Source organism: Stenella coeruleoalba, assembly GCF_951394435.1.
Source record: "Stenella coeruleoalba genome assembly, chromosome: 17".
In the NCBI taxonomy this organism is placed as follows: domain Eukaryota; kingdom Metazoa; phylum Chordata; class Mammalia; order Artiodactyla; family Delphinidae; genus Stenella; species Stenella coeruleoalba.
This window is the reverse complement of record NC_137163.1, coordinates 51,986,107-52,130,285: the sequence shown is the minus strand read 5'-3', so window position 1 is coordinate 52,130,285 and position 144,179 is coordinate 51,986,107. Positions and strand designations below refer to the sequence as shown.

The 144,179-nt window shown below is 39.7% G+C and overlaps 2 protein-coding genes and 1 pseudogene across 3 annotated transcripts; 1 reads left to right on the top strand and 2 right to left on the bottom strand.

Moving 5' to 3' along the window:
- Positions 1–45,756: 45,756 nt before the first annotated feature.
- PSKH2 (protein serine kinase H2) lies at positions 45,757–71,549 on the bottom strand (the record flags this gene model as incomplete). Its single annotated transcript, XM_079902242.1, is given in 9 exon segments — positions 45,757–46,004; positions 46,008–46,123; positions 46,126–46,144; positions 66,442–66,549; positions 66,552–66,611; positions 66,615–66,673; positions 66,676–66,772; positions 66,774–67,110; positions 71,500–71,549. Coding segments are annotated over 9 exon segments (924 nt in total). The 3' UTR covers positions 45,757–45,926.
- A 9,234-nt stretch (positions 71,550–80,783) lies between these two features.
- LOC307176379 (D-dopachrome decarboxylase-like) lies at positions 80,784–83,320 on the bottom strand (annotated as a pseudogene). The gene is made up of 4 exons: positions 83,281–83,320; positions 82,983–83,104; positions 82,482–82,631; positions 80,784–80,856 (listed from the first exon to the last, which is right to left on the bottom strand). The product of its transcript is annotated as a D-dopachrome decarboxylase-like (transcript).
- A 7,481-nt stretch (positions 83,321–90,801) lies between these two features.
- On the top strand, positions 90,802–138,656 carry ATP6V0D2 (ATPase H+ transporting V0 subunit d2). Its single transcript, XM_079901843.1, has 8 exons — positions 90,802–91,036; positions 103,241–103,412; positions 125,861–126,039; positions 127,243–127,322; positions 128,757–128,834; positions 135,112–135,285; positions 136,496–136,573; positions 138,197–138,656. Exons 1-8 carry the CDS (start codon positions 90,907–90,909, stop codon positions 138,356–138,358), a joined length of 1,053 nt encoding a protein of 350 aa, XP_079757969.1. The 5' UTR covers positions 90,802–90,906; the 3' UTR covers positions 138,359–138,656.
- Positions 138,657–144,179: the final 5,523 nt, after the last annotated feature.

Sequence of the window (144,179 nt, the reverse complement as noted above, 5' to 3'; positions counted from 1 at the left end):
GAGTCTGATTCCTCCAACTCTGTTTTTTTTCCCTCAAGACTGCTTCGGCTATTCGGGGTCTTTTGTGTCTCCATACAAATTTTAAGATGATTTGTTCTAGTTCCATAAAACATGACGTTGGTAATTTGATAGGGATTGCATTGAATCTGTAGATTGCTTTGGGTAGTATAGTCATTTTCACAATATTGATTCTTCCAATCAAAGAACGTGGTATATCTCTCCATCTGTTGCTATCATCTTTAATTTCCTTCATCAGTGTCTTATAGTTTTCTGCATACAGGTCTTTCGTCTCCCTATGTAAGTTTATTCCTAGCTATTTTATTCTTTTTGTTGCAATGGTAAATGGGAGTGTTTCCTTAATTTTGCTTGATTAATTAATTAATTTTGCTTGACTAATGATTTTTCATCATTAGTATATAGGAATGCAAGAGATTTCTGTGCATTAATTTTGTATCCTGCAACTTTACCAAATTCATTGATTAGCTCTAGTCGTTTTCTGGTGGCATTTTTAGGATTCTCTATGTATAGTATCATGTCATCTGCAAACAGTGACAGTTTTACTTCTTCTTTTCCAATTTGTATTCCTTTTATTTCTTTTTCTTCTCTGATTGCCGTGGCTAGGACTTCTAAAACTATGTTGAATAATAGTGGTGAGAGTGGACATCCTTGTCTCATTCCTGTTCTTACAGAAAATGTTTTCAGTTTTTCACCATTGAGAATGATGTTTGCTGTGGGTTTGATATATATTGCCTTTATTATGTTGAGGTGGGTTCCCTCTATGCCCACTTTCTGGAGAGTTTTTATCATAAATGGGTGTTGATTTTGTCAAAAACTTTTTCTGCATCTATTGAGATGATCATATGGTTTTTCTTCTTCAGTTTGTTAATATGGTGTATCACATTGATTGATTTGCATATATTGAAGAATCCTTGCATCCCTGGGGTAAATCCCACTTGATCATGGTGTATGATCCTTTTAATGTGTTGTTGGATTCTGTTTGCTACTATTTTGTTGAGGATTTTTGCATCTATATTCATCAGTGATATTAGTCGATAATTTTCTTTTTTTGTAGTATCTTTGTCTGGTTTTGGTATCAGGGTGATGGTGTCCTCAGAGGATGAGTTTGGGAGTGTTCCTTCTTCTGCAATTTTTTGGAAGAGTTTGAGAAGGATGGGTGTTAGCTCTTCTCTACATGTTTGATAGACTTCACCTGTGAAGCCATCTGGTCCAGCACTTTTGTTTGTTGGAAGATTTTTAGTCACAGTTTCAATTTCATTACTTGTGATTGGTCTGTTCATATTTTCTGTTTCTTCCTGGTTCAGTCTCAGAAGGTTATAGGTTTCTAAGAAGTGGTCCATTTTTTCCAGGTTGTCCATTTTATTGGCACAGAGTTTCTTGTAGTAGTCTCTTAGGATGCATTGTATTTCTGCAGTGTCTGTTGTAACTTCTCCTATTTCATTTCTAATTTTATTGACTTGCGTCCTCTCCCTCTTTTTCTTGATGATTCTGACTAATGGTTTATCAATTTTGTTTATCTTCTCAAAGAACCAGCTTTTAATTTTATTGATCTTTGTTATTGTTTCCTTCATTTCAGTAACATTGTTACTGTTTTCTTTGTTTCTATTTCATTTATTTCTGCTCTGATCTTTATGATTTCTTTCTTTCTGCTAACTTTGGGTTTTGTTTGTTCTTCTTTCTCTAGTTCCTTTAGGTGTATGGTTAGATTGTTTATTTACAATTTTTCTTGTTTCTTGAGGTAGGCTTATATAGCTATAAACTTCCCTCTTAGAACTGCTTTTTCTGCATCCCATAGGTTTTGGACTGTCGTGTTTTCATTGTCATTTGTCTCTAGGTATTTTTTGATTTCCTCTTTGATTTCTTCAGTGATCTCTTGGTTATTTAGTAACATATTGTTTAGCCACCATGTGTTTGAGTTTTTTACATTTTTTCCCTGGAATTCATTTCGAATCTCATAGCATTGTGGTCAGAAAAGATGCTTGATGTGACTTCAGTTTTCTTAAATTTACTGAGGCTTGATTTGTGACCCAAGATGTGATCTATCCCAGAGAATGTTCCATTTGCACTTGAGAAGTGTAACCTGCCGTTTTTGGTTGGAATGTCCTATAAATATCAATTAAATCTATGTGGTGTATTTCCTTTTTTTTTTTTTTTCCCGTACGCGGGCCCCTCACTGTTGTGGCCTCTCCCATTGTGGAGCACAGGTTCCGTATGTGCAGGCTCAGCAGCCATGGCTCACGGACCCAGCCACTCCGCGGCATGTGGGATCTTTCCGGACCGGAGCACGAACCCGTGTCCCCTGCATCGGCAGGAGGACTCTCAACCACTGCACCACCAGGGAAGCCCTATGTGGTGTATTGTGTCATTTAAAGCTTCTGTTTCCTTATTCATTTTCTGTTTGGATGATCTGTCCATTGGCGTAAGTGAGGTGTTAAAGTCCCCTACTATTATTGAGTTACTGTTAATTTCCTCTTTTATAGCTGTTAGCAGTTGCCTTGTGTATTGAGGTGCTCCTATGTTGGGTGCATATATATTTATAATTGTTATATCTTCTTCTTGGATTGATCCCTTGATCATTATGTAGTGTCCTTCCTTGTCTCTTGTAACGTTCTTTATTTTAAAGTCTATTTTACCTGATATGAGTATTGCTACTCCAGCTTTCTTTTGATTTCCATTTGCATGGAATATCTTTTCCCATCCCCTCACTTTCAGTCTGTATGTGTCCGTAGGTCTGAAGTGTGTCTCTTGTAGACAGCATATATATGGGTCTTGTTTTTGTATCCATTCAGCAAGCCTGTGTCTTTTGGTTGGAGCATTTAATCCATTCTCGTTTAAGGTAATTATTGATATGTATGCTCCTGTGACCATTTTCTTAATTGTTTTGGGTTTGTTTTTGTAGGCACTTTTCTTCTCTTGTGTTTCCCACTTAGAGAAGTTCCTTTAGCATTTGTTGTAGAGTTGGTTTGGTAGTGCTAAATTCTCTTAACTTTTGCTTTTCTGTAAAGCTTTTGATTTCTCCATCAAATCTGAATAAGATCCATGCCGGGTAGAGTCATCTTGGTTGTAGGTTCTTCCCTTTCATCACTTTAAGTATATCATGACACTCCCTTCTGGATCATAGAGTTTCTGCTGAGAAATCAGCTGTTAACCTTATAGGAGTTCCCTTGTATATTATTTTTCGTTTTTCCTTTGCTGCTTTCAATAATTTTTCTTTGTGTTTAATTTTTGCCAATTTGATTACTATGTGTGTCAGTGTGTTTCTCCTTGGGTTTATCCTGTATGGGACTCTCTGTGCTTCCTGGACTTGATTGACTATTTCCTTTCCCATGTTAGGGAAGTTTTCGACTATAATCTCTTCAAATATTTTCTCTGGTCCGTTCTCTCTCTCTTCTCCTTCTGGGACCCCTATAGTGTGAATGTTGTTGTGTTTAATGTTGTCCCAGAGGTCTCTTAGGCTGTCTTCATTTCTTTTCATTCTTTATTCTTTAGTCTGTTCCGTAGCAGTGAATTCCACTATTCTGTCTTCCAGGTCACTTATCCGTTCTTCTGACTCAGTTATTCTGCTATTGATTCCTTCTAGTGTAGTTTTCATTTTAGTTATTGTATTGTTCATCTCTGTTTGTTTGTTCTTTAATTTTTCTAGGTCTTTGCTAAACATTTCCTGCATCTTCTCGATCTTTGCCTCCATTTTTTTTCTGAGGTCCTGGATCATCTTCACTATCATTATTCTGAATTCTCTTTCAGGAATGTTGCCTATCTCCATTTCATTTAGTTGTTTTGGGGAGGTTTTATCTTGTTCCTTCATCTGGTATATAACCCTCTGCCTTTTCATCTTGTCTATCTTTCTGTGAATGTGTTTTTTGTTCCACACGCTGCAGTATTGTAGTTCTTCTTGCTTCTGCTGTCTGCCCTCTGGTGGATGAGGCTCTGTCCTAAACTCTTGATGTGTAAGTATTCACTTAATACTTACAACAACTAATGGAGTGGTAGTAATAATTCACATTTTACAGATGAATGTTAAACAGTTATTTAGTGGCCAAGCTGGGATTTGAACCCAAGCAGTCGGATCCCAAAGCCCATGAATCTGGGAAAAGAAGATCCAGTGAATCAGAAAAGTATTCTCTGCCCAGCACAAGAGAACTTGATTATGATAAGAATTAAGTCCCCCACTACCCATTCCTTCAGCATTGGGGGAAACTGGTGATATAGGCATATCTGGGGAGTTTCAGCAGAGAAAATAATAGTTCTGTTTCTTTTTCTCCTAGGAGACAGATATTGGCTTGGCAGGGCCAATAAAGAGGCACAAGAGTTTCCTGGGTATACAAAATTTAGTCTGAGTATATACAATTTTGTCTCAAGAAAGTTAGGAGGTTGAAGATGGGAGAAAAGACACCCCCAAGTTCTTGTGCCAGCTGGGAAATAATAACACTAAATGGTTTCCAGGAATAGGATTTGGAGAGGATAGTGTCTATTCAGAAGTACTGTGCCTATTTCTTGGCTCACCATGAGTGTTAAATGAGTTATTGTTTGTCAATTGTCAGAGCCTGGCACATAGTAATCTCAATATCAGTGTTTGTTCAGTAAAATAGATACCTATACTTAGTGGACAGGTTCAGTGTCTTAAACCCATCATGTTTCTCCTTCCTCACACTCACTGTTTTATCTAACTCTCATGATTTCCCACATGCATCACTGAAACTGATTCTTGTCTGGCTCCTGACTTCATGAGGGTGGGGGTGAGGCACCATAAATGAGGGGAGATTGGACAAGCACTTCTAAAACTAACAATGCAATGAAGCAAATCATAACCACTGAGTGGATGTTACGGTTAGTAAATGCTATGAGTTCAAAATCTCTGTGGGCAAAGTTGTGATGAATGTATAGAGGATGGAAGAAAGGATAGAATGAGACATGGAAAGGATGTGAAGGGGGCATTTCAGAAGACAGAAACAGTGTAGAGAAGATTCAGAAACTGGAAGCACATAGTTAGTCCAGAAACCATTATGTCCTTCAAGGTTTCTGCTTCATAAACCTGCTGCCTCTTACACTTTGAGTTCAGGTCAGAAAATGTGCACAAATGTGTCAATGAAATGAGAACACTGATTTCCTGAAAACTGTCATTTTTCCATGTCATTTTCCATTCTTAGCCTCTCCAGTCTCCCGTTAAAGTAATTTCTCTTTCATATCAAAAATAAAATCTCAATTCCTTGAGCCTTGAGTTTTTATTGTTTTTAAATATGCACTTTACTGATCCTTCTCGTCTCTTAGAATTTCTGTTCTATGTCTGAGGTCATTTTTAGGATGAGGAAATATTTATGATTTTAAAGTATTTTATTTGTTATGTAGTCTCTCTTTCAAGAGAGATAAAAATATTTTTTTATTCTGAAAATATGGCTGTTCTTCCAAATTCCATCTGTGGACACCTGTTCCTCACTTGGTTTCCTGCACACACAATAATAGAAGCTCGCTCTGTTCTCTGAACTGACACAATTTCAGGCAAAGATATTACAGATTTTATTATATTCTATAGAAATAAATAAAGCTCTTAATATTGTCTAGTATTGCTCCTGCAATTTATAAAAAGTTTATTAAATGGCGCCCTGCAAATGCTCTCACCTCCACCACAGGCCAGAAATGTCCACGGGAAACTGCTGTTGGCTCCATGGCACATCCTAACTCACACAGTGGAAGTGACACTTCCAATTGGGTTGTCACTGGTTACTTTCGATTCTCTAGCTCCTTCACAATGCTTAAAATTTTCCTTTATCTCTGTTATTGCAACGATCTGTGTAAGTCTTCAGCATGTTAACACTTTTAAATTTTTTATGGCTCCTCAGAAAAATATGAACAAGTCTTCTCAGCAGTTTTCATGGATTAGTGTTAGGCTTTGATCAATGAGGTTGGGAATACAATAAAGAGGGACTGAAATCAATCCTCTGCTTCCACCAAGTTGCTCCTCGTAGCACAGGGTGGGAGAAGAAATGCATTTGGTCCTCATTGCTCTTTCTCTTTCACTGCCTTTCTCCATTCTCACCCCCAAATGTGAAGAATGTCCCATTATGTTGTATAACTTTGTGTCATTACACATTTCTGATTTTTTGTTTGTTGTTTCAGTTTGGGGTTTTTATTGGCCACACCACGTGGCATGCAGGATCCTAGTTCCCTGACCAGTGATTGAACCTGCGCTCCCTGCAGTGGAAGCGGGGTCCCAACTGCAGCACCACCAGGGAAGTCCTTGATGTTATTTTTTTTAATGTTTGCTCCCTTCGAAGCTAAATGCAAACATTACATTTTGGCATTTTCTCTTTCCTCTCCAGGATTTCTGATTCACAGGGAGTCCAGGCCCTGAGAGAGCATGGACCTACATAAGTGCAATCAGATCCTCCCTGGGCTCGACACCTAGTTCCTGAAGGAAGTAGCCTCACAGTTACCCTCCTCACCAAATGCATCCTCCTCTTTTTCCTGGGCACAGTACAGAAACTAAAGGTTATAGCCACACACAGTTGCAGCTAAATGTGGCCATATGACTAAATTTCTCACCAGTGGAGTGCAAGCAGAAGTGATGTATGCAAACTCTGCTGCACTTCGTTAGTAGGAAGCTATTTTTACCTTGACTTGCTGTGTTACCCCTTTGTGCTAATTGAACACAGCGATGCCTGAGATGCAGCTTCAGCCTTCCAGATAAGCCAGTGCCCTGGGAAAGGGAGGAAAATGATGGAAGCAAACCATGTCCCTGAATGACTGTATAGAACAGAGCCACCCCACAGCCTCATTCAGGGAGACTGTTGTCAAGCTCTAGTCTGTTGCAAGCCACTGCATATTGTTTATTTGGGTCTTTTTCTTCAGCAGCTTAGCCTTAACCTTGACTGAGCCAAGACTGATTTATTCCTTCTCCTCCCACATTCTCCCACAAGAGATGCAAATACAACTCTGCTGGCCTCTTCTACAATCATTCCACGTACAACCCATTCAATCAGTGTTTAATGTGCTCGTACCTTGTACGGCACTCTGGGCTAGGCATGGTGCAAGATATGATACCAGCCTCACTTGCTTAGAAAAGAGGGGAAAACATGCCCAACAGGAGGGATCATGAGAGACCTCAAAAAAAGATGTAATGTTGGATGAGGGTGTCATGTATGCAAAGGATTTCACAGTTGGAGATGAAGGAATGGAACTTCTAAGCAAGAGAGAATATACTGGCAAAGAGATAGAGGAAGAAAATTCTCAGCTTGGCTAGAATATGATGGGCATGAAGAGAGGATGGAAGATAGAACCAAAAATATATAATTGGAGGTCATTTCTGAAGAAGTAGCAGGTCAAAAAGATAGGTCTGGAACAAAGCATGGAAAGCGGTGAATGACAGGCTTTATTGTTATACAATAAGAAGACACTGAAAACCTTAATTTTCAGGTCTCAGAATTCAACCAGGCCCAAGCAAATATTCTGTTCGTCTTTTGATTTGAAATGACTTTAGTTGCCGGTAGGTGACAAGTGAAAGCATTCATATGATGAATTATCTTAAAGATAGGAGGCACTTCATAAATACTGATAGTAAAACTTTAATATTATTTTCTAGTATAGTATAAGGCTAGTAGAGACCATGCCACTAAGTTACTTAGTATTCCTATGAGAGTTCCAACTATTTCCATATCTATTTCTCAGTCTGCTTAGTGAGTCGGAGGGGAAATGTTGAGCTGATTGAAATGTATTTAAAACCATATTAGTTCTAAATCTATACATTTAGTGTGTTTCTCCTCTGATCACACTGTCAAATCAAGATGCATACTTAGGTGCTTTTAATTAATATACTTGGTTTTTAAGACATTTTTTAAAAAGTGAGTAGGAGGAAAGTACATATTTCCTATTTGTTTGCGTTTGGATTACACCCTTCACAGTCATAGTTTCTTTTCTTCACTGCTTGCAAAACTAATTCATTATTATTTCCTTCTGAAAGGAATTCTGGTGGGTTAGCATTTACAAGCACATATAGCATAAGGTTCTTAGTAAAAACTCTTCTGGATGGGTTACTGCACACTGACTGGAAGAATTATAAATGCATCAGGTGAGCTTCAACTAAGGTGAGCTCCCAACCTGGATGGGATTATGGGGAAATGACGCTTCATGGAAAAATTTTATCCAAAGATTATTCTTAATTCTGAGAATGAAATTGTTTTCAAAATTCTTAATTTGTAACAATAAATTACCATTATTAAAAAGTGGAAATAAAATCTGTAGTTATTTTAGAAATAGATGCATACATACATATGTGCATACATACATAGATATTTTTTTCTGGATTATATATAGCTCAGTATGTCCAGAAACTTACTATCCTCCCCATGACCCCTGCCACACTCACCCTTAAGTATTGTGTATCCTCTCTATTAATCTGATAATATAGAATAAGGGAATACGAGGGAAATGTGATACTAGAAATCACTAATATCCTTCTCAGGAAAAGGCCAAAAACTACTTTAGACATTATTGTTATTGACTCACTTTATTTTCCAAAACTAATTCCCAATGACCCACCTATCCAGACAATATTAGTATTTCAACTGTTCTACTGCATATACTCATTCCATTGCCATTGGAAATATTTCAATTCCTCTTTTACTATAGAAAAAGAAAATCACTCTTACCTCATTGTGTTGAATTTTTATTCCCAGCCCCCCATTACTTACTTAGACTAGTCTACTATTCTACTTAAACTATTGGGTTAGGGATGCAGAGAACAGGTCATTATCCAAAGCACAAGTTGTGGTGTACAGAGAATTTGGAGACTCAAAATTTCCTCCTTGGTCACAACTCCAGCCTAACATACTGATCTTCTTAAAAGCCAAGTGAAGAGGATCTGATGAAGGAAAAAGTTAATAATGGGATTCATTTGCTCAGCACCAAACACCCAAGAGAAACTGAAGTGGCTTCACAAAGGACCATGTAAAACATGTGCACATCTCCAGAGCACATCTCCCTTGGCTCTGACCTACTCCAGATCTGAGAGCAGTCTGGTTCTTGCAGCTTCTCTCTATGACTCCTACCATCATATCCCACCCGAGTCTATATGCCAACCTTCTGTCACCCACTTTCTGGCCTGGGAGCATGGTCCATATTTAGTGCTCAATAAATGTTAGCTGCTGTGTCATTTCCATCACCACCACCACCATTATCATCATCATTAACATCTCCATCATCTGTAGGAGTCCTGATTCCTGGTCTGGATTTCTGACCCTTTATTCCCTAGTTAGTTAAGTTAGGTTAGCAATTTTGTCTAATTGGTGGTGTGTACTCTTAATTTTTCTCAGAAATACAGAACTTACCTGACCTCTTCCTATCTTAGCCAATTTCCCTGGCCTTCGCTGCATGTCTTCCTAAATCTTCATCATCTTTTTTTCTTCCTTCCATAGAATCTCATCTTGCTAAAGTTAGAAAGCATCTTAAAGATAATCTTGCCTAACCCCTACTTTTTAAAAGCGAGAAAAGCAAAATTTAGAATTAGTAGGTAGACTAGCCAGAAGTAGCCATCCTTCCCCTTCTGAGTCCAGGGCATCTTTTTCTATAGTTATGGTTCTCAGTCAAGGATGATTTTTAACCCCCAGCAACATCTGGGGACATTTTTGATTGTCATAATCAGGGAGGGGGGTATGCTACCGGCATCTAGTGATGTTTAGCAGCATCCTTGGTCTCTAACCACAATTAATCCTACAACTGTTAAAGGTGTTATTTCAAGTAGGAGGAAAATGAGGTTAAGAAATTAACCCAGGGCTTCCCTAGTGGCGCAGTGGTTAACAATTCCCCTGCCAATGCAGGAGACACGGGTTCAAGCCCTGGTCTGGGAAGATCCCACATGCCTCAGAGCAACTAAGCCCGTGTGCCACAACTACTGAGCCCACGTGCCACAACTACTGAAGCCCATGTGCCTAGAGTCCATGCTCCACAACAAGAGAAGCCACCGCAATGAGAAGCCTGTGCACCACAACGAAGAGTAGCCCCTCCTCGCTTCAACTACAGAAAGCCCGCATGCAGCAACAAAGACCCAATGCAGCCAAAACTAAATAATTAATTAATTAATTTTAAAAAGAAATTAATCCAAGTCCCTTGTCTAGTAAGTATAAGAGCTATAAGAACTTCCAGACACCATCGACATCCACTGTGGTGCCTTTCTGATAAGAAAAGTAAAGAATTAACTCACAGGGTTAGTGAGTTAATTACATAACTTTAGATAGGATACTATATTATCATTTTTTTTTCATTTTCCCCAAGTTGGATCATTTATAGTTTTGATGAACTTCACAAATATAAACTTATCTTCCCAGGGGAAGAAAACTACTACTGTCCTCACTTGGTGAGAAGAGAAAGAGGCTCCAATAAGTGGTGCTGGGACCTCACCAGAGTCCTGCAGAGATTCACTAGCTCAGCAAAAATATGGCCATCTTGCAAACAACACTGGCAGTTGGAATAAGTTACCATATTTTGTTCTCATCTGAATAAAAATTAGATGAGAAAAAAGACGTTTCCTGTACTTGCATGCACTTTTCTTTCACAAGCTATTTCCTTTGTAAGTCAATATGCCCCAGAAGCCTTCTACCAAAAAAGGGCAGCCTTTCTGTGGGCTCTTGGATATGAGGCAGGTGGCACCAGGTCACAGAGCCTTGTGTGGAGGCACAGGAAGAGAAAAACAAACAAACAAGAGAAACAAAAATTTCCTAAGAAAGCCTTTCAGAGTTACATCCTGTCAACCACCTGCAGTAGACAGGGAAGCAAAACAAAGACACCTGCAGTAGACAGGGAAGCAAAACAAATTTCTAGGTTAGTATTTTTATCAAGACTCTGTGGCTGACAATTTCATTGCTGATACTCTGACATTTACTATTTTTCAGACTCAGCAATCAGCACTCATGTTCTCTGTTCAACCCAGTGTCTCAAGTTTTATTAATGATTCAAAGTATACTCCTATAATTTTTTGCTGTATGTGCAATCTATACATGCAGACTTGTGGACAAAAAGTGTCGCCTGCCATTTCAGTAAACAAAGGATGTTGAGGTCATCAAGTATCAGCCATTGCAGTGGCCCCTGACAGTATATCCTGAGGGGAATTCAGGATGGAAAAAAACAGGATACTGACCCTAGATAGGTAAGGTGCATATCAAAGGATAATTTCAATAAGCCCAGACACTTGGATCTTCCCATAGAAAAGCGTTAAGTTCATTAATTTAACATGTCTGGTTCTTTTTAATTAGCAGCAATCTTCAGATGTTCTGAGTACCTAGTGGTTTGGGGGTGTTTTTTGCAAAACTCCTCTGTATCCTGGCTCCGCCCTTACCTCTTCAGAACAGTTCCTCAGAGCTATCTGAGAGGCTGTATCTTGGGCTTCAATACTCAGTAAATTTGCTGATTAAGACATAATCCTCAACTCTTAGGTTGTGCTTATTTTTCAGTTGACAGACTTAAACCTGCAAAATTATAAGAGTGTTTTGATTGAATTGCATTGCCTCTCGGTAGAATCTGATTAGTGATTTGGCTTCAAGCTTTATAATTACTGAGTGACATGAGACCTGGAATAGTCAGGGAGACGATAATTACCGTAAATAATGCTTTGAGGAATTACAGTCCATTTTTCCTTTCTTTTGCCCCAGCATTATTTCTAACTCAGCACTAATATCATTTTATTGCTTCCTTGTTTACCTGACTGATTCATCTAGAAGTTTATAAATTCCTTGAAAATAGGAATCGCGTCCTATTCTTCTCTTCATCCCCAGAGCCTCTGATAGTACCTGGCACAAATTAAGTGTTTAATAAATATTGGTTGAGGTACCAAATGAATGAGTCAATAATTAATTGCATGACTGGATAAATGAATGATTGCTGGATTTCTCAGTAGGCCTTTGCCATTCTTAAGGCCAAAGAGCCCTCCTTTTGCCACTATTAGAGGATCAAGAATGAGACAAGGGAGGAGCCTCTGAAGCACCAGGAAACTTTCTCTGGGAGTGAAAGCTAAGCATCTTCTTAACATATTACTCAGAATTCTGAATAAAAGTACCAGCTTTCTGGGGCCATGCTGACCGCACATACTAGTTAACTTGAGTGCTACACTACTGAAGATGATAAGCTCACTGTTGCAAAACCTCAACAGGATCTAGAAAAAACAATATTGTTCAAGCACAAAGAGCTGTGTCTTCTACCTCCCAAAGGTTAAATACCGGTACATTGGTGACAGTGACCTGGATGAACAACACAATCCCGCTGAGCTCAAACGTTCTGTCACTACCAGGCAAACTGTAAGAGAACTCTAGAGAGAGGATTCTAAAATAATCTTCATGTTGGCATATCCATTCTCTTCAATTCAAAGTCTCTGCATGATAGCTGGCAAGTTGCTTATCCTCCTAATCTCAGTATTCTTGTCTGAAAGACAAAGATTAACAAATAAGTGAGTTTATAGCACTGGGCAGAGAATCAGGCACACACTAAACAAATGTTCACTCATAAGGTTTATAATATAGTCCCTGACACTAAAGACACAAAACAATCATTACACCAAAAGCTGTAAGTTCAGAATGCTACAGGAACACCAAAAAGTACCCAAACCAGTGCAGGGCTGGGGGAGGTCTCCTGAAGATGTTGCCTCATCTGAGACTTTGAGGGTAATTAGGAGTTTAGGTGTCATCAAGTAAAGGGGGAGATGGCATTGCAGGCACAAAGGACAGTATGAACAAAGACACAGAGGTTGGAAGCCACGTGGTGTAGGCCTGAAACCATGAGCAGTTTGGTATTGCTGGAGCCGGAAACCAGAGATTCAGCAGGAGAGGTAAGCAAGGGCCATCTGATGAGAGCCACTGAGCTGTGCTACACAAAGGGCCACCTGATCACACGCATCATTCAGAGAAAAAGTTCTTGTAGCTGATAGAGGATGGTGACAATGCTGAACTTGACCCGAGCCCTGTGTTCCTGGAAAATGGGGAAGCTTTAGAAATTCCTTTGTGTTCTGGAAACATCTACTTACTGCAAAGAAGTCCCCATGTGACTTAGATAAGACTCGTTGACACCCTGCATTTACCTCTGGCAAGGCCAGACACAGACCCTCCAGATTCCCATTTTTGCCTCATAAATAATTAGCTGAACTGTTTTGTCCTCACTGCTCAATCAGAACACAGGGTTTGTTAATCAAATTTTGGATAAGGTGAGCTTTGGCCCCATCAGCCTGAGCCAGCAAGCAGCCCCTCCTTAAACCCCTCCTGAAAGCAGACTGAATCCTCAGAACATTCTCTGCCACACGGTCCAATAGGCCACAGATCTCACGGTCAGAGCATTCTCCCTATTGCTATAGTTCATTTCACACTCCTCGCTTAGTAATTATCATTTGGAACAAAGTCTCTCCTTACTAAGTCAGGACTTGTTTTTTATTTTTCAACAGATTGGGCACGAACAAGCTGGAGACCACATAAGGACCATTGCAATAGGCCAGGCCAGAGTTAATGGGCATTGGAACTGGGACACTGCAGTTGTACAGAGCGGCAAGAAACATGTAAAGGTTAACTGGGTAGGAGCTGATGATGCCCTGAACAAGGGGTAGAAGGAAGAGTCCGCATGCTGCCTGGGTGCCCTTACCCTGTGTGTTCTCTCCTTGGGGTCCACTCAGAGCTACCTGGTGCCACACCTATGCTCCTGCTGCAACTACTGCATCCCTCTGTCCCTGTGTCACTGTACATGCACTGTGTAATCAGGTGTTTCTATAACTGCCTCGCCTATGGGCTGTGAGCTTCCTGAAAACAGGGTTCATGATGAGTCAACCCATACTCTCAGCACCCAGCTGAGTGCCTGGTGTCCTAGGAATGGTCACCAAGTGTTCACTGAATTGAATTAGACATTAATTCATAAAACTGATTTAAGATTTCTCAAGACGTCTGTATGTATGTAAGTACTCTGGCTTCTGAATTGATAGGAACGACTGGGAAAATAATTTTAGCTAATATTTATTCTAGATTTACTATGTGCCAGGCATTGTGCTAAGCAATGTGAGTACATGATTGCCTTTAATCTCCACTAAAACCCTAAGAACTAGGTACAATTATTATGATCCTTATTTAACTGATAGGTACACTAAGACTAGAGAGATTGAGCTGTTTTCAATAAGAAGCAGAGATGGGATTCTGAGCTTCCATCTGGCCCCCCAGCTCACACATTTAATCCCTACACGATATCGTCTTCTTTCAATCTCAGAAATAGCTGTGACCAGCTCATCACAGGAGGGACTACTCATCTTTGCATATAAAGGAATATCTGAATGATAATATGTCAAAGAAACAGATGATTGACATTAGCAATGGAACTTAATCTTTCAGGAAAATGCCAGAAAGACAAAATTCGTTTGGGAATGTGCATGCAACATTTATAACTCAGTAGAAATGCTGACTGAGGGATTAACTGAGATTGTGAGACCTTTGATGTTCTGTGCTAACCATACTCAGTGTAAAAATTACCTTCCAAAGAAAGCAACCAGTCACACAGAAAAAACTGAAAAGCATCATTTTTGCACAAATGTTTGCTTTTCCAAAACACTCTGTGTACACTTTCTTGGCACATTTCTGTATGTAAGCAGCTCTAGAATGCAGAGATGTAGAAAAGCCAGCATGGTGCACAGTGGAGCTGATGTCTGCAGATGTGAGCTTCCTCGGGAAGAGTTTCCCAGCCCTATGAGATGTGACTCTGAGAGCCACCAGCACTTTCACTGCACCTGAGACATGTTTTAGATTATTTTAGCTAAGATGCATTGCAGAGTGATGGCCATGTGATAGGCTTCAACATACAAGAAGCATGATTAACATGAGCCTTAGGCCTAGCCAGCTTCCAGAAGGGAATACAGACATTTAAGAACCAAGATGATCCCTTGTACACCTGAAACTTACATAATATTGTAAATCAACTATACCTCCGTAAAAAAGAAAACAAGAACGAAGATGATCCTAAGATCACTTTAGACTGAACTGTTTCCTTCTGAGAGGCCGGGGACAAAGCACAAACCTCACTGTCTCTGTTTTCTAACCTCTGAACAGGGAGTAATAACACCTTTGTTTATGGGAGTTCTCAGGAACAGTGATGAGTGAGGTCAATGACTGGTATGTAAACGTTGCTCAATCGATGTTCCATAGTTTTTCTTGCTGTTATGCAGATTTTTGAACTGAATTTCAAATAATTGGGTTCATTCCTAGAAAATAGAGCCTATCAAAATTAGATACCCTTCAATAAAAACAATGAAAACATAAAACAAGGGTGAAGTGGTGAGAATAATTGTTGACCAATGACATTCTCCCTGAGGAGGTGGGATTAAAGAGGCCCTCATGTAGCCTTGGATCTGAGCCACTTCGTGAGGTTGGGAACAGAGGCAGGAGGCCCAGGCAGGAGACTGCTGCAGGGGTCGGAACTAGAAGCTTACCAGACAATGAATTGGGCAAGGGGTCTGGAGTCCAGCTTTCTAGCCGTGCCCCATCCAGTAACTACAGGAGAGTCAATTCCTGCACTTCTGTCTCCCTTATCCTTTTAGTCGTTGGTACTGCTCAGTCATTTGCCAGTCAAACGTTTATACTGCTCTTCTGAACATGTGCTCCTTCAAGTTTGGACAACATTACAACTTAGTTCTGACTTCATCAAGATCCCACAGAGTGAAAAACAGAGAGATTGACCTTGCTAATGTGGGTGGGCCTCATCCAATCAGCTGAAGGCTTTAGGGCAAAATCTGCAGTTTCTCAGAGAAGGAGTTCTGCCTCAAGACTGTAACAGAGGAATCCTTCCTGAATCTCCAGCCTATTGGCCAGCCCTACACACCCCACACTCAAGACTGCAAATCAGGACTTCCCTGGTGACACAGTGGTTAAGAATCCACCTGCCAATGCAGGGGCTATGGGTTCGAGCCCTGGTCTGGGAAGATCCCACATGCCGCGGAGCAACTAAGCCCGTGAGCCACAACTACTGAAGTCCGTGCACCTAGAGCCATGCTCCGCAGCAAGAGAAGCCACCGCAGTGAGAGCCCACACACTACAACAAAGAGTGGCCCCCGCTCGCCACAACTAGAGAAAGCCCACGTGCAGCCACAAAGACCCAACGTAACCAAAAATAAATAAAAATTTTAAAAATAAATAAATTTATTAAAAAAAAAAAAGAAAAGACTGCAAATCACCTCTCACCTATGGCTTGCCCTACAGATTTAGGACTTTCCAGCCCTCACAACTGCATGAGCCAGCTTCTTAAAATAAATCTATACCTGTATCCAAAAAAAATTCTCAAAAAGTTCTCTTCTTGTTGGATCTCCTCTGTAGTGTTTTTCTTGGAAAAATATCTTTCTTTTTTGATGGAACAAACAGACAAAAAAACACAAATGAAACAGCCAAGGCCTTCAACTTCATCTTTGTCCCCTCATCTGTAGCAGGATGTGTTCATACTACCATTTGTTCTGTTCCGAGATTGTTTGCTTTGTGATTGTATTCGGTAATGCTACAACAGAGCCTGGAATGAGAACACAATCATGGGAATTCCCTGACGGTCCAGTGGTTAGGACTCTGTGCTATCATTGCCAAGGGCCTGGGTTCAATCCCTGGTCGGAGAACTAAGATCCCATAAGCTACACATCATGGCCAAAAACAAACAAACAAACAAAAGAAAACACAATCATAACTGATTCAAGATTAAAATCAACATGATATGTGTAAATATGTATAAACCAAAATGCTGATATTCCATTTGCTATTAATTAATCTACAGTCATATAACTACAGGAAGGATTTTGTATTAGGGAAAGAGCTGTGAAGCAGAGAATTTGATTTCTAGTCCGCCATAATCCTGGGCAATTTAAACAATCTCCCTTTTCTCTGTTTATTTGATTGTGAACTACTGCTTGATGATCATATGTAGTCATAGTTTTAACGAACATAAAATGAAGTAATGTTATAGGTTGTGTCACCCAAAAGATATGTTGAAGTCCTAACTCCCAGTATCTCACAATGTGACCTTATAAATAGGATGTAATTAGCTGGAGGTGTAATTAGTTAGGTTGAGGTTATACTGGAATACAGTGGGCCCTTAGCCCACAATGACTGGTGTCCTTATAGAAAAAGGAGAGACAGACTCACAAGGAGAACAGCATGTGATGATAGAGGCAGAGACTGAAGGCTGTAGCTACAAGGCAAGGATTGATAAGAAACCACTGGAAGCCAGGGAGAGGTAAGGGAGGAGTCTCTACTACAGATTTCCAGGGGAGTGTGACCCTGCCAATATCTTGATCTTGGATTTTTAGCCTCTAGAACTGTGAGACGATCAATTTCTGTTTTAAGCCACCCAATTTGTCGTACTTAGAAATAAGATAAGGGACTTCCTTGGCGGTCCAGTGTTTAACACTCTGCGCTTCCACCGCAAGGGGCACGGGTTCGATCCCTGGTCAAGGAGCTAAGATCTCGCATGCTGCAGGCACAGGCAAAAAAAAAAAAAAAAAGAAGAAGAAGTAAGATGATAAAATTTTTGAAAGATACAACACCCTGAGTGAAAGGTGTCATGGTGCATTTACAAATATGGGGCACTATATTAGTAAACAAAGGACATGTGTCAGGCACCACAATACACGCTTCACTTGTGTTATTTCGCTATATTATCACAATAACCAAACGAGGTAGGAACTACTATTATTCATATTTTACAGCTAGTAAAAGCATGACACAGACAGCTTAGATGCTTACCCAAAGCCACATTACAAGTAGATATAGGCTGTTGTGGGAACACCATGACACTTCTTGCTCTTAAGGACTTTAAAATCTAGTAGATAAAAGTTAAAATATATGCATGTTAATTTAGCCATTCATTGGTTTTGTTTCTAATGTTTTCCACTTGAAATATTACTGAAGTGATTCAACAAGGGGATTGAAAGAGAGAGGGGGGCTGAAAAAGAGAGACAGTAAAAACATGTATTGGGATCCCAGAGTCATATCAACATGCTGGTTTGAGGTGATTTTCTAAGTTAACGTCATTTTTTTTCTTGGAATTTCTCAAGTCTTTGTGGATTCTGCACATAATTCTCCCTCCCATTTTCTGTGGTCACCCTGGTGGCGAGCAAATATGGGTTAAATGAAAAAGATCTTTCCCTTCATGATGAAATGTGAAGGAGAAAAAAATTACCAAAAGTTTTGTTACCGAAAATCTTTTCTGCATATTTTGTTGTGTTTTCTTTTTTAAACATTCACAATGTCTAGGACTGGACTTTGGAAGTTATCTTGGCTGTGCTAACCCAGCCTCTCAGCCAGTCCCTCCCCACTGCATCTCACCCTCCACTCCTGCCAAGAGGAGGAGAGACAGAGATTAATATCTGCTCCTACCAGCCATTTCTTTTAAAGCTCTTCTATTATGGCCTTTCTCATCCACGGCCTTCCACTTGCCTAACTACAACTTTCCTTTGAGTTTTCTAAGCCATGTTGTATAAGAATTTACACATAACTCTCCATTAACTTGCATGTTTTAGCCTATTTCATTCTTTCACTATGATGACAAGAGTAATGACTGCTCCAAAGTTACTCCAATCTTTCTGCCACCTATTAACCAAAAATGTGATTTGCAAAGCTCTTAATTGTCACAAAAATAATTAAGGCAAAACTACTTGTATTCAGATTACCAACTTAATGACTTCAAGGTCTCAGGGTAACAGATGTGCAGATAGCTATTGTTCATCAGTCACTGGGATTTCATCATACAGAGGCTGGGAAGGAATATTTAATAAGGTCCCAGAAAACAAGACTCATTTCTAACTTCAGTGAATTTCTAATGAGGCAGCTCTCGAGTTGAACAATGACTGATTCAGGCTCCATGGACAGGAGACAGGACTCTGATGTGCACTAAATACATCTCGGATAACAGTTGGACCTTTTGTCAGCTAATATTTATGCAGTGTTTCCCTGCGCCAGAGGTACTGAGCTAAATACTTTACAAGCATGATCTCCATCCTTATGCAGCCCCGTGAGGTGAGTAACATTATTTTCATATCGTTTCACAGCTGAGGAGACTGACGTTTTAAGGAGTTACTAGTTTACTCAAGGTAGAGCCAGGATTCAAACCCAGACAACCTGAAGCCAAACTTTTTGCTCTGAACCACTGTACTATACTGCTTTCTGTCTCCTTCTAGAAGAACTCCACTGAGGAGTGAGAAAATCTGCACTTGCATTTGAAACCCTCTTAATTGCCAAAGTAATAAAGGCAGTCGCGTTTATGCTGAAGAATCCTCTTACTGTATTTTCTAGTGTGAGAACCTCAGAAAGGAAGATTCCGCCAGAGATATGCCAGACAAAAAGTGTATCTCCCAGGAAGTTGTTCATCGCCATGCTATTTTTAAATGGACGAAGTAAACTGTTTTCCCATTGCCATCCCTGAAAGATAACTCACACATTTCTCAGTATGGTGTAGAGGGTTCCTCACAACCCAACCACAGCCTGGCCTCCTGGCTGAGGTCTCCTCACTACACACCACCTGTCTCCACCTCGTTTCCACTCAGTGTCACTCTGATCTTCAGATTAGCTGTGATCCCCTATACCTTTGTGCTGTTATGTGCACATTTCTTCTTCCTGGAATTCCCTTCCTTCTTTTTGCCAGGTTGCAAGCCTCTACTCATCTTTCAGGACCTCGTTTGTGGTCTCCTCCTCCATATAGGCTTCCTATAGATGCTCCAAAACAGAATTAATCACTCCTCTGTACTATCATGCATTTCTATTGATATCACAGGTATTGCTCTTATTTGTTCTCTTATAACTATCTATTCAGTTGCCTCTTGTCCCAAAAGCTTGTCAGTATTGACACTATTGTAAGTCCCGCAGCAGAGAACGGTGATCTCAGTTGCTATGCTCTGCGTGTTTCCCTCAGCCAGCATGTGTCTCTCTATTCTTTATACTCGAGAAACATGAAGTCTCATATCCACAAGATAACAGATGCCTTTTTTCCCTATCTTGGGTGCAACCAATCTATGACCTTTCAACTTCAAGTTCATTACCAATCTCCTATGTTTGAACAGTTCATCTATAACTTAATAATCAGAATGCAGAAAGCAAATATACAGCCAAGATGCCCAGTGTTTTAGAAGAGCAGCAATCAGAGTGGAAGGAAGGTTCATAAAGGATATTGGCTCCTTTTAGGCCTTTTAAAAACTCCCCACGCAAAATAAAAATAACCCTCCAGGCACACCTCTAGGAGATCTATCCAGCTCGCTTCCCAAAGACCTGTGAGGGGCTTATTCGTACTCCCTCCACCCAAGTTCTTTGCTTCTCACTTCCCATCAGTGTCCATTTCTTCTGGTCTACACCTTACCTGTTTCTTCTTGTCCCCCTGGACTGAGGACCCAACTTTAGTCTGTGGGTTCTGCCCTGGCACATCTTTGGATGCTGTTCCTAACAACTGCCCCTGGGCTCCACGCATTGCTGCTGAGTTGAAGTGAGAAAACCCACAAACCTGGGCACTGTCCACTCCCTGGAATAACATCCTGATAGGACCCACAGGACTTGCCAGTAGGGAAGTGCACAGACAGGCCCATTATATGACTGTGAAGGGCCTTATCACCTGTAAAGGAGTTGCCTTGAGCCTTTGGGTTTGGGGCCGCCATCACCACAGGGGAGGACTGGGGTCAGGTCTGTGGTTTTGTTTGTTTGTTTGTTTGTTTTTGTTTTGCGGTACGCGGGCCTCTCACAGCTGCGGCCTCTCCCGCTGCGGAGCACAGGCTCTGGACGCGCAGGCTCAGCAGCCATGGCTCACGGGCACAGCCGCTCCGTGGCACGTGGGATCCTCCTGGACCGGGGCACGAACCCACGTCCCCTGAACCGGCAGGCGGACTCTCAACCACTGTGCCACCAGGGAAGCCCAGGTCTGTGTTTTAGAAAGCTGCCTCGAATAGGTATGAAAATGGATTTGAGGGGTTCAAGCCTGAAGCCAAGGACACTAGTTAGAAGGTACTAAGCAATCCAGGTGAGACTGATAAAGCGTGACCCTAAATAAGGAAGAGCAAATACAACAGGGGGATACATCTGAGAGGCATTTTGGAGTTAGAGTTGACATGCTTCGGTGAATACTTAAACATAGGGGACAATGAAGAAAATATGCTGAGGATAGCTCTGAGGTTTCTAGCTTTAAAAACTGGGAGGACGGTGACGCCATTAAAAAAGCAGGAAGGGGCCTTCCCTGGTGGCGCAGTGGGAGTCCGCCTGCCGATGCAGGGGACACGGGTTCATGCCCCGGTCTGGGAAGATCCCACGTGCCGCGGAGCGGCTAGGCACGTGAACCGTGGCCGCTGAGCCTGCGCGTCCGGAGCCTGTGCTCCGCAATGGGGGAGGCCACAACAGTGAGAGGCCCACGTACCGAAAAAAATAAATAAATAAATACATAAATAAATAAATGTCCTTGGATGAAAGATATCTTCATTACAATGATTCCCTATTAGTAAATTCCCAAAGAATACAATTCTGTTTTTACTGAGGTATAATTAACATGCAAAAAAGCTGTCCATGTTTAATCTTGATGAGTTTGAAGATAATATACACCTGTGAAACCATCACCATTAAACAGTACCATAAAACATAACCATGACCTCTAAAAGTTTCCTCCCTCTCACTCACTTTTTTTTCCCCCCCAAAACAATTTCTGTCTTAGATTCATAACTTTTGGAGGTCAGGATGTGGGGAAGTGGGAAATGGGGACTGAGGCAGAGGAAAGGAGAGACTATTGAAAAGAGAGTGGGCGGCAGTAATGGAGAATGTGTTGGCACCATCTGGAGCACCTTCTGTATCAGCCTCTTACAAGCCTGGCAGCTGCAAGGGCCACATTCCAGGGCTCACAAAGTGGGTGTTGCCCAAACTGAGCAGTCATATCACCAGAGATGGGAGGCAGAATCATGGGAGGAGACTGCCTGAGAGAGGCACAAATCCTGCATTTTCTGCCAACATGAATCCACAGACAGGGTGAGAATTCCAGGGAGAGTTCCAGATTGCTTCACCTGGAAGAAAAGAAAAGAGCAAAGTAGCTGTCAGAGCCACCCCTCACAGCTGATAGCCTTCTGTTTGTGATGGGTCAGGCAGGGGAGGCCCTGGGAACCCAATTCACATCACCCGAGAACAACTATTACTTGCTTCCCCTCCTTCTAACTTATCTTTCTCAGGCAGCGTTCCTTTTCAAATGGTAAAAATGGACTTCCATTTCCTATGAGTAGGTATTACTATCATGCTTTATAAATGAGGAGACTGAGGTACAGAGAGGTTAAGTAACCTGCCTGAGATCACACAGCTTGGAACCAAAGATGTCAGAATGCAAACCAGGCAGTCTGACTCCGGAACCTCCATCTTTATTTAACCTCTGCACTAAATTTCTTCCCCAATAAGCTCTCTACAGCAAGAGGTAATGAAAAAGAGCAAACAAATTTTTTAAAATAAGAAATATAATTACTGGAACAAAAGATTAAAGAGTAGATTGGACAGAATTGAAAGAACTAGAATTGGAAGTTAAATTGGGGAAAATTACCCAGAATATGATATGGAGTGATAAAGAGAAAAAATAAAATATTTGGAAGATAAATGAAGGAGTTCCAACGTTTATTCACTAGAAGTAGCAGAAATGGTGAATCTAGATGGTCAGGGAGATCAAAAGAAGAATTTTTCAGAATTAAATATTAAAATTCACATCAAAGTACACTTGGTCTTTGACAATCGGACACTATTTTGGCATTTATTTGGAGAGAACGTCATTGCTACTACACTCCTGCTTTTGTGGAGAATTTTTTTCTGCCTCAGAAGAGTTAGCAGTTGAGTGTTTAGCTCCTGACCTACCTGTAACTTATAGGCAACATTACTGCTATTTAAGTGATTATTTGCCTAACAAAGGGTGTTTTGTTTTTTTCTTTTTGGTAGATTATACAGTGCACAACTTTAGTGGCTAGGTATGTGGATGATTTTGTGCAAGTGTACAAAACTTAGCGGAGTGGTATAGTATGTTTTATGGAAGAGAATTCATTGGAGGGAAAAGTAAAGTATATTGTGAAGTGGGATTTAAACAGCATGTACCCTCTGGTTTGCAATTTATATACGCTGTCTTACAAATTTTGTTCCTGTTACCTAAAAGAGAACTCCTAAATCTGTTAAGAAGGCCATGCCTGCCACAATGTTAAAACAGTGATTTTAACCCTGCCCCAAACCATCAGATTCCTCAGGATTTCAGAGAAGCTGCCTAATGGTTAGAATTAGAAGCTGTGGTAGAGATGATTTGGGTTATACTGAGTTCCATATACAAGTGGATGTGAAATCCTGATTAAAGCAAACCTACTACTTACCAGACAATAACCTCTAACCTCACCTCCAACCCCCAAGTATGTGGCCTTGCTGGGTCACATGGTGACTAACGTTTCCCAGATTTCCTCTAAATTCAAGGTAGTAGCCCAACTGAACTGGGGGAGGAGGGAGTCAAGGAGGAAAGGCTGTTGAAGATCTTTCTCCTACTCAAGAGAAATATATGCCCTAGAGCTGTGCCAGCACCCTTGATGTCTGATTTTTTTTAATTGAATATGGGTTAGAAGAATGAAATCAGATGACACTTGACTGCAAAAATGTTTATAAGCAAATAGCTTAGCCTTCTTACATTTTGGTATAAAGCTGAAAACTTCCTAACTTTGTAAAGCAAGATATAAAGCAAATATAAGGGGATAATAAAGTTCTTTCACTAAAAAAAAAAAAAAAAAATGGCATACTGGCATTTATTAACAACACTATCTATTACAAATTACTTAACATCTCTGAGACTTAGTTTTCCCTACCATAAAATGGAAGTCATGAAAACTATTTCAAAGTTTTTCTTTATTTATGTTTGGAAAACACTTAGCCCAGGTTCTAATACACAGGGGCACTCAATAATTATTTATTAAATCAAAATTTATTTAATCAAATATTTTTATACTGTAATTCTATTTTTCTGATCTATTTCCTTACCAGTGTTATCTCTTCTTTTGTCAAAGTTTTCTGAAAATGAAGAGATTCATGGAATGCATCTTCATTATTACAAGTACTATTAACTTGACTTTTATACTATCTTGATATAGAACACAGTGAGTGCTTTCAAAGACAAATACTGTATGAATTCACTCATGCGTGGAATCTAAAAAAACAAAACAAACAAAACAAAACAAAACGCATAGTACAGAGAACAGATTGGTGGTTTCCAGAGGAGAGGGGGGCAAAATGGGTGAAGAGGGTCAAGAGGTAAAAGGTTCCAGATAAATAAATAAGCCATGGGGATGTAACATACAGCGTAGTGACTATAGTCCATAATATTGTACTGAATATTTTAAAGTTGCTAAAAGAATAAATCTTAAAAGTTCTCAGCACAAGAAAAATGCTTAATAAGCATTCCTAATTTAGCCTTGAGGAGAAAGTTTTAAAAATAGTGACAGATAGTAACTAGACATTATGATGATCATTTTGCTGTGTTTGTGTCTAATCATTATGTTGTACACCTGAAACCAACATAATGTAGTATGTCAATTATACTTGAGACTAAAATAAAAGACAACAAGTGTTTAATAAAGGTTAGGACTGAAAATATGAAAAATGGAACATTTTGCCATTTGGTAATAATATCTACATATAATTTTTAAATGAAAAATCTATTTTGTAACCATATAAAATGTATGTCTATAATCCATTAGATTTTGAAGATTTTATAACGGTGAAAAAGTGTAGACTTTAGAAACTGTGCCTTTTCCTTAATAAATTTTTTCAACCTCAAACTTTAGTTTGAACTAGTCTCACTCCAGACCGCCAAAATACCAACACATGAATGCCTTATGGGCGCCATCTAGTGTCAAAGAGTTATTAATACAATCTGCTCTTCTAGAACTAAAGAATCCCTACTATACAGCGATTTCATGAACCATTATTTGGAAGGGACCAGTCCTTTGTCTCTGTTAGCATTATACTCTATACTTATTACCCGTTGAATCCATGTGTTTTTTGTGTTTTTTTTTTTTTTTTTCCCCACACATGACCTTTTCCCGTGTCCTGGACAAGTAGGAACCCAGTCTCATTCCTCTCTGTGGCTACCATGCTGTTCGCAGTACCTGGAACAATGGATGAGAATAGAAACATAAACAATGTGGTAGAATTACACTGTGTTTTAAAAGGAAAAAAATTATGGTCCAAATAATTTCCTTACAAGATAAAGGCGTATCTTTACAAAGAATAACAAAAATCTCTGGTGGTAAAATTATATACAATCATTTCTTCTGTAAGTGGCTTTTGTTGAGGCGTTTGGCATTTTGAGCTTTGATGGCCTGACTGTGTTGATAGCCCTACTCACAGAGCGCACCTCACATGTGTGTAGCAGTCTAGAGAGAGGCGCTGAGGCTAGGGGTTTGTGATGACAGCATCTGCCTGATCAGAAGCACAAGCAGCCTCAGCTCTCTTGATCTGTATCCTTGGGGATGGTACACAAAGTCTCAGTGAAGAATAGCCCATTCTGTTTGCTTGTGTTTTTGCTTGTGTGTTTTTCAAAAGTAGGAATTGGTTTCTTAATTGAATTGTCTCAGATATTTCAACAAAATAAAGTAAAAAATTGGTATTTTTATTGCTTGTGACAAGTTGTTAGCTATTGGTAAGAAGTGTTTCTACGTTTTGCCCTTATTGTATAAGGAAATACCTGTGCGACACGACTTCCCAAGTTTGAGCAAATCCACTTGACTGCAGCTTCCCTGAAAACATAGACAAATAGAGCCGCAGAATTCAGTGAGAGCAGGCACTTAAAGTAACAATAAGGTCGGTGTCCTTTCTTTTATCAGTATTTCAGCTCACAGAAATGCAGGCGCAAATGAAGTCTATCCCTGCTCCTGCCTCAAACTGAAGGTCATGATCACACTACGATCATTCAGGTCGGGTTGACACAGGTCTCAACCCTGACGGGGAAGTCAGGCAGCCCTTTCTAGGCTCTGATGTTGGCAGCAAAAGGCAGGGCAATATGGTTACCAAGAATAGCTCATTAAAATAAGCTACTTTGTATAATGTGTCAATAAATTATAGAATAAGATATTTCTGCTCTGGATTTTGTTTGTTTTATTCCTGATAGGTAAAACAAAGGAGGGAGGAGGTGTTTGAATGTTAAAAGCTTGCCAAAATGACATAACACACTATCCTTGCATACGTATGTTTAGTTCTGTTCTCTATCCTCTAATTCATCTTTGGAATCATTTACAACTGAAAGGTAAAAAATCCAAGTTAATCAAGATATCATTTTTTTACTTATTTGAGTAGGCCAGATTCTTTTTAAACTACCAGTACCCAGTATATTGGCAAGGATGTAGGAGGTATAAACTTATATAAACTTTCTAGAGAATAAAAAGTGCATGCCCTTTGACACATCAATTCCATTCTGAAGATTTATCCCAAGAACAAATGTGGAAAGAAGGATATTACATGGATTTTCATTATACCTTTTACTTATAATAACAAAGTTTTAGAAACAACCTAAACACTCAAAAATAGGATAAAGGCTAAATAAGTTATGATCTATCTACATGATGAAGCACCGTGTAATCATTTTTAAAAGTGTATGAAAGAATAAAGAGAAACTATTCACAGTATAAAAATAGAGAAAAAACATACTATGAAACAGTGTGTGCATATTTATAAAGTATGGCAATGTGAGCAGTAGCTATCTTTGGGTGTTGTTATGGGTAATTTGATTTTCTCTTTGCAGTTTATGGATTTGTACAATGAGCATGTATGCCCATTGTAATCTGAAAAATAAACAATAAAGGTTGTCTATAAAAAATTAAGAAGAAGCAGCATCATGTGTTGGATAGAGTCATGAGCCTGAATGAAGAAACAGAAACATCCCTTGTTCTTCCAAAATAATCATGACTCTGTAACTGCAACTCAGCAAATATAACAGGGGCCAGCCAAGTGTCACCTAGGTGATGGGATTACATGAAATTCCTCCAGCTTTTATTTTCATAATAACTTATCTTAATGTCCTGCAGCAGGACTAGGCTAGGCAATGTGCCTGTGTAAGGTTCATGCTGAGTCAGATGGTGAGAATGGGGCTCACACAGTGCGCCAAGACTACACAGTCGTGGTTGGGAGGAGCTGCAGTGTGCACGGTGTTTCGGTAACCGGGAGACTACAGCGTGACCACAGCTCATGGGGCAATTAGGGAACAGGGAGAAAACTGGAAAGATGACTTTAAATGCCTTGGAAAGATGGTGTGAAAGAATTCTACTTGGAGTTTGGACATATTCAGTAGGTCGCTGGCAGGACATTTTTTCAAGCATTTTCAGCACACTTATGCCACAATTAACATCTGTGTTTTAGAAACGTGTGTGTGTATGTGTGTGTCATGTGGAAGATGAATTGAGAGAAAAGAAACCAGAGGCAGATTTGCCAGTCAGGAAGCTACTGCAGTAGGGCAAATTTTAGGGCAAATAAATGGCCATTATCAAAAAGTCTACAAATGTTGGAGAGGGTATGGAGAAAAGGGAACCCTCCCACACTGCTGTAAATGTGATAATCCAAACTCGTAAATTGTAAATTGGTGCAGCCACTATGGAGAGCAGTATGGAGGGTCTCAAAAAATTAAAAATAGAGTTGCCAAGAGACTTCCCTGGTGGTGCAGTAGTTAAGAATCCGCCTGCCAATGCAGAGGATACGTGTTTGTTCCCTGGTCTGGGAAGATCCCACACGCCGCAGAGCAACTAACCCTGTGCACCACAACTACTGAAGCCCGCGTGCCTAGGGCCCATGCTCCGCAACAAGAGAAGCCACCATAATGAGAAGCCTGCACACCACAACGGAGAGTAGCCGCCGCTCGCGGCAACTAGAGAAAGCCTGCGTGCAGAAACGAAGACCCAACATAGCCAAAAAATTAATTAATTATTTTTTTTAAAAAAATAGAGTTGCCAAATGATCCAACAATCCCTCTTCTGGGCATATATCTGGAGAAAACTCTAATTTGAAAAGATATATACACTCCAATGTTCATAGCAGCACTATTTACAATAGCCAAGACATGGAAACAACTAAATGTCCATCAACAGATGAATGGATAAAGCAGATGTGGTGTATATATATAATGGAATATTACTCAGTCATATAAAAAGAATAAATACCATTTGCAGCAACATGGATGGACCTAGAGACTATCATACTAAGTAAGTTAGACAGAGAAAGACAAATATCATATGATATCACTTATATGTGGAATCTTAAGAACTTATTTACAAAACAGAAATAGACTCACAGACATAGAAAACAAACTTTATAGTTACCAAAGGGGAAAGGGGTGGGGAGGGATAAATTTGGAATTTGGTAGATACAGACTACAATATATAAAACAGATAAACAACAAGGACCTACTTATAGCACAGGGAACTATAAACAAAAATTAAAATAAGAGGCCTGAAATAGGACTAGAACAACAGAAATGGTGGTGAGAAGGAAACAGATTAAAGAGGCATCGTGGAGGTGAAGAGAACAGGGCGTGGTGATCCGGGGAATCAGAAAGTGACTGAGAAAACACTTAGGTGACTGACTGCTCAACCATGATGGTGGAACCAGCACACACTTTGGAAGTTTTGATTATCACAATTTATGTGAGTGGAAAACATCCTACAACTACAAATCTGGTCCCATTTAGCATGTGACAGTGTGCCACTCTACTCTTAGCTTCTTATAGCCACAAAGAACCCCTACGAACCTTGGAGCAATAAATGGAATTTATTACTATATGTCCAGCTACCTCTGCGTCAAGCACAAGGTCAGAAGAGCAATGATATGTATAACTTAAAACTGGATATTTTTTAAATATTAGTTTTAGAATATAGGTTTATTTTTTTTTAACTTTTAATTTTATTTTGGAGTATAGTTGATTAACAGTGTTGTGATAGTTTCAGATGTATGGCAAAGTGATTCAGTTATGCATATACATGTATCTATCCTTTTTCAAATTCTTTTCCCATTTAAGTTGTTACATAATATTGAGCAGAGTTCCCTGTACGTATATTTATTAAAGAAGCACATTTTGACCTAACCCTCCCACGGAAAAAAAAAAAATTCATTACAGGTATAGGGTTTTTTTTTTTATTGTTGCTCCTACTGCTATAATTTTACTATTAAGTGACGTGTGAAGCGACATCCTCAGCTTTTACCTGAGCCTCGTGTCACCTCTCAGGGTTGGGGCTCAAGTTGGGCCAGACAGAAGGGGGCTGGTGGGTGAGGGTGATGGTTTTCCTCATCCAGCAGGGAAGCCACATTTGAGTCATATGTCTGTCTCACTGGCTCCCTGTGGAAACTGCAACAAATCCTTCAGGCAAAGCTTATGTGTATTTTCTGGTCATTGACCCCTATAGGCTGCATCTCACTTATCATATTCCTCTCATCTACTTACATTGGTAATGTTCATTGGCTGAACAAATTTCAAAATCGGCATTATACTTTTGAAAGTATATTTACCATTAACTTGGAAAGGCTACTACAGTCCATTGAAGACTTAAAATAGAACCTGGTAAATATATGGTTATATTATTCTTTTTTGTTGTTGTTGTTGTTGTTGTTGTTGTTGTTGCGGTACGCAGGCCTCTCACTGTTGTGGCCTCTCCCGTTGCAGAGCACAGGCTCCGACGCGCAGGCTCTGCGGCCATGGCTCATGGGCCCAGCCGCTCCGCGGCATGTGGGATCCTCCCGGACCGGGGAACGAACCCGTGTCCCCTGCATCGGCAGGCGGACAGCCTGTGCTCTGCAACGGGAGAAGCCACAACAGTGAGAGGCCCACACACCGCAAAAAAAAAAAAAAAAAAAAGAAATTCTCTTTTGATAGCTTAGATAAATGATCCCCAAACTTATCTAGTTTTTATCAGTAAATGTATTTATATATTTATATTTAAAATTATTTGCAAATACTATTATATTAATAGAGACTTTAGGGAAAATACACAAACTAGTGATTTCAAAATGGCAAACTAAAGGTAAAATAATATTTTTTTAATTTAAATTTTATTTATTAATGATAAAATGTCATTTGTTAATAAAATATATTTCACTTTTATTAAAATATATATTTTATAAGATCATATAATTAATTATGCTTCATTATTGTTGGAAACCTTGTCTAAGCTTTGCAACATTGTAATTAGATGTTTGTTTCTAAATGAGATGTATTTCTCTGCTTGTTTTGAATGGCTGTCACAGTTGTGAAATGTCCTCACATAGATGTGTACATTCCAATGGAAGCAATGTATCAAAAGTTGCATTTTCTAAGTTACAACACATATTTCAACCTATCTACCAGTTATATACAGGCTTTTGATAAAGTTGTGTTCATAGGTTTCCTTCCTTCTTGAAGGCTTGAATGGGTAGGAATTTTGAGGACCCAATTCTGGACTGATTTTTCCCTCCTTTTTTTTTCTCTCTTTTTCCATCCAGCAGCTACAAGGGTTTTGTTTGTTTGTTTTGGTGTTTTTTCTTTCAAGACTTTAAAGAAAGCCCTATTTTCAGAAACACCCATATCTGAACATGGAAAACAGTTGCTTCTGTAATACTGGTCTTTCATGGAGAATAATTCCCACTGGGAGAAATGCACTGTCCACTAAGAAGGCTTTTGTTCACGGGGCATTTCACAGTGGCTTCTGTGTACAGTCACATTTCCAAAGTGCCACCTTCCTCCCTGGCTTTCCTTCCAGACAGCGGTGAGCATGACCCCCTCAGCTGTTGCTGTCTCCTGCTTTGTCAGGGATGCCAGTGGAGACCAGCCATCACTTGGAAAGTTGCCTGTCCAGGTCCTCTGTCTTGGCAGGAACCTGGATTAGTGAAAACCTCAACCCAAGCTGGGATTCACGACTCCTTCTGGGTCACCTTCTCCACTCCAGAGGGCAGCTTCGCTTCAGATTCGCTCTGGCTGGGGAAGAAGAGTCCCTTGGTTTCCTCAACAACATTGGAGTGTATGATAAGAAACAACCTTGTCCTCGACTCCCTTCCCTTTTGTTTTCTGTTTCTCTTTGAGCACAAATCTCTTCTAAAAGGCCGTGAAATGCTCTCTCCCACACCATCCACCCCCTTCTCACTATTCTGCTTGTCCCTAACCCACACTGAGTAGTTGGCAGTTATCGTGGCATAAATGTTCTTAGCACTGAAGTGCTGCTAATGCATGGCATCTAGCACTGGGCTGCACTAATCACTTTCAACCTGAAGCCAGCCCTGGCACAGAGTGAGCAGGGCTCTTCTGAAGTTGCTCTAAACTGTAGCCAGAGCCGCCGCATCAAGTTAGTACCAGAAGAACTGCCTGGGGCATGAATCTAACTTTAGATGGTTTGTAAGAACAAGCAGAACTCTGCCTCTGTATCCAGAAGAAAACTATCCAACTGCACCCCGCAAGTTAATCCCCTGGACAGCCCCACAGACACGCAGCAGCATCTGCGCCCTCCTACTCCAGGCTCTCTGCCCCATTTTTTGAATGCTGGAGGTACTGGTGTTTAAGGGGACAGGAGGTATGTGTGGTCAAGGACCCAGCCTAAAAGTGACAATCCTTTCAACCATCCCAAGCCTCTGCAGTGATGGCAAGCAAGTCAAATTGCCTTTTCTCCAGTCCTTGCCACTGAGAGATTATCTTCTATCCGTAGTTAGATCACCTATTTTATTAAGAGAATGTGTTAATTATTTGTAAGGAATCCTGTATAAAATAAATCATAGGCAGTCACTTTTTAAAATGCAGGATAAGAGGCTCTGTTGCCACGAACTAGGTATGCTTTCAGTAGATGAGTGAGCCTATCTGATATCTGTTGGAAAGAAGGGCTAGTGATCTTTTAGAATCAAAGCCATCATTTTTGTCAGATGATTCCCAACTTTTAACTAGCATAAAGCTATTAAGTCTACACAACATGTTAATTTACTGTTACCCTAGAAATCGTTTTTTATGCTAGTTTATTTCAGAAGTTACACCAAGAAAAAGCACTATTTAACAGTAAAGTTTCTGTGAAACTTTATTGAAATGTTTTTACATATGAAGAAAATATTTTGCCATAGACATCTAAAGATTTTTCAAATAAAAAACATCTACACCATTTGCTGTGAAGTTTTGGTGGCCCTGGTTGCCCTCCCCTCAGGGCACTGCAGCAGGCCCCAATTCCTGGAGAAAATCCTGGTGGCTCCCAAGGCTGTGCCCTCACCCTCCCTCCACGTGGGGAGGGTGGGCAGCTTCTCTTCAGCATGTGTGCAGCATAGGTTATCAGCCTACCCCTCTGGCTGCCAGATGGAGCACATGACAGCTGACATTGCAAGGAGCCACCCTCCAGGTTATTTTCACTAGAACAGCCTGATGTAACTGCTGTGCAATACAAGCCAAAATCGTATTGAGAAACAGTATATTTGGAATATCACTTGGAAGACATGTTAGCTATCCCTTCTTTTTGATTTTCTAAAAATTCCTCTCTCCAGCAATCCAGACAAACACTGAGCTCTGTACCTGGACCAAATGCTTTTGAGCTCCCTGTAACTATTTCACCAAATCACCCAGAAGTTTATATTGAGGGACACTACAAACAAGAAACCTGTTGAAACTTCTCACTGTGTTTAAAGATGCTGCTAATTGCATTGCACTTGCTAATTACATAACACATCCTCACCTGGAGATCCCACAAGAAATTTTCTAAGAGTCAGGAATGAATGTACTTCCTCCAAGCAACTAATTAAAATTAATTTGTTTTAATTTTATGGACACTTTGAAGCGCATACCTACTTTCTTCTTTGAATGGACTGCTAGAAAGCTGAGAGTCAAATTTGAAGTTTACCTTTAGCAAATCATCTTCTACCATTTATGGGTTTTAATATTTTTATTTATAAATTTTATGTAATAATTTTACCTTCTAGCTTCTTCTTATCCCTTCTACTCTCATTTTCATTTTTCCTGCTTTCCTCTTCTATTTAATTCAAATTGATTTTTACCTCATTTTTATCTATTTATGTAAGATACCTTAAAACCTTTGGAACAGGGAAATGAATAAATAAATAAAGACTGGAATATCTGGTACTTTAATTATTTATCAGAGGCAAATAAAAGTGTTCTCTTTTCCTGATATACTAGGAAATAGAATAGAATTATAGAATTGGAACAATTCTATGGAATATAGTTTTTAAAAAATCCACTAGTTAATACTCTGAGTACCATTTCATGAAAGATTGGAAGTGGAGCCCCAAGGCCAGGGCCACAGGCAACAGACAATGGTTTAGGAAGCCAGGTCTAAAGGAGGATGCCAAGTGTGGCCTCAGAGCTGCAAATATAGGTGATAATTCCCATCTGTAATGGGTTGAATGGTGACCCTAAAACACATGTCCAAGCAGAACCTCAGAATGCAATTTTATTTGGAGTAAGGGTCTTTTAAACTATAAGTAAGGTAAGGATCTAGAGATGAGATCATCCTGAATTAAGGTGGAAAATCCAATGACAAGTGTCCTTATAAGAATCAGAGAAGGAGACGCAGACACAAGGAGAAAAGCCATATGAAGACTGATGCAGATACTGGAGGGCAGCTGCAAGCCAAGGAGTGCCAAGCATTGTCAGCAACCACAGGAAGCCAGGAGAGAGGCATGGAGCAGATTCTCCCTCGGAGCCTCCACAAGGAATCAAACCCACAGGTACCTCGATTTCAGACTCTGGTCTCCAGAGCACATTTCTGTTGCTTTAAGCCACCCAGTTTGCGATCATTTGTTCCAGCAGCCCTGGGAAACTAATGCACCATCTTAGGTCTCCAGATTCAAATTCACACCAATCCATGTTTTAGGTTTCAGAACCTTTCTTTATGAATTTGACTCTTGATTAAAGTGACTTTTTGAAAGTGAAGCTTCTTCACTTTGAAAACATATTTCAAACACAAATCAGTAATTATTAAGATATATTAAGCTGAAGATGTTTATACTGTGGCCTAAATGTTTTGACTTTCCAGAAGTTTGTACACTTAAATACTATTCTCCATCACATTTTTATATTATGCATTTTAATAAACAATGGTATGATTTTCAATAGAATGAAAAACTACAGCTCTATGTGCATGATTTCTATTTCTTTTTTAATTTTAACCTTTTCTTTGAATTTTATTTTATTTACTTTTTTATACACGAGGTTCTTATTAGTTTTCCATTTTATACACATCAGTGTATACATGTCAATCCCAATTGCCCAATTCAGCACACCACCACCCCTCCCCCAATACCATTTCCCCCCTTGGTGTCCATACATTTGTTCTCTACATCTGTGTCTCAACTTCTGCCCTGCAAACCGGTTCCTCTGTACCATTTTTCTAGGTTCCACATATATGCGTTAATATATGATATTTGTTTCTCTCCTTCTGACTTACTTAATTCTGTATGACAGTCTCTAGATACATCCACGTCTCTACAAATGATCCAATTTCGTTCCTTTTTATGGCTGAGTAATATTCCATTGTATATATGTACCACATCTTCTTTATCCAGTCGTCAGTCAATGGACATTTAGGATGCTTCCATGACCTGTCTATTGTAAATAGTGCTGCAAGGAACATTGGGGTGTATGTGTCTTTTGGAATTATGGTTTTCTCTGGGTATCTTCCCAGTAGTGGGATTGCTGGGTTGTATGGTAGTTCTATTTCTAGTTATTTAAGGAACCTCCATACTGCTCTCCATAGTGGTTGTATCAATTTACATTCCCACCAACAGTGCAAGAGGGTTCCCTTTTTTAACCCTCTCCAGCATTTGTTGTTTGTAGATTTTCTGATGATGCCCATTCTAACTGAGGTGATACCTCATTGTAGTTTTGATTTGCATTTCTCTAATAATTAATGATGTTGAGCAGCTTTTCATGTGCTTCTGGGCCATCTATATGTCTTCTTCAGAGGAATGCCTATTTAGGTCTTCTGCCCATTTTTGGATTGGGTTGTTTGTTTTTTAATGTTGAGCTGCATGAGCTGTTTATATACTTTGGAGATTAATCCTTTGTCCATTGATTCGTCGGCAAATATTTTCTCTCATTCTGAAGGTTGTCTTTTCGTCTGGTTTATGGTTTCCTTTGCTGTGCAAAGGCTTTAAAGTTTCATTTGGTCCCATTTGTTTATTTTTGCTTTTATTTCCATTACTCTAGGAGGTAGATCAAAAAAGATCTTGCTGTGATTTATGTCAAAGAGTGTTCTTCCTATGTTTTCCTCTAAGAGTTTGATAGTGTCCAGTCTTACATTTAGGTCTCTAATCCATTTTCAGTTTATTTTTGTGTATGGTGTTAGGGAGTGTTCTAATTTCATTCCTTTACATGTAGCTGTCCAGTTTTCCCAGCACCACCTATTGAAGAGACTCTTTTTTCCATTGTATATCCTTGCCTCCTTTGTCATAGACTAGTTGACCATATGTGTGTGGGTTTATCTCTGGGCTTTCTATCTTGTTCCATTGATCTATATTTCTGTTTTTGTGCAAGTACCATACTGTCTTGATGACTGTAGCTTTGCAGTATAGCCTGATGTCAGGGAGTCTGATTCCTCCAGCTCCGCTTTTTTCCCCTCAAGACTGCTTTGGCTATTCGGGGACTTTTGTGTCTCCATACAACTTTTAAGATTTTTTGTTCTAGTTCTGTAAAAAACTGCCATTGGTAATTTGATAGGGATTGCATTGAATCTGTAGATTGCTTTGGGTAGTAGATTCATTTTCACAATATTGATTCTTCCAATCAAAGAACATGGTATATCTCTCCATCTGTTGCTATCATCTTTAATTTCTTTCATCAGTGTCTTATAGTTTTCTGCATACAGGTCTTTGTCTCCCTATGTAGGTTTATTCCTAGGTATTTTATTCTTTTTGTTGCAATGGTAAATGGGAGTGTTTCCTTAATTTTGCTTTCAGATTTTTCATCATTAGTATATAGGAATGCAAGAGATTTCTGTGCATTAATTTTGTATCCTGTAACTTTACCAAATCCATTGATTAGGTCTAGTAGATTTCTGGTGGCATCTTTAGGATTCTCTATGTATAGTATCATGTCATCTGCAAACAGTGACAGTTTTACTTCTTCTTTTCCAATTTGTATTCGTTTTCTTTCCTTTCCTTCTCTGACTGCCGTGGCTAGGACTTCCAAAACTATGTTGAATAATAGTGGTGAGAGTGGACATCCTTGTCTTGTTCCTGATCTTAGAGGAAATGCCTTCAGTTTTTTACCACTGAGAATGATGTTTGCTGTGGATTTGTCATATATGGCCTTTATTATGTTGAGGTAGTTCCCTCTATGCCCACTTTCTGGAGAGTTTTTATCATAAATGGGTGTTGAATTTTGTCAAAAGCTTTTTCTGCGTCAAGATGATCATATGGTTTTTCTTCTTCAGTTTGTTAATATGGTGTATCACATTGATTAATTTGCATATATTGAAGAATCCTTGCATCCCTGGGATCAATCCCACTTGATCAAGGTGTATGATCCTTTTAATATGTTGTTGGATTCTGTTTGCTAGTATTTTGTTGAGGAATTTTGCATCTATATTCTTCAGTGATATTGGTCTGTAATTTTCTTTTTTTGTAGTATCTTTGTCTGGTTTTGGTATCAGGGTGATGGTGTCCTCATAGGATGAGTTTGGGAGTGTTCCTTCCTCTGCAATTCTTTGGAGGAGCTTGAGAAGGATGGGTATTAGTTCTTCTCTAAATGTTTGATAGAATTCACCTGTGAAGCCATCTGGTCCAGCACTTTTGCTTGTTGGAAGATTTTTAATCACAGTTTCAATTTCATTACTTGTGATTGGTCTGTTCATATTTTCTATTTCTTCCTGGTTCAGTCTTGGAAGGTTATACCTTTCTAAGAATTTGTCCATTTCTTCCAGGTTGTCCATTTTATTGGCATAGAGTTGCTTGTAGTAGTCTCTTAGGTTGCTTTGTATTTCTGCAGTGTCTGTTGTAACTTCTCCTTTTTCATTTTTAATTTTATTGATTTGAGTCTTCTCCCTCTTTTTCTTGATGAGTATGGCTAATGGGTTATCAATTTTGTTTATCTTCTCAAAGAACCAGCTTTTAGTTTTACTGACCTTTGCTATTGTTTTATTCATTTCTATTTCATTTATTTCTGCTCTGATCTTTATGATTTCTTTCCTTCTGCTAACTGTGGGTTTTGTTTGTTCTTCTTTCTCTAGTTCCTTCAGGTGTAAGGTTAGATTGTTTATTTGAGATTTTTCATGTTTCTTGAGGTAGGCTTGTATAGCTGTAAACTTCCCTCTTAGAACTGCTTTTGCTGCGTCCCATAGGTTTTGGATGTTCGTGTTTTCATTGTCATTTGTCTCTAGGAATTTTTTGATTTCCTCTTTGATTTCTTCAGTGATCTCTTGGTTATTTAGTAACGTATTGTTTAGCCCCCATGTGTTTGTGTTTCTTACGTTTTTTTCCCTGTAATTCATTTCAAATCTCATAGCATTGTGGTCAGAAAAGATGCTAGATATGATTTCAGTTTTCTTAAATTTACTGAGGCTTGTTTTGTGACCTAAGATGTGATCTATCCTGGAGAATGTTCTGTGCGCACTTGAGAAGAAAGTGTGATCTGCTGTTTTTGGTTGGAATGTCCTATAAATATCAATTAAATCTATCTGATCTATTGTGTCATTTAAAGCTTGTGTTTCCTTATTAATTTTCTGTTTGGATGACCTGTCCATTGGTGTAAGTGAGGTGTTAAAGTCCCCCACTATTATTGTGTTACTTCAATTTCCTCTTTTATGGCTGTTAACAGTTGCCTTATGTATTGAGGTGCTCCTATGTTGGGTGCATATATATTTATATTTGTTATATCTTCTTCTTGGATTGATCCCTTAATCATTATGTAATGTCCTTCCTTGTCTCTTGTAACATTCTTTATTTTAAAGTCTATTTTACCTGATATAAGTATTGCTACTCCAGATTTCTTTTGATGTCCATTTGCATGGAATATCTTTTTCCATCCCCTCACTTTCAGTCTGTATGTGTCCCTAGGTCTGAAGTTGGTCTCTTATAGACAGCATATAGATGGGTCTTGTTTTTGTATCCATTCAGCAAGCCTGTGTCTTTTGGTTGGAGCATTTAATACATTCACATTTAAGGTAATTTTCAATATGTATGTTCCTATGACCATTTTCTTAATTGTCTTGGGTTTGTTTTTGTAGGTCCTTTTCTTCTCTTGTGTTTCCCACTTAAAGAAGTTCCTTTAGCATTTGCTATAGAGCTGGTTTGGTGGTGCTGAATTCTCTTAGCTTTTGTTTGTCCGTAATTTTTTTGATATCTCCATCTAATCTGAATGAGATCCTTGCTGAGTAGAGTAATCTTGGTTGTAGTTTCTTCTCTTTCATCACTTTAAGTATATTGTGCCACTCCCTTCTGGCTTGTAGAGCTTCTGCTGAGAAATCTGCTGTTAACCTTATGGGAGTTCGTTTGTATGTTGTTATTTTTCCCTTGTTGCTTTCAATAATTTTTCTTTGTGTTTAATTTTTGCCAATTTGATTACTATGTATCTCTGTGTGTTTCTCCTTGGGTTTATCCTGTATGGGACTCTCTGCACTTCCTGGACTTGAGTGGCTCTTTCCTTTCCCATGTTAGGGAAGTTTTCGACTATAATCTCTTCTACTTTCTCGTGTCCTTTCTCTCCCTCTTCTCCTTCTGGGGACCCTATAATGCGAATGTTTTTGTGTTTAATGTTGTCCCAGAGGTCTCTTAGGCTGTCTTCAATTCTTATCATTCTTTTTTCTTTATTCTGTTCTGCATCAGTGAATTCCACCATTCTGTCTTCCAGGTCACTTATCTGTTCTTCTGCCTCAGTTATTCTGCTATTGATTCCTTCTAGTGTAGTTTTCATTTCAGTTATTGTATTGTTCATCTCTGTTTGTTTGTTCTTTAATTCTTCCAGGTCTTTGTTAAACATTTCTTGCATCTTCTCGATCTTTGCCTCCATTCTTTTTCCGATGTCTTGGATCATCTTCACTATCATTATTCTGAATACTTTTTCTGGAAGGTTGCCTATCTCCACTTAATTTAGTTGTCTTTCTGGGATTTTATCTTGTTTCTTCATCTGGTATATAGCCCTCTGCCTCTTCATCTTGTCTTTCTGTGAATGTGGTTTTTGTTCCACAGGTTGCAGGATGGTAGTTCTTCTTGCTTCTGCTATCTGCCCTCTGGTGGATGAGGCTCTCTAAGAGGCTTGTGCAAGTTTCCTGATTGGAGGGACTGGTGGTGGGTAGAGCTGGGTGTTGCTCTGGTGGGCAGAGCTCAGTAAAACTTTAATCTACTTGACTGCTGATGGGTGGGGCTGGGTTCCCTCCCTGTTGTTTGTTTGCCCTGAGGAAACTCAACACTGGAGCCTACCTGGGCTCTTTGGTGGGGCTAATGGCAGACTCTGGGAGGGTCACCCTAAGGAGTACTTCCCAGAATTTCTGCTGCCAGTGTCCTTGTCCTCACGGTGAGACAGAGCCACCCCCTGCCTCTGCAGGAGACCCTCCAACACTAGCAGGTAGGTCTGGTTCAGTCTCCTATGGTGTCACTGCTCCTTCCCCTGGGTCCTGATGTGCACACTACTTTGTGTGTGCCCTCCAAGAGTGGAGTCTCTGTTTCCCCCAGTCCTGTTGAAGTCCTGCAATCAAATCCCGCTAGCCTTCAAAGTCTGATTCTCTAGGAATTCCAACTCCCGTTACCAGACCCCCAGGTTGGGAAGCCTGACATGGGGCTCAGAACCTTCACTCCAGTGGGTGGACTCCTGTGGTATATCTGTTCTCCAGTTTGTGAGTCCCCCACCCAGAAGTTATGGGATTTGATTTTATTGTGATTGCGTCCCTCCTACCATCTCATTGTGGCTTCTCCTTTGTCTTTGGATATGGGATATCTTTTTTGGTCAGTTCCAGCATCTTCCTGTCAATGTTTGTTCAGCATTTAATTGTGATTCCTGTGTTCTCACAGGAGGGAGTGAGAGCACGTCCTTCTACTCTGCCATCTTGAACCATAACCCGCATGATTTTTGTTATTCAGATTTTGTCAATCAAACATAGAACTCCTCAAAATATAGTTATCAACCTTATATCACAGAACGTAGATCTTTTTGAGAAACATTTTTAAAATATGCAAGCAAAGATAATAGTAAACAATTACATAACCACCAGGAGACAGGGAGAAAGGGTAAGACAGAATATACTAAGATAAGAAAATTCAGAACAAATAATAATGCAAGACAAAATCTAAATGGATATTAGACGGTGATGAAAGAGGAAGTTGGTATTATTATTCAGGATAAACCTGTTTTCTCTATTAGAGAAAGAGAGAAGTGATTTCATAAAAGTAAAAAAAAGGAAATGTAAAAGGAAATGTGAGATTTAATTATCTTTTATAAAATAATCTGTTTCTTTTCACTTAGTTCATATTAGCAATGTTCAAGTGAAGAATATCCAAATATTTTAAAATTGGTTTGCAATACCTAATTTCACCAGAGGATGGTAGAAGAGGGTCGACACATATGAAAAAAATTGCGAATTTATATTTTTCTCTCAGGAGTTGACTACAAAATTCTGTGATTTGTAAAACTGTCAAAATCATTTTATTCAAAAATAAAATTTCGGAAGATGATACAGCCAGGAATGTGGTTGATTTGCTCCTTAGACTGTTTCTTTGTGGTGGAGAGAAGAGGGTGGGACGAACTCCATCCTGGGGTGTTAAATATGACCTACAAGTTCCTTGTCACATCAAATCAACATAACAAGAAAGTGAGCCTGTGAAAGAACTATGAATTTTTCAGAGAGACAACTAAAAACAAAGTGAGTTGATTTGTAAGAACTTTACAAAAGTTGGAGCGAAGGGGACGTTACCTAACCCACAGCCCTCCATTCAAAATCCTTTAAAGGGTTCTGGACTGTTAGTGACGGTCCACAAATAGCTAGCAGGAAAAAGAAGGGTGTTTTTTCTGCTCATGAAAATTCATAGTGTACATCCCGCTAGACATCTTGAGCCTTTCCCATCTCATCCACCCAACTTCTACAAATGATTAAGAGATTTAGATCAATGGGAACTTTGGCTGCTAAGCAGGGAACCCTTGGGGCAAGAGCAGGGGAGAACTGTCCACATTTCAGTTTCAAACAGTGAGTACCTGCTAAGTGCACATTACCAGACTCTGGGGTTTCAAAAATAAATAAGGTCTGGTCCCTGCCCTTGAGAAGTTAAAAATGTAGGCGTCATGAGCAACTGTCTGCCTCTCGATCCTTCCCTCTCATAGGTTTTCTCACTAACGGTACCTAGTTGCCATGTAAACAAGTGCTCTGACCCTGAGGAACACTGGACTCAGTGTCAGGCTCCTCTCCTGGGGCACTGAGTTCTTATTGTCTCCCTCTGCCTGGGTTCCTGATGCTTCTTGTCTCGTCCCTGCTGCCCCAGACTGCCTCCCTGGATTCCAAGCTCCCTGCCGTTGTTCATCTCTGAGGCTCGACCCATCTTCCTAGCCAGCCCTACCTCTCCTAAACCTTTCTCCGTGCCCTGCATTCAACACCCTCTGTTGGCCCCACAATAACCCAGTGCTGACTCTGGACTAGAGCAGCGGTCCACAATCTTTTTGGCACCAGGGACCGGTTTCGTGGAAGACAATTTTTCCACAGACTTGGCAGGAGAGATGGTTCAGGCGGTAATGCGAGCGATGGGAAGCGGCAGGTGAAGCTTCGCTCACTAGCCCACCTCTCACCTCCTGCTGTGCGGCCCGGTTCATAACAGGTATCTGACCGGTACCGGTCCGCAGCCAGGGGTTGGGGACCCCTGGATTAGAGGATGCCTGCAGGTGGGCTCTTTAAATCTGGGTAACCTGCATAAGCAAAGGACATGAAAGTAAATTACCCATGGATATTACAAATATTTATGCCATAACTTCAGGTAATACTGTACTCCACTATTTCTTTGTGTCAATATGGACAAAATCTAAGACCTCAGAGCCTTCCTCTTGAATTCTAATCTCCTAGAAGTAATCCAACATAGAGATTGTGGGCGGAGTTCTGAGTTTCTAATTCCAGAGCTATTTACCTGCTGTGTGATCATGAATAAGTTACTGCATATCTCTGAGCTATGTGTAAAATCAAATTAGGAATAATACATGCATCGTAAATTTGTTGTGAAGAGTAAACAAGATAATATATATTAAAGGTGTTGGGCATAGTTATTAGCACAGAGTAATACTGTGTTCAATAAATGTTAGAATAACATGACTGAATGTTAAAGCTATTTCTAATCGTTTAAGAAGTCTGAAAGTATTAGCATTAGAATTTTGTATTGGAGTATAGCTGATTCACAAAGTTGTGTTAGTTTCAGGTATACAGCAAAGTGATTCAGATATATATATATATATATATATATATATATATATATATATATATATATATAATCTTTTTCAGATTCTTTTCCATCATAGGTTATTACAAGACATTGAATATAGTTCCCTGTGCTATATATGTATATGTGTGTGTGTGTGTGTGTGTGTATGTTAATCTCAAACTCTTAATTTTTCCCTCCCCCACTTTCCCCTTTGATAACCATAAGTTTGTTTTCTACATCTAGCATTAGAGTTTTTGTTGCTTGTACTTTTATTGCTTGTACTTTTTCAACTGAAAAATTTCAATTGGAAAAGATATAAAACTTCCAATTTTATAAAGAACTAGTTTGCACAGCTTAGTCAGTCAGTCCCCAATTTTTTTAGGACTGCTTATTCAAGCTTCTCTCTTTTTTCACTTCTGCCACTTGCATTTTCAACTGAATTTTCTTTCACTATAGACAAAGTAAATACATCAGTTTAAATTTAAGGTAGAAATAGGTATAAAATGAAAATAAACCTTTCCCTTCCACCCCAGACCTCCTACTTTTTCCCCCCAGATATAATCACTATCTTCATCAAATTCGTACAACTTTCAAGCTTCTAAATGTATTTTTCACACAAATGAGACCATACTGTAATAGTTGTCTGCACCTTGCCTTTTCATTTTACACAATAACATATCACATAACATAACATACAGATCTACCACGTCATTTTTAATGTGGGGTTGCCCTATGCTTAGATGTACCATGCTTTATTTAAAGAGTTCCTGTACTGATGGGCATTCTCTTGGGATTCTTGTTTATATAAATAACAGTGCTTTATACACTTTTGCACATATTATCTTTTCACACTTTGGCAAGAATATGGATAAGGCAAATTTCTAGAAATGCCACTATTATGTCATTGGGCCATTGCGTTTTTAATTTAAATAGATATTGCTGCCAAACTTGCCCCCAGTGAAGTGGAAAAAGCTTGCACTCCTCTGTCTCAAGGATGCATGACAACGTCTGCTTTCCTGCAACCTCCACTAGACATTTTATTCAAGTGTCAAACTGCATTCATCTGATAGGTGAAAAATTCCTATCTCTTTGTTGTTTTAATTTTCATTTTTAAATTATGAGTGGAATTGAGCATTTTCACATGCTTATTAGCCATTTGTATTTTTATGAACTACCTGTCAAGATATTTGCTCATTTTTTTCTATTTTTTAATGAATTTGTATTTTTTCTATAGTAAAGGAATTAACCACTGTTTTCCATATATGATACAGCATTACAATTTATACTGGAAATATTTCTGTCACTAATTAACATTCATATTTATATATCACATACAATTGTTCCATATATATAACCTAAAAGAGAAAAATAAAATAGAAAATTAAGACTGATTTTATGGTTATACTAAATGTCACTCTAGTATTTTATTATTGTACTTAACAAAATAAAGTGAGGTCAGCTGATGAATCACTATTTACTATATTTATCCATTCAAAGAGTGATATTAAGTGATATACTTAATAATATTTCAGTCTTTGTATCACTTTGCAAAAATTTACTGTACAAGGGATCAAACCATATGTGCCTTGCCTGGAGAACTGAGTTTTAGAGTTTACTTCTTTTAATACACTACTTAAAATTATTCCATGCTGGGTATTTAGAGCCGTCAAGGTATTTGATTAAATGATTCTGGAAGAAACCCGGGCTAACCAAAAAAGAGTTGACAGTAGAGGAGTGAAGCAAGATGATCACATACATATTCCTTTGTAAACTCTGGTGGGTGATGGATGCTAACAGTAGAAAAATATCACTATTGTCTGATTCTGTAAAATCCCATTTTCCAGTGAATAATGGTCCAATTAGATTGTAAGCTTCTGATGGATAGCTACAGAATCTTAAAATTCATTTTTGGTTTTTAATTTTATTGTGGTAAGATGAGATCTATCCTCTTAACAAATGTTAAGTGTACAGTATATTATGTATTGTTGACTATAGATAAAAGGTTGTAGAGCTGATCTCTAGAAACTTGCTTGACTAAAACTTTACACTGGTTAATTATTGACTCCCCATTTCCTCCTCCCCTCAGGCTCTGACAACTAACCATTCCACTCTTCGATTCTATGAATTAGAATATTTTAGATACCTCATATAAGTGGAATCATGCGGTATCTATTTTTCTGTGACAGGATTATTCAGTTAAGCATAATGCCCTCAAGGTTCATCCATGTTGTCACATACTGCAGAATTTCCTTCTTTTCTAAGGCTGAATAGTATTCCATTGTATGTATACACCACATTTTCTTATGCATTTATCTGCAGATGGGCATTTAGGTTGTTTCCACATCTTGGCTTTTGTAAACAATGCACAATGAACATAGGAGTGTTTATCTCTCTTTCAGATCCTGATTTCAGTTCTTTTGGATAAATACCCAGAAGTTAGATTGCTGGATCATACAGTAGTTCTATTTTTAATTTTTTGAGAAGCTGCCATACTGTTTTCCATAGTGGTTGTACCAATTTACATTCTCATCAACAGTGTACAAGGATTCCCTTTTCTCCACATCCTTGCCAACACTTGCTGTCTTTTGTTTTGTTAATGACAGGTGTGAAGTGATATCTCACTGTGGCTTTGATTTGCATTTCCCTGATGATGTACCTGATGGCTATCTATATGTCTTCTTCAGAGAAATGTCTATTCAAGCCCTTAGCCCATTTTAAAAATTGGGTTTATTAGTTTGTTTTTTTGTTTGTTTGTTTGTTTTTTACTATTGAGCTATACAAGTTCCTTATATATTGGAGATTAACCTCTTTTCAGATATATGGTTTGCAAATATTCTTTCCCATTCTGTAGGTTGCCTTTCGGTTTTGTTGTTTCCTTTGCTATACAGAAACTTTTTAGTTTGAGGTAGTCCCACTGGTTTATTTTTATCTTGTTACCTGCTAAGCTTTTTTATATGCCCCATAATTAACAATTTCTATGAATACTTGCAGACTAAATATGAAATTAACAGACACCTGTAACTATCCTGAGTGTTATCCAGTGGTTATTAACACCATATACTGGTCTTAACTGCAAATCAGTAATTTCAGGATAAGTACATTTATTCCCCATATCTAACAATGCCTGCTATGTCTCTGATTCATCATTCCCTCACATATTCATCCCTTATTCCTAGAATCTCATATTTTATTTAATCCATCAATTATTAAGAGATTTTCTTTATCTACTCTTTCCTATTACATAAATGCACTAAGTATTTACTATATTAGTCATCGTTTACAGCAGTAATTTTGGAGAATTTATTTCCTATATAAATATGGGACAAATTATAGACCAAAAAATGTTAAAAGTGAAAGTCACCATTATCCAACAATAACCACATACTCCCAGATCCCTGGAGCTTTAGGGTGCCTTAATCGTGATGAAATGGTCCCTACTGACGTAATGCTATTAGTGAAGTTAATGTATCTGGCTTGAAATTGGATAACGTGATTTTAAAGTTCATCTGCTCACTAAAGTGCAGATAGTGGTGATTCTTCTACCTTTAAGTTTCTCTTGCTCCACATAAGCCTTGATTTATGATAAGAACATCACTTAGAAGATTGTGCAGATCTGGGACTCTGTGGTTGGGGAGATGCCCTCCGCATGAAGTTTTGGGAAATGACCCTCTAAATATTCTTCATGGAAGATCCTGTAGTCATGAGGACCCAGGGATGGTCCAGGGCCTGCCCAGCTGACACTTGATGTTTAGCCTCCAAAATCAGTAGTCTGTTAAGTCCTTCCTTCAGTGGGAAATGGTTGGCCAAGGCTAAGAAGAAAAGTAAATAAATAAAATAGAATAAAATAAAAACACACACAAACACACATACAGAATCATGTTCTTAATTACAAAGGTCAATGCTTATTAAATCCAAATGACTTCTTCAAATAAGCCATTCGGAGATTATGTCATTAAACATGTAGTGAACCTAAAATTCCACTTTTGAAAAGACAAAAAAAAAAACCCTCTCTTTAGCAAAAGAAAAAAAACAATACAAAAATTCTCTTCCAAACTCTCTGTCCAGCGAATGAGAATTCTTTTCCAGAAATCTGTCCAGTGTGCTGCCAGCAGCGATGCAAGTTTCCACATCCTGTTCACGTAAGCAGGATAAGGCGAAGTAGCTCTTGTTGGTGAACTCCACCAGTATCAGGTGAGTATTTACCCCATTGTGGTCAAGTCAGAGAGCCCCTATGACTCCAGGAATGAGTTAGAATGGAAAATGGAATGGACTGGGAAATCATCAACTTTTCTCTCCCTTTGAAAACTTACTCTGGACTTACGATGCCTACCTCTCCACAGCCTGGAGAAAAAAGAGGACTTTGGGGAAGAATCCCTCACAGCGCCTTTCCTTTGAGCACACAGGGCGCTCATGACTCCCAGTCAGTTGCCTACAAGCGGGATTCAGCCCGTAGCAGAGATATGGCATGTTCAACCAGCTATTTGATGTTTCAAGGACGTGTTCTGGCAAAATCTACAGCTTTTGCACATAATTTAAGTACGATGACAGAAATTCATAGTGACTTTTGTGAGGATGGGGACAAGAGGGCTGTTGTTTTTCCTCAGACTTGTTTTCTGTGTTACCTATCAACATGTAGCACGTATCTGGAAAATGCTATGCTTTTGTATCCCTCCTTATTTAGAAAGGAGAGAGATTGAGAAAACTGACCATATGTTTGCTATATTGCAAACAGCAATTTCTGGTTGATATGTGTATCTCAAGAAAAATAAGGGAATCCTTACAAGCTATTGCTTTGTCCTTGTGGAAGGAAAAATCAAACTCCATACATAAACATCACAGCCTCCAATCTCTTAGCACTCTGAGAATCTGGATCAAAGAAATCAGTAAAGGAATTACTCTTCTTTTTTTCCTTCAGTTTATTTAGATAAATGAGATACGAGAAATGTTTATCCCAAAAATAAAATTCCTGAAATAAATGAACACACTTGCCAAACACAGGGAAAATAAAACATAAACCTTGCAAGTCTAGACAAAACATGTCAGTAGCTGAAACTCGTGATGGCATGTCCTCTGATTCTGGCTAGACATTTATTTGGCCCTGGATCCAGACATATTTATCTGGGCTCATGTCTAGTTAAATGAAGGTTAAATTAGATGTCTTCAGTGGAGCATTATAAGACAAGCAACTGAATCTTTCTGGAAAGAATATAAAATATGTCCAATGAGATTTATGGAGAGCTCATTAAGATGACCAAATGAATATACATTGAAAATGCAGTTGCAGAAAATAAGGTAACTAGTGTCCTGGAAAAGAACTCTTCAGGCAAAGCTCATTATTCAAACACAGGTTATAAATGACAGAATCCCTGAGCCACAAAGAACAACTAGAGAGTATGTAGAAGACAGTTTCATGTTACATATTAGAAGACAACAGGTACAAGGAAGAAAATGTTAAGACTTCTACTGTATTTTTATCTTCTTAATCCAAACTTTATTTTTGTCTATGTTTTACAAAGTATAAAACAGATTAATATGCATACATGTACATATTCTAGAAATGCATAAAAATTGAGTGTGCATGCTCAAAATTTTTGAGCTAATAGTGTTATATGACACAAAACAATCAGGTTGTGGCACCACAGGTTGAATCAAATCCCTACTCTGGACCAACCGTCACCTGATGACATCATTAAGTTCTGTCAGCAGCTTTCACATCCACGTTATGTCCAATGAGGCTTTCCTCACCATTTCTCTTCTTAGACATGGCCACTCCCACTCTTTGACTTTAAAATTCCCATTTGGCTTTTCTCCACAGTCTCAGGGAGACACTGCTGTCAGCCAGCCAGTTAACCCGTCTTAATGTGGAAAGAGCTGCAGATTGAGGTAAGGGGATCTGGACCAGATAGGTTGACTGGCCACACTCAGCTCAAGATCTTGGTTTCCTCATCAGAAAAATGGGGATCATCATATCTCCTATTAGGAACAAATTAATAAAGTATGTGAAAAATGGTTTTCAAAGTATAAAATATTAGGAAGATTGTTGTTGCTTTTGCCGTGGTTACTATTAAATCACAATGTAACTTCCTCCTCAGTACTTCTATAGACACCTCACTAACAATATTTAGAGGACAAGAAGATGCAAATTATCCAAAACTTCTCAGACTAATTCCACTTATTATTACCATGATAAATGTAGGTCCTTAAAAAAAATTATTCTGTGTGAAGTGGTAATGAACCATGTAAAAAGAAAGACAGCACTTTCTTTTATCCCAAGCTCATCCAATTAGTTACAAGTACATTGTAATATTTTTGGACAATATGGGGCTTTCTCCACTTTCTTCTCTCTTCCTTTGTTCATTTCTTCCTATTTCTCTGTCCTCTCTAACAGAAACTAGCTAAACTGTACAAAACAACAACAAAAAAGGGTATAAAAGTAAAATTCAATACTAGCAATTGCACTATTAGCTTTGGAGGAATTAAAAAATTTTAGAAGGATGGTATCATGTTCTATTGATGTCTTGACTACTTTGCCTCTAAACAGAGAAGTAGGGGATGATAGTAGTTTATTGCTTTCCAATTTGTTGATGAATACTTTTCTCTTAATGTGACCCAAGTGCAGGGCCTTTGAAAGAGTCTGGCTCTCTGGATCCTGTCCCAGTGAGGCTCTTGCTGGCTTATTGTTCAGCATAGTCTTCCAGCTTCCCCTTCACCTGGTGCTCCCTGGACTTCTCTGCAGTATTCCATTCACTGGCTCTGTCCTCCACCCCATCCTTTCCTGCCCTTCTTCCTCATTCTGACAACCAGGCCTTACTTTCACCTCTAATTTTATGCATCATCTCCCAAATTAAATTATTTGTCCAGGATTCTCTTACCTATGGGTTGCCCACAACTTAGTCTCCTTCACTTTCCTCCCCAGGAGCCCCAGGAGTCCCCATAGAGATTCCCAGCTCCCCCTGCAAGAGACTACAGAGTCCTACATTCCAGATTCCCATGTTAATTCTTTCCTTTTAATGAACACTAATTAATAAAGGTAATGTAATAGCTTGTCAGAAGGTTACCAAATATACAAAAACTGACTATGTAACTAGTTTAAAAATGAATAATATTCATATGACTAGTCAAAGCTTTCATATTTCTTGGTTCCTTTGAGGCATTCCCACAGAGAATCATTATTAAAAATCATTATTAAAAGCTAGACACCACAAGCACAAGCACATGCAATATAGATGTAGTCCCTAAAATTTTGGATGCAATGTCTTAAATTTTAAACATTGTAATGGTGATCATTTTTTAATGTACAGAAATATTGGATCACTATGTTGTGCACTAGGAATTAACACAGTGCTGTAGGACAATTGTACTTCAAAAACAAATAAACCTCATAGAAAAAGAGATCAGATTTTTTGGCTACCAGAGGCAGGTGGGAAGGGGGAAGAGGAATTGAATGAAGGTGGTTAAAAGGTAGAAACTTCCAGTTACAAGACAAATAAGTATTGGGGTTGCAATATACAAGATTTAATAATTAGCACTGCTGTATGTTATACATGAAAGTTGTTAAGAGAGTAAATACTAAGAGTTCTCATCACAAGGAAAAATATTTTTTCTTTTTCTTTTATTTTGTATCTCTATTAGATGATGGATGTTCACTAAATTTATTGTGAAAATCATTTCATGATATATATAAGTCAAATCATCATGTTGTATACCTTAAACTTATACAGTGTGGTATGTCAATGATACCTCAATAAAACTGGAAGAAAAAAATTTAAGGATTATAATTAATGTTGAAACTTGATAAATATAGAGCTTATAGAAGTAAAGTGCAATTACTGGTGGATTTAATCATAAGTTTTCATAAAACTACAAACATCTATTTTTCTCAAGGTAATATTAATCCCCTCAAAAATTGTAGTTTTTATTAAAATTTCTCCTGGTGATAAACCTCCGACAAGCATTTCCCTTCCTTCTTTGAACTTTAGCCTTATGGCCTTGGTAGGATTTCACTTAAGCTTTACAATTAAATTTTATGTAAATGTGTCCCAAAGTACTGACAACTCTCCATAACTTTGTTAACAGTAGACTGGGCAAAATCATTATTCCTCATTTCAAAAAGTAAGAGATTCTGTACATCATCTTTATGTCATAGATATTTAAGGTTTTTTTTTTCTTCCCAATATTCAGACTCCCTAGACTTCAAATTAGGTCTTATATTTGCCAAAGCTGAAACTGCTCAAAGTCAAGATTTGACTAATTATGTCACAATGCTCTATCTGATTTGACTAATTATGTCACAATGCTCTATCTGTTGGGACATTTGTAAACCCTGGAAAAAGTGAATAGACATTCACAAGTTATTATAGGTGACATCTAATAAAAAATGGAGAAAGAGCCAATTAATCCTACATGAGGCTCATAAAGAAGATATTTTTGTAAGTTAAGAGGATAATTTTGAGGCTCTTAACATGGGGGGAGGGATGGTTTAAGTTCTTCACTGATAAAGAAACTGCTGAAGCTTTAAAAGGATTCGGCAGAGATTATCCTCAAAGAAAGATGATAAGAAAAATAACAAAAAATTGAATTGGCCTTTGAATGCTAAATCATCGGCTGCCCCATTCTTCCATACATAAAATACATTTAGAACTAGTTCCTATATTATAAGCCTCATAAACCATAATATAAATAATATAAATATAATATTAAATCCAGATATTCCTAAGTTTATGAAAACTTTATGCAAATAATTCTTTTCCCCTCAACTCCGTGAATTCCATTGATAAGATCAACGTCAAGAAGTGCAACATAATCAAGGAAGCCAATAGCTATTTTCCACTCTAATCACTATCCCTTATGCCAAGGCTAACATCCACACAGTCAAAGTGAGATGAACCACTGTTCCAATTCTTTTTTTTTTAACATATTTATTGGAGTATAATTGCTTTACAATGGTATGTTAGTTTCTGCTTTATAACAAAGTGAATCAGTTATACATATACATATGTCCCCATGTCTCTTCCCTCTTGCATCTCCCTCCCACCCTCCCTATCCCACCCCTCAAGGTGGTCACAAAGCACCGAGCTGATCTCCCTGTGCTATGCGGCTGCTTCCCACTAGCTATCTATTTTATGTTTGGCAGTGTATATATGCCCATGTCACTCTCTAACTTTGGCCCAGCATACCTTTCCCCCTCCCCATATCCTCAAGTCCATTCTCTAGTAGGTCTGAATCTTTATTCCCGTCTTTCCCCTATGTTCTTCTGACCATTTTCCTTTCTTTCTTTCTTTTTTAATATTCCATATATACGTGTTAGCATACAGTGTTTGCTTTTCTCTTTCTGACTTACTGCACTCTGTATGAAAGTCTCTAGGTCCATCCACTTCACTACAAATAACTCAGTTTCGTTACTTTTTATGGCTGAGTAATATTCCATTGTATGTATGTGCCACATCTTCTTCATCCATTCATCTGTTGATGGACACTTCGGTTGCTTCCATGTCCTGGCTATTGTAAATAGAGCTGCAGTGAACATTGTGGTACATGACTCTTTTTGAATTATGGTTTTCTCAGGGTATATGCCCAGTAGTGGGATTGCTGGGTCGTATGGTAGCTCTACTTTTAGTTCTTTAAGTAACCTCCATACAGTTCTCCATAGTGGCTGTATCAATTTACATTCCCACTAACAGTGCAAGAGGGTGCCGTTTTCTCCACACCCTCTTCAGCATTTATTGTTTGTACATTTTTTTATGATGGCCATTCTGACTGGTGTGAAATGATATCTCATTGTAGTTTTGAGTTGCATTTTCTAATGATTAATGATGTTGAGCATTCTTTCATGTGTTTGTTGGCAGTCTGTATATCTTCTTTGGAGAAATGTCTATTTAGGTCTTAACCCAATCCATTATTGGATTAGGTTGTTTGGTTTTTTGTTATTGAACTGCTTGTAAATTTTGGAGACTAATCCTTTGTCAGTTGCTTCATTTGCAAATATTTTCTCCCATTCTGAGGGTTGTCTTTTCGTCTTGTTTATGGTTTCCTTTGCTGTGCAAAAGCTTTGAAGTTTCATTAAGTCCCATTTGTTTATTTTTCTTTTTATTTCCATTTCTCTAAGAAGTGGGTCAAAAAGGATATTGCTGTGATTTATGTCATAGAGTGTTCTGCCTATGTTTCCCTCTAAGAGTTTGATGGTGTCTGGCTTTACATTTAGGTCTTTAATCCATTTTGAGTTTATTTTTGTGTATGGTGTTAGGGAGGGTTCTAATTTCATTCTTCTACATGTGGCTGTCCAGTTTTCCCAGCACCACTTCTTGAAGTGGCTGTCATTTCTCCACTGTGTATTCTTGCTTCCTTTATCAAAGATAAGGTGACCATATGTGTGTGAGTTTATCTCTGGGCTTTCTATCCTGTTCCATTGATCTATATTTCTGTTATTGTGCCAGTACTATACTGTCTTGATTACTGTAGTTGTAGTATAATCTGAAGTCAAGGAGCCTGATTCCTCCAATTCCGCTTTTATTTCTCAAGAATGCTTTGGTTATTTAGGGTCTTTTGTGTTTCCATACAGATTGTGAAATATTTTGTTCTAGTTGTGTGAAAAATGCCAGTGGTAGTTTGATAGGGATTCACTGAATCTGTAGGTTGTTTTGGGTAGTAGAGTCATTTTCACAATGTTGATTCTTCTAATCCAAGAATATGGTATGTCTCTCCATCTATTTGTATCATTTTTAATTTATTTCATTAGTGTCATAATTTTCTGCATACAGGTCTTTTGTCTCCTTAGGTAGGTTTATTCCTAGATATTTTATTCTTTTTGTTGCAATGGTAAATGGGAGTGTTTTCTTAATTTCACTTTCAGATATTTCATCATTACTGTATAGGAATGTAAGAGATTTCTGTGCATTAATTTTGTATCCTGCTACTTTACCAAATTCATTGATTAGCTCTAGTAGCTTTCTGGTAGCATCTTTAGGATTCTCTATGTATATTATCATGTCATCTGCAAGTAGTGACAGCTTTACTTCTTCTTTTCCGATTTGAATTCCTTTTCTTTCTTTTTCTTCTCTGATTGCTGTAGCTAAAACTTCCAAAACTATGTTGAACAATAGTGGTGAGAGTGGGCAAACATGTCTTGTTCCTGATCCTAGTGGAAATGCTTTCAGTTTTTCACCATTGAGGACGTGTTGCTGTGGGTTTGTCGTGTATGGCCTTTATTATGTTGAGGAAAGTTCCCTCTATGCCTACTTTCTGGAGGGTTTTTATCAAATGGCTGTTGAATTTTGTCAAAAGCTTTCTCTGCATCTACTGAGATGATCATATGTTTTTTCTCCTTCAATTGGTTAATATGGTGTATTACATTGATTGATTTGTGTATATTAAAGAATCCTTGCATTCCTGTAATAAACCCCACTTGATCATGGTGTATGATGCTTTTAATGTGCTATTGCATTCTGTTTGCTAGTATTTTGTTGAGGATTTTTGCATCTATGTTCATCAGTGATGTTGGCCTGTAGTTTTCTTTCTTTGTGACATCTTTGTCTGGTTTTGGTTTCAGGGTGATGGTGGCCTCATAGAATGAGTTTAGGAATGTTCCTCCCTCTGCTATATTTTGGAAGAGTTTGAGAAGGATAGGTGTTAGCTCTTCTCTAAATGTTTGATGGAATTCGCCTGTGAAGCCATCTGGTCCTGGGCTTTTGTTTGTTGGTAGATTTTTAATCACAGTTTCAATTTCAGTGCTTGTGATTGGTCTGTTCATATTTTCTATTTCTTCCTGGTTCAGGTCTCAGAAGGTTGTGCATTTCTAAGAATTTGTCCATTTCTTCCATTTTATTGGCATACAATTGCTTGTAGTAATCTCTCATGATCCTTTGTACTTCTGCAGTGTCAGATGTTACTTCTCCTTTTTCATTTCTAATTCTCTTGATTTGAGTCTTTTCCCTTTTTTTTTCTTGGTAAGTCTGTCTAATGGTTTATCAATTTTATTTATCTTCTCAAAGAACCAGCTTTTAGTTTTATTGATCTTTGCTATCATTTCCTTCATTTCTTTTTCATTTACTTCTGATATGATCTTTATGATTTCCTTCCTTCTGCTAACTTTGGTATTTCTGTTCTTCTTTCTCTAATTGATTTAGTGTAAGGTTAGGTTGTTTATTTGAGATGTTTCTTGTTTCTTAAGGTAGGCTGTATAGCTATAAACTTCCCTCTTAGTACTGCTTTTGCTGCATCCCATAGGTTTTGGGTCATCGTGTTTTCATTGTCATTTGTTTCTAGGTATTTTTTGATTTCCTCTTTGATTTCATCAGTGATCTCTTGGGTATTAAATAGTGTGCTGTTTAACCTCCATATGTTTGTATTTCTTACGGATTTTTTCCTGTAATTCATACCTAATCTCATAGTGTTGTGGTCGGAAAAGATAGTTGATACAATTTCAATTTTCTTAAATTTACCAAGGCTTGATTTGTGACCCAAGATATGATCTATCCTGGAGAATGTTCCATGAGCACTTGAGAAGAATGTGTATTCTGGTTTTTTTGGATGAAATGTCCTATAAATATCAATTAAGTCCATCTTGTTTAATGTATCATTTAAAGCTTGTGTTTCCCAAAATTGAGCTATTTGTAATGAAGTGGATATACCTAGAGTCTGTCATACAGAGTGAAGTAAGTCTGAAAGAGAAAGACAAGTACCATATGCTGACACATATATATGGAATTTAAGGGGAAAAAAATGTCATGAAGAACCTAGGGGTAAGACAAGAATAAAGACACAGACCTACTAGAGAATGGACTTGAGGATATGGGGAGGGGGAAGGGTAAGTTGTGACAAAGCGAGAGAGAGGCATGGACATATATACACTTCCAAACTTAAGGTAGATAGCTAGTGGGAAGCAGCCGCATAGCACAGGGAGATCAGCTCAGTGCTTTGTGACCGCCTGGAGGGGTGGGATAGGGAGGATGGGAGGGAGGGAGACGCAAGAGGGAAGAGATATGGCAACATATGTATAACTGATTCACTTTGTTATAAAGCAGAAACTAACATACCATTTTAAAGCAATTATACTCCAATAAAGATGTAAAAAAAAAAATGCTTGTGTTTCCTTATTTCCATTTTGGATGATCTGTCCATTGGTGAAAGTGGGGTGTTAAAGTCTCCTACTATGATTGTGTTACTGTTGATTTCCCCTTTTATGGCTGTTAGTATTTGCCTTATGTATTGAGGTACTCCTATGTTGCATGCATAAATATTTACAATTGTTATATCTTCTTCTTGGATTGATCCCTTGATCATTATGTAGTGTCCTTCTTTGTCTCTTGTATTAGTCTTTGTTTTAAAGTCTATTTTGTCTGATATGAGAATTGCTACTCCAGCTTTCTTTGGGTTTCCATTTACATGGAATATCTTTTTCCATCCCCTCACTTTCAGTCTGTATGTGTCTCTAGGTCTGAAGTGGGTCTCTTGTAGACAGCATATACACGGGTTGTTTTTGTATCCATTCAGCCAGTCTATGTCTTTTGGTTGGAGCATTTAATCCATTTACTTTTAAGGTAATTATCAGTATGTATGTTCCTATTGCCATTTTCTTAGTTGTTTTGGGTTTATTATTGTAGGTCTTTTCCTTCTCTTGTGTTTCCTGCCTAGAGAAGTTTGTTTAGCATTTGTTGTAAAGCTGGTTTGGTGGTGCTGAATTCTCTTAGCTTTTGCTTGTTTGTAAATCTTCTAATTTCTCCATCAAATGTGAATGAGATCCTTGCTGGGTAGAGTAATTTTGGTTGTAGGTTTTTCTCTTTCATCACTTTAAATATATCCTGCCATGCCCTTCTGGCTTGCAGAGTTTCTGCTGAAAGATCAGCTGTTAACCTTATGGGGATTCTCTTGTGTGTTATTTGTTGTTTTTCCCTTGCTGCTTTTAATATGTTTTCTTTGTATTTAATTTTTGATAGTTTGATTATTATGTGTCTTGGTATGTTTCTCCCTGGATTTATTCTGTATGGGACTCTCTGTGCTTCCTGTACTTGATTAACTATTTCCTTTCCTATATTAGGGAGGTTTTCAACTATAATCTCTTCAAATATTTTCTCAGTCCCTTTCTTTTTCTCTTATTCTTCTGGGACCCTTATAATTTGAATGTTGGCACATTTAATGTGGTCCCAGAACTCTCTGACACTGTACTCAATTCTTTTCATTCTTTTTGCTTTATTCTGCTCTACAGTAGTTATTTCCACTTTTTTATCTTCCATGTCACTTATCTATTCTTCTGCCTCAGTCATTCTGCTATTGTTCCCTTGTAGAGAATTTTTAATTTCATTTATTGTGTTGTTCATCATTGTTTGTTTGCTCTTTAGTTCTTCTAGGTCCTTGTTAAACATTTCTTATATTATCTCCATTCTATTTCCAAGATTTTAGATCATCTTTACTATCATTATTCTGAATTCTTTATCAGGTAGACTGCCTATTTCCTCTTCATTTGTTAGGTCTGTTGGGTCTTTGCCTTGCTCCTTCATCTGCTGTGTGTTTCTCTGTCTTCTCATTTTTCTTAACTTACTGTGTTTGGCATCTCCATTTCACAGGCTGCAGGTTTGTAGTTTCCGTTATTTTTGGTGTCTGTCCCCAGTGGCTAAGTTTGGGTCAGTGGGTTGTGCAGGCTTCCTGGTGGAGGGGACTAGTGCCTGTGTTCTGGTGGATGAAGCTCGATATTGTCTTTCTGATAGGCTGGTCTACGTCTGGTGGTGTGTTTTGGGTTGTCTGGGGCTTATTATGATTTTAGGCAACCTCTGTGCTAATGGATGGGGTTGTGTTCCTGTCTTGCTAGTTGTTTGGCATAGGGTGTCCTGCACTGTAGCTTGGTGGTCTTTGAGTGGACCTTGGTCTTGGTATTGAGATAGAGAACTCTGCAAGATTTTCACCGTTTGATATTACATGGAACTGGGAGGTCTCTTGTGGACCAGTGTCCTGAACTTGCCTCTCCCACCTCAGTGGCACAGCCCTGATGCCTGGGTGGAGCACCAAGAGCCTGTCCTCCACATGGCTCAGAATAAAAGTGAGAAAAAAGAGAAAGAAAGAAAGAAGGTAAAATAAATTAAAATAAAGTAAAATAAAGTTATTAAAATAAAAAATAATTATTAAGGAAAAAAAGATTTTTTTAAAGAATTAAAAAAAATGGACAGATAGAACCCTAGGACAAATGGTAAAAGCAAAGCTATTATGACAAAATCACACAAGAAGCATACGAATACACACTCACAAAAAGAGAAAAAGGGAAAAAAAATATATATATATCGTTGCTCCCAAAGTCCACCTCCTAAATTTGGGATGATTCGTTGTCTATTCAGGTGTTCCACAGATGCAGGGTACAAGTTGATTGTGGAGATTTCATCCGCTGCTCCTGAGGCTGCTGGGAGAAATTTCCCTTTCTCCTGTTTGTTCACAGAGCTCCCGGGTTTCAGCTTTGGATTTAGCCCCGCCTCTGCGTGTAGGTCGCCTGAGGGTGTCTGTTCTTCTCTTAGACAGGACGGGGTTAAAGGAGCAGCTTATTTGGGGGCTCTGGATCACTCAGGCCGGGGGAGGGAGGGGTACGGATGCAGGGCGAGCCTGTGGCAGCAGAGGCCGGCGTGACGTTGCACCAGCCTGAGGCGCGCCGTGTGTTCTCCCGGGGAAGTTGTCCCTGGATCCTGGGACCCTGGCAGTGGCAGGCTGCACAGGCTCCCAGGAGTGGTGGTGTGGATAGTGACCTGTGCTCGCACACAGGCTTCTTGGTGGCGGCAGCAGCAGCCTTAGCGTTCTATGCCCGTCTCTGGGGTTCGCGCTGGTAGCCGCGGCTCGCGCCCGTCGCTGGAGCTCCTTTAAGCGGTGCTCTTAATCCCCTCTCCTCGCGCACCCAGAAACAAAAGAGGGAAGAAAAAGTCTCTTGCCTCTTCGACTGGTCCAGACTTTTCCCCGAACTCCCTCCGGGCTAGCTGTGGCTTACTAGCCCCCTCAGGCTCTGTTCATGCCGCCAACCCCAGTCCTCTGCCTGGGATCTGACCGAAGCCAGAGCCTCAGCTCGCAGTCCCGCCTGCCCCGGTGGGTGAGCAGACAAGCCTCTCGGGCTGGTGAGTGCTGGTTGGCACAGCTCCTCTGTGTGGGAATCTCTCTGCTTTGCCCTCCGCACCCCTGTTGCTGCACTTTCCTCCATGGCTCTGGAGCTTCCCCCCTCCGCCACCAGCAGTCTCCGCCCGTGAAGGGGCTTCCTAGTGTGTGGAAACCTTTCCTCCTTCACGGCTCCCTCCCACTGGTGCAGGTCCTGTCCCTGTTCTTTTGTCTCTGTTTTTTCTTTTTTACTTTTGCCCTACCCAGGTACGTGGGGAGCTTCTTGCCTTTTGGGAGGTCTAAGTCTTCTGCCAGCGTTCAGTAGGTGTTCTGTAGGAGTTGTTCCACATGTAGATGTATTTCTGATATATTTGTGGGGAGGAAGGTGATCTCCGCGTCTTACTCTTCCGCCATCTTGAAGCTTCTCTATGTTTTAATTCTTACAAACACTCACTATTGGTGATTGAGTTTAAAAGAAGATATACATACATTCAATTTAAGGTGAGTCAAAGAAGAGATGAAGAAAGTGACAAGCAGAAAATGAAATCCAATTTGAAAGATTTATAATCTTTAAATTATTTTCTATAAAATAACTTTTAAAGTAAAAATATCATTAAAGAAATATTAAGCACCACTTTTTTGTGAGCAGAAGTACTTAGGAACTAAAACACAGGAATAGGAACCAAATTACAAGAATTGTGGCCTGAGATACAGTGTAATGTTCATTATTGGCATTCTAGTCAGGATGGAAAGAGAATGAATCGGAGTTAAAGGACCAAATCTTCTGCTCTCCTCTCCTTTTTTTCCTACTTAATAACCTGAGTAGAGGAGAAATATAGTAAAGAAAAAAATGTGAGAAACTAGTGGAGATAAGGAAATAAAAAGAAACTGGGGTCATGGCTGGTGAGCATAATCCATCAGATCTTTTCCTTCCAAGGGAACATATCATAAATTTCTTCCTAACAGTACATCAATCATAGGTGAATCTAAGCAGATGGGCACCACTTTCTATTAATGTCCATGTGGGTTATTTTTAAAATATCTTTTTAGGGCTTCCCTGGTGGTGCAGTGGTTAAGAATCCGCCTGCCAATTCACAGAACACAGCTTCGAGCCCTGGTCCGGGAAGATCCCACATGCCGCGGAGTAGCTAAGCCCATGCACCACAACTACTGAGCCTGTGCTCTAGAGCCTGCGAGCCACAACTACTGAAGCCCATGTGCCTGGAGCCCGTACTCCGCAACAAGAGAAGCCACGGCAATGAGAAACCCACACACCACAATGAAGAGTAGCCCCCACTCGCCACAACTAGAGAAAGCCCGCGCACAGCAACGAAGATCCAACGCAGCCAAAAACAAATAAATAAATAAAATAATTTTATTAAAAATATATATATTTTTTTAATACCAGTGTTTATCCTTGTCAACTAGCTAATGTGGTTATGACTCACTTTATTATCAATTTACTTCACACCAAAAAAAGATTACTGCGATATAGTGGAGATAATTAGGCAAAATATGTGTTTCTCAACTAATTGGCAAGAATGTGTAATTGATTTATCATTAATATTAAAAATCTAACACCACACGTTTCTCACTATTCCATTTAAAAAGTAAGACAGGTACACTTGATAACTATATATTCTCTCTCTCTCTCTCTCTCTCTCTCTCTCTCTCTCTCTATATATATATATATATATTTATATATATAGTTAAGCAAAATTCAAACTTTCATTCCCAATATTTCCCTTATTAATAGTAATAATAACAGAAACAGCCAATACATATATAGCACTGACTACATATGTACTAACATATAAATCTATTCTAAGCACTTTACATCTATTAGCTCATTTGATCTTCACAACAACCCTGTTAGGCAGATACTGTCATTATTTCTGTTTTACAAATGAAGAAACTGAGATACAGAGAAATTAAGAAGCAAGCCCAGAGTTACACAGTTAGTAAATGGCACAGCTGGGAGTGAAGGGCAGCCAGTATCGCTCCAGACTGTGCTCTTAACATTTACACTACACTACTTTACAAAATACTCATATAAATATGCATTCACATGCACACAAATGCTCTAAAAGTCTTAATTTTTACTAGTCAACTTATTCTGTTTCCTGTTCTTTTGCATATGTTGTTCTGTCTACTTAGAATGTGCTCATCTCCCTTTCAGAAACTCCTACTCTTCCACCAAGTCACAGCACAAATGTCCCCTTCTCCAGGAAATCTGACCCAGCTTTCCTACACAGTGAGAGGCTCTCTTCCCTTGCTCCCTGGACTTTGAGCCATTTTTCCTATGTGTATCACAGCCTTCATATTTGAAGAGATACATAGTAATACGTGGACTGTCAGACAAGAGCACTAGATCCCTAAGAGCAGGGACACCGAGCATTTTTCATGTGGGTATTCCCCAAGCTGAGCTTGATTCCTGACATGAAGAAAGCCTAACCAGGAAGAGGGAAGGGGTGGAGACACACAAGCATGTGTCAAATGGTCTCCAGGAGAATTATGGATGAGACTCCAGCACGAGCCCTGCCACCATGCTGAAAGCCATTGTGATGGCATTGGTGACTAAGTAGATAAGCAAAGGTCTCCCTCACACAGTGGGGAGGAACTCCGTGCTCTCTTCCACCTCTTTTCCACCATGTGCTGTGTCTTGTTACCCTGGTTGCTCCTCAGGCATTGCCGGGAGCACTTGGAATGGGGAACTGCCACCTCTATCTTGCAAAACCCAGTAAAATAAATGCAGCCTTTAAACCACCCGAATATTCCAGAATGTACCTAATCAATTCAGCAACTAAAAATATGAGTTATCTAATAGTCTACCATACCATAAATTAAAATTTGTATTCTATGCTCAATGCAGTGATGGTTGAGATCCATTTACTCGTGTAGGTATAAATCAGAATCCCAATTTTTATAAGCAATTCAGTTTTAAGAAATGCGATGTCTATGCTTACCTCTTTGTGATATCATATTGGAGATGGGTAGAAAAATATGACAGAATCCCAGCCTTCAAGGAGCCTACAATATCTTAGAAAGATGACACATAGATTAAGTGCCAAAACAAAAGAAATTTATGGTAATCCTAAACAGTATTCAGAAAAGGAAAGAACAACAGTGGAATGGTCATAAAAGTTTCATGAAAAGGAATGTACTTCACACCAAAATCAAGAAAAATTAAACATTAACATTATAGCTAATTTTTTGCCTAGACATGGGTGAGACTAGAGTACAGATCTGCCAGGTGTCTAGTAAAGTATCAGCTATTTATATTAAACATGTCTCTCTTCTTCACCATAAGAGATCTCTGGATGTTCTGATGCTATTTATTTCACTCTTCCATCTGACTTCCAGAGAAAAGAAGTGATTCACACAATGTGTCACACCTGGAATTTCAGTTATAGACAACAGGACTTTTTAAAAAGACAGTGCAAATCTATCATCTTACAGTTTTGCAGGTCAAAATTCTGAAATGGATCTTAGGGACTAAAATCAAGGTGTCAGCAGAGCCGTGTTCCTCTTAGAGATGGACTAAAAGCAAGGTGTTAGCAAAGCTGTGTTCCTTTCAGAGGTTCTAGGGGAGAATCTGTTCCCTGCCTTTTCCTGCTTCTAGAAACCACCCACATTTCTTGGCTCATTGTGACCCCTTCCTCCATCCTCAAAACACATTAATCCAACCTATCTTTCTGTCTTCACATGTCCTCTAACTTTGACCCTTCTTCCTCCGTTACATATAAAGACACTTGTGATCACATTGGGCCCATCCAGATAATCCAAGATAATCTCCTCATCTCAAAACCCTTAATTTAATCATGTCTGCAAATTTCCTTTTGTAAACTAGTATAAAGACCTGTAAACTAATATAGCCACAGATTCTGAGTATTAAGATGTGGACATCTTTGCCGGGTGTGTGGGAGGGGGGTGGCGGCATTATTCTGTCTATCACACCTATGCTTCCAGACTTGATGGTCACCCTGCTTTTTAAATAAAATTGGTGCATTTAGAAATGACTAGACTTCTTGATAGGTATAGACAACAATATTATGACAGAGAAAACATGATGATACCCTTATCTGAGTCTATCGACATATGTTTCCTTGGTGTCATGGAATGAATGTTTGTGTCCCTCCAAAATTCATATATAGAAGCCCTAACCCCTTGTGTGGCTGTATTTGGAGATGAAATTTCTAAGGAAGTAATTATGGTTAAATGAGGTCATTATGGTGGGGCCCTGATCTGATAGGATTAGTGTCCTCATAAGAAAAAAACACCAGAGAGTTCATTCTCTCTTTCTCTGTATGCACACAAAGAAGAGGTCAAATGAGCACACAGTGAGATGGCAGCTGTCTGTGAGCCAAGAGAAGAGGCCTCAGAATGAAACCTACCTTGCTGGCATCTTGATCTTGGACTTCCTAGACTCTAGACCTGTGAGAAACAAATTTCTGTTGTTTAAGCCACCCAGTCTGTAGCAATTTTGTTATGGCAGCTCAAGATGACTAAGACACTTGGTAATATTAAAAGAAAATGTTAATATGTAGACATATGTGGCTGACAAGCATGGGGAAGAAGGCCAAGGGAATATAAATCCAATAAGTTATTAAAAGCAGTTGCACTTCTGCTCTGTGGTATGTGCTTTCAGTACTCTGGGGCTACAGACAGGCATTTCCTCAAGAGACAGAGCATGACATCATGGAGATATCAGTGCTCCATCCTGCCGCTGAGCCCCTCTTTTCAGTATGTGCGTATACTCTTCTCTTTTGGAGTGTTTTGCTTCTGAAACGCAGCACCTTGATCTTTTTCATCATCACCCTTGGGCTTCAGGGGTCATTCTGTCTTGATCCCAGAGAGCAGTGAGTATTTGCCACAGCATTCTTATCACCACCACCCCACGGGTCAGCAGAGAGGGGTGGGAGTGAAGACCCAGCTCACCTGTCTCAGGCTGGAACAACGCTGTGGGATGGGGCTCACCTCCATGGCCTTGGCCTCCTCCCCTATCCATCCTGGTTCCCTCACTCCCTTACCTGTGTCCATGGGAGTCTATCCTTAATAAATTACTTGTACATGAGCCCTCTTCTCAGGGCTGCCTTCTGAGGAACCTGATGTTAGAAACCCTCTGAATTAAACCTGACAAAAGGACCTCTTAATAGAATAATTGTTTATTATTTTTGCACATTAAAAAAGGCATTGTGATATCTAGTCCAAATGTGGCCCCAATGGACCAGGCCTCCTGGAGCCACACTTTATGTGGTCTCCTTGCACGTGGAATCTGGGTTGATCTAGCACTCACAGTAGCCAATAGAATGAGGCAAAAGTGATGTTGTGCCATTTCCAAGCCCAGCCTCGAAGAGGACTGGCGACTTCTTGTCTCCCTCTTGGAATACTGCCTTTAGGAAAGCTTAAACCGCCATGTAAAACATCTGACTGCCCTGCTGAAGAGACCACGTGGAGAAACCCCATGAAGAGAAAAGGGCCCTGAGATGTACAGAGAGAGGAGAGAGAAAAAGGCGGAGTGGTCCCAGTGATCTAGTTAATCCAGCTTTCCCACCAAGAGGTCAGCCATTTGAGGGGTCATCATGGCTATTCCATCCCAGGCAAGAACCAGATGACTGCAACATCATGTGAAGCAGAAGTGTCACCAAGCTGAGCCCTGTCAACCCACAGAATCATGAGTCATGATAAAATGGTTGTTATTTTAAGGCGTTAGGTTCAGGGAAGGTTTGTTATTCAGCAATAGATAACCAAAACAGAAATATATGTTCTTTGTAAACAAAACCAAAACAGAAATACAGATATACTCAAACTATAAAGAGGAAAACCAAAATGGTACATAATCCGTAAACCGGAAGATAAGCTCTGTTAACATTATACTGCATTGCACTGTATTTCCTCAAAGACTATTTCCTATGCATACATTTTCCCACATGATTTGTGTTAATACCGTATACACAATTTGTATTCTGTTTTTTTTGTTTAACTTGGCAGTATATCGGAAATATTTTCCAATACCCTTATAATGTTTAAGCATGAATAATTTAGGGACTACCGTATGAATGTTCAATAATTTATTCAAACATTCTCTTAGCGTTCTTTTCAATTGTCCACTTTTGTAGTATAGCCCAGATGAGCCTCTTGACACTGAAATCTTTGCTGCATCTGAGATTATTTCCTTAGATTCTTAAAAGTGGAATTAGTAGATCAAAATACATAAATTTTTAAAAGTTCTAGATGTATCTTTTCAAACTACTTTCCAAGAAATCTACAACAATTCATCCTCTACCAGTAGTGAATAACAGGGCTAATCTCTTAGTACTATTAGCAGCAATGAGTAGAATTAAGTTGAGTGTTGTTGTTTTTTTTTTTTTATCTTTATCAGTTTGAAAGACAAAGAAAAGATATTGTTGTCTTCATTTGCATTTCTTTGGTCATTAGTGAAGCTGGACATTTTTTTCAAGCTTTTAATAATCAGTGGTTTACATTGTTTGTGAATTCTTCCCATCCTTTCCTATCTCCCTATGTAAGTCTCAGTTCTCAATTGTCAATTTGTATCAGTTTTTTAAAAAAACATATACATATACTATAAGATATTAAATCTTGGGGCTTCCCTGGTGGCGCAGTGGTTGAGTCCGCCTGCCAATGTGGGGGACGTGGGTTCCTGCCCCAGTCCGGGAGGATCCCATATGCCGCGGAGCGGCTGGGTCCGTGAGCCATGGCCGCTGAGACTGCGCGTCCGGAGCCTGTGCTCTGCAACGGGAGAGGCCACAGCAATGAGAGGCCCGCGTACCGAAAACAAAAGAAAAAGATATTAAATCTGTCAGAGTATAGACAATATTATTTTTCAATTTGTTATTTAGCTTTCAATTTTGCTTAAGATGTTATACATATAGATGTTACACTTTAAGTAGGTAAAATCAAACTATCCATACTTTTCTTTATGCGGGAAAAATAAAGCCCTTTTATAGTTAAACATAAAATAAATTTGCTCAACAGGAAGTGAATTTCCTATTTTGTCCGGCTTCCCACAGAGAAGTATTGGTAACTTTCCTTCCTTAAACAAAACAAAAAAGTTAACACTTCCGTAAACACTGGGAGTTCCAAGTTTAAACAATGGATAAATATTTTACACAAACTGTGAAGTTAAACATTTCACTGAGGAAACACTACATCTCAAAAAGGGTGTGGATCATCTAGAATCAAGGCAAAAAATCTCTCATCAAACACCCAAGCAGCATGCTGAGCCTCTGAGTACACATTAATCTACTCAGCTGGCTCAGGCTCTGCATGATGATTGGAGAAACAACAGCAAACTCACTCATCTACTTGATGGTCAATGTCATTTGCTAACCACAGACAACTCAGTAATCGAGGCTCTTGCTACCTTGAGACCAGGGGCTCTCAGCCAGGGGTGATTTTGCCCCCTTGGGGACATTTAACAATGTCTGGAGACGGGGCTTCCCTGGTGGCACAGTGGTGAAGAATCCGCCTGTCAACGCAGTTCGAGCCCTGGTCCAGGATGATCCCAGCAAATAAGCCTGTGCGCCACAACTACTGACCCTGCGCTCTAGAGCCCACAACTACTGAAGCCCGCGTGCCTAGAGCCCATGCTCGGCAACAAGAGAAGCCACTGCAATGAGAAACCCATGCACCACAACGAAGAGTAGCCACCGCTCGCTGCAACCAGAGAAAAGTCCACGCTCAGCAACAAACACCCAACGCAGACAAAAAAATAAAATTAAAATAAAAATAGTTAAAAAAACAGTGTCTGGAGACAATTTTGATTGTCACAGCTGGGGGAAGGTGTGTATCTAGTGTAGCTACTAGAAATCAGTTTCTACCAGTATCTGCTAGTAGTGTACCTACTGGTACCTAGCTGGTAGAGGCCAGGGATGCTGCTAAACATCCTACAATGCACAGGACAGTCCCACCCCATCACCTTTTCCCACCCCACACCCAATAAAGAATCATCTCGCCCTAAACAGCAATAGCGCTAAGGTTGAGAAACTCTATTCCAGACCAAGTCAATAGAAAGAAAGTGAGCGCTTACATCTCCTCTGTAATTATATTTGCCTTTCAGAATCGTCCTGTAAATTCTCATATGGCTTTCACCATCAAAAGGCAGGAATCTACAAAGTAAAACATAAGTGATTAGGCCTTAAAAGCCCACATGTCAACTGCACTGGTGTAAGGTTTCCTTAGCAGAATCTCAGAGGCTATTTACTCTGGGGTCCCACAGAGCATCCTCACTGTACAGTCACCACTTTTGTTCCCAGAGTTGCCAACCCAAAATCTGTGATAAAAAATTTTGACTCTGCACCTGGGTGATAACATAAGAGATTTTCGGGCTTTAGGTCCCTGTGAGTTATTTTCAATGCGTTGCAAATACCTCATGCCATCACCAACCATGTGGAGGATTCTGACAGCATCCTGCTCTGTAAAGTATCCCTGAGAGATGAGTCCATCAAAGAATTCCCCTCCTGTAGCCAACTCCATCACCATGTAAACTTGATCTTGGGTCTCAAAGATCTCCAGGAGCTGGACGATGTAATGATAGCTAACCCACCACAGGATAGAGAACTCAGATTCACACGCCTCTCTGCCTTCTCTCATTCTGGTTTCCATCACTTTTATTGCAAAAGGTTTCTTGGTGGTCTTCTGCTCCATTCTGACAAACTTGCTGAAACTGCCTGTCCTGATAAGAGCCTTGATATCATATCTGTTGGAAGAAAAACCAAATAAATCTGTTACCCTCTGAAGTGATTTTCAAAATTATTTAATTAGATGCTTTATATCATCCTTTCGAGCTTTATATTCCCCCCATCCAATTTCCTTGCATAACTGTGTTCATTATTTTTGAAAGTTACCCCAAATCCTCTTTTGAAATGGAGGCAAGTGATATAAAAGTAATTAGTTGGTAGAAAGACAAATAATCTTAATAACAATAGCTACCATTTATTACACATTTATTATGTGCCAGGAATTTTATTTTTTTAAAATCCTACCCTATAAAATTCCTGCTGGGTGATATTAAAAAGTTAAGTGATTTCCCAAGGCCACACAGATTGTATTGATAGTTGGAATAGATGGGATTTAAATCCAATTCCTTCAAATGCATTTCTCCAAAATTTTCTTGAAGAATTTTGGGACCTCCATCTACCATTTTCTTTCCTCCCTCCAACTCTTGTTTTTATCATTCTGCAACAGCAACCACCAAACCAGGTGAAGAGAAAAAAAAGAAGCTTAGTCCTATTTATAACTTCTCCAAAGATGGAGGAAACCATATCAGGAGACAGGGTACAAAGAGTAGGCTTCCTCATGTTGCTAGACTGTGAGCTCTCAGTCCCAGGCATAACTCATATCTCACCCAAGGTATCGCCCCAAATCGCTCCTCAGTAGATGTACCATTGCGAAAGTCAGCATGGTTGCGCTATTATAAGTGCAGCTTTCAGAAGACGGGTAGCGGTGGTGTCAGGACCCCCTTGCAGCCAGCAGCTCTCATAGTTCCCCCTACCTGACGCCACTGCACTTGCAATTTTACACAGCCAACAAAATTTTAACCTGGGATGTATGTCAGTAATGTGTAAAGTAATCATCTCTCAGAAACGCCAGGAAGTCAGCTAGGATTTCAAAGGCTAGGGATCTTAAACTTTAGTTACCTGTGTTAATGTCTATGTAAATTTAAGAATCCTATCAAAATTTAACTTTCTATCTTTATTTAAGAAATGTTGAGAAAGTGCTTGACTTAGAATCACGATTTTAAGCTGGAAAGAATATTAGAGAATGATTTAATCCGACCCCTCATTTTACAAATGAAGACATTTGAAGATCAGGTTAGCTGATTGGTTGTTTAATTTGTGGAGTGAGGATTAGAACCCAGGTCTCCTTACTTGCATCATAATTTGGTGCTTTTCCCACTTTACTAAAACTTCTCCCAGGTAAGAATGCCAACGAATGGCATGCAGTCAAGGAGGACACAGGGAGAAGGTAATTCTTTAAGTCACATACTGAATACCAAAGATTCAAATGCAAATATCAATCTGTACTTTAAACAGCCTTACTTCTTTTTGCTGAGTTTATTCTTCCTGTAGTTTTTTTCATTTGTCTACTTACTTATTCCTTATATTCCTGTGTTTACTGAATAAAAATGGCATTTGGCTGTACCAGCTTACAGAAAATAGCTTTGTTCTATACGGTGCATTTAATTTTCTGGCCAATTACCTTATCAAAACAGATAACAATTTAGTAATCTTAAATGGATTCTGTCCCCTCTTCTCTTTCCAACTCTGCTTTTTTTATTCACATGCACTCCCAGTGTGATTTTGAAGATAATCACAGGCATTTCAAATTCTGTTGCTTTGCAGACCAACACATTACCTCTAATGTGGATGAGAGCACTTTGCAAATATTAATTTATGACTATGCCCTCAAAGCTGCAGGAAAATTCATTTGCTCATGGGATTAATCATCAGCTATCAGACGAATTACCATTTCTGAGGAACTACACTCTCACTCAAATAAAAGGAGTGTTATTCAACACTGTTACAAGCCTTCATAAACCAAATGTTTAAAAAAATGTCAGTAATTTGGTATTGGAAGAAACAGTAAGCTTTAAGCCAAAATTTATAGTGCAAATAAATGCTTTCAGACAACAAACGTCCCACAACAAAAGCCTGAAGCTGTGGCCTGGCTTGTGAACCCTTGATGGCCATGGATGGTGACTATTTTTATGAGCACGGTGACAATTTTTATGACAATGGTGACTATTTTTATGACTTGGGTGACTATATCTTGTGTAGCGCCTGGCACAGAGGGGACAGCAATAAATGTTGAATGAGAGAATCATTCACTGAATGAATATCATTTCCAAATTATCGCCTTATTTTGAAAACATTAAGAATGGAATCAGGCATGGGAGGATGCATCTACAAGGCCAACCCACCTCCTCCATTTCCACCCTCCACTCCCACCCTCTCACAAAGCAGTCTCAAAGTCAGGTTTGTAGGTCATGCAATTTTACAACATCCCAGAGATTATAAGAAACAAAATTATTACTTTGACCTCAGCTGCCACAAACTGAACATGACAAAAATAAAATGAAACATGGAAACAATAATAATATTGCAACCGGTTTGACAGAAGCAATTGTAATGAACTCCCAAGAAGAAAGTGAATATAGTCAGACTTAAATTCTATCATCTATCATTTGGGCTCACAATGGAGAGGAAAGACAACTGTGTTCTAGACCCATTTCTGTCACCAACTTGGATAAGTCACTTAATCTTTTGGGGCTCAATTCCTCATTGGTTAAGGAAGAGCCTTTAGTTAGTCTCTAAAGCTTTCCAATATTGAGATCCTCTACTTCTATGACTTTGTCATAATCTAAGGGCCTGGGACTAACCCGGAGGTTGAAGTTATGAGGGTGGATAAAGACTAGACCAGACTCCCTGGCCACAGATGACCAGAGATGCCACCCAATCAGTTCAGTCTTGACAAGACCCCATATCCCCTCTGATTCAAGTTCAGTTGCATCAGCCAACTTTGTTCTTCTCTAAGCTTAGCAGATACTAGACTAATCCTCGAGTCATCCTTGTACCAGAATTTCCCAAGGATGCCAGGAAATGGCTCTGCATAGACTCTGGTCAGAACACGGTGATGAGGTGAGCGTATAATCCTAGGACTAGAAGTGTCCCTGAGAATCCAGTCAAGCCACGCACCACTGTGTCCAACCAAACGCTGCAGAGTGGAGGGGATTCCATTGTGTCCTTCCTCCACCTGGCCAACGTGGGGCACCCTGAGGAAATTCTTTCTCAGGCCAACAAACCGGCCAGACTTTCTTGTTCATTTCCTACATGGTCATCTTATGAAGACAATAACAGTATCTACATGAGGACCTGCACCATGCAGCATCATTTACATATATTACTTAATCATCCTCACAGCATTCTTACGAGGCAGCTATTATTATTATTCCCATTTTACAGAGGTGGAAATTAAGGAAGGAAAAAGGCTAAGGAACATTCCCAATGACACACAATAGAAAAGACAGGAGTGGATCTCAAGTCTGGTTGATTCAAAGCCCTGTTTCTATTCCACTAATTATGATCTCCTTTTCTAGAACGTAACAGAAGATCCTTCACACACCCCAGCTCCAGTGTATGTATTGCAAGTCCCCCCAGGGCTCTGAGGTCAGGGATTCTCTCCCTCTCCTCTCTGCGGCTCCTTCTACTTCTTCAGTCTTTATTTATTTATTTATTTATTTTGGCTGCATTTTTATCTTTGGCTGCATTGGGTCTTCATTGCTGTGTGCGGGCTTTCTCTAGTTTCAGCAAGTGGGGGCTACTCTTTGTTGTGGTGCGCGGGCTTCTCATTGCGGTGGCTTCTCTTGTTGCAGAGCATGGGCTCTGGGTGCGCGGGCTTCAGTAGCTGTGGCTCGCGAGCTCTAGAACGCAGGCTCAGTAGTTGTGGTGAACGGGCTTAGTTGCTCCGTGGCATGTGGGATCTTCCCGGACGAGGGCTCGAACCGGTGTCCCCTGCATTGGCAGGCGGATTCTTAACCACTGCGTCACCAGGGAAGTCCCTACTTCTTCAGTCTTGAACTTTCCCTATCTTCTGCCCTTCCCCCCTCTTTCAAAGAGAAATTGCACTGGACACTTGCTAAAAACATCAAGGAAGACTTTATTCCAGACTATTGCAAGAGAGGTCAAAATTACTGTGATGGGAGAGACTGAACTCAACTGTTGAAACACAAGGCAAGAGAGTTGTAAGGCTGGAATGAGCTTGTAGGAAATTACTCAAGGGCATTAGGGGAGGAAGGGGTGTCATGGAAGTGAGATTCCTACCCTCCCACAGACACTGGTAGATACAGCCTCGATCTTTCTTTGATTACATTTCAAAAGGTTGGCGCCCAGGTCCTTGAGAAAGACATTCCTGGGTTGTAAAAGATTTACATCTCAAAGGGCAGAGACGATTTAGGGAGGTCTGAGGCCTTTGATCAGAAAGAAGCGTTAAGGTCGGGTCAAGTCGAGGGGAACTCTAAGGGCGCCTCGGTCAGCGGTTCACCTTGCTCAGCCCAGCCCCTCCGCCTGCGGTTCACGTCCCGCTTTACCTGGAGAGGACTCGGGGGTCGAACTTGGCGCGGAGGCGGGCCACCTGCATCCTTTGAGACTCCGGGAAGGCCTTGGCCTTGACTCTCCCGCTCGACCCGGGCCGGCGCGGGCGGCTGGCGCCACAACCCATGGCCACGGCGGGGAGCGGGGCCCGAGGCTCCCGGTGCGCGCGCCCATTTATCCCCGGCTAGCAGAGCGGGCAGAACTGAGCCCCCCGCCCAAGGGCCCTTGTTAGGAAGAAGGCCCGGCCTACAGTCCGGCCGCCTTGATCCGCACTGACCACTGATCCATAGTAGAGCTTGACGTGGTAAAAACAAAGTGGGCGAGAAGTCAGGAGCCTGGGCTTAATTCTCAAGGGCTCAGTTTTCTCATCTGTGAAATGAGGACGTGAACATATAAAGTTAAATAGTTTATAAAGGAGATCTTCCTTCTAAAGGACTTTTATGTCTCCAAGGCAGAGCACACTCATATCCAGATGATATGAACATTAAATATAATATTTTTAAGCTCTAAGAGCTTATAATATTTAAAGTATAAAATATCACTGTCCTCTACCGCATTAATTGAGCACACTAGTCTGTGTCTGGCACTCCGCTAACTCCTACATCTGTAAGAAACATGAGCCTCACCCTCTGAGTGATGCATCTGAGACAGAAAAACTCTGTCTAGAACCCATCCCAATACACTTTGCAAATACAAGGGTAAAATCTGTGGGGGGGGGAAATAGTATTAATTATGTATAATATTAATTATTAATTGAAATTATTATATGATATATCATCTATTTTATCTACTTCATCCTTGTGTTCATAATTATTTATACATGAGTATATGTTATATATATCGTTTTAGTAAATGATATTTTATGTATTGGTCAGATATCAATATATTGATTATGTATAATTTACATTGATAAATTTTATATAATTGATGTGTGGGGAGTGAAATTCAGTCAAAACCAGCCAGGCATGCCAAGATCAGGTACCCCTCAGAGGTTGAGGAGCCAGAAGTGAGGGCCAAGTCTCCCAGTCTAGTGCTCTTTCAATGGTCGTATCCTTTCTAATTTTGTTTAATGTTTAGTTTGGCTTAACAGAGACCATCTGTGGTGAGTCAATTAGTCATGGATTTGCCCAGAAGAAGTGTATTTTGAAGGAAAATGTAAAACACGACTTGGATTTAGCTTAGAGAAAATGAGCCCATCCTGCAAAGGGAGCTTAAGTGCCAAATAGTAGACTTTTCATGAAAAAGAACCCTCAAGATTCGCCAGGTACTGGGAAACAAAGAGAGAAAGTTGGTTGTAAGCAGGTGAAGAATTCATGCTTTTGTGTCGCAAGTTTTTAACTAATTTTCAGAATAGGCAAAATAAGCAGAATGGAAAAGAGAAGAAAAGGGAGGAGATGGAGAGAAGTAAAACGTTCAGGTGCTGCTGAAAGAGCAAGCTCTCCTGTTCAGGGAGCACAGGGCTGTGAGGATGCATGCGGCCCAGCAGATAGGAAGCGTCTACCGTGAATCCTGGCCCTGGGCAGCGGTGACGGCCTGCCTCAGTCCCGCAAGGCAGTCCCTCTAGGCAGCTGGCCACCCAGCAGGGAGAGCTTTGTCAAGAGCCTCCTGCTAAGCCTGAATTTTCCTTGAAAATTGTCTAAAACAAACACTGGTTTTTAAGCTCTTTAGAAATGAAAACAGTAAATAGAAACCACTGATTAGTTCTCTTTTGGAAAGCACCAACAATTAAATGGAAGTGTTGTTGACAATATAAATTCCGTTCCAGGAGACAAAAGTTACTTACGCATTCGAAACTTTTAAGGGTTTTCACCAAGCTTTAAAATGTTAAAATGTTAACCACGCATCTTCAGTGTGTTCTTTTAGCCCAACAAACCCCTCCAAAAGGATCAGTAACGTGTAGAATAGCATCCTACTGCAGGGTCTCCTGTGTGTATTTCTCTTTATTGTGCGTAATTGCCTCATTGTTTTGGAGACCACGCAAACACTGTTTGGGACCACATGCTATTTACATATTAATTATTTATAGTTATTTAAATTATATATTTTATCCTAATTGAAGTAATAAATTTGTTCAAGTAAGTTTTAGACTTAAGGCCCATTTTAAATGAACTTTTATTTTTATGTCCTTGTGTTTAGTGCCTATAAATGGCTTCCTGTAACACTCACACCAGTTGAAGAAATGAAAATGGTGTTAAACATCTGATTCTGCGCTAAACTTTACTCTAGTGGTGTTTTCTGAAGAGTATTAAATAAATTGAACCTCCAGTTTCTAAAGAAAAAAAACTTACCTCAGCTCCCACTTATTACCCCAAAGTCATAAATTCTCATTAGTCAGCCATAATGTTCAAAACAATACGTAACGCATAGCTCCAATCACTCAGTGCTGGGTTCCCTCCTATACCCAGTTTTTAAATAACAGAGTTAGAAGGGCACATTGAGTCCTAGGCAATAGAGATTCTGAACCCATAGGAACTTCCTAGAATAACACTCTGGCTTATATGTCATAAATTGAGTCAACTAAGTAACTTGGTGTGTGAAAGATATACTCAACAAATTATAATCCAGTCCCTAAAGAATATTGCACTGAAAGGATTTACAGAATTATGCCAAATCTAAAACTCATTAAAGACTTAGACTATCATTTAGGGAAAACTCATTTCTCTTGTACATGAATAATATTGGTGGAAAATAGAAAAATATTATGAATTTTTGTATTCTATTCTATTGTAAGTAGTTAGTACATTTCAGTGAAAGAAAGAGCAACGCAAGAAATTAGGGAGGTCTCAAGGAGTGATACACTGGGAAGCCCTACAATTCTATACTCTCTTCTTTAGATTAAGAAGAAAAAAATATAACCAAATGGCATATTTAACAGATAAAAATGAAGAATTTGCTTCATTTGGAATGAGTTTTTCTTGGAATAGCTGCAATTTTGTTGTTGTTTTTCAAGTTTTCCTTTTCTTTAGATTCCACCTACTGGGATTAATTTTCTCTAGAGTGATCTCATGCCTGAAACATCAGTTTGAAGGTGTAGGTGTTCATCTTATTGACTTCCTTTTCCCCAAGGTGTAGGGTTTGTGTTTGTAAAGACAATTAGTATGGGGCTCTTTTAAGCCAATTTCACATACAAAGTGAAATGTGGAACCAACAGTGCAAAGCTCCTCTCTGAGCTTTCTTCTCATAAACCAATAATAAAGAACCTCTAAGTAGGATGCCTTCGTGTGAAACTCAGAGATGAGAGAAATGTTCCTGCTACCCTTGGCAGACTATTTTTCATTATCATAACACCAAAAAAACATAATAATTCAGACAAGTCAGTAAGAAATTTTCAATTACTGAAAATACTTTGTCTCCACTATAGTAGTGAATCACTCCTGTTAATTTGCATAGCTCTACATTTAGCACTGAAAAATAGAATATTTAGCTCTTGTAGAATTTCAAATTTTATAAGTTATCTTATAATTGCAAAAAAAGAAGATAAATGTTAGTATATAATAATAAATTGCAGGTAAGATCTCTGCTGTCAAGTAAAAAACACAAATTTTGCTTTTTTTAATAGTAATGACTCAAAGAAGTCGACAGCCAACTGATGAGTGAAGTTTCCCTGATATTGTGCATAAATCAAAGAAGATAAAGTGAGAGTATTTCCATGATATTTTAGCTGATTTGCCTAAAAGCATCTGCCTTTTCAAGTTGACAATTTGCATCCAAACCTTAAAAAAAAATGATGATTAGAAATAGATTTAGTTACATGGAAAAATATTTACAATATATTTCGGGGTGGGGTAAAAAAACCAAACTCTATATAGTATGATCTCATTTGTAATCTCACTAATGAGATAAGTTCCCATGGTGCGGAAGGAAGCCTCCTGCCAAAAATCAAACAGCAAGAACAGAGACTTGCTGACAACTATGTGACTGAACTTGGGAACAGATTCTCCACCACTAGCTGAGCCTCGAGATGACTACAGCCCCAGGTGACAGCTTGACTGTCACCTCAGGAGAGCTTGGCTCTGAAAGTAGACTTCCAAGTTCAAGTCCCGTTAACACCACTTACCAGTGCTGTGACCTTAGGAAAGTTACCTAGCCTCTCCATCACTCCAGCTTTCTTATCTATGAATTTGAAATAATAATAACACAAATGTCATAGGGTTGCTGTGAATAACTCCATTCATGTAAAGCAATTAGAACAGTACTTGGAACATTATAAATGCCCAATAAATATCATTATTGTAATATATTATATATAATAACTACATAGTACACTAAAAACTAACTAAAGTAAATGGCTTTAAGGGGTTGTATTAGTTATCTCTTGTTTTATAACAAATCTCCCCTGAATTTAATAGCTTTCAAACTTTAACAAAGTGAGCTGAGAAGCATCCCCTGTCTCTCAATAATAGGTCTGAGTATGCCCACCACACTTGGGCATCAGAGAGGTTACCTCTGCGAAAATGCACAGTTGGCTGTCCCTCAGTAAGTCAGCTTCCTCTAGTAGGAGGTTCTCAAGGTGCAATTCTCATGACTGCCACAGATAACCAAGTATCAAGACAATTGTTATGAAAAGAAAACCATAGTTGAATACTTAGATGAACTCTTTTTAAATGAGCATTTTAACAAACAAAAATCAAAACTTTTATTCCCAAAATATTTGCACAGTTTTCATAAACATTTCAAAAACCAGTTGCTTAGAGACTGATTTCTAACCTAAATAAATCAACATTTTTTACAATTTACTGAAACATGCCCTGGATTTCCATGCTGCCATGTTTAATTCAAGCAAGACTCTATAAAAAAAAGTTAACAGAGAAAAGAACCTTGGTTTTTGATTGACTTGTGGTTTCGGGGCATTTCCACAACCTGATACTTCTCTTATATCTGTTGTTCCCATACAAGCCTTTCTCTCCAGGGAAATAGCTTTCTCTTCCTAGGACACCATCAACTGCATCCTTGCAATGCTTTTCTCTCTGACTGTTAGTCTGTGACCAATTTTCTCTCTCCAACATTTTGGAGAAACCTGCTATGGATTGAAATTGGAGGTCACAGTTTCCTTCCACATGTTAGTCTCAGAATGTGGGACACAGCCCTGTGCCCAAGAGGAGCCCATGGTCAAGCTGAAAAGCCAGCTGTGAAAGCTTTCAAGACTTAATCTCTTCACCCTGTCATCAACTCCTCTGGTGTCCAAATTTGTCAGGTGCCATTTGGCGTCAGGAATAGCAGAGAATGTTTAAATCCAGATTTATTCCTCCATTATGTGAAGCTTTATTTCTGAAATGCTGTTTTGTTTCATTTTATTTTTTAAGACATTGCTTCTTGGTTTATTCACTTCAATTGCCACATACATACTGGGTGCTTTCATGAAGTAGTAAATTTTTGGTGGGTGGTGGGGGAGTGCTTAGATTATTAAAATTATTGTTATTAGTTTGTCCCTATATGTTTGTGCCTTTAAAAATATTGAATATATAAGCATCTGCTGGAAAAATAGCTCAGATGTGGAGTTTGATAAATATTCAGACTTTATTTTTTTTTTTATATTCAGACTTTAAGTGCGTTCACTAGTTTGATATTTTTATCTCATTTTTCTCATGCTTGATCTCAGCCATTACCAAAGGTTCTCAAACTATAATGTGCATAAAAATAACTCACGGGACTTCCCTGGTGGTGCAGTGGTTAAGAACCCGCCTGCCAATGCAGGGGACACGGGTTCGAGCCCTAGTCCGGGAAGATCCCGCATGCCATGCCGCGGAGCAACTGGGCCCGCGTGCCATAACTACTGAGCCTGAGCTCTAGAGCCCGCGAGCCACAACTACTGAAGCCCGTGTGCCTAGAGCCCATGCTCCGCAGTTAAAGAAGCCACCGCAATGAGAAGCCCGCGCACCGCAATGAGGGGTAGACGCTGCTCGCCGCAACTAGAGAAAGCCCGCGCGCAGCAACAAAGACCCAACTCAGCCAAAATTAAATAAATAAATAAACGTTAATTAAAAACACAAAAAGGCAAACTCAGGGAGCTAGTTAAAAATGTAAATTCCAGAACAGTATTCCCAAAATTTTAGATTCATTGAGCCTGGGAAAAAGACCAAGAAGTGCATTTTTAACAAACCAGTGTAAAGTGGTCTGTAAACCACAATTTGAAAATATTGTTTTAGACATTCAAATGTAAAAGTCATTAAAATTTAAATCAAAGAATCATAACCATATTCAGTGCTATTGCTCATAAATGGCAAAACTGGGCACCTAAACAGTAAATTCATAGACCCACCCAAGTGTCATCATCTCCAGGGAAAACAGATATGAGGTAGCCAGCACCAGGAGAAGGGGAGAGAGAGAGAGAGAGAGGGAGCGAGAGCGCTGGGCAAGCTCTGAATGGCTTGGACAGTGGACAGCAGGGGAGCATCAGGTACTGATTATGGCAAAGGAGGTGTTTTACCAACCCTTCTGTTAATGTTTAGTTTTGTTGTTTTCCAATTTCAGAGGTAATACGTGATTAGCACAACCTTTTTGAAAACACAAAAAGAAAGTTGACTGTTAATAATAACTTTAATTTATGGACGTATATAAAATACCTTTATTTTCATATTTGTATATTGTTATTTCCTAAAAATATCATGGTATATATAATTCAATGTAATTTTTTTCCACCGATCAGTATCCTTATTTCCCGTGTCAAAAAAAAATATCTAAAAGATGATTTTAAGTGGCTAACCAGCATTCCATCGTGTAGATATTCCACAATTTAATTAAATATTCTTTTGTTATTGAATATTCAGTCCCACTGTGTGGTGGACATGGGATGAGCCACCACCATCCCCTTCAACACAGATATTTTAAATATTTGAGAGAAGTCTTTTAATTTTTTCCTTTATTGTTTCTGCCTTTTGCATCGAACTCACACAGGACTCCTACTTTGGATACACTGTGATGTTGAAATGCACTGTGTAATCAGCCTCTGTTTTTTTTTTTTTTTGCAGTACGCAGGCCTCTCACTGTTGTGGCCTCTCCCCGTTGCGGAGCACAGGCTCCGGATGCTCAGGCTCAGCGGCCATGGCTCACAGGCCTAGCCGCTCCACGGCATGTGGGATCTTCCCGGAAGGGGGCACGAACCCTATACCCTGCATCGGCAGGCGGACTCTCAACCACTGCACCACCAGGGAAGCCCAGCCTTTGTACTTTTGATTGAACAGTTTCTCATTTTCTACCCATTTGAGATCATCAAAGCAAATTATATCTCAGGGTTCAAGAGTCATTAGACCTGGCTCTCACTGTGTTAGAAGTAGGGGAAAGTTTCGGCCTCATTCTCCTCAAGTAAATACCAACTCATCCAAATCTTTATAACTTCCTGTCTTTTGTGACTTTGCAATTTCCCATTCTTCTCATTGACCCTATTTACCACTCTAGACCTATGAAATCCCATATTGTGTTTTATTCAGTAGCCTGCTATCTAGTGGTTGAAATGGAGAAGTACAGGTATTTCCCTCCTAAAGAATAATCCCATTTCAGAATACAGCTCTAAGGTCACTCCAGTAATAACCTCATATTTGTATAAAACTATGAATAGTTTATAAATCACTTTTTAAATAGTAGAATTAATCATAAACCTAGAGTCAGAATATCTTTGTTTTATCTCCAGATCTGCAATTACTGATTTGTAACTTCTGTTTTTAAAAAAAATTACTTAACTTTTTGAAGTTGGGTCTCCCTTTCTTTGAGGTAAGAAGGCTGTTTTTGATGTTCCTAAGTTCTTTATAATTTTCAATATGTTTTACAATTCTATTATATGTAGCATTTGGAGAACTCTTAAATCAAGAAATTTCTTTTTCAGATTCTTTAATGATTAGACACAAAAAGCCACGAATTCCTCCTTATTTCTTCAGTTGGTATGACATTCTATCAAATTATCTCTGATAATATCCCTTCCTATTCTAAGACTATAAGGTTTGTTTGTATAAAACTCTCTCTGATTACAAATCTTTCTTCTGTGACATCTTTAATAATGTAAATATAATGTATAATAATGACCTCTATAATAATGTAAAATCACCTTTCTACCTAACAATTCATTTTTCTTAGTTCATATTTTCTAATAGAAACAGTATTCTCAGCATAACAATGCCATTTATTATTCCCACTGGTGAATTTTCCATCATTAGTTCATGTAATTACCACACAAGCTTACTGCTGTAGCAAGACAGGTCCTGGGATCTCTGCCATCAAGATAGAAAAAAATAGGGCTTCCCTGGTGGTGCAGTGGTTAAGAATCGCCTGCCAATGTAGGGGACACGGGTTCGAGCCCAGGTCCGGGAAGACCCCACATGCCGCCAAGGAACTAAGCCCGTGCACTACAACTCCTGAGCCTGTTCTCTAGAGCCCATGAGCCACAACTACTGAGCCCGGTGCCACAGCTACTGAAGCCTGCACGCTTAAAGCCCGTGCTCCAAGAGAAACCACCGCAGTGAGAAGCCCGCGCACTGCAATGAAGAGTAGAGAAAGCCACAACTAGAGAAAGCCTGGTGAAGCAACGAAGACCTAATGCAGCCGAAAATGAATAAATAAATAGACAGAAAAAAATAAAAATGAGAAACATTTGGAGGGCAGAAGAAAACATTGTAAGGTTATTACATTATAAAATACATGTGAATTCAAAAATATATAATTTCTTCAAGTGAAACGTGAATATTTATACAATAGTATGATATACGAGTTTTATAGCTTTTTAAAATTAATGTTATAAATCAGAATTTCTCAAATACTATTCCAAAGAATACTACTTCTTCAGGTTGTTAAAGACATTAATTGCCCAAACGAAGGGAGTCTTTGTCCAATCAATTGTTTGGAAAATGCTGTTTTAAAGTTAAGTGGCTCTGATCACCAAAGGACCGCCCAGCGACTTCAGTATGTTAACATGCACTTTGTCCAGGGTGGGATGTACTATCTAACCTGTTTTTTCACAGAGCTTTTCTTTACCCCCACAGAACATCTCTTATGAAACTGTCGACTGAAAAGGAAACACACACACACACACACACACACACACACACACACACACAGCTTAAGAGCACTAAGTTTCAGGTTTATTTTATTTTATTTTTTAGTTTTTCATGTTTGAGAGACAAAGCTCTCTTCGTTTATTTGCCATGAGGATGGGGAAGAGAACTGACAGGTCACAGGCATGTCTGCACATGGGGGTGCCAGAAGCTGGTATCCACCAGGCCCTCACTCTGCCAGGAGACCTCTCTGGAAGGGGCTGCCAGCTCACAGATGCCTTGGACACCCTCCATGCCAATCACAAAAAAGTCACAACTGTCCCATTCTTGCCAATCTGCCTGGGATCCAGGGGAAGAAAGCAGATAATGATCCTTCAGGGGACAGAGAAAAAGATGTCATCAGCTCCTGGGTTAATGCCTCACATTCCAAGACCCGGAGACATGCACACCCACCATGGGCTCCCAGGCCAGCCTGCCTTAGCCCCCAGGCATTTTGCAAGCCTGCCTCACCCCATTAATGCTCTCCCAACAACCCCCAACAGGGCAGTGGGCATGTCAGGGATGGGATGGTGACTGCACATCATCATCACCCTCCCAGGACAGACTCTCAACACGGCAGCCTCCATGGTCACTGTATGCCGTCTGTGGGCTCACAGGGGAACCCTCTCTCTTCCAAACCGCAGGCCCCCTGGGGACATGTGCAGTGCTCCAGCCACCTGTTTTCGCAAAGCCTGGCTTAAGAAGGCCAAGCACAGGGTGACTCCCACCCCCACCCCCACCCCCATAATATCTGTGGAGTGAGTGTGCCTCTCTCACAGAAGTGACAGGAAGTTATTTGTGAAGAAACAGGATACTTGGGATAACCTGGGGCCAAGGAGGTATATGTGACAACCTCAGTTTTCCCATCTGTAAATAGGCATAATGGAGGTATCTACCTCATGGGGATGGCATGTCCGCATGAGGGGTGTGGACACGGGGACAAAACTTCTAAGGATCAAATGGAATCATGCATGTGAGTTACCTATCGAGTATCTGGCATGTGGTAAATTACGCATTACTTATCATTGTTAGAATTATTATCGCTCCCCAGCTTGAGGACCAGGTCTGAGCCCTCTCCCGCCCCGGAAGTGACCATTCTTCACCAGCCTTTCTGGGCCAATGAAGGCTCCATTCTGGAAGGTTCTTTCAAGCTTCTCATGCACTTAGTACTTCGTAGGCATGGACTTGGCTCAGGAATATTTTTCACCCGGGAAGAAATGTTAACCTTGCCACAGAATCCTAGGTTTGGGAGCCGTAGGGGCTTCTTGGGAATCATTTAATCCATGCCTCTCTATTCACAGAAGAGAAGGGTACAAACCAGAGATGGTTCATTTCCGGGTTTGTCTGGATCCCCCAGCTGCTCGGGACCCAGAACCCAGGTCTCCAGACATTCAGTCCAATGCTCTTTCCACTACTCCGTGGCCCTCCTGGGAACCTTACATGGGACCCAAAAGTCCCAGCCTCAGAACATACCCAAAATTCCTCCTGACCTGCTTGGAGAAGTTCTAGAAAATTACTCCTGTTTTCCTAAGATGTGGAGAAGTCTGAAGGCAGATGATAACTGGCTTTGGTTTTGTCAGGGTAACAACATCCCACCCTGCCAGGTGCCAGGGCAAGTACGGTATAGTGCCATCCCATGCAGTGCCCCCAGGGAGTGGTTAAAGACAGCCTTCCCACTTCACAGATGGAAACACTGAGGTCCAAGAGGCCACACCTTACCCAGGTGTCACAGGAACCACTGCAGAGCCAGGAATTCATTCAATTCCACCACCACTCTGAAAGTGGCTGCACCACGGAGGGTGGGGGGGCAAGGGGTCAATGGGCCCTGGGGCACCAGATCCTTCTTGCACAGGGTGAGAAATTTATTTTTTCCCCAAACTTAGGAGGGGCCTGAGGTGGGATCCCTGCTCCCGGCCGCGCAGCAGTCCCAAGAGGGTCCTCTCCCTGCCCCTAAGCACCAGTCCTGGGCCAGCTCCAGCTCCTTGGTAAGGAACTCGAAGAGGCGGTGTGCCCATCACACCGATGGAGGAGACCAGCAGCTGCGCGCCGGGATCCGCCAAGTCGTTCACCGCTGTGGCCAGGCCAGACCGCACCGTCAAGTTCACGCGCTGCAGGGACACGAAAGCTTAACCTGAAGCCGGCGTAGGCCGGGATCGAGCTGAGGACCGGGGCGCGTGGAGTGCGGGAGCGCGGGGTGGAGATGCGCGGGCCCCAAGGGATTAAAGCTGGGGGCACCGGCCGGGGTTACTGGAGGTCACGTCGGGGTCCTGACTGGGCAAGGCGACACGGAACGGATGTGGGGCCGCGGGGTCACAGAGAGCTGGAGGTCAGACTCGGCGGGCGGCGGGGCGGGCGGGCGCGGAAGGGTTGGGCTCACGGTTGGGAAGCCGGGGCGGGGACAGATTCCGACCCAGGTCAGTCAACCTCCTCCCACCCCGTGCTCCCCGGCCCATGCTCACGTCCTCAGGCTTGCCCAGGGTGGCAGCAGTGGCCGCGCACAGCCGCTTCTCCGGGCCCGCGGGCACGCGGCCGGCGGGCAAGTTCGTGTGCAGTTCAACGAACTGCCGAGTCCAGCGGGAAGCTGTGCGAAGGGCAGCAGCGGAGAAAGCTCAATTTTATTTTATTTGGGAACCTTATTGAGGACTATAGCCTGGAGACAGCCTCTCAGATAGCTCTGAGGTACTGCTCTGAAGAGGTAGGGGAAGAGCCAGTATAAATATGAATTTGGGGCTGGGGAATACATGTAGTCATGCTTACATGTTGGTAAGAAATTATTGCTAATCACAGAAGCAGACATCTCACGTCAATGAGTTTAGCGCTTTTCTATGTATGGGAAGGTGCAAGAATCTGGAGTCACTGAAATTCTTCCTTAGATATGCATCTTAACCATCTAGGGACGGTAATCCTAAACACAGAATGCTTCATCCTGTTTTTGCCATCCTGAATTCCCTGAATTCAGGGCGTACAGTCAGTGGGTGACTGCAAATTCAGGGCATAGAGTCGGTGGGTAACTGCAGTGCAACCTATCCCTTTGTGTAACTGGATGATAAACAACAGACACTCTGTTCTTTTTGTTTACAGGCCCTTAAAACAAGAAAAGTTGCAGTGAACATGTAGGGTAAATGGAACCAGACTGTGAAATAACAGATGAAAACATTTTTAAAAAATTGCTATTTAGGAGGAAGAAAAGAAGGGCTTGCATTATGGTGAAGACCAGTGATGGTTTGGTGAGCCTTCAAGAGAGAGGAAGTAGGAGAATACCTTGGCACTTAATGAGATGTCCAAAAACATCTAACATATACAACAGGAAGTCACTTGTGGAAGCTGCAGTGCGAGTTTTTTAAATGAAAAGTTTATAGGTAATGTATGTTAAAGAGAAAAACCACAGGCCCCAAACAGCACCACTTTTGCTAAAGCCCATGATACCACCTAGATTTCATAGCTAACCTAACTGCAGTTTCAACCTGCCTCAGAAATGTAATCTTAATCACGCAGTTGGAATTTTCTAGTCAGCATGTTGGCCTTCTCCCCACCCCACCCCCACCCCCCATCCCAAAGGAAGAAGACGCATGCTGCATGATAAAACCCTCTGGGTCTCTTCCCTCCAAAAATAAGTTGTCCTGGCCCAAAATAATCCTTTCTTTTCTTTTACTAATGACTTCCTCTCCCCACCCTTCTTTCTATAAAAACCTTCTGCCTGTACCACTCCTGGGAGTGCTCTTGTAGTTACCAGATGGGATGCTTCCTTGTTCATGAATTGTTGAATAAAGCCTTCAGATTTACTCTGTTGAATTGTTCTTTGCCGGGTAAATTAAGTGAAAAGGTGCTTGCTGTAATGTTATGATGACCCCTTGTGGTTCAAAACCAAAATGACCCTTTGAAAAATTAATCCTGGCACCATGAGCAGCAAATATCTTGGAGTTTAAATAACATTCTTTCAATGTTCCCCAAACTATTGTTAGTGGTTATCTCTTCAGAGTGGTTTTAGAGGGACTTTCATATCATGCATTGCTGTAATAGTTAACATTTTTGCAAAAAGTATGCATTGCCCTGGTAAGCAGAGCAGAAAACGATAAAGACTAAACAAAATATGAGGGAAAATAATCATCTTTCTCAGGTAGATATTCGTTTCTCTGCAAGCCAGAATATAGAATTTGGATTAAAGTAAATTACTGCCCCTAATCTTTTTAAATAAACAGGATTTTGACCTTTTTTTTTTTTTTTTTTGATGTTGTGGGTAGAAGGGGTTTTTTGGTCTTTTTTTAATTGCGGCACGCGGGCCTCTCACTGTTGTGGCCTCTCCCGTTGCGGAGCACAGGCTCTGGACGCGCAGGCTCAGCGGCCATGGCTCACGGGCCCAGCCGCTCCGCGGCATGTGGGATCTTCCCGGACCGGGGCACGAACCCGTGTCCCCTGCATTGGCAGGCAGACTCTCAACCACTGCACCACCAGGGAAGCCCCAGGAGTTTATTAATTAATTTATTTTTTTGCTGTGTTGTGTCTTCGTTTCTGTGTGAGGACTTTCTCTAGTTGTGGCAAGCAGGGGCCACTCTTCATCGCGGTGCGCGGGCCTCTCACTATCGCGGCCTCTCTTGTTGCAGAGCACAGGCTCCAGATCCGTAGGCTCAGTAGTTGTGGCTCACGGGCCTAGTTGCTCGGCGGCCTGTGGGATCCTCCCAGACCAGGGCTCGAACCCGTGTCCCCTGCATTAGCAGGCAGATTCTCAACCACTGCACCACCAGGGAAGCCCAGGGTTTTGAACTTTTTACCTTTGCTTTAGAGTTATACTTACATAAATATTTTATCTAAGTATTATGAGTGATGATTGTTTTTTGTACTTTTCTAATCAGATTAAATTTTTTGCCCTAGAACAGATTTTGTGGTAAGAAATTAAATAGGGTCACTGAAGAACAATAAGCTATTATGAAGGAAGACACATACTGTATCAGGTCCAGCCTTAATTAACATATAAAAGCAAAAATATAATTTTGATAAAGTATAAAAACTGAATCATTAAGGCAAACAGCACATTACAAATCCCTGACAAAACAGATTTCATCACCAGCCAACATGTGAAGTACTTTTAGTATTCTCTTTAGCAAGAAGAAAATATTAAAACACCCTTAAAACTTTAAATTATCCAAAACCAACAAAGCATAAATGGTCCCACTTTTAACCTCAGACGAGAGATCCTTCATGCTGAAGTGGCCCAGAAAGTCAGTGATGCTGATGACAGTTGGCAAACACTCTGGCTTATAAGAAAGGAGTTAACCGGGAGTACACACACTCTGGCTGAGCAATGTGATAGCTGTTTCGAATCAATGTCAAGGGAGCAGTCTTGCTTTGCCTGCAGTGTTCTTGTCCTGAATTCAGTCACATGCTTTCTGGGTTTTCTCACTGTAGCCCACTTTAATCACTTGAAGAACGTACACGGAATTTAAGTTCATGTGGCTTTAAAACTCAATTTTTCAGCATGATGTGTTTTTTTGGACTGATATGGGAGGTTTGTTCTGTTTTGATATGTTCTAACCAGAAAACTTAAGTACTGGAGAAAACAGTTAAGGAGAGGTAACCACAAACCCATCTACAAAGGCACTGTTTCTACTGGGCACATGTGCTCTTAGAAATCAGCCACCTTCATGTACTGACCTTAGCTTCCAGTGAGCAGCGCGGGGCTATCAGACCACTAATTGAACTGCCCACTCCAGTGCGGAGACTTTGCCTTTCTGCGAAATCTCATTAAGAACTACAATGTTAAACCAGAGCTCCTTGGAGAAATAGCCAATTCCAGGTCAGGGTAAAAATTGAACAAAATGAGTAGGGAACAGCCTGTCTACAGAAAGCAAGGAATTTGTCAGACTACTGGGGTTATATCAGAAAACAGGATGACTATGCTTAAATCCATATGTTAATAATAATATTTTTTATTTTGAAAAACAACCCTTATTGGTCACTTTTGGAGGATGCTAAGAGCCAACTTGTCATTTGGAAAACTAGTAAGTAAATGGAACGAGTTGAGCCTTTATCCTGCTTTCTTATATGAAATGTAAACTAGGGTAACCAACAGTTGTTGAAAAGTCTCTTTTTATATAGTTCTCCAGCTAATAAATGAAGAAGGAATGATAAACTAAAATATAATCATTTTGTGACTGAATGAAACAGTGGACCTAAGTGGTAATCATAAATGGCATCTGACATAAAAAAAAAAAAGAGATACGTTACATGCATCCTGATGGAAGCATTCAAGACTGCTGTTAAGTGTTCTTGCAAAAAAATCTAACATGAAAGGGATCTAGTGGCCAGATTTAACTACCAACTTATAGGAATAACAGGAGATAGACCAACAAGTTCAGTGACACCTCAGAATGTAATCAGCAAATTCCAAACTGTGAAAAACTCTCCAGAACCTGAGACCAAGTGTCTTAAACAAAAAGCAGGGCTAGAGGGAGGGAAGGCGTACCTAAAAGAAAGTTAAGAGGCATGTAACCCAATTATAATGTCTCCTCATTCCAACAAGCCAAGTGTAAAAAAAATTATGCTGAGAAAATTTGAACATTAACTGGATATTTAATATTAAGGAATAGGGCTTCCCTGGTGGTGCAGTGATTGAGAGTCAGCCTGCTGATGCAGGGGACACGGGTTTGTGCCCTGGTCTGGGAAGATCCCACATGCCGTGGAGCGGCTGGGCCCGTGAGCCATGGCCGCTGAGCCTGCGCCTCCAGAGCCTGTGCTCCGCAACGGGAGAGGCCACAACAGTGAGAGGCCCACGTACCGCAAAAAAAAAATAATAATAAATAAAAATAAAAAAATAATATTAAGGAATAACTTCAAGTACAATGGAGTCATGATTATATTATAATATATAATACAGTATATGTAACAATATTATATTATTGTTAAAGGATTTTTATCTTTTAGAGATAACTGAAATATTTATAGATAAAAAATGATATCTTGGATTTACTTGTAAATAATTAAGGATAGGGAGGAAGTAGGCAATGTTATAGAGCAGGGCCAAAAACGATGGCCCAGACCAAATCTGGCCCACCACCTGTTTTGTTTGTTTGTTTAAATATTTATTTATTTATTTGGCTGATCGGGTCTTAGTTGCGGCACGTGGGCTTCTCTCTAGTTTTGGCGGGAGGGCTCCAGAGTGCGTGGTCTTAGTTGCCCCACAGCATGTGGGACCTTAGTTTCCCAACCAGGGATCGAACCCATGTCCCCTACATTGGAAGGCGGATTCTTAACCACTGGACTACCAGGGAAATCCAATGTTTTTGGTAAATAAAATTTTATTGGAATACAGTCAGGCTCATTTGTTTATGTGATCTATGACTGCTTTCTTGCTACAAAGGCAGAGTTGAGTAGTCGCAACAGAGACTGTATGGTCCACAAAGGCTAAAATATTTACTATTTGGCCCTATGGGGAAAAACCTTCGTGATCCCTGGTAAAGCTGAACTAAGACTGGCCGTGAGTGAATAATTATTGAAGCAGGGTGATGGATACATGGGGGTTAATTATAAAGTATTGTTTCCATTTATATATGCTTGAAATGTCCCATAATAAAAGGGTTTAAAGTTTATTTGTTTGAAGTGCTGATAGCTTTAGAAAAGGACTTTGACTTGGCCTTTGACTTTGTCACTGAGTATGGCATCCTGGGCCCACTCCAGGGGGCCTACACAACACTGTGTAGAGGGCCTACACAGCACTGTATCCTACACAACACTGCCTCTAAAGACACTCCGAGGGACTGTTTGGCTGGGAATGGCTACGAAGCTAATGACTCTTGGGAGCTCTTAAAATTGACAGAAATTTGTAATAAGTCCTAAATATTCTACATAGATAAGCATACATACACATATACATATATTTGTATAGCATGCTACAAAACCACAATACCTTCATTCTTTGGATACAATTACCAAATATAGTGTTTCCTAGAGAAACGTGGAACTAAAGACTCTGTAAGAGCAATTTTATCCAGCAAACAGCTATTTGAGTCTCTGCCCGCCCTCAAGGCATGCTACTAGGCACTTGAGAGACAGAAAGATGATAAGATACTCTTCCTGGCTTTCAGGAACTCCGTGTAGTTAAAGAATTAGGATTACAGTTTGTAGTAACAGGAGGAAGAAGGGAAGCCATTGCAGTAGCTTCTTAGCACACAAGCCCACACCTGCTAAGCATATTAAGGATTGTATCTCATTTAATATTTACAACAAACTGAGGTGAGTGTTATTATCTTCATTTTACACATGAAAACACTGGCACTCAGAGAGAGGAAGTCATTTAAACTCATACTCTGTCGCACTCCAAAGCCCACTCTCCTAAACATCATTGGTAGTTTAAACACTGAAATGAACATTTTTATTACATTTTCACAAGAAGGACTCATTTACAAAGAAGCTCCAGATTATTGTCACTGTGCTGCGTTTCTTCTCATATCCCATGAGTTTGATCTCATTTTTGATAGGTACCTGCAGCAGGAATGAGACATTTTTGCTTTTGCTAGGTTAGAAGAGTAATGTGAAGAAAAGGAAATACTTTGCCTGCTTCATCCACTAATTTCATAATAGTGGAGAAAGTAGATGTCTATCATTTTAAAGAAACATTGGAACTTGTCTGCTTATAAATATAAAACATGGCAAACTGAAGTTTTTCGCACACACTCACACAAAATCCATTCTTTTTTGAGCATGTGGACATTCAGGGCTAGTTCTCAGCAAAACTATGAAGACTGTGTTGTGCTCTAAATATTTAACAACTGGCTCTCTCCCCAAAATATGTATATATGTTTATCATAAATTTTATGATATAAAGGATGCATATTACCCAATTTACAAATAACAATAAAATAATACTCTTTCTTACAAATCCCATATATTTCATTGATTTTCACAGTATGCTTTCATTTATCTTTGTTCAACTCTAGAATCTGTAGCCAACCTATGGTTGCAATTGACAAACAAGTATAGTTCCAGTGACTGTTGGTTGATATTTTTATTTACATTAATGAGTAGGACAAAAATGAAACAATGAAGTCATATGTAATGTGTGTGGCTTCTTTGCTGAATAAAACAGTTTTTTGAATACTGAAAGACTATTTCTTCAAATTTTTTGCAATTCACAATGTAACTGTAACAGGAAGGGGGACGGGCCCCTTCCAGGGCCAGAAAGTGAGCTCTTGTCTAATACTCGGAAATGGATTGTCCGAGGAGACACACGTACTGACAAAGCAAAAGATTTTATTGGGAAGAGGCACCTGGGCGGAGAGTAGCAGGGTAAGGGAACCCGGGAGAAGTGCTCTGCCACATGGCTCACAGTCTTGGAAATACTGAGAAGAGACTGGAGAATTTCTGGCACCTTAACTTCAATTAAGAATTTGACACAATATGTATGAAAGTGAAATACTACATATGTAAAATAGTGTTCAGGATATTTGATACAATTTTAGAGCTAAGTGTAAGGGAGAACAAGCATTCCTTTTGGGAGCATGAAACCACAATTACGTCCTGGCTTAATTAAGCTGTGCATTTTGAGCTGCCTCCCGACTTCTGAGAGCTGGTTCCTTATTTGTGATTTGAGTAATAATACTATCAGTCCAGATACTCGTCTGAGTATCCTGAGATCCAAATGGGAAAAAGAAAATGACGAGCGCCTTGTAAAGGGTCAGATTTTGCAAAGGTAGTGGCTTATTATTAAGAATCACAACACTGTGTATCAGCTCCCAGGATTGTTTTCTGGTCTCTGCCTCTAACGACTGGGGGGCAGGGAGGGAAGCAGCTACGAACCTTTGACCAGGTTAAGGCATTACTAGTCACTGGTTTTACAAACACGGTGCTGATGAATTAGCTTCTCAGGGTTCTCCAAACTGCCTGCTCACGTTTGCTCTATTTACATATAAGTTAATTAAAAAAAAAGAAGTCCTCTCTTTCTTCTTATTGATAGTCCTCAGGACACTTAGGACAAATGTAATTTACAATTGAAAGCTCAGAAGCTCAGATGGGGAAGGAATGTTTACACAACATTCTGCTGTAGCAAGGGTTCCAATAGCAAAGCGGGGAAGGGGCCATTTGCTCTCGCAGGGAAAGAGCCCTGCCCCCCGCCTTCTCACGACCCTCCTCTCCCAGCAAGGGTTTGCTCCCGGGTGCACTCGGGTTATCTAGCTGATTCACTGTTGATGTAAAAACAGGGCTGGGCAGGCGATGTTGAAAGCCACTGAAAGCGGAGGAAACTAGTCACGAAACCCCGACTATCAGCTGAGAGATCGCTTCCCGGTAACTCCGGAGAACTGCTAGCACTCTTTCCAGACTGGTGCACGTCCTCGGGGTCTGCCAGGGACGCAGAGCTGTTTTCAGCCTCTCCCGGCCGCGACCGCTTCCCCCATGCTTGAGGGCGCCGAGCTGTACTTCAACGCGGACCATGGCTACCTGGAGGGCCTGGTCCGAGGATGCAAAGCCGGCCTCCTGACCCAGCGGGACTACATCAACCTGGTCCAGTGTGAGACCCTGGAAGGTAAGCGCCGCTCTTCTCGCCGTTTAAAAAGGAAAAAAGGGATTGATGCTGCCCACTGGAAGCATGGACCAGGGGCCTGGGAGTCCAGGGCGGGTTCTTAGGCCCAGGGTCCAGACTTCAGGGGTCAATGAACTTGGACGAGGAAAAAATATTACACCTCTATTTTCAGTATTCTCTAAGTAAAATGTAGCATTTCCTTTCATTATGAATGTAGGCAACAAATCACGGCGGTTAGTACTTTGTCACAAACAGAAATTCAGTGTTTTCATATCCTCATACAGTTCTTACAGATACATTGAGATATCATTTATGTTTTCACTATTTCAAAATTATACTAGATATTGCACTCATCCTTGATATTTAATATCTTAATAAAGAATCATGTTATTGCACATTTTAAAATATCTTAATAGCTATATTTTAAAATATTTGGTTTCCTTTGTAATACTATGTATTTTCGTTCTACATATTTATTTATTTATTTATTTTTGGCTGCCTTGGGTCTTCGTTGCTGCATGTAGGCTTTCTCTAGCTGCAGCGAGCGGGGGTTACTCTTCGTTGCTGTGAGTGGGCTTTTTATTGCGGTGGCTTCTCTTGTTGCGGAGCCCTGGCTCTAGGCACGTGGGCTTCAGTAGTTGTGGCATGTGGGCTCAGTAGTTGTGGCTCACGGGCTTAGTTGCTCCACGGCATGTGGGATCTTCCCGGACCAGGGCTCAAACCCGTGTCACCTACATTGGCAGGCAGATTCCCAGCCACTGCGTCACCAGGGAAGTCCCTCGTTCTACATATTTATAAATATTATCTGGAGAAGGATATCACCAAACTGTCCAGGGATCCATGGCCAAAAAAAATAATAATAATACCCTAAACCTTGGTCTAGAGAATTTTATTCTATTCTACTTACCAGTATCTATTAACACGAGAGTATGCATATTTGAGGTTTGTCTTTAATGGAGCTTAAGAAAAAAATCAAGAGGCATGGTATGTGGTGAGGCCATCCTAGATTCAAAAGTCCTGACTTCGACCTCTGCCAAGAATAGGTAGGTGACTTGGGGCTGAAAGCCTCTGAGCCTGATTCCTTATTTGTAAAACTTGTTGGTAACGCCTGCTTTGCTGAGTTGTTTGGAGAAATAAATAAGGCAGGACATGAGAGAATGTGTTAAGAACTGTGAAGCACTCTACAAATGGAAATGATCTCTTTCTTTTAACCACTTTATGAGGTATGATTGACATGCAAAAAGCTGTATATATTTAACGTATACAACCTGATGAGTTTAGAGATAGGAATACACCTGGGAAATCACCACAATCTATGCCATAAACCCATCCATCACCTCCAGAGGTTTCCTCCTGCCCTCTGTTATTACTGTGTGTGTGTGTGTGTGTATGTGTGTGTGTGTGTGTGTGTGTGTGTGTGTGTGTGTGTATGTAAACTACAGGCTCTATGCTGTACAGTAGAGCGCTACAGTAGATTTCTAGGACTTATTCATCTTGTATAATCAACACTTCGTATCCGTCTCCTCATTCCCCCCCCCCCCAATTCTGGAAATTATCTTTTTCTTAAAAAAAATTATTTATTTTAAATATTTATTTATTTATTATTTTTTTGGCTGCGTGGGGTCTTAGTTGTGGTATGTGTGCTTCTCTCTAGTTGTGGCACACAGACTGCAGAGCACATGGGCTCAGTAGTTGCGGCACAAAGGCTTAGTTGCCCTGCTGCGTGTGGGACCTTAGTTCCCCAACCAGGGATTGAACAAGCATCCCCTGCATTGCAAGATGGATTCTCAACCACTGGAATACCAGGGAAGTCCCTGGAAATTATCTTTAAGCTACAGTATTTTCAAAGGCTTACCAAAGATTTCACATTTAAATATATAGTATTTTTATTATTAAAAACACTACATTTGTTTACTTTGAAACATGCTTATAAAATTAATATAATAATGTCAATAATAGGGTGCTTTAAAACTTCTAGATTATTCTAGAAAAAACAAGAAAGCACTAAGGATCAAGACTGCCAGGAAGAGTATTAGAAGGCAAAATAAAACAAAAACTCAGAGGTGACTTTGCAAGCTTCTCAAGTAGGGCCGATGTTCCTGAGGTCACCTTATGGTTCTGACCAGTTAGAGCCAGAGTTAAGGCAGAACTGCCCAAGTTGAGGGAGACCCTCTCCTTTCATTAGCAATGGAAACAGCTAGACAAATCTTGTAGATGATAACTAATTCTGTTGGCTACAAATAATTGCAATATAATCTCAAATCCTAAATCACTTCAGCATATTTAATTAGGAGTTTGGTGTCCGGAGAATGTTAATCATATATATAAAATCAGCATAAATTAAGGTAGAAAAAATTAGTGAACACAGAGCATAATGAATGCTTCTGAGAGAAGCCATTTGAATGAATTCTCAATAGTTTTCAGTCTAGCTTTTAAATGGGCTGAGGAATGCAAATTTAAACATAAACAATACGTGAAATGTCTTCATGATACAAAGCAAGGTTTAGCCAGCTCACTAAAGAATTCAGAGAAAAACCACCCTCAGCTTCAGTTTGGGGGAGAAGGAAAGGTTTCAGACCCTTTTGAAGACCCGAAGAATGAACTTCTTAGAAAAATACACACAGGTGCATACATTTAGAATTTTCCATATAACATCAGGCGGTCATGGACCACCTGAAGTCATCCTGCACCCCGAGTAAGAAACTCTCTTATATACACCATTGCTTTATTGTCATTGTATCTCATGGTTTCTACCTTTCTTTCCTCCCATTAATATATATATTTTTTTCAACCATTCGTTTTACAACTGTGTTTGAATCTGTTGCCAATCTGTTCGGAGACTCTTAGGAATATTGAATATGAGCCATCAAACTATAGGTTATAATGATGCATGAGAAAATCAATCTAAATAAAGTAAGGGTTTCATCTCCTCAGTTAACTGTTGAGGACTCTGAGGCTTAGAGTGGCTGTGACTAATCTAACCACCTTGTCAGGGGAGGGGTATGCAGACATCTGCATCTGCTTTTCCATTAAAATGTCTGCCTCCTGAGCATGAATGGAAGATACATGAATAGGTCCATGTTGCTCTCAGCTCCATTTTTTTTTTTTTTTTTGTGGTACGCGGACCTCTCACTGTTGTGGCCTCTCCCATTGCAGACCACAGGCTCTGGACACACAGGCTCAGTGGCCATGGCTCACGGGCCCAGCCGCTCCACGGCATGTGGGATCTTCCCAGACCAGGGCACGAACCCGTGTCCCCTGCATCGGCAGGCGAACTCTCAACCACTGCGCCACCAGGGAAGCCCTCAGCTCCATTTTGATATAGAAAATAATGTCTGTCCTGCCTGTTTATTTTATAAGATGTTGCGAAATAAATCACTTGTGAAAAGCAGTGCAACTGTTGCATGTGTGAATGTACGGAGAGAAACCCAGCCACCTTCCGAGCTGGCTTAAGACATGAAGAGAAGAACTCAACGACACTCATTGAGACAGAAGTTAAGGATTTTAGGATTTGTTTACTTTCTTACATAATATGCACCATACAAATTATGGGTAAAGAAGAGTAGGTAAAACAGTGTCAGGATAGTATTATGTGTTGAAGCATTTTCTGTAAAGGAAAGCTAACTTGGCAAAGCTTATATTTGCCTTTAGTCTTTTGAAGTCCTCTAGTCTTTAAAAGAAAAGTGTCCTGATACCAACAAGTTGTTTTAGAACCACTTACCAGGAACATATAAGGTTTCAGGTAAATTTGGAAGAGAGAAACATGAAAATTGTCCAGAAAAGCTTTGAAAAATCCTAGTATTTATGATTGTATGGGTGTGGTCAGAAATACTCATCCACTCCAAGGCCTGACCCTGACTAACAGTGACCTGAACGAGTCACTAGGACCCTCTGTGACTCAGTCCTTCCAGGGGACAGGAGAGGAAGCCAGTTCACATGGCCTGTGTCGATGGTACTGCTTGGAGGCTATATTCACATAGAAAATTCTTAAAAGTAACTTTTAAAGCAAGTTCTTTAAAATTAATTTGAACCAAAATAATAATGTTAAAGGGACATGAAATAGTCTTTAGAAGAATTAACACTGCTAATTTTTTTAATTAAAACTTTTTTTAGAGCTGTTGTAGGTTCACAACAAAATTAAGGAGGAAAGACAGAGATTTCCTATATAACCCCTACTCCCACACATGCATAGCCTTCCCCTTAACAACATCCCGTACCAGAGTGGTGCATTTGTTATAATCAGTGAACCTACACTGATACATGGTAATCACCCAGAGTCCAGAGTTGACAATTCAGTCACTCTTGGTGTTGTACATTCTATGGGTTTGGACAAATGGATAACGTGTATCCACCACTATTGTATTATACATAGTATTTTCACTGCCCTAAAATTCCTCTATACTCTGACTATTCTCCCTCTCCCTGACCCCCAGCCCAGCAACCACTGACCACTTTACTGCTTCCTTAGTTTGGCCTTTTCCAGAATGTCACATAATTGGAATCATACAGTATGTATGTAGCCTTTGTATGTAGAGTATACATGCCAGTATGTAGACTGGCTTCTTTCACTTAGTGACATACCTTTGAAGACCCTCCATGTCTTTTCATGGCAACATTGCTACTTTCATCAGATTTTTTTTTAATTACAAACAAGACTTTTTAAGTATTCTTTCTTCTTCAGAAAAAGGACAAAGTAGTAAAATGAATACTTCAGAGCTTTAGAATTTAGTAAGAAATAGCCTTTTCTAAAATTTATGGTGAAAGTGATCTCTGGCTCTCAGGGTGTGGTAAGAGCGCTCTGGACCCAGCATTTACCTCGTCCTCTTTGCCATCATTTTTGGGAAGGGGATGAGAGGAGGTGATTATAGCTCACGAACAATTATTTCCTTTTCAAGGGACATGACCTTCATTACTTTCCAACTGTGTCTTCATATGGGAATTAATTCATATATTAAGCACTTTCCCTTTAGAGCCGAGGAAGTAAAGATGGAAAAGAAATAGTCCCTGCCCTAAAAGGGCTCCAACTCTAGAGAATAAAAATATTGAAAAAATAAGAATCCCTTAATGATAGCAGTTGGGCCTCAAAATTCCAAATGCATGTACATTTGACCTGGTACTTCATGTAGCATTGTTGGGAATAGCAGAAAATGAAAAACAAAGTGTCCATTGGCAGGGAACTGGTTAGATAAATTATGGAACAGTCACGTAATGGGCTATTCTGCAGCTACAAAAAGAAAGAAAGAAAAGAAAAAAAGAAAGAAAGAAAAGAAAAAGCATGAGGACACACACACACTCTAAGAGGACTGATATGGAAAGATAGGTGAGACGTATTAAGTGAGGAAAGCAAGGGGAAGAACTGTGTAGCATACGGATACTCTTTACTGAAAAAGGCAGATACATTTAAAACATATTTTCTATATGATTTTCTTGATACAAAGAAACTGTGAAAGGATTCAAATGAAACTAAAACTAGTAATTTACTGGGGCTAGTAATGAGTGGTGGGGGTGGTGGATAGGTAGGTGACAAGTAGGAGACCTTTCATTGTTTACCTGTATTTATACCTGCTACCTATTTTTTTTAAAATTTTATTTATTTATGGCTGCGTTGGGTCTTCATTGCTGCGCGCAGGCTTTCTCTAGTTGTGGCGAGCAGGGGCTACTCTTCGTTGCGGTGTGCAGGCTTCTCATTGCGGTGGCTTCTCCTGTTGCGGAGCACGGGCTCTAGGCACACAGGCTTCAGTAGTTGTGGCATGCAGGCTCAGTAGCTGTGGCGCACGGGCTTAGTTGCTCTGTGGCATGTGAGATCTTCCCCGACCAGGGCTCGGACCCGTGTCCCCTGCATGGCAGGCGGATTCTTAACCACTGTGCCACCAGGGAAGTCCCCTTACTACCTATTTTTAAATTAAAAAATTCATATAGAAGGAAGACTCTTATTTCAAAGGACTATCACCAAGCTCCTTTAGACATTATTTGTACCTCTAATTATAGTACTTATTTTCTCTGCCTTGTATTAAAAATGCATATACAATACCATCACTTTTCTGTTCAAAAATACTTTCGTCAGGCAGAATAAACTTCACTCAGTTTAAAGGCTGGAGCACTCTGTCCTATCTCTACCTGGTAAGCATTTCCTCAGAACCCTTCTGTCCTTCTACAGTTATTCCTTCAGCCACAAATTCCATTCATCCTGCTTTCCTGGAGAACACCCATTCCTCTTTAAAGTCTCCACTTCCGAGTCAATTTCTCTATAAACCCTTTTCTACTGTATCCCTATTGGGACAGAATTGATTACTCTCAATTTTGTGCTCTATTGTGCCTTGTAATGGACCTAATTCTGTGTAGCATCTGTGATATTTGCGTAAGTATGTCACCCTGGGGCAGGACATTTGTCTCGTTTATCTATCTAGTCCCCTGAATTATCAGTTAAGGGCTTACCTCCTGAATGAATAAATGAATCTATCCCCTCCTAAATTTAAGCCTTCAGGGCAGAAACTATAAATATGTCTGGTGACAGAGATGTTAATTAACTAGGTGGGAGAATCCTTTCACAATGTAAATGTATATCAGATCACCACAATGTACACTTTAAATGTCTTACCATTTTATTTGTTGGTTATACTTCAATAAAACTGAATTTTTTTTAAAAAAAGACTTTTTTTTAAGGGTTGAAACCACACCGTATACTTTTTTGTCTCCTAGCTTCTCTAGCCCAAGGCTATGTTTTGCACATAGTAAGAATCTGAAAATACACATTAGAAATGTCTGCACGTTTGAGTTTAAGTCCTGGCTCTTCTACTTTCTGGCTCTGGGGTGTTAAGCCAGCTGCCTAACTTTTAGTCATGGTGCTTTCTTATCTGATGCTTAGATGGTATCTCCCTGGCCTAACTCCCAGTTACCAGGGGAGTTAGAAATTTCTGAAGATGTTTTGTAAACTGTAAACCATAAGAATTCCTAGGAAGTCATAAGAACACCCCCTGAACCGCAGTGTATATACAACAAGAATTAATTTACCCTCTTCTGCTGGACTTTGGAATTCCTAAAATAATCCTTCCATTTCTTGGTTATGGTTAATGGTGTTTGGTATATGATTCTAAGTAGCTGATTCTATTTGCCTTCAAAAGCACTGGTTTGTTTTGGAAATATTCATTCTATAAATAAAACAATTAAAAATATAAGAAGAGTTTAAACCTATAGATAGAAAATATATTTGAAAGTGAACCAAATCTTGAAAGACAGTAGGTTGGGAAAATGCCAGTGAGATAAGGCATAGGAGGTGGGTGGAGGGGAGTTGATATGGCCAGACATTCTAGGTTCTTGGGAAGAATTAATGAACTATAGATAGAAAACAATAAAAGCAAATGGGTGAGGAGTAAAGCAGTTTGGCTGCAATACTAGCATACTTGGAGAATAAGGCAAGAATTTAGGTTGGGAAATTTTTTGAAGGCCCTTGAAAGTCTAATTATGGAGCTTCAAAATATCGGATGAGGAGGTACGTTTGAATCTTCAGTCAAATACTTGTAAGCATAGAAAACATGAACAAGTTATTTCTCTGAGCATCGGTTTCTTCATCCATGTTTTTGTTTTGTTTTGTTTTGTTTTTTTCGCGGTACGCGGGCCTCTCACTGTTGTGGCCTCTCCCGTTGCGGAGCACAGGCTCTGGACGCGCAGGCTCAGCGGCCATAGCTCACGAGCCCAGCCACTTCGCGGCATGTGGGATCCTCCCGGCCCGGGGCACGAACCCGTGTCCCTTGTATCGGCAGGCAGACTCTCAACCACTGCGCCGTCAGGGAAGCCCAGTTTCTTCATCTATGAGATGGGGATTATTGTTAAGATTGAGAGATAATGTATATTAAAATCATTGTCAGTGGTAAAATACTCTGCAAATATTATGCAAGTTGCTTTTAATCTGCCTAAAACTCAGTAGTTCCAAGCTACTTATAGGATCATTATAAGATCAAAATATTTCTTAGGAAATATTCTTTGAGGCATGGAATACATGGAGAGAAACAAGTCTGGGAGAATCTATTAAGAGATTGCCATGGTGAGCTAGGTTTATGATATGGTCATTCTAAATGGGGGATATAAGGAGAGGAAATCCAGGAAGATATTAAGGAACAATGCAGGGGATTTGGAGTTAATAAAGCATCAAAGAGGACTTGAAGTTTTATCACCATGAGAATGGCAGTACATTAGCAAAAATTGAGGAAGAAGCGGCTGGTTTTATAGATCCTGATATATTTATTAAAATCTGAGTAATTATATGATGGTAGATTCCAATATATTATTTAAGAAAATTCTGGTTTAGAGAATAAAAATCAAAGTCTTAGCCAACTGAATCGAATTACTTTGGAAGTAGATGGGTACAAGTGAGGAAAAAAAAGGCTCTTCACCTACATCATCTTTTAAAATCCCCACAACCCAAAAGCATAGTTTCTATACCTATTTTGTAGATGAGGAAACTGAGTTCAGAAAGGTCAAATAACTTTCATAAGTTCAGTGCCAGCAGAGTGTGGTGAAGAGGCAGGGGGCTGCTCAAAGATAGCACCCTTCACAGGTACCTCTGAAGGTGCTTCCTTGGCATAACCTACCTGGAGTGTGAAAGATCTGGACATTCATTTTTATAGAGTATCAACAGGAAGCTGCACAGAAAAAAAAAAAAAAAAAAAGACCTATCCAACAAATTAATAAAGAAGAGGTAACAACCAGATTGTTGTCCTGCCTCACTGGCCAAGAGATCTCAGATAATTCCCTGAACCCAGTGGACTGCAACCCACAGAAGATGCATTTTTACTTTATGACCCTGTGTACACACATGCGGGCACATTTCATATACACTACTTTGGATGATATACTCAGATATTTGTTATAATAGCTCAATCTGTTCTCTTTATGTTATTACATCTGGGACCTATAAAACTGATTTAGTTGGTAGGGATCTCACAGTTCTTCATTTGAATAAAAAAAGCCACTTGACACACTACTCTGGATAAGAAAAGGGTGTAATTTTCCAAAGTGTGCTCTGTGGGTGTCTCCGTTGATTTCTGGTGGCTTGGGAGGTTCTGTACCATACTCTTTCCAAAGAAATCATTCAAATTAATGTATTAAAGGCTTTCAGTTCCTGCAGTTAAGAAGCCTTTTTATTCCAAATGTATTTGACCACAAAGCTCTATTCATCACATACCTATTTAGATAAGCATTTAGGGAAATGTGAGGAAAAATATGTGATCCTATTTTTAAAACTATAAGCATTATTGTCATTACTGACAGATAATGATATTGTCTGAGCAAATATTTCAGGTCGTAAGCTTTTCTTAGGATCTGATTGCAAGTGTCCCTTGGATCATCTTGGGGCTGGTGAGACAGGGCTCCTTCTATCTCAACTGTCTTTCCACCAAGCACAGTATTACAAGATTACTTACAGGGTCTGAAACACTTGAGACATTTTTTTAATATAAATTTATTTATTTTTTGTATTTATTTTTGGCTGCATTGGGTCTTCATTGCTGCACTCGGGCTTTCTCTAGTTGCTGGGAGTGGGGGCTACTCTGTTGTGGAACACGGGCTCTAGGCACGCGGGCTTCAGTAGTTGTGGCACGCGGGCTTAGTAGTTGTGGCTCTTGGGCTCTAGAGCGCAGGCTCAGTAGTTGTGGCACACGGGCTTAGTTGCTCCACCTCATGTGGGATCTTCCTGGACAAGGGATTGAACCTGTGTCCCCTGCATTGGCAGACAGATTCTTAACCACTGCACCACCAGAGAATCCCTGAAACACTTGAGGCATTTAATTTCAGAATCTTACTGGCAGCTGAAAGGTTTGGAAGTTATTTTGCTTAAAAGAACCATATGTCACATGAGCAATATACCATGGTTTTGGAAGAAATACCATTTGTGTCACTTCTGTTGGCAAATATTCCTCAGTGCTGAGAAGGCAAACTGTCAAACTGTATAAAAGTCTGACTGTCAAAATAAAAGCCAAAGAAGACATAGCAAAAGAGTATGATTTTTTTAAATTAACTTAATTAAATAGGTAATTGAGCAATTAAATTCTGCAGTCAATCAGATGAAGAGCATTTCTGTTGCATGACCTACTCCAGACACTGAGGAAGAATGCCTGTCTGCTGAATCTCAGAGACTCAAGAACCACTTGAGTGCCTAACTGCAAATCCACCCTCCCATCAACTTACAGAGCAATTAGTTCATAGCCCACAGGGGCTCCCTGTTATCCTCAGGATCAAGGAAGTCACATCAAGCCTTCCTGGGAACAGCCCCTGCTTATTTCTCTGTCTTCACTTCTTACCCCTCCTTCTCTCCTACTAAGTGCTTCAAACCACCAAACTGTTTTGAGTTTCTTGCACCCACCATACCCATACTAATTCATGGAATGCCTTCCTTGCGCTCTTACATAGCACCTTAAGGCTCACCTCTGGCTTAACCTTCTTCTGGAAACTCTCCTAGGTTTTTTTGCTCTCATCCCTATGCATCTTGCTCTTATTTTCTATGTTCCCATATATCAAGGTTCTTATCTTTATCACTGAATTTAGTTGTTTGCATCATCTGTTTGTCATGCCTCTACCTTCACCAGATTGTGAGTTTCCTTGAAGATGAGGAATATGTCTTGTCCATTTTGGGTCTCCTGTGGTAACAGCACATAACAGATGCTTAATAAATGTTTGAATGAAAAATACAGTAAGATCCAGGATGCTATATTGTCTCCAGTTGTGTGCTAGATGGTGCCAAAGACTTTTTTTTTTTTTTTTTTTTTTTTTTTTTTTTTGCGATACACAGGCCTCTCACTGTTAAGGCCTCTCCCGTTGCAGAGCGCAGGCTCAGTGGCCACGGCTCACAGGCCCAGCCGCTCCGCAGCATGTGGGATCTTCCCAGACCGGGGCACGAACCTGTGTCCCCTGCATCGGCAGGCGGACTCTCAACCACTGCGTCACCAGGGAAGCCCCCAAAGACATTTTTGATATTCAGATATTTAAGAACACTTATACGTTGGGTACTGCACAAGGAACCAAAAGATAAAAGATATAACTAAAAGATATAACGAAGAAAGCAGAACTGCATTTTTGGAGTTAACATATTAAGACTTTATAATATTCTGGGACAGGAGCTGTGCTAGAAATATTATCCAAGTACTTTGAAATTCAGCGTGAGATTGAATAATTCTGCCAGACAGAATTAAGGCTTTACAGAACAACTGATAATCTGATTTAACTGATTGGCAATAAATTACAGACTTTTAAGATATGAGGCTGGCTTTGAGTCCATTTATCAACGTGATTTTGAGCAAGCTATTAAGCTCTCTGAGCTTCAGGGTCCTTATCTGTAAAAGGGGCTAAAAATCATTCCTAACTCATAGGGTTGCCATGAATAGTAAATGAGATAATACACACTTGATACAATGCCTGATATGCAATAAGCGCTCAATCACTGGTAACTATTATTTTAATGCTGAAGGATACATTATAATGAGCAATCTGAAAAGGGGAGGGGGCCAACTCTATAGAGTTAGATGGGATCAGTATTAACAGAAGTGTAGGACTGGAAAACAAATGGTTTGTTAAGGATGAAGTGACAATAAATGAAATCAATTAAATTATCTGGCAACCAAAAACATTGCCATTTAAAGGACATCTAACATGGTCCCATGGAAATGATGTTGGAATTCAAGAGTAAGGAGACCCATCTCCTAGTTTAAGCTCCACTACTATATAACTCCCATTTAGACCTGCTGAAACTCAACTTCTTCATCTGTAGTCAAAGGATATTGGTGGCTGCCCTCCCATACCCATGGTAAATATTAGTAATAAACTTTTCTTTTCCATCAAGCTGAGATGGAGGCTTAGTATCCTCAAACAGTTTTCCTAGCACTATTTTCAAATGACTAAGTTGGCTCAGGCAAAACCAATTTGCAATCTCTGGACTAGGTGGTCTTTTATGTTCTTTTGAGCTGTGCTAAATAATTCTAGAATTTTTCAGGTAATTAAAAATTGTTATATCGTACTAGACTGTGTTAACATGAATTTTTTATTGCTTTAGAGATTGATGCTCAAATCTAAATCACATGTAGACCTTATGTTAAGGTCTAATAAGATAATAATTAAATATGCATTTGTCATAAAGTTACCGTACTTTCAATTAATGTTGTAAAGGTTATTCATGCATGTTCAAAATTTAACCTGATTTGGGGTTTCATTTAATTTCAGATCTGAAAATTCATCTCCAGACCACTGATTATGGCAACTTCTTGGCTAACCAAACAAATCCTCTTACTGTTTCCATTATTGACACAGAGATGAGAAAAAAGCTATGCAGAGAATTTGAGTATTTCCGGAATCATTCCCTGGAGCCCCTGAGCACCTTTTTCACATACATGACGTAAGTGATAGCAGGAGGCCCTACTCCTCCCCAGTGTGATTGTGCAAAGAACCCCGAACAGTTAACAGGTGGGGTGTTAGGCTGACATGAGGCTTAAGACCTCTTCTACTGTTTGAAAGTTTGAATACATTCAAATTTGAGCAACTGATAAGTTCACAGAGCTGCATTTTCACTGTTAGAATATAGATTTCATTTATTTATAAACATGATTAGATAGGTGGCAATGGCCTCCGTGTAAAGCAGTGTTTTCAGTTTTCATTCTAAAAAATAAGTACTGCTGTTGCGTGAAGGTAGATATGCGACATTTTCAGATCACTTGTCAGGGTGGGGTTGAAATATCACAAATCGTTCTTAAAGCCACACCTACCCTTTCCTGATTCCTCTTCAACGACATAAGGAGTTCCCATCACAGTTATATGTGTTTTATTTTTAATCCCTCTCCATCACCAGTGGTTCCAATCTTTCAGGGTGAAAACCCTTCTTTTTAAAAAATGTTTGAACTTCTACACAATAGCAAATTGTATTTCTTAATCCAGTTAATAGATTATATCCAGCGCTCAAAACTTTGGGCCTCTCTGGTTGTCTTAGCTGACAAACTGGGAACAAACGCCCGCAATGGATGAGCTGTTTATCATGTATATACAATTTAGATGTAATATACAAAGTTATGATTACCAGATCCAGGGCCTCGACTGGTTGAGAAAGGCATAAAATAAAAATATCCCTTTATTCCACATGTCCCCTCCTTCCCCACTCAGTTCCATTTCCTAAATGTAGGTACTTCTCAGTTTCTTATTATTTTTCTAAAAAAAAATGTACATTGTGTATGTATATTGATGCACACTCAACCCACCCTACCCCCACATTTTCAATTTATACAAACAGAATCAGTTTTTTCCCACTTAATATTTGTTAGAAATATCCTCATCAATTTCATACTTTATTAAATAACTGCGTAGAAGTCCGTGTTTGGTACATATCATGACTCCATTTATCAGGCATTTATTAACAACTAACTAACTTTTTTTTAATTACAAAATGTTTTGCAGCTAGCTTATTACTGTGTAGGTCTTGAATTTATTTCTAAGCTAAATTTCTAGCAGTGTGAGTAATGAATCAAACGAATGCCCCGTTCTTTTTTGTTTTGTTTTGTTTTTTTGTTTTTTTAACAGGAATGCCCCGTTTTTATCTTAACAAAATTTGCTAAGTTGAACCATCCCAACAGCACATGAGAAGGCCTGCAGCCCTAACCATTACCAACATCACATACTACCTTCTTAAGTTTTGCCCTTCCAATAGGTTAAAAACTGTATCTCTGCTTTAATTTATATATTTTTATTAGCAAAAGGGAACATCTTTTCACACTTAACTAGTCATGTGTATTTGCTACCTGATCAAATACTTTTATTTGCTACGTGACCAAATACTTTGTCTATTTTTTTTTCATTGAGGTATTCAGCATTTTTTGTTTATATATAAAAGCTCTTTTTAAATTAAGAAAGTTAACCTTTCTGAGAAAATTTATTTTCTCAGTTTGATATAATTTATTTTTATATTGTTTGTTTGCTGTAGGAACATTGAAAAATTTTAATTAGCTATTCGGCAGTCTTTTCATTGTACAATCTTTTGATTATTGTGTCCTGCTTAGAAAGGCCTTCTCCACTCCAACTCATCAATAAACTCACCTGTCTTTTCTTCCATTTTTTTGCTGTTGTTGTTGATGTTTCATTTTTTACATTTAAAACTTTGATTCATCTAAAATTTATTTTGGTGTAAGGAATGAGACTAGAGATCCAGCTCAAACTGTTCTTCACACATAGTGATCCAGTTGTTCTGTACCATTTCCATAAATAAGCAAGTAGAAGAAATGATCATAATTCCAGGCAGGAAGTAACCACTGATGTCCCTGAGACATGTTGTTAGTGCCTGTGTTCCTTGTTTGTGCAGTCAATCCTCCTATCACTAAATAGTATAGAATTTTATTTATAGGCAAGACACAAATGCTGACATTTTTAAAGACTCCAACAGTATACAACTAGTCAGGGATGAAGATTAGATATGAACTTGGGTCTGACTCAGTCTAAAGCCCAAGCACTTTTTTTGAGAATTCTGGAAGGGCCAACATTGTTGCCAAGCCTGGAAATGGAGTAGAATTTGGAGATTCGGGAGAAGGCTGAACATCTGGGGTTGACGCATGAAGAGGGAAGGATTCTGCCTGCATGAGGAATAACTGGTCAGTTTGGGCTGGAGTAGGCTGTGCAGAAAAGGAAGGAGAGAAATGGGGAAGGGAGGCTAGAGAAGTAAATTCCAACCAGATAATGGAGTCTTCAGTGGCCAGGCTAATGAAGCTGGCCTTTATCACATCAGAGTATTTTGTGTGTGTGTGTGTCCCAAGATTTATTCCTCTCCATAACAGTTGGGGTGAAGTAGAATGCACTTGAGCTTTGGACTGAGTCAGGTCCGAGTTTATATCTAATCTTGAATGGCTGCCTGTGAGAGAGGATTTGCAAGCAGGGAAGCCTCTTGCAAAAATGTCTGGCATGGGTAATTATGAAGACATTAAAGATTCCTGAGCTTTAAGACAACATGGCCATAGTTATGTAACAGCAAAAATGATAATCCAAATGCTAGACACCATTTATGAACTATTTCTATATGCCAAGACTCTGCTAAGTACTTTACAAATATTGTCTCATTAAACCCTCATGACAAGTCTTATTCAGTTCTGATCATCACCATTTTAAGGATGAGGAAACGAAAACTTAAGTGCAATAACTTGCCTAAGTCACAGATCTAAAAAGTGGAGGAGTCATGATTTGAAATAAATGTTAGCAGTAGGCTTTGTAAAATTATTTTGCTCAGATTGTAGATGAGTTCGGAAAATCTGACCTGTGATGACAGGGGACAGTCCAATTTTAACTGAATGAGAAAGCTGCCAGGCTTTGTACTTTTTAGGTTGCAAGACGATCTCACATGATGAAAATTTTCCCCAGATCTGTGAAGAGATGCTCCAGCTCTAAGAATAACTCTGAGTCATTTGGTCAGTGGTTCCTCTTATGTGATGATTCCATGATTTATTGCTTCCTAATTATAGACTCTTAAACCTGGAAGGAGCCTTAGCATTAATTAGCCTTCTTATTTCACAACAAACTACCATGTCAATCTAGTTAAAATATACTCTGTTTCTAAAAACAATTACTTAAAATTCCAAATATTTCTAGTCATTAGCGATATTTAAAAACTGTATATAAGAATTCAGACAGTCACAAATACCTGGGTAGAATGTTAATAAAAAATAAGACGTGGAAATGTAGTTTTGGTAGAATCAGTATTGTTAGTAATGGGCATGTTTTAATTTATCTTCTGCCTCTCTCTGTCTCTCTGTCTCTCTCTCAGCTGTAAACTCTTTGAATTAGTTCTTTTAGTATCTCTATCTGGACTTACAAGTATATAATGGGCACTGAATATTTGCTGAATCAATATATAATCCTGTATTTAGCAGTATCTTACACATACATATAGAAACATACTTTCAGACAGTTCAGGTTTTATATTTTATATAGTACTTGAGAATTGGTTATTTACTGGCCAGTATGTTAGGGGTAAAAACCAAATGTCATGCCTGCAGGTACATTTTGTGTGACCAGGTCAGTCTTTACAGTAATTTTTAAAAATATATTTAATTAAGGCTTTATCCAATTAGCCACAGTTGCCAGCACTCCCTTTTGTCTTATGATCTTCAGGTATTTAGTTTACTTATCAGACATCTGACCTAGATGTTTTACCTACATCTCTACACAAAGAAGTGTTTATATCTCCAGTTTTCAAACTAGAGAAACTGAGGCTCAACATATTAATGTATATTTCAAGATCACAACATTATTAAGAGATTTGGAAGAGATTTGATTTCAGGTCCATCATTCTAGAAAACTAATGATCTTGTACTGGCCCAATAGTTTATTAAAAGGCAAGTAAATCAGAAATATCTGTGGGCCTTTAAACAATAAGTATATTTCTGATCCCTATCCCAGGAGATTCTGATCCAGTTGGCCTTGGAGTGGGGCCCACCTGTATTTTGGAAGGCATGCAGGTTAATCTGATGTGCACCCCTAATTAAAAATGTCCCATTATGGTGCCTCAACTTTATGACTTGGAAGTCACTTTCACAATTATTCTTATGAGTTTTTGCACCACAGTTAATTACATGGATAGGATTATCTCCTTGTCAGAGACCAGAGAGCTCAACTGCACTGAAACCTAGGGCTTCTGAATCTCAGTCCGTGGTTTGTTCCACCATGTCGTGTGACTTGCCAACACTGGCAGCATCCAGCTGTGCTCTGTAGAACCTAAAGATGTGTCACCATAACAAAAGGTAACAAAGGTATGTGTGCAGGACAGTTGTCCAATAGTTCTGAAACTATTTTTCTTTTAGAACATGTTGCAAAGTCAAGTGTCTGTCTAGCGCCTGTGAACTCCCATCAAATAGGATTACTCCTGCCCTATTAGGAAATGCCCAGGGCATCATTATGAAAATGATTAAGTCAACCCTAATAGAGATGGTCTAAATTTAAGGTGGTATGATAAATATAATCTAAGCATTGCACATGCGTGTGATATAATTACTGTATATGTAAAACTTGTTTTGAAAATCTGGAATGGATATTTTTAAATGCCTAATAGCAGGAAGATCTGGAGGTTTTATGTACTATAATTATACACAGTGGTATGAAACAAAGGAATGAATCCAATAACATTTTAATGAAGAGACTATGTAATGTAGGCTTGGATTGTTTTATTTTTCTTCCCTCCTACTCAACACTTTCCAGCAGCATTTCAATTTCTCCTATCTTTTGAGATTAGCCATCTGACTAGAATAACATTTTAATATTCAAAATACTAATTTTATTTTAAGATTGTTTTAATCTCTTGAAATAATCAAATTTTCTCAATATAGGATGACCAAGGAAATATAATATTCAATACTTCACAGTAACATCGACCAAGAATCGTAGGTTAAGGACCACACAGTGAAGAAATCTTTAGAGATTCATTTATGAAAGCTAACCAAAGTTCTTGACTATTCCAGTGACACTTTATAACCCTGCTGTAGGCGTTGAACTGTGCTGTACATTAGGAGGCTGTATACCTTGGTTTGCCCTAAAGGGTTTCTCAGGATGAGGTCTTTTGATGCTCAAACCAGGAAAAACCTCAGCAAACTGGATGAGTTGGTTACCCCATCACTTGTTAGTCAAAACATAAATAACCTAATTCTGAGTCACTAAGAACTTCCATTCTGATGGAGCAAGCATATGTGTTCCCAAAGGGTGAAAAGATGACAGAATTAAGCAACAGCTATAATAGAGACTTGAACATTCAATTAGAGGAGTCTGGAGGATGAAATAACTAAATCTGGTTTTAAAAGATTTTGCAGAGAAAGTAGAATTTGAACCAGTGTTTCAGTGGGCATCTGATTAAAGGAATACATGTACATCAGTGAGGCATGATAAGATTGTGTATCTTGAGATAAGTCATCTCAGGTGTGGCTGGAGCCCACACAAGAGCAGGAGCATGGACTGGGGAACGAGAGTCAAGAGCCTGGCCTGATTTAGGGCTCTGGCCTAAGTCTCTATAAGTAACAATCAAGGAAGGCTTTTCAGAAAGGGTGCTACCATTTCATGTTTCAAGTGCCCAAGTCCTTGTAGCCAGTAAGTAGTAGAAATGCTAAGATGCGACATCAGGGCTCTCCAAATAGCATTTCAAAGCTGCTACTTTTACTTTTTTGTTTGTTTTTACTTTTCAACTCTTATTGCCTTGAAAAGTGAGGGTTAATGATCTGATACATATTTTAGGAAAATGATTCTGTTGGTATTGTGAAAGATGTGTTGAAGAAATGAGGCTTGAAGCAGAGAAACCATAGAGGAAGCTATTTTTAAAGTTTAGAGTGGAAATATTGATAGTAGAGTTAAGAAGGAGGGGACAGTGGTTAGATGCATCTGAGAGGAAGACAACAGAATTTAGTGTCTTGATTTATGACGAATGAGAGAAAACAGTCAATGATTTCTGGGAATTCTAAGCTAAGGGAAGAAAGAATTTGCAAGTTGGAAGAAGGATTTTGTTATTTCTACTCAAAAAGAATAAGCCCATTTAAGTTAGATAAAATTATATGAATAAATTAATCATTCTTAATCTCACCATGATTTGACATATTTTTATACTCTTTCTATACATTTTAAAAGTAAATCATGTAAAAATAATTTAATTAATTTAAAATATCTATTAGCATTTTTTTCAAGTAAGTTTTTCTAATTTTTTTTTACAGTATGGTACCATTTATATTTTTAAATGGGGGGTTTTGCATGTATTTGCTTGTTTGTGTGTGTATATATATATATATATATATATATATATATGGGAGATATCAAAGGCACTGATGGAGTTACGCTCCTGGAAGTTTCTTTGCACAATTTTGGTTCCAAACAATTTATTTTGATTTATTTTCCAAGTAAGACAATTTCAATATACAGAACACTTTTCTTCATTTGGGTTGAGAAATTGTTGTTGTTGTTCTGCTGAACTAGCTATCACAGTTAGTAGGGGGTTATCACATGATTGCCTAAAAGGAGATTCCGAAATGGATTTGAGTACTCAGGGGAGAGAAGGGTAATGATGGTAACAATGTTTTATTGTTTCCTTTTTTATCTTTTAAATTCTGAATCATAAGAGTGTACTACCTAATCAAACTAATAGTTGCTAGTCCAATATCCATAGCTTATACATTTTTTTTTTTGCGATACGCGGACCCCTCACTGTTGTGGCCTCTCCCGTTGCGGAGCACAGGCTCCGGACGCGCAGGCTCAGCGGCCATGGCTCACGGGCCCAGCCGCTCCACGGCATGTGGGATATTCCTGGACCGGGAACCCGTGTCCCCTGCATCGGCAGGCGGACTCTCAACCACTGCGCCACCAGGGAAGCCCATACATTACATTTTTTTATAACAATTTCCTATGTCCAAAGTATGCCATGCTATCTTAATCAGTTTCTGAACTCAGGGAGCAAGTTCAGAGTAAGATGGATACCTGAAAATCTCTCAAAGACCTAAACATAAGAGCCAGAACTATAGCCCTTAGAAGAAAACATAGGGGAAAACCTTCATGATGTTAGATTTCCCAGTGATATCTTGGCTATGACACCAAAGCACAGGCAATAGAAGAAAAAACAGACAAATTGGAGTTCATCAAAATTGAAAACGTTTGTGCATCAGAGGACACCACTGAAATGACAGTGTTCATTCTTTTCATCTGTCATCTTCCCATTTTTAAGCGCTTTTCTTGGGTGCTTGATAGTTGTTTTTATGGCAGGTTGACATACATAGTTCTCTAAGTTCCTTGGAGGTTTTTTAGTTCTCTTAGCCTGAAGGCCAATTTTCGATTTTCAGTTTCCCTCTGTAAAGTTTGTTTCTTTCACTGAAAACTGTTGCTGTACATCAGTCAAAGCATCATCTTTCCCTGCTTCGATGTTTCTTTCCCGATTCCACTTGCGAAGGTCCTCTTCTTCCTTTGTGCTGTTCTCTAGCTCTACTTCTCTCTTGCTGACCAGTGTGCCAGTACTGATGGCCGAGGGACTCTTTCTTGAAAATCCTTCGGAATCAGAACCCAATCCTAACAGCAGTATTTCTAGGGTCCATCACAAGTGTATGTTATTGCCAAGGAATCTTATGAAAATTTTACACAACTGTGTTCCATAAAAAACAGGGATCTCCAAAACTTTCAACCATCATCTCTTTCTCGTGTCAGAAGCCAAGGCCGAGAGAGATGAGAGTGCAGGGAAGTGCAGAAGAGGGGGTGGCTGCCACCAGGCTCCTCCGCTTTCCTTGGTCCGCAGCGGATCCCCTCCACTTGTCAGGAGATGACCAGCGAGTGAGTGGACTTCAGCGGCGTGAGCCCATGCCCCCTCCTTCACCTCCTCTCCTCCCCTCACCCCCTTCCCCCTTTAATATTTTTAAATGTTTATATAGCCTTCCATCTGGTCATGAATATTCTAGATGTTTTGTGTCTTCCTTACCTCCAAGTCTGTATAGTATTTAATTTGTTAAATTCTGATTTCAAGAATCAAATTCCCAATAATATTATGAGACTGACTATTTGACAGCACTATGCACTTGTGATTCTGACTCTTTGGCCAGAAATGTTCTGAAATATAAAGATTGCACCAACTTAAAGGCTTTCTATCCATGTGAATGTTCAATGGGGAACAAGTGCAGGAGAAAAATGTCTCAACTCTAGCTGCTGATAAAGCCTTCCTCGTATAAAACTCTCAAGCACTTGAATGGTAAAACACTGGTGCTCTTCTGCAAAAGTGATGCTTGGTCGAGCTATAACTGAATGATACTTAATCAGCATAATGTTTATTAAGTTACTGCTATGAGTGAAGGCCTATGCTAGGTTCTAAGATTAGAGATGAATTGAATATAGACTTTGTTCTCTAAGCCAGTAGAAGAGTTACTTAAGGTACAGATTCTAAGACCATTCCTCTAAAAAGTATGTTTTAGTAGGTTCTGGACTGCGATCTAGGAATCTGCACTTTCAATAAGCCTTTCAATCAGGTGACCCTGATGCACGTGAGAAATTCTTACAGCCAGTAGGTAGGTTCTCTGTCTACAATACACCAGTTGTGAGACCCTGAAAAGAGTTCCTGAATCAGTCAAAACCTTGGTTTCCTCATCTAAAATAATAATTATTATATTAAATTTAGAGTTGTGAGTTTAATTGAAAGTAGAACATTATTTTGTGAGGCCAGTGAAATGAAATACAGGGTCCTTGTTAAAAAATGTTTAGTAGGGCTTGACTGGTGGCGCAGTGGTTGAGAGTCCGCCTGCCGACTCAGGGGACACGGGTTCGTGCCCTTGTCCGGGAGGATCCCACATGCCGCGGAGCGGCTGGGCCCGTGAGCCATGGCCGCTGAACCTGCGTGTCCGGAGCCTGTGCTCCGCAACGGGAGAGGCCACAGCAGTGAGAGGCGCGCGTACCGCAAAAAAAAAAAAAAAAAAAAAAAAAAAAAATTTTAGTAATTTCAGGAGAAAAACAGCAGAGAATTAAACCAAGCACAGGGCCCTTCTAAGTGTGGAATCCTGTGTGACTATACAAATCGTACATCCATGAAACTGGCTGATTGAAAATTATGCACATATATAATACACAAATAAATCTACACATACAGCATATCCACATATCCACAAAAAATGTAGCTAACTTTATGCATTGGGGTCTAGTCACCTGTGAAAGTGAGAAAAGTTTGCATAAAGGAGGCCTGAAGAATCACCCCGTTTGTACGTGAACAGGAGGCACATCCAGCAGAGAGAGCAGAAACACAGGCTTAACCAGTATGGCTGTTGGGTTGCCGATGCCGCCTGACATCGGCAAAAGTGGTGTCTGAGGGTTAACGATGTTAAGGTAATGGATGCCACAGAACGTATAATATTGATACATCAGGGCCAAGGTGAACGGGTTCTATCCTTTGCTTTGCCAACTTTCTGGCTAGGCAGCAATCAACCACCAGGGGGCATGATTGATCCCAGCAACCTGTTTTCCAAAGTATTGCTCCTTCCCCAGCAATTGTTTAGTAAAAGACTTAGTAAAAGACTTGTCCCATAACCTGGAGAGATTGAAATCCATTGTGGTACTTATCCAGATAACCACTGCCTTAGTTGTATTTTATTTTGTCTCATGTATTTTGTTTTTTTTAATTGAAAATGAGGCACGTGTGTATATTTTTTTAAGAGTTTTTATTCAAAAATTTATTTAGTGCTTACTACAAGCCAGCAATTTTATAATCACTTTACATGTATTAAACTTATTTAATTCTCACAACAATCCTATGAGATGGCTTTTTAGAAATACAGAACAGAGGTTTTCTAAGTAAAGAGTATATTCCAGTACCCATTTCCCAAAGCCCAGAGGCAAACACTTATGTTTTATGCATGCCTTTCCAAATTTCTTTCTATTTGAAAAACATTTTATGTGTATGCATACATTTATATCTAAACCAATAAATATGAATACACATAGTTGGTTTTATTTTTTTAGAACAGTGAGATTATACTATGTATTGCCTACAATTTGTCTTTTTTATGTAATCTATTAAGATTTTTCTACATAAATGTATATAGATCTAACTTATTTTAAAGCATGTATTGTATTGCATTGTGTTGGATGTACCAAGATTTATTTAATCATCCCCCTTTTGTCCATATAGTTTATTTCTTTGCTATTTCAAGTAATGCTACAACAGACATCATTGTACGCATATATTTGCTTCCTCATGCCAGAATTTCCTTACGTTGGATTCCCAGAAGTGAAACTGCTTTGTCAACAGCTGTGCAAGTTCTAGATTTTGATAGATATTAGCAGATTGCTCTCTCATGCTCCAACAATGTATGAAAATTTTTCTCATCTACCCTGTCCTCTCAGCTGTTTCTTTTTTTCTTTCCTCATTGGAAGAAATAAGATTCTCCAAAATTTATTGTGACTGGTGTTTTGAATATAATAAAGATGAGAGTCACCAGTCACTGTTCTTGACTAGGTGGAGAACAAGCTATTATAGACACAGCATGTCTAACTGCCTAATGAGCAAGAAGTATCACTCCATTGGTGTTTTCCTATGAATTTCTGTAATATTTACATACAGTGCTAGAGAAGGGGTGACACTGGAGCAATCTCACTAATGTTATTCTCCTCAGTAGAAAAGTATAGAAAAAGCAAGGAATAAGCAGCTATGACCTCTAGAAAAAAATGCCAGTTATCTTCTTGATTCTGTTTACTCTGGGAATATCAGAATTAACATATTTGTCTGAACATAGAGAAAAATGTATTCATCAATTGAAAAAAATCATCAGTGTGTGTCCCTGTTCTGTGCAAGTATGGTTCAGACCTCAGTACAAAAATTGTACTGAACAAAGTCCTTATCTTTAAGGATACTATAAGTAATAAAGATAGGTAGGAATTATCTGTAAATAATTACACTTGAACATGTAAAATCACTTACCCAAGAACAATTGATTAGTGGCAAAATTAGTGCAGGAATCCAGGTCTTAGATCTTTAGATATATAATAACTATTTGTGAATGGATGAGCTAACTGTTGCTCATGTTCACCATTGCTACTGCCAATGTATATTAAAAATTAATTTCACACCAATATAAATACAGAAATTTAGAGAGAAAAAGAAAGATATCACTTCTAGCTAGAGACAGTTTAAAAGCTTAAAATGAATATTTGAATATTGGCCTTAAAGGATGGGAAAGATCTCAGCTTTTAGCAATTGGTGGGGAAGGGATGCTTTATCCATATAGAGAAGAGTAGGAACAAAGACACTGATAGAGAAAAGGACAAACAAGCTTGAAGAATTTTTAATCCAAACAAATGCATTAGACCAAGATTGTAGAGAATCTTAAGTACTGAAGAAAAGAGTTTTCTAAAGATTCCAGAGCTACCAAGGGTTTGGGAAATGCATAGTGATAAACATTTTTGTTCTAAATGTGCTGTTACAGCAATGCTGACTTCTTAGTAGTTTCTCAGTATTTTATTTTCCTGGAAGGAAAAGAAAATGAGTGTGACAGCAAAATTAATTGCTTTTAAAAATGGTTTTAATTTTCACTTCCTCTATTTAAAAAATGGGAAACTTCAGGGAAGTAAGAAATGTTAACCAAAACGTCAGATTTCAAGAGGGAGCAGTGTGTTTATGGGGATATTCTAAACCTCAACAGTCTATTAGCAAATCAGACTAAATGTCGGGGCTGCCCCATCTGAGTACATGGGATTAGCATTGGATTGAATAAATCTGGGGTATATCAGAAATGTTTATCAATACAATCAAGGAAAACTTTCATTTGAAAATTAACACATGGGAAAATACTTTCCACATGGCCCTGTTGTCCATGTGACAGTAAATAACTGGTGGGCTTGTTAAGGGTGGATCAGTACCTTTCACTGAGGAGTTTCATTCAGAATGAAATAACTTAAGTACACCTAATGTATTTCACACACACCCCTATACTTTCCATGAACAATTACTCTTGATCGTGCATTTTGTAAAATTTTATTTATTTATTTATTTGCGGTACACGGGCCTCTCACTGCTGTGGCCTCTCCTGCTGCGGAGCACAGGCTCTGGACGCGCAGGCTCAGCGGCCATGGCTCACAGGCCCAGCCGCTCCGCGGCATGTGGGATCTTCCAGGACCGGGGCACGAACGCATGTCCCCTGCATCGGCAGGCAGAATCTCAACCACTGCCCCACCAGGGAAGCCCTTGATCGTGCATTTTATGTCCCTGATCTTGTATTTTCTATATGTACAAGTGTGACCTAGAATCGTATCACAGTCCTGCTTGCCGAAAACAGCATCATTATCACTGAGAACACTATATTATATGTTGCATAGGAAAGGATGCTGATCCAGCCACTTAGGTAGAAGGAACCAGTGCTGACATCAGGGTGTGGCTCACATGATGAAGCCAAACCTTAGTCACAATGCTTTGAGATGATGAATCTCTTGTCATCTCCAAATTCGCCAAGTTGTTTCCTATCCAGTCCTGCCTGAAAGGAGAATTAAGACTGAGTCATGAAGAGCTTCCATCTTAACAAAGGGGTTCAGGCCTTTTCATACATAAAAGCAGCTATCATTTATGATGAGTTAACCAGCATTGTTTTGAGATTAATAATTACATTTCCAAAGAGAAAACATTAATTTTTTTTAAATTTATTTACTTTATTTATTTATTTTTTGGCTGCATTAGGTCTTTGTTGCTGCACGCAGGCTTCCTCTAGTTGCGGTGAGCGGGGGCTACTCTTCATTGCAGCACACGGGCTTCTCATTGCAGTGGCTTCTCTTGTTGCAGAGCACAGGCCCTAGGTGCACAGGCTTCAGTAGTTGTGGCACGTGGGCTCAGTAGTTGTGGCTCATGGGCTCTAGAGCGCAGGCTCAGTAGTTGTGGCTCACGGGCTTAGTTGCTCCGTGGCATTTGGGATCTTCTAGGACCAGGGCTTGAACCCATTGGCATTGGCAGGCGGATTCCCAACCACTGCGCCACCAGGGAAGCCAACATTAAATATTTTGAAGCTCAGATATCTTAAAGGAAACATCATATAAAATAATGGCCACACAAGGATAATTCTAGGGTTATAAGATGTAGAACAGGATGGTAACAGATTTTATGAAAGGTATAAATCTAGACCTGAGGGTGAGTATCCCAACAGGTATTATGATTTATGGTCTTGTGGATGTTCTGTCTTCCAAATGACTGTACCACTCAGCTTCTTGTCTCCATGCCATACCAGGAGTTAAACCCTTCTTTTTTTTTTTTAATTAGTTTATTTTATTTATCTTTGGCTGCGTTGGGTCTTCATTGCCGCACTCAGGCTTTCTCTAGTTGCGGCGAGCGGGGGCTACTCTTCGTTGCGGTGCGCGGGCTTCTCATTGCAGTGGCTTCTCTCGTTGGGGAGCATGGGTTCTAGGTGCACGGGCTTCAGTAGTTGTTGCACACGAGGTCAGTAATTGTGGCTCGCGGGCTCTAGAGCACAGGCTCAGTAGTTGTGGTGCACGGGCTTAGTTGCTCCGTGGCATGTGGGCTTTTCCCAGACCAGGGATCAAACCCGTGTCCACTGCATTGGCAGGTGGACTCTTAACCACTGCGCCACCAGGGAAGTCCCTAAACCCTTATCTTCTAAGAGCAATAGGTAAATTTAGAAAGGATTCTGTTAACTAGAACTAAGTGTAAAAGTGCAGAGATGTAGAAATCTCAGACTTGATGAAAGAGCATGAACATTGCAATTTTTTTACTCTAAAGATTATGTATGTGGTTTATAATTTTCTCCTCCTCTTCCTCCAAGGTCTGGTTTATAGAGAATTAACTTCCTCTAAGGATGTATGACCCTCCTTCTTTGCAGGAGGCACTGCAGTAATGCTTTCATATGTCTGACTAATCCTTGTGCCAACCATTCAAGTTGAATAAATATTTCCATTTAAGATGAGGAAATGAAGCTCTTGTTAAACTGGTTTTTAAGTAACAGAGCTGGGCTTAGAATTAGGCTTATCTGTTTCAAAGCTTGGACTCCTTTTACTGTGACAATTTATGATTCCAAACTGTTTTCATATGTGTGATTTGATTTAATTTACACAGCAACCACGTGAAGATAATGGTATTCTACTCTTTCCCACCCCCTTGATGCCAAGCTTCTTAAAAAGGATAGTCTCTACTGCTATATTCTCACTTATTTACTCAACCCACTCCAGTCTTATTTTCTACCCCACCAGGCCCTCGAAACCACTCTAGTTGCTAAGTCTAATGGATATATTTTCAGCTTTTTCATAACTCACCACAGTAGATGTCCTCATCCTGTGCATTCTGTGATGACACTTTCTTTTTGGGCTCCTTTAACCATCCTGGCCTTTCCTCATTCTTCTTACAAAGTCTTCTTCTCGCCCTTTAAAAGTTTTTGGGGTCTGTTCTATTCTCTCTTCTAAAATATATACTTTCTTTTTAATGCTATCATTCACATCAATAGCCAGAGAAGTAATCAGAAACCAACGAATGAAGGGCCTTGAATACAATTATGAAAAACTTGTGTTTCATTCTAAAGGCAGAAGGAAGCCATTGAGAGATTTTTAGGAATAAGAGTAGTGAGGTTGCTGATAAAGATAGAGATTCCAGAAGAAGGAGAAAGATTAGGGGCAATAAGATTTTTGAGATAGTGTGACTGAGGTGCCTATGAGAAAATCAGTAGTCATATTCACAGAAAGGAAGTGAAAGAATATGGATCTGAGGCTGGAAAAAGAGGTTTTGCCTGGAGCTGAAGATTTGCAAATAGTATACTTCTATGTGGCAGAAGGAAGTGTGGCCATGGATAAGGTTTTTGAAGTGGGACCTACTGAGTGAGAATAATACTCTGATGGAATCCTTGCTTATTAGGTATGTGTATATTTCTTTTCTCTTAGCTGAGAATGCCTACAATAAAAACCACACTGGTAAATACCCCACCTAATGCCCAGATCTTGGTTTCTAATACCATTCTCCCATAAAGGGAATCAGCGTTCCTTGGAGAAAAAGCTAATTTTAGGACTGGGGCAAGAAATATATAAGATGAACTTAAACTGTCTTGGAATGCCAGAATATGAGGACATGAAAAACGAAACAAACAAAACAAAAAACCTGCAATGGTTGGGTATGTTAAAGGAGCGCACAGGAGCCAACTGCAAGAGCCCTTAGTGGCTAAAGCTGGAACAATCTGAGCAACAAAATAAAGGAAGTTGTACTGAATTATCACCCCAAATAAAAATAAATGTAAAATAAATATTTATGAGACCATCCTGATCCAAATAAATGATTGGATAACTTAATAAATGAGGGAGAAGAGACAAATCTCCCTTGTAGAATAATTTGTGTAGATACTCCATCCTCAAGGAGGGGAACCATATTCCCTACTTCTTAAGGATAGGCTGTACACAGTGACTTCTTCCAAAGAGTACAATGTGGAAAGAGGGGGCAGTACCTTCGCAGTGTGGAGGCATCTGGCAAACACTGCCTCAGCCAGGTGATCAAGATCAGCACAGTCATAAACTATGCTAATAGTATGTACCTTTGATATGATGGGATGCAAATGGCTCCTTCTACTTAGCTTGTGGAAGTGCAGAAGTAGTCTGCAGGGGTGACTGGGGGGGGTGGGGGGGTGAGGTGGGAACAGAGCCCTTCTCCAAGCTTCTGGATTTCAAACTTCCAGTTCTTCCCACTACATCCTTTAAGATTAAGACTCCTCCAACTCCATTCTCTCCCTCACTCCTGGGACTCAAAATACACAGCAGCAATGAGTCCCAGGAGGAGAGGAGAAAAGGGGAAAGGCTGAAAATGTATTCAAAGAAACAGTAATTAAAAATTTTCCAAATTTGGCAAAACACAAACCTACTGATTCAAGAAGCTGAGTGAACCCCCAACAAGAACAACCCAATGAAATCCAAGCCACGACACATCATAGTCAAACTTCTGAAAGACAAAGACAAAAATGCCTGAAAGCTGTGACACTTGTGGGGGAAAAGCAACGTGAACAATGGTGGATTTTTCATTAGAAACAATGGCGTTCAGAAGGAAGGGGTGTAACTTTTTTTTTTTTTTTGAGGTACGTGGGCCTCTCACTGTTGTGGCCTCTCCTGTTGCGGAGCACAGGCTCCAGACGCACAGGCTCAGCAGCCATGGCTCACGGGCCCAGCCGCTCCGCGGTGTGTGGGATCTTCCCAGACCGGGGCACGAACCCGTGATCCCTGCATTGGCAGGCGGACTCTCAACCACTGCGCCACCAGGGAAGCCCAGTGTAACATTTTTTTAATGCTAAAAGGAAAGAGATGTCCACTCAAATTCTATATACAATGAAGATATCTTTCAAGAATGAAGAGCAACTCAAAACAGTCTCAGATGAATGAAAACTAAGAATTTGTGCCCATAGACCTACCCTAAAATAATGGCTGAACAAAGTTCTTGAAACAGAAAAGAAATGATAAAAGAAGGAGTCTGAAACAACAGGAAAAGAACAGTAAAAAAAGGAGGAAAATATGAGTAAATACAATAGACTTTCTCCTCTTGATTTTGTAAATTATATTTGACAGTTGAAGCAAAAATTAATACTTGTCTGATGTGGCCCTTTCTGTACGCAGAGGAAATATTTAAGACAATTCTATTATAAATAGGGAAGGTAAGGAGATTTTAAAAGAAGAAAGGTTTATACACTTCACTAAAAGTTGTACAGCCACTCTGGAAAACAGTGTGTCAGTTTCTTAAAAAACTAAACATACCCTTACCACGCAACTCAAATTGCACTTCTAGGCATTTATCTGAGATAAATTAAAATTAATTTCCATGTAAAAACTGACACAAGTTTCCATAACAGTTTTTATTTATAATAGCCAAAAACTGGGGGAAAAACCCCCAAAACCAAATGCCTTAAATAGGTGAGTGGTTAAACAAACAAGTATACACATACAGTGGAATACTACTCACCAATAAAGGGACAAATTATTTACATGCAACAACTTGTATGTATTATATATGTCTCAAGGGAATTAAGCTGAATTAAAACAGCCAGTCTCAAAATGTCACATAATATACAATTCCTGTTAAATATTATTCAGAAAATGGCAAAGTTACAGAAAGAACAGATTAGTATTTGCCAGAGGTTAGGAGATAGTGGGTGGGAAGAGAAGGATGTGACTGTGAAGGGGGTAGCACATTGGAGATCTTTGGATGATACAATAGTTCTTTACCTTGACTGTGGTGGTGGTTACACAAATAGGCACATGGGATAAACTAACACAGAACTACACACACACAGAGTACCAGTGTCACTTGTCTAATTCTAATGTTTCACTATAGCTATATAGATGTAACCCCTGGTGGAAACTGGGTGAAGAGTACATAGGACCCCTCTGTATTATTTTTGCAACTTCCTGTCAACCTAATTATTTCAAGATAAAAAGCTTTAAAAATTTATGCCATGCTGGTGTGCCCACATAGTAGTAATCATAATAATAACTCATAAAATTTCTTCTAACATTTGAAGGCTGTGATCACAGGAAATGAAAAATAATATTCAATTATATGTACATAGAGTTATAGAGAGCCACAAAAGACTTTCAATATAAAGACATAAATGCCATATTAGGGTAAAATTTCATCAGAGAATTGGAATAGAAATAACATTTCCAGAAAAAAAAAATAAGGAACAACATAATTTCCTTCTGTTTATGTATTTGTAATTGAATAGTGGTAGTGTCTTAGTGAGCTCGGGTTTCTGTAACAAAATGGTATAGACTGGGTGACTTGAACAACAGGAATTGATTTCTTACAGTTTTGGAGGCATGGAAGTCCAAAATCAGGGTGCCATCCAATTTGGTTCCCTGGGGAAGGCTCTCTTCCTCACGTGTAGACAACTGCCTTCTCATTATGTCCTCACGTAGCAGAGGGAGAGAGAACAAGATCTCTCGTGTCTACTCCTATAAGGACACTAATCCCATCATGTAGGTCCCACGCTCATGGCCTCACTTAAACCTAATTAATAGCCCCAAAGGCCCCATCTCCATATACCATCACATTGGGGGTTAGGGCTTCAACATGAATTTTAGGGGGACGAAAATCTGTCTTTAGCAAGTGGGTATTCAGATTCTTCATTGGATAATTTAATTTGACTGATTAAACAGGTTCATTTTAAATACTGACATTCACAATATACCAGAAATATTTTTGCAGTATTTAAACTTATAATAAAAGTTTTTGTTTGTTTGTTTTTGTTTTTGTGGTATGCGGGCCTCTCACTGTTGTGGCCTCTCCCGTTGCGGAGCACAGGCTCCAGACGCACAGGCTCAGAGGCCATGGCTCACAGGCCCAGCTGCTCCGTGGCATGTGGGATCTTCCCGGACCGGGGCACGAACCCGCATCCCCTGCATCGGCAGGCAGACTCTCAACCACTGCGCCACCAGGGAAGCCCGCCTCAGTTTCTTATGTGTAAAGTCGTGGTAATAATGGTCCTTAGAGCACTGACTTGTGGGGAGGCTTAAATGGGAACATGCATGTAATGCATATAAGGTACTGCATGTATGTAATGTAATGTAGTGTAATGCATGTAATGCCTGGCACATAGCAACAACCTCAAGAAGCATTGGCATTTTTAAAAATTATTATTTTTACAACCTAAAATTTTTGAAATAGAGTCATTTACTGTTACAATTTAAGGTGACTTCATGATTTTCACATGTGCCAATATCAAAGTTACAGAAGAAAATATTTAGAAGGGGCTAGAAGTGAAGATGTTTGTCTAGACCATGAGTGGGAGAAAAATTAGCCCAATAGAGTGGGCACTAGTTTTGGCTCTGTTGCTACTAATAAGCACAGTTATTTAAAACATTAGGAGTTTGAGCTAGGTGAGCACCCAGATGTCTTTAAACTCAAACATTACTCAAACAACGCCAGTAGAGATTTCCTTCCTAACCACTGGAGGCAGGGCCCTAGAGTTCTATCAAGATTATACTCTGGAAAGAGCAAGCTGTCTTCTGGGCACATTATCCCCCCGCCATCCCAAACAGCCAATAATAATTATATACCTGGTGCCTATGTGACAGAGATGAGGGAGGGACAGGAAAGATACCCCTCTCCCCTGCCATGGGCCGAATCCTAAGTCTCATTTCATTTTCTGAACAAAACTATGAGAACTGCTACTGTTGTCCCACCTTAGAAACAAGGCCACTTAAATGAGTTGAAATAAAACAATTCAATCTCCATAGCCCTTGCTCTTTGCAATAGAGGGCCTAGCCTCTCTATTAATTTAAAAAAAAAAAAGCACTCCAGACACACATGTGCACACATACACATGTACAGGCATAGGCTTGAGTGTTACGTGTGGGCTAAATTCTCACAGCATTGACTTTGGTTTCCCCTGTCAGCGTTGGTCTCATTGTCCTCTGCACATTGGGAATGTTGGCGGCTCATATGCTGTTACATTACAGGGGTGCTGAGGGGGAGCAATTAAACATCTGGAGTCTGCTAAGGATTATTAAGTGCTGGCAATTCCCCTCTCAGGTAATAGCTTTTGAGCCATAAGGGACAGTTAAATAAGCACTTCCATTTTAATATCATTTTCAAGAGATAAAAAGGGTTCTAAAATTCCATAATGTCCAAATTTGGTACTGCTGTTTGGGGGAGTGAAGAAACTTTATAGTCATGTGCTTTTTATAAAGGGATAATTGCCTTCTTCTAAACTTCTTTAGGTAAAAATTTTATTGGGGTACATTGCGGAAGCTCAGTTGCAATGCAGGAGATTCTTATCCTGCTGGAAATGCATTCTTTTTTTTTTTTTTGCGTTACGCGGGCCTCTCACCGCTGCGGCCTCTCCCGCCGCAGAGCACAGGCCCCGGACGCGCAGGCTCAGCGGCCATGGCTCACGCGCCCAGCCGCCCCGCGGCATGTGGGATCCTCCCGGACCAGGGCACGAACCCGAGTCCCCTGCACCGGCAGGTGGACTCTCAACCACTGCGCCACCAGGGAAGCCCTGGAAATGCATTCTTGCACAGGAAGTCAGTAACCCTTGCCGCCAGACTCCAGTGACAGGGCTTCTAAGTGGCCAGGTTCATTTTCATCCAGTGAAAGGTGTTCTTTTCAAGCCTTAATTGTGCAGTAGTTGAGTCCCATCACTGCCAAACGTGGAGGACCTTGTCTCATCGCTTGGCTGTCCCTTCCATCTTCTGAGCCGCCACCTCAGCCTCTTGGCCGCCTCTTTCCCCTCAGCTCTTAAATGTGTTCTCTTCTCTCCCACCTTAAAAAACAACAAAAAAAACGAAAAATACACCCAAACTGAAAGTCCAAAGCTCCTCTGGCCCCCGGGTCTCCATACAGTTGCCTTCCCCTGCTTTATAGTTTAAACTCTTTTAAAAAACAAAACAATTAAACATTCCAAAACCCTCTGTACTTCCCACTCATTTTAAACACACAGTGGTCAGGTTTCTGGCTTCTCCCCTTTCCCTTCCACAAGCAAACTCCACTGAACATGTTTTGTGGTGCCAGATGACCTCTTAGTGGCTGCATCCTGAGAACACCTTGCTTCAATGTCTACCCTGACTTTCCTGTGGCCTTTAACCTCTTCCTAGAATTCTCTTCCCTGGTTTTCTTCCTACCATCTGGTCATTCCTTCTCAGGTTCTATCAAGGTCCTTAAATGTTGGGGTTCCCCAGAGTTCTCAGGACAGAACTCTTGACATACACTCTAGAATGTGGTCTCAAGCATTCCCAAGACATCTGCTTCCACCTTTAAACTAGCACCCCCTGCCCACGCTCCCTAAATGTCTCTGGTCCACAGCTGTCTCTTCAGGACTTAGACGTCCGAGGCCTATTGGGTATCTCCTCCTGGGCATCTAAACTCATTCGGTCCAAACATCAGCTCCCACTACAAGCCGTTCTTCCTCCAGTGCTCTCATCTCAATAAATGGCTCCAGCTTCTAACTGTTAAACCTAGAAACCTATGTGTCATCCTTGACAACTAAACACAGCATAATCTGAGCGTTAAGAGAAAAGTTTCAGAAGCAGGCTGTCTGAGTTTGATTCTCAGCCCTCTTCATTTGTTAGCTGTGTCGTTATGCGTGAGATTTTTACCTGTCTGGGCTGCCAGTTCCTCATCTATAAAACGGAGGTAATAATAGTACCTATCATCATCACAGTGTAATTATCGTGATTAAATAAAATAACTTTTGTAAAGCACTTTACTATATAAGTGTTGGCTTACTTCTTATCCTGTTTTAATGCATATTCTATCTACATAGATCATAATTCCCCCTATCCTTGACGTATTCAGCATCTCCCATTGCCCTCAATCCAGATTCCTCATCTTGTCTTTCAGGACCCTGCATGTTCAGACTGGGCCCCACCTCCAGTGCTCAGCAGGCAAAAGAACGTCCTTGTTCCTGGCCCTCTTGTCTCTGGGGCTTTTCACATGCTCTCCCTTCTGCCCGGAAGCACTCTTTCCCAGCCACCGCTTTTGCCTGGACAGCTCCTAATCATTCTGCAAGTTGCAGCCTGAATGTCACTCCCTAGGAATTCTGATCCCAGACTGGTTTAGTGCCCAGCTCTGAATCCCCACACCACCCTGTAATCTCCTTTATGCAGACTGTATGCTGCACTGCAATGTACCAGTGCCTCCCTTAAGCTGTATTTTATGTGAAGGAAGCAACCATGTCTCTCTTACTTCTTGACCTCATTGCTTGGAATATCCTGGGTAGAGCTTATATTGAATAGAGAAATCACATAAAGTGTGAACCTATGGGCTCTTGGGGTTCTGGGAGGGGAAAAGGCTAGAAAGTTGACTATCTGCTCTCATAGGAGGAAAAAAAAAACAGAATACTTTAATTTTTAATATATAAAACATTTTAATATTAAAATTACTAAATATTTTTATTTATTTTTAAATATTTAAAACATCGAATACTCAACAATGAGCTTCATCAAAGATTTAAATAGTCAGTTTTTGAAGTATAATGAAACGCTTTAGGTCTGTGTTTCTCAACTTTTTAAGCCCATAGTCCATTATGAGAAACCAAACAATTTAACACCCTCACTACTGTCTGCCCCACCCACCACATTTGGCATTTACTGTGTAAGGGTCATCTTCTGTGTGGTCCCACCAGTCAGGTGTTATAACTGTGAACATGGTTTTTCAAACTATGGTACCCTCTGAGAGTCAGATATTTTACCTCACCTACATCTCTCAAAACCCAGAGTTTAAAATAAAAGGAAATATATATTTCCTTAACGAAAGCGTGTGTGCCTGAAATGTGGGGGGGGGGGTTGTTTTGTTTTTTGTTTTTTACCTGAGGGATGCTTCTTGTTCTCATGCAACTGTTTTCCTAACGATTGAGCCCTCTTCTACACCAGGTGCAGTTACATGATAGATAATGTGATTCTACTGATGAACGGTGCATTGCAAAAAAAATCTGTGAAAGAAATTCTGGTGAAGTGCCACCCGTTGGGCCGTTTCACAGAAATGGAAGCAGTCAACATTGCAGAGACACCTTCTGATCTCTTTAATGCCATTCTGGTTGAAACACCATTAGGTATGAATGCATAAATCATTGCACAGCTGCTTGTGTATGTTATCACAGTATTAGAAAATGCACTTTCAATTCACAGTTTTCTCCATGAATATAGTGTCGTACTATACAGATTCCTAGAAGTGAAGTGGACATTAAAGAATCATCTGGTCCAGCTCCCTCATTTTTCAGATCAAGACAATGAAGTATACCAGATCACATGCAAACCATTTGTAGCTGAGAAGGAGTTAGGGCTCATCTCCCAACCTCCAAACCCCTGTACTTTGTTCCTGACCATAGCAAATAAATAATAGAACTTATAATTTTTCAAAAAATTAATTTTCTAGCTGGGTTTTGTATGTTTAGTTCCTTATCTTTTCATTTTAAATTTCTGTCTTAATAAGGCTGCATATAGGAAACATTTTGTTTTAGGAAATTTAAGAATGCCATTTTTCTGAGATGCTCAGGAGTGTCTGTCTAATGACCTGAAGCAATGATGAAATAAATAATAATTTCATTATAATTTGGCACTGACAACAGCTGTAGCATTTAAAATACTAATGGGATAATTTTATACAGTTATTGTCAGGAAACCTGGATTATAGTTATTCACTGTTGATCATTCATCAAAATAGTTGCTGTTTAAAACAAATTTTAAAAAGAAAAAAATTACATCTTTATTAAGTGTCCAGTGCTAATGGAGCATAGCATGGCAGAAAGAGGGTGAGTCTGAAAGCAGATATCCCTAAGCATGACAGGCTCTGCCCACCACCAGCCAGGTGACTTGGAACAATTCATTTCACTCCAGTTTCTTCATTTTAAAAACAATAATATCTTACTATAACAGAGTTTTGAAAACTAAGACGGTTTTAATACAACTCAATGATTGGCACATAGTAAGGTTGCAAATGGTAAATATTACTGTTATCTAAAGGCGGATGTTGGGGGGGCTTCAAAAAGTAAACCATAAAGTGAGTAGTTCCAGGTTGTGAGGATTAAATAAGTTCAGGTATATCCAGTGTTTAGTGACAGCTTGCACAGAGCAAATGCTTCCTAAGTAATCACCCTTCTTGTCACCATCACTGTTAGCCTCACCGAGTCTGTGGATTGCCACTCCACAGTGTCCTAGTTAGGGGTGGGCAGAGGGTGGTGCGTTCAGGAGACATTTTCTACAGTTTATAATCATGTTTTGATTAATTTATTTTGTACAATAATTTCTGCTTTCAGCTCCATTCTTTCAAGACTGTATGTCTGAAAATACTCTAGACGAACTGAATATTGAAATACTGCGCAATAAACTGTACAAGGTAACTGTTTCCCCCAATATTATGTTCTTCTTTATTACATAATGCATCATAACCAGAGTTCTTTATTAAATGTTACTTGCCTGTTAGCCAGCTGCTGAATTATGAAGCTAGGCATACTGGGGACAAAGATCTTTTAGTCCTGGCCTGTCTTCTAGTTAAATACATGTATGTCAACTTCTCCCAGCCAGCAAGATCCTTGAGAGGATCCCATGCATCTCTGTATCCTTAACTCTTTACATGGTGCCTGGAACATAAAAGGTGTCAATTGGATGGATGGATGGATGGATGGATGGATGGATGGATGGATGGATGATGGGTGGGTGGACAGATGAGTGTGGTGAACCATATGAATCCATTTCAAAAGAACCAGCATACATAGTGAACCTTGTGTTATGTATGTCCATCTCTGTCCTCAATCCTGTTACCAGAGTCCTTGAATTTCACAGTTAATCTGTCCACACAATTTTAATCTACTGACAGTGTGCAGCATACCAAGATGACCATCTGTGGACACAACATCATAGGCACCACTTTGTATAATCTGACCAGCTGTCTGTCTGGACTACGCTGCCGCCATTTGAGTCATTCTGTGTAATAAGGGCTGAGCAAAATATATCCATTTTCACTCACACCACTACAGCATCTTTGGACACTCTCATAAAGTACCTGAATGAATATATATATATGTATACATTGCCATGCTGTATATCTAGCTTCTTATGCTGAAACATGTGGGCCTCTCAAAAGCATTGCATTGCAGCAGTTTTCCTTTTTATATAAAGACTTATGGGCTTAGAGGAAGCATCCCTGAGATATAGCTAACAGAAGGTGCTGTTTTAAGCATTTAAAGGCATTAGATCACTTAATCCACCCAGCAAAACTATGTGCCATCCTCATTCCTCAGATGAGAAAACTGAAGCACGGAGAGGTAAATTTACTTGGCAGAAGTCAGTTAGCTAGTAAGTAACAGATTTGGGACTCAAACACAGGGCTGCCTCTACAGCCTAGACTCTGCCTTTCCAGTGTATCTTCCATGCTCAATGCCATCCCAAATGTGTCTCCTGAGCACATTAAATATCAGCATAGGACCAAATCTAGACTTATTTGCAGAGCTCATAAGAGAGTTTGGCACTCTTGTTAGAATAGCAAGAATTAACAGTGAGAAATAATCCAAGAAGCATGCAAAAAAGTGCTTGTTGAGTAATTATAAGTTATGATAAGTACAATTTTGTTCTTTTGTGGAGTTCCTTTTTTAGGCTGTGCAATGTGCTTCAAGGTGAAAGTTTACACCAAATTTATTATAAAATATCTCCCTAGGGGAGAAGTAATTCAATTTCCATTAAAGAGTTTAATAACCCATGGAAAGCTGATCTAGAAATTTCCAAAAGGAAAATATATTCATTTTCTTGCCTTATGATCTTTCTTCTTTTTAAGTCTTACATCGAGGCATTCTATAAATTCTGTAAGAATCATGGTGATGTCACAGCAGAAATTATGTGCCCCATTCTTGAGGTAAGAAAGAGTCCTTGAATTTTTTTATGTCAAATAATGTGCTTATACACTTTTTATTTATATAATCCTACCAATCTTTAAAATCTTAGAAGTTCTTTTATTTAGAAATAAAATAGCAGTATATTTTATTGTTCATATATCATTTGATGTCTTCAGTTAAAAGAGGTATTTTCTTAGTTTTCTACATAGAAGAATTACTTTGGAATTAGAAAAGAATGTTTTTGATAGAAGTTTGATCATGATTCACTTTGATGTAGTATGAAGAAAGCAGATTATAATTAGTTAAAAATTTAGTATGCTTTGGACAATTGGTGCACTATAGGTACTCTTATAATAATCACCAACTTCCCTCCCCAAATTGGGCAGCTGGGGACCCCCACAACTTGGCAACAAAGTCTACTGTGGGCATGGTTCCTTATATAAATCCTAAAATAAAGGTTGCCCCAAACAACCATTGAGCATCCCCACTCTTGGCAAGAAGATTCTATGGGTAATGATTCACAGTTGGCATGCCCACTTAAACCTCACAATGTGTCAGATGCCACCATTGGTTCCAACCTCTCTAAAAGAGAATAATTATATTCTCTTTAATTCCTCTTTATCATCACAGATTTCATCTGTGCCCACAGGACCTCTTGCTTGCAATGTCAATCTGCACATGCATGAGGGACCCAGGCCAGAGATCAGAATGGTCTGAGGGGAATTCTGGGCGTAGTTTGCACTGAGTATTTGACATAGATCACTCTTGCTGGCTTCCTATTTCGCTTGGATCTTAAAAAAAAAAAAAAAAAAAAAAAACCATTCTGGGCTGAAAAAGCTCTCACTTTGCCCTGTGAAACAAAGTTTTATCTAAAGAATATCTTTAACCATTAGATTATCTGTTAACAGTGGCTTCTACACTGGTGGGTAGATATTTAAGCTGTTCAGTGACTTCTGATTTCAAGAAAAGCCTGATAAGAACTACCCTTTGGGTTTGAAGAGAAAAAAACCTGAAATAACCTCATCTGCATATATTTCAACCAAATGTTCTGAAACTGCATTTGATAAAATTAGCTCCTCTCAAATACCTAATTATTAACATCTTACAGTTAAAGCTACTGTTAAAACTTTAAGGTCAAAGCAGTCCTTGAAGTCAGAACTCCTTGGAGAACTCAAAAAAATATTTTTTGTCTTTATCTATATTATACAGACGGTGCACATCGATAAATAACATTTTTTTTCATGGCATGCTAATTGTCAGAAAGTGAGTTAGTCTCTTCCAGACATGCTGATAACATAGCACAAGCAGCCTAGTGACTCTATGAAGCTCCCCCATTTCTTTTCATAAATTTAACTACTAGCCACACTATAAAAAGCCACATTATCTCTGGCTCAAAAATGTAGTTTGGGGCTTCCCTGGTGGCGCAGTGGTTGAGAGCCCGCCTGCCGATGCAGGGGACACGGGTTCGTGCCCTGGTCCAGGAAGATCCCACATGCCATGGAGCGGCTAGGCCCGTGGGCCATGGCCACTGAGCCTGCGCGTCCGGAGCCTGTGCTCCGCAACGGGAGAGGCCACAACAGTGAGAGGCCCGCATACCGCAAAAAAAAAAAAAAAAAAAAAAAAGTAGTTTGTACATGGCATAATTCCTGTGGTTTAGAAATGGTTCATGTACTTTATACCTACAAAATATGTAGGAAAATATTAATGTTAAAATTAATAACCTTCACACCTGTCAGAATGGCTATCACCAAAAGGAATACAAATAACAATTGTTGGCAAGGATGTGGAGAAAAGGGAACCCTGATACACTGTCGTTGGGAATGTAAATTGGTGCAGCCACTGTGGAAAATAGTATGGAGGTTTCTCAAAAAACGGAAAATAGAACTACCACATAACCCAGCAATTCCACTACTGGGTACATAGCCAAAAGAAACAAAAATACTAATTTGAAAAGATACATGCACCCTAATGTGCATAGCAGTATTACTTACAATTGCCAAGGTGTGGAAGCAACCTAAGTGTTCATCAACAGATGAATGGGTAAAGAAGATGTGTTACACATATACAATGGAATACTACTTGGCCATAAAAAAGGATGAAATTTTGCCATTTGCAGCAACATGGATGGAATTGGAGGGCATTATGCTAAGTGAAATAAGACAGAGAAAGACAAATATTGTATGATATCACTTACATGTGGAATCTAAAAAATAGAACAAACCAGTGAATAAAACAAATGAACAAACAAAAAGCAGACTCACAGATATAGAGAACAAACTAGTGGTTACCAGTGGGGAGAGGGAAAGGGGCAGGGGTAATGTAGGGATAAGGGGGACAAAAAGGTTATTCTGGGATTATATGAAATGTGAAACTTCAAAATTGTAAAGCACTTAGTATTTAAAGAATCTTTCATTCAATAAAAAAAGAAAAAATAATAACCTTGCAGAGGTATACAATGGCACTATTACTAGCTAACACTTATTATATACCAGATACTATCCTAAGTGCTTTATATACACAAATTCACTTGGACTTCAAAATAGCACAATGAGATGGGTAGTTTAGTACCTCATTTTCAGAAGGGACAACTGAGGTGCAGAGAAGGCTAGTAAGTTGCCTGATGTCTAGTAAGTGGTAGTGTCAGGATTTGAAAACAGGTAGTCTGGCTCCAGTTCTTATATGTTTATCTATGTTAAATTATGTCTACATCAAATTCACCTGCACAGTTCTTTTGTATAAAAACTGCTCTTCTGTGCTAATTCTTAAGCAAAATCATACTGCACGGGCTTCCCTGGTGGCGCAGTGGTTGAGAGTCCGCCTGCCAATGCAGGGGACACGGGTTCGTGCCCTGGTCCGGGGGGATCCCACATGCCGCGGAGCGGCTGGGCCCGTGAGCCATGGCCGCTGAGCCTGAGCGTCCGGCGCGTGTGCTCCGCAATGGGAGAGGCCACACAGTGAGAGGCCCGCGTAATGAAAAAAAAAAAAAAAAAAAAAAAAAAAACTGAAAAAAAAGATCATACTGCACGTGCTACAAAAATCAGAAGTAAATGAGAATTATGTCTTTGTAAATGTAAAAAGGGTAGCACAGTATTAGCAGAATGCTTATCACCAGGAGGATTTGGTCAAAATACTATATACCCTGTGTTCTCTTTGTCCCTTTCCTATACCCATGATACTACCTTATTAGATTAGATTTTTTTCAAGCTGTGTTAAAAATAAAAATCCATTTAACTATCTTTGTACATTTATATAAAAATATCAGTTATGTATGTTATGCAGTTATAACATTTCTAATGATATGATTGGAAGAGGCTTGTCAGTTTTATATAAATATACCAGATCATGTAATTACTTCCCCTTTTATTTGTGCAACTATAGAGCACTTAGAGTTTCTGAAGTTCTTCCATATTCTCATTTGATCTCATTTGATAGGAGACTTTAAAAGACTGAATACAGTGGAAGAGGGCATTAACCTAGGTTTGCAGGTTAAAATGTGACCTAATCACAAGACTGTAGCTTCATATTTAAAAAAAGAAATTTTTTATGGTGCAGACAAATGTGCTGCAGTGTACTGTTTGCCTCTTATTCCTGCTCTTCTGACGGTTTGTAAGGTTAACGCAGCAGTGAAAAATAAGCACAGAATATGTTTGTTTCATCTCCCTCGGTCAGTACACATGCTAATAAGGCTCCCACCAGGGAGACCCTTCCTCCTGTAAGGAACTGGCCAGAATTTTTGACTCGATGAGCCCAACTCCATCATGAGCAACGGATAATGGTTTTGAATACATCAACACTGCATGGTTATCTTTTGCAACAACAAAAAATAAGTTATGGTTTTAAAATGCGTGAGTGTTTGAAGGGTAGAGTGAAAGGAAAGACATCCGACGTACACTGTGCCACACAGGCTGGCTGCCCTCTGAAAATGATACAGGGCTTACAGGAAACTAGTACCACCCCATCTACTGTCCTCCATAATCAGATGTCATAGCAAACTGTCTGCTTAGGGATGGTCAAAGACAGCATAGCTCCTTTACAATTCAAAAATTACAGTTCTTTTCACTAAGAGAATACACATACACACACACACACACACACACACACACACACACACACACACACACACAGAGCCCCTAGGCTAGAAGTAGTAAAGTAGATAGACAGTTATAATAAAAGGGAAATTATAGTATAATAAGGAGTCAAAGGAAATCATATCTAATTAGAGAGGAAAGAGAAGGGCTTCTTAAGAAAAAGATTACATTTGATGGAACCCTCAAATGCAGGTAGGATTTCAACCTGGAGAGTCATGGGATGGAGTATGTGCTCTGTAGGCAAAGGGAACAAGTGTTAACCAGGACAAGAAGTTGGAAAGTGTGTGGCATGTTCAGATAACCAGCCGCATCAGTCAAAGTCCTCTCTTCTTGGCATGGCTTGTGAAGCCTTTCCTATTCTCTTCCCAGCTACCTGTCCATCCTGCCTCTCCAGCTGCTTCCCCAGGGTTTGAGCTATGGCCATTCCTCCAAAATGTCATGCTCTACTCCATGCAGCTGCCTCCCCTGCCTTGCATACCTGCAGTGCTGCCTACCTGGCCCTATTTCTCTCCTTATTATTTTAACATTCTAGAACTAGAAAGGACGTTGAAGGTCATCTGGGACAATTAACTCCATTGTTGCTCCCCCTGCCCTATTATTTCAAGGTTTTTTTATTGCCATGAAATCTCCCTCTTGCATTTCTTCTTTTATTCTTGGACAGTCTGAAATTACCGACAGGACTGGATATATTCAGTAGCCAGAGGCAGCTGCCTTTGCTTCCGAATAAGCCCACTCCTCGCTTCTGGCGCACCCACAATTTCCATGAGAGCAATCAAAAGGATCAGAAGGAACCAACTCTCACTGTACTGATAGGAAACACCTGTTCTAACAAAAGAGTTCCAGTAAAATCTGGTGCAAGTCTGGATTTGTTATTAATTAGTCAAAAATAGTATTGTAGAGCAATTCATTTCAACTTTCGTGTGCATATGAATAAGCTCGGAATCTTGTTAAAATGCAGATTCTGGTTTACTAGGTCTGGACTACCGTCTAAGATTCTGAACTTCTAACGAGCTTCCAGGTGATGTCAAAGCTACTAATCCTTGAAACACACCTTGGATAGCAACATTGTAGAGAATAATAGAGAATTTTTAAAATAGTAGAACCATAGTAGAACCGTGGACCATTCCATTGGATTTAGTAAACAGTTAAGATCTTCCTGTGTCAGGCACTGGATATTTAAAATTGAACAATCAACGAGAGAGACATGATCTCTCAAAGATTTTAGAGTGTGGTGGGGTGAAAGACACATGCACAGATTTTAAAATAATGTGGTAAGTGCAGGTTGCTTTGGGTGGATGGAGAAGGCTTTCTTAGCCCAAGGATATCATGGCAAACTCCCATGGTGGGCAGAGGAGATGCCCATGGAGGACAGACTGAGATGAAATAGTCAGAGTAGGTAAAAGGAAAACTAAGAGGAGTCCAAAGGAAGAGAAGGCAATTTCAAGAAGGACTCCGTGGTTAGATAAGACAGAGAGGCCTGACGGGCTGGGAGCTTGGGTGCCTAGTGGTGCTCAACACAGAGAAGACAGGCCGGGAGTACATGTGACCCACTTGAGAGATCGTGTAGCCAAACCCCACCATTTACAAATAAGAAAACTGAGGCCCTGAGAGGAAGATCACTTGTCCCGAGCCCTGTAATCCTTAGCTACAGACTTAAATTTATTGATATCTAACCTAGAACTTTAAAGAAGAAAAACAAAACCAGGAAAGTACAAACGAATTGTAAGTAGCACAGTTTCATTACGTAAAAAATCCTACTGACATCAACAATCAGAAAGGGATGTTTAACATGCATGATATGCACATTTTGTGCTAAACACTCTGCTAAGCCCTTCTATTTACATTACCTTGTTCTATCTCTGAATCGACCCCAGCAAGTAGGTATTATTCCAATTATTATGGAAGACACATTTGAGACTCTAGTGGCCTACATGAGAGAGACACATGAGTAACTAGTAACAGAGAGCCTGGGAACTGAAGTTTAGTGGGAGGTCCTGGGCTCCTGGGCTGTTGCCACTGCTGTGTGATCCTTCTCTGGCAAGCAGAGTTACTCCGTTACAGGAAGAGACTACGGGAACATTAATAACACATGTCTATATTATAATTAGACATAGATCAGGAAAGGAAAGCAAATCATTTTGGAAATGAATTTGTCTAGAGCGTCTAGTAGATGGTTCAATTTCACTGATTTTATGTCTTGCAAATTCAGTTTGAGGCAGACAGACGTGCTTTTATCATCACGCTTAACTCCTTTGGCACCGAGTTGAGCAAAGAGGACCGCGAGACCCTCTACCCGACCTGTGGCAAGCTCTATCCCGAGGGACTGCGCCTGCTGGCCCAAGCAGAGGACTTCGAGCAAATGAAGAGAGTAGCGGACCATGGAGTATGTGTTTATCCCGGGTTCCCGAAATGTCTTGTGTGGTTTCATCACCTGTACTTTAGAAGCCCGCATATCACATTTACACTTCCTATCTATCTAAAACATTTATAATGTTTGTGCAATAGAAAGCAGTATCTCTTGCTGTAATGTCTCTCCCAAAGAAATATGCTGAGTTTCTAACCCAAGCTATTGGTGTTTTTTAAGGTCCCTGCCAAGCAAGTACTTGTTTAAATCTCCAAGGAACGGTCATTTGACCCCCTTTTTTTTTTGAAGTGCTTGATAAAGCAAGTTCCCCAAGAGACTGGTGCAGTGTTCTGGAAATGTGAGCTCATGCCAGAGTTATGTAAAAGAGCCTGACCCAGCCATTCTTTCAAGTGCCCATTGGGCAAACAGTGTTAGGTACAGACTGTCTACTTGAAGGACAGCGGAAAATATGGACATACTGTTTATACCACTCCCTTTGCTCAGTGTCCAGGATTCGGGAAAGAAAGGAGGGCTGCTATGTCCTCTCCCACTCCAGCACCCAATTGCTCTTAGAGAGCCTGAAGCTTCTTAGCTCAAGGTTATAACCTCATCCCCTGGTACCGTTCCTTCTGACCTGCAGACAGTAACATACAGACCCTCCAGGTAGCTTTTCTAGAACTGGGATGACACCCCTCTTATCTTTGCCTATGGATTTCCGAAACCCTCCAGGAAAGATAAGCCAGCAGACAATGCGTGAACCTTTGTGACATCTCTTGTGTCACTGCAAGAGGTTCTTTAGCATAATATTAAAATTTGAGTTTCTCCCCAATTTCCACCCATTCCTCACTTGAAATTCCATAATGAATTTTGATCAGTTTTCATCTCAAAGGACCCATGAAGCCATACTGATTAAACCACAAGCACTCCTTTAGCCTCTATAATGTGTCTAACTAGCCCTAAGAATCAAATGTGGAAATCAGCTCAGTATACACTGAAAGTAGAACTGCTTTTGCCTCTTGCCTTGTAGGCCTGAACAAGCCAATAGAATGGAATGCCATCTGTACTCTCGTTGTTTGGATTTTTTGGTATTTCCTCAAGAAGCCAAAGATCCTACAAGAAAAATTGTGGCCTTCTGGATAGATTTTCTAAGATGGGTGCACAGTTTCTATATTGCTGGAAAAATATAGTTTTTATACTTATAAAAAATGAAAATTTGTTAAAAAAACAATTTCTTGTCTTTGTTTTTCAGGTATACAAGGCTTTGTTTGAGGCTGTAGGTGATGGCAGTGGGGGAAAGACATTGGAGGATGTGTTTTATGAGCGTGAGGTATGATGTAAATGGAAATGCTGCTAGCTTATGCACTCTTTTTCTCATACTCTGGGTCTTAGTATTTCTTTTTTTTTTTTACTTGGGTTTTCTTTTTACAGTTTTCTTTTTACAGTTGATCAGGCCAATTGATTATATACATTCATAGTTTGAATGGGTATTAGTTAGTATCTCTGCCTTGGAGAGTCAAGGCACTGTGGTTCACATATGATGGCTTCTTGTGGGATTGTCATATCCAGACAGATGTGCACATAGCAAAGCTCTGGAAGTAAGGCAGCCATTCTGTAATTATCTAGAGAAACAAAGCTAGGATGTTCTCATGATCACATATTGACTGTCCCCAGGGAGCACACCCTGTTAAGTGCATCCCACTCGAATCTATCCCTTTTTCAAGAAGGATTTATCACTCCTGCGCACAATTAGAACACTTAGGAATTATTTGCATGGAAATCCATCCCGTCTAGATTATTCTCTTTCCCTGAAAAGGCAGAAGAATACTTGATCCATTTATAGCCAATTCCTGAGCTACTGAAGTGTGCAACAAGAGGACTTCAGGGAAGTGTAGCCAGGTAAAGTCCCCCAAATCTGGAGACTTTTTTCTAGTGTACTTTATCCATTTCCCTAAAACCACTGGTCCTTCCATCTCAGTCTGATTGGAATTAACAGAGAACCCTGAAATTCACCCACACTTTAGGGTTAAACTGGCTTGAGAAAGCAGTATGGGGGTCTTCCTGTAAGTCCTACTCTAGGCATTTTCCAACAATTCTCTAGAAAGAAGTAAAAGCAATGCAAGTATTCCCATATAGTAGGGGTATTTTAAAATTCCACACTATTGCCCTTCTGCTGCAAAGACAGCTGTTAAAGGAGCTGCCCTTGCCAGGAAAAATGTGTGACGGTTTCTAAGAGCAGGGGGCCTCCCCTACCTGACTGCTTTGCTTGAGGTTTTCAGAATTACGTGTGGGACTCAGTACCTCTTCTCCTTTTTTCTAAATGGAAAAGAATAAAGGAATTGTTCCATTTTAGACTGTACCCCAGTTAAAAAAATGTTTTTTGAAAATTTTCTTTTACTGATCTGCCTTCTGCAGAAAAACACTATTCAACTGCATGTTAAGTTGCTGCAGAGCATCCTAAGGAAACTCATAATATCACCTGGTCCAAATTCCAGAGGCCTGTGCCATTACCCTGAAAGGGAGTTCAATAGCCTAAAAACCACCTTAAAATTTAAAAAATTGTGGCCAAGGAAAAATACTTTATCTAAATGAGACCAGCCTACTAGCTAGAAGCCAAATAAATATCACTACAAAGTCACACACACACACACTCCAAAGTCCTCCTAGGAATCTTGGTGCTAGCAGTGCTGCTGAGATTTGGAGCTTGTCTTATGATTTTACAAACTTACTTTTTACACTACTGTTGTCTGCCTTTCTCTGCAGAGTGACGCTCTCCCTTTAGACTTGCTGAATTTCCTACTGCTTTCCTTTCTTTGACACAATTTAGAAATTGTCTATTTAAATACAGATAAGCACTGCACAAGCACAAACCAGTCTGTAGCTTAATATTATTTAATTAAAGTAGTATGTTCCAGAAGAGTTGATGGTCCATGTTTTTTCTTTCCTTCCCCAGGTACAGATGAATGTGCTGGCATTCAACAGGCAATTCCACTATGGTGTGTTTTATGCGTATACCAAGCTGAAGGAACAAGAAATAAGAAATGTTGTGTGGATAGCCGAATGCATTTCACAAAGACATCGAACTAAAATTAACAGTTACATTCCAATCTTATAACCCAGTGAGGGGCCTGAAATGCATAAAATCATAAATGTTAAAAGGAAGTTACTGAGGGAAATAGGAGTCATGTTATATTATCTAGATCACACAAAACTAAGCCACGCTTCACTTCATGAATTGCAGACCGACTGGAAACGCAGCAAGCCAACCCTGAAACAAAGCATTTCTTTTTCTTCCAGAAGCTTCCACATCTTGCTTCCACATTTATGTCTCATTCTTCACCTTGCCTTAGACATTAATTTTAATTAACACTATGGTACTTTTCCTATTCTTATTTTTGTTCTTTTAAAAATCAAATCTATTAAAAGTATTTTGCTTTCCCATGATTCTCCACAGGCCCAAATACTGAGTGTCTGCTTTATTTTTTAACCGTCCATCCCTTCCCAAGGTCCACAAAAATCCAGAGCTGTACATAGCCAACATGGACCACATATGGTGGAAAATACCATATTTTTTTCTAATACACTTTGATCTGGTAGGCTTGGGAAAGCTACATAATTCCAAATCATATTCCATAGATGCAGGTAGTGTTACATTTGTTATTAAGGCTACCACTTATAACTAATTTTCTTACAACTTTCTTTAAATAAAAAGTATACCTCTCTTTCTTGCAGTTTCTTCATACTTTGCCTGAGAAGAAAGTAACTCCATTAGTTGTATTTTATTCATTCAGAAGCATAAATCACAGGTTCGGTTTACAAGATATGGATTCTCTATAAAACTTCAGTAGAACTGGTGCAGAGAGCTACCCAGAAAAAGAAAAAGTGACAAACACTGCTCTAGTGCTTTCTTCAAAAATAAAAAATTCCTAAATAGAAAAATCTGTGTTTGCTATAGTTTAAAAATTAAACATATATCCATATTTGAAAGTTCTTCAAGTGAGAATATTTACAGAGAATATACATATACTGGTAACTAGAATTAGGCACAAAGACCAAGAAGTAAATCAATTTTTCTGCAAAATTTCAGAAATTTTTTTGTAGAACATTTTCATAATTTTAGTGATAGGAATGTTTAAGCATAAGGAAAAACAGCAGCTCATACCGCCAGAAAGAAAACCAAGTGCCTAGCCTCTCAGCTGTGCGAGAAGCCTAGGCCACACCCCAGTTCTGATGGCGGGGGGAGCAGCTGGTGCAGGGCTCCGGTGCAGATCCATCAGCTGGACCCAGGGATCCCGCTTCCCATGTATGGCCTCTGGTCTGGAAAGCATCCTCCCTGACTTGTTCCTGCCCCTGCATGCAACTGCTGTCTTCCACTCTGAGGCCTGGATGCCAGGAGACATCTACATTTTACATTTTCACCCATGGTGTCTACAGTGGGGGTGCGTGAGGATGGGGGTCAAATTCTGGGCTTCTTTAAGGGTTGAGAGCAAAGATGCTGATAGGAAAGAGGCAGCTTAGAGAAAGTTGATTCTCAGACTAAGCCCTTCCCACCCACCTCTGCATGACATGCGTGGGGGCCCTTCATGCGCCACAAGGCCACAGGCTGATGATACTTCTCTTGTTCCCTCCATATAAGCAATGAAGCTTCCAATCCCCCAAACCCTTTCCCTAGCCACCGAGTGTAACCATTGTGTGAATAGAGACGAATTTCCTATAACCTCATGAGGCAAGTACTGTAAAATGTGCCCCTATTAGAGAAGGGGATACACGCTCTGCAATTTGAAGAACTTGCCTTGAACTTACAGCTTTTTAAGTGTTGCTGGGATCTGACTTCTCTGTCTTACTTCAGGCAACTGGTCCACACTGGAGAATATGGACATTTGAAAAACATTACGTATGCTAGAAAACGAGGCCAACAAATCAGGTACATAAAGCAACATAGAAAACAATGAGACAAAAATGTATTTCTTTTTCTAAGTGATCGAAGCTGAGGCTCCCTACTATCCCTTTCCCACCCTCCTCCCAGCAGTATTTCATCAATCTGTCATATTTCCACCTGTATAATTTGCTACAGTTGGTCTTGGAACATTGTATTCCAGTGAATTCTCTACCCAGAATTGCTCTCAGTCTGCAGCCAATCCTGCCTGTGCGCTGGTGCCGACTTCCAGCCATGCCCCCACCCCCCTTCATCCAGCTCCCTTTAGCGTCATTCTCAAAGGTTCGAAAGTACTTTATCAGTCTCTCCGTGGGCAGGAACCCGTTAAATCTCTAAGAAAGTTTTGCAGTCAGGAGAATTTGCAGTGCTAGGGGATTCAAAATTAGCAATTGCAGTTCTCAGGATATTTGGCGAATATCTGAGAGAAAAAAAATGCCGTCCTTTTATTTGTTGCAATGCTTTAGGAATGCTGAGAGTAAATGGAAATGACCATTTTGAATCTGGGTGAGTTTGGGCTAAGGCTAACTTGCTGGATAGTGGAGGAGTTGAGTTAACCATTGGCATGGCAGCAATGTAATAAGACATTGAGAAAGGGAAATAAATATTTGCAGAGTGAAGAAAGACTTGGTGATGATCAGATTTGAGGGGTTTCATTAGTAGTAACTTTTAGCCTACCACTTGAAAAATGCTGTCAATGTCAGATCTCACAGGTAAGACGTAGCTATATGAGAAGGATACGATTGCAGTTCCACCCTGTTTTGTCTTAGTTTCAGCAGCAGACAAAATTCTCCTTATTGTTTGATGCATTTCAGTCATTGTGAGTCATTTTCTCTTCCCTTTCACAAACGGAGGCATTAATACTAATATGTGGGGAATAGAATTGCTGAGGAATATATGTGACTTTATCAGACCATATCATTCTTAGTGATTTCATCCCATATGTCTCACAAGAGCTGATGTTAGGAGTTTTGATGACATTTTGGATTGCTGCAGAGTCACAAAATCTATAAGCTTTATAAATATGAAAATAGGATGTAGAAACTATCATAAAGGCCAAACCACCTGCCCTGAGCAATTTCCCGTCCTGATTTTCCTCTTTTACATCTTCATTATTCTATCTGGCCTCTCATCAGTTACTTTTCCACCCTCCTCCCTCTTTCTCCTCAGTCACTTTGTGCTGCAATTTTCCGCTTCCACCACCAGCTTGATCACTAATTGAAATCCCTCTGGTCAAGTTGGAATTCTCTTTGGAAAAAAAAGAGATACGTTAAGAAGATGCACATTGAAACTAGTGTCAATCAATATATTAGAAAGGAATTGTCCCCAGAGAATTATCACTCTGACCAGATCCACAAAATGTCATTTAAAGACTAAGACCTGGGCTTCCCTGGTGGCGCAGTGGTTGGGAGTCCGCCTGCCGATGCAGGGGACACGGGTTCGTGCCCCGGTCCGGGAGGATCCCACATGCTGCGGAGCAGCTGGGCCCGTGGGCCATGGCCGCTGAGCCTGCGCGTCCGGAGCCTGTGCTCCGCGGCGGCAGAGGCCACGGCGGTGAGAGGCCCGCGTACCGCAAAAAAAAAAAAAAGACTAGGATCATTGACAAGCTGTAAAACTATATCAGTAGCTCTGTGGAGACTTCTGATATCCCTGGGAATGTTGTTAACATTCCAGCCAGTGTGGCTCTCTTATTGACAAATTTGGAAACAAGTTTTTAAAATAAATAACTAAATAAAGAAATAAGAAAATATTAGGTCTCCATTTCAGGTAGCAAGAACTAGGCTTCCAATCAATAGAGAGGGCTATCATTGAGACTGGTTGCAGCAACTTTACATGTCTACACACTCTTTAAAACTCCCCCACCAAGAGATGGGATCTTTGTCCTTCCTCCCTGAATGTGAACTGGCCTTAGTGACTTAACTCATAATCAACAAAATCCAGAAAAGCAGTGCTGTATGACTTCCAAGGCAATACAGTTTCCTTTGCTTACTGGATTTTGGAGTCCTGAGCTACAGCCTAAGTAGTCCAGCTTCCCTGAGCCTCCCATTCTGTGAGGAAGCCAAGCCACATAGAGAGGCCAAGTTTAGACACTCAAACCACATGGAGAGGCCAGGTATAGACAAATATGACAGTCCCAGGAGAGCACCAACCAATAGCATCAACTAACAGCCACGTCTGGCCCAGTCAATCCTTCAGATACTAAAGCCCAAGCCCAATACTTGAGCACAACTGCATGAGAAATCCCAGGGGAGAACTATCTAGACAAGTCCTTCCTAAATTACTGACCCATGGAATCCTTGAGCTTGAAAAAAGAGTTGTTTTGAACCACTGAGTTTGGGATACTTCCATGCAGTAGTACAAATGGAACAATGGTACTCAGCAGTCATCCACTAAATGTGTCCGACAGGGTTTTGTGGCCTCTCTGAAGTCCTTTCTAAGGCCTGCCTAAGTCATCTACTCTCCAGCCATCTTTGCAGGTGGTCGGGGCAGGTGTGGTTTTCTGCACATATCACCTACAAATGAGTCTTGACTCTGGCCCGGAGGGACTACCTCTATGCCATTCGGAGACAGAAATGACATCCTCAGGGCCAGATATGAACAAGCAACTCCAGGTGACAATGTGGCATCTTGTTTTCCAATAAGATTTGGCAGAAACAGGTTCACTGACACTGAATCTAGCTCTTCAGAGGTGACAATCATTATAACATTTGTCGTTTTTTGAACAAACAGCAGTTTTAGATTTAAATCATTTATACATTTTTCTTTTGTAGGATTTTTTTAAATTAAAGCAGTTCATTCTCTATTTAACTGTTAATGCTGAGATGCATATTTCATTATGTAAGATGTTCACCATTTTAAAATTTTTGCTTTGTTTCAGTTTGGGTTTTATTTTTAATTTTCTGGGTTTTATTTAAATATGAGTGAAATAGTAATATATTACAGTTTATTTCTGCAACATCAGGAATTTTTATTTTTTCAGCTTCCTTTAGGTATAAATGACAAATAAAATTGTAAGATATTTAAAGTGTACAATATGATGATTTGACATACATAGACATAGATATTGTGAAAGGATTCTCCCCCATCAGGTTAACACCATTTTTCTTGTATGTGCAAGAACATTTAAGTTTTACTCTCTTAGCAAACTTCAGTTATACAATACAGTGTTATCAACTATATCCACCATGTAATGCATTAGATTCTAAGACCTTATTCATCTTACAGCTGAAGGTTTGTATCTTTTTACCAACTCTCCCTAATTGTACCACTCCCTGCACTTGGTAATCACTTTCTACTCTCTGCTTCTAATGAGATTGACTTTTTTTTAATATTCCAAATGTAAGTGAAAATTAAAAGGAAATGTATGGCTAATATTTTAGTGATCTTCATGATTAGATATTTTAAAAAATGGTACTGATGAACCTAGTTGCAGGGCAGGAATAAAGACATAGACATAGAGAATGGACTTGAAGAAAATGGGTGTCAGGGAGAAGCTAGGGCGAAATGAGAGTAGCATCGACATATACACTACTGAATGTAAAATAGATAGCTAGTGGGAAGCAGCAGCATAGCACAGGGAGATCAGCTTAGTGCTTTGCAATGACCTAGAGGGGTAGGATGGGGAGGATGGGAGGGAGGCTCAAGAGGGAGGGGATATGGGAACATATGTATGCATATGGCTGATTCACTTTGGTGTACAACAGAAACTAACACAGTATTGTGAAGCAATTATACTCCAATAAAGGTCTATTAAAAAATAATATATTTCTTAAGATGTGTGGAGGCATGGAAGGGTGGGTGACCATCAATCCCAGCTCCCAGGGTCCAGATCACATGGTTGTGTACAAGGATTCACCCTGGTGGTGTGATAGTGGTTTATATTGAATAAATCTTTCAGAGCCTGAAAGGCTTTTCAGTAGAAAGATCAGAGGAAAGTCATGCAAGATCCACACATACAAATAAATAAAGATAAATCATATCATAAGGAATTAGCAGTTCACAG

Excerpts from the sequence above, each read along its gene's own strand:
- ATP6V0D2 (XM_079901843.1), top strand. The coding sequence starts at position 90,907 with ATGCTTGAGGGCGCCGAGCTGTACTTCAACGCGGACCATGGCTACCTG. Across the intron at positions 103,413-125,860 it reads ACCTTTTTCACATACATGAC|GTGCAGTTACATGATAGATA; the intron begins GTAAGTGATAGC and ends CTTCTACACCAG. Across the intron at positions 127,323-128,756 it reads TGCGCAATAAACTGTACAAG|TCTTACATCGAGGCATTCTA; the intron begins GTAACTGTTTCC and ends CTTCTTTTTAAG.